At 46.5% G+C, this 123508-nt stretch overlaps 2 protein-coding genes and 2 pseudogenes across 7 annotated transcripts; 1 reads left to right on the top strand and 3 right to left on the bottom strand.

Moving 5' to 3' along the window:
* Window positions 1–2484: 2484 nt before the first annotated feature.
* LOC128584362 (protein phosphatase 1F-like) lies at window positions 2485–3790 on the bottom strand (annotated as a pseudogene).
* Window positions 3791–3930: 140 nt separating this feature from the next.
* FER1L5 (fer-1 like family member 5) lies at window positions 3931–61578 on the top strand. Its single transcript, XM_053589358.1, has 53 exons — window positions 3931–4015; window positions 6821–6873; window positions 7483–7574; window positions 8148–8256; window positions 10245–10299; window positions 10747–10859; window positions 12069–12197; window positions 13805–13867; window positions 14648–14698; window positions 17227–17257; window positions 18205–18320; window positions 18549–18666; window positions 19076–19128; window positions 20924–20992; window positions 24146–24189; window positions 24328–24410; window positions 24488–24582; window positions 25434–25562; window positions 27824–28001; window positions 41997–42121; window positions 42970–43070; window positions 43758–43935; window positions 44015–44170; window positions 45312–45443; window positions 46554–46717; window positions 47005–47119; window positions 48312–48414; window positions 48997–49160; window positions 49244–49414; window positions 49612–49738; window positions 49860–49937; window positions 50803–50984; window positions 51205–51366; window positions 51621–51725; window positions 52709–52852; window positions 52935–53097; window positions 53247–53290; window positions 53912–53962; window positions 54073–54177; window positions 54402–54521; window positions 54992–55153; window positions 55364–55455; window positions 56429–56599; window positions 56806–56954; window positions 57220–57359; window positions 59125–59213; window positions 59470–59565; window positions 59762–59903; window positions 60106–60205; window positions 60281–60474; window positions 60640–60749; window positions 61017–61164; window positions 61277–61578. The coding sequence occupies exons 1-53, from the start codon at window positions 3931–3933 to the stop codon at window positions 61451–61453; spliced, it is 6126 nt and encodes a 2041-aa protein (XP_053445333.1). The 3' UTR covers window positions 61454–61578.
* A 2045-nt stretch (window positions 61579–63623) lies between these two features.
* LMAN2L (lectin, mannose binding 2 like) lies at window positions 63624–96641 on the bottom strand. 6 transcript variants are annotated; one of them, XM_053587385.1, is made up of 9 exons: window positions 96403–96641; window positions 94557–94675; window positions 90005–90122; window positions 89137–89219; window positions 70966–70998; window positions 69719–69880; window positions 69513–69627; window positions 64481–64600; window positions 63624–64173 (listed from the first exon to the last, which is right to left on the bottom strand). In XM_053587385.1, exons 1-9 carry the CDS (start codon window positions 96587–96589, stop codon window positions 64031–64033), a joined length of 1080 nt encoding a protein of 359 aa, XP_053443360.1. In that variant the 5' UTR covers window positions 96590–96641; the 3' UTR covers window positions 63624–64030. The 6 variants fall into 6 exon arrangements, with proteins under 6 accessions (XP_053443360.1, XP_053443361.1, XP_053443363.1 ...); XM_053587386.1 differs by lacking the exon at window positions 70966–70998; XM_053587388.1 differs by lacking the exon at window positions 94557–94675 and having other exon boundaries at window positions 96403–96421.
* Window positions 96642–105702: 9061 nt separating this feature from the next.
* On the bottom strand, window positions 105703–106976 carry LOC128583265 (interleukin enhancer-binding factor 2-like; annotated as a pseudogene).
* Window positions 106977–123508: the final 16532 nt, after the last annotated feature.

Raw genomic sequence — 123508 nt, forward strand, 5'->3', positions numbered from 1 at the left:
ATATATGGGGCTGGCGCCCAACTCACTGAGCCACAGGTGCAGTGTTGCGTGATGGGAGACACAAAAGAACAGCAGCTTTGCCGTGGGTATAAGCTTGCTCCGGCAATTATTAAGGGTAAACAAGAAACAGACTACACAATATGAGATGGCATGTAGCGAAGTTCTTTATTCAGGGATTTGATTTTATACACTTCTAGTCACAAACACACTTAATCTATCATCTGTTAGTTTCACCATTACCTCATTTTACCTATCTGAAATTAACTTGTAAGGAAATATCCTATTACCATATCAGAACAATCACTTCTGTAGTAAACATCCTCTTCTAGACACTGACTAATCTCTTGGGCAGGTATCTAAATAAGGATCACAAAGAAGAAAGCAGCCACAGGGGAACAGAGTTAATGGAAGTGTACTTTGAAGCGTTCACTCAGTTTACTCAGCATGAAGTAACGACTGTGTCTCTCCTCAGGGCAGAGCACCTATAGACCTCTGACAATATGTTTTTAACATACGTCAACCCTCTGTCCCGTATCTCTGAGGAAGGGTGGCATGCCCTTTGGCCTCTAGGCTTAATGGGGTGCACAACTTCAGAGAATTGGCTTGTGGAATTTTAACTCCAGGCAAGCTAACTCTGCGCGTGTCCCAGGGGGGCCCAGGTCCCTTAAGCCTCTGCAAGAATAGCAAGCCGTTTTAAACTCACACTGAGTTCACTTGGTGTGCTTGATGTAGGATATGTTTATTTCTAAATGTTTGGGAAATTTTCTTTTATAATATTCTCTAGTATGGCTTCCATTCCTCTGGGGCATTCTTCTTCCCTTTCTGGAATTCCTATAACTCGTATGTTGGAACGCTTCATAAAGTCCCATAATTCTGACAGTGAACGTTCTGCTTTCTCTCTCTTCTTTTCTGCCTCTTTTACTATCTGAGTTATCTCAAAAACTTTGTCTTCTACCTCTGAAATTCGTTCTTCTGCATGGTCTAACCTGTTGCTGATACTTTCCATTGCATCTTTAAGTTCCCTGATTGACTGTTTCATTTCCTTCAGCTCTGCTATATCCTTTTTATATTCTTCATATCATTCATCTCTGATTTGATTCTGTTTTTGGATTTCCTTTTGGTTATTTTCCACTTTATTAGCAGTTTCCTTCATCGTTTCCATCATTTCTTTCATTGTTTTCAACATGTGTATTCTAAATTCCCTTTCTGTCATTCCTAACATTTCTGTATAGGTGGAATCCTCTGCAGTAGCTACCTCATGGTCCCTTGGCGGGGTCGTTCTGGACTGGTTCTTCATGTTGCCTGGAGTTTTCTGCTGATTCTTCCTCATGAGTGATTTCTTTTATCTGTTTCCTTGCCCTAATTTTCCTTTCACTTCCTTTTGCTCTTTAAGTTCTTGTGCCTGTGGACGGTTTTCCACTGTTTTAGTCCTCCTCTTGGGGTCCAGAAGTCTCTCGCTGACTCCCTGTATCCTCATAGGAGTGATGATAGGCAGTTCCCACCAGCCAGAGATGCCTGGAGTCCTATCTCCCCAGACTCACGGTGCCCAGATGCAAGGAAGCTGTTACTCGGCTGCCATCTTGCTCCGCCTCGTCCCTATCTCTAAATGTTATCCTACATTTCCCCTTTCTGTTTTCTGACGTATATTATTCATATCCGTCATCATTAAAGCAAACACTTGCACATAACATTCATTTTCTCTTTGGGCATGCTTCATTTTCTTATAAATTAAATACAAAATGAATCCAATAATCAAAAATAATGCTAATGATCCTACTGAACTTCCTATAAGTCCCTGTATTTTTAGAATAGGAGCCACAGGTGCCGCCCAGCAAGTGTTTGCTTTAATGATGACAGATATGAATAATATACATCAGAAAACAGAAGGGGAAATGTAGGATAACATTTAGAAATAAACATATCCTACATCAAGCACACAAAGTGAACTCAGTGTGAGTTTAAAATGGCTTGCTATTCTTGCAGAGGCTTAAGGGACCTTCGCCCCCCGGGACATGAGCAGAGTTAGCTTGCTTGGAGTTAAAATTCCATAAGCCAATTCTCTGAAGTTGTGCACTCCATTAAGCCTGAGGCCAAAGGGCATGCCGCCCTTCCTCAGAGATACGGGACAGAGGGTTGACGTATGTTAAAAACATATTGTCAGAGGTCTATAGGTGCTCTGCCCTGAGGAGAGACACAGTCGTTACTTCATGCTGAGTAAACTGAGTGAACGCTTGAAGGTACTCTTCCATTAACTCTGTTCCCCTGTGGCTGCTTTCTTCTTTGGTGAGGTCTCCCTTAGCTTCCTTCTGTCAGTGCAGTTCCACAGCCACTGGGTGGGCAGCGGCTAGCACCCGGGCAGCTCCTGGGTGCTGGGGAAAGCGCTGTGTGAGGGGCCACCCCTGCCCACTGCTGGCCACCGCCCAGAGGACTCTGAGGAGGAGAGTCACCAGGGCAGGAGGAGGGGCCAGGCAGGACCTGGACCACCTAGCCTCTCTGTGGAGCATGGGCCTCAGGCTCCGAGAGGCCAGAGGGCAAGTCGTGGCTCTTCCTGTCTGCCTGGGAGTCCCCTGCCCTTCGGCCCCCTCCCTCTAGCAGCTCTCAGGGTCTGAGGAAGACCACCATGACTGTGATGTTGCCGTGGGAGCCCCGCTCCCAGGCCTCAGTCACCAGCTCCTTGGCAATGTGGAGGCCACTCACCAGGTGGCTCTGGACGAAGCCCACAACTTCCTAGAGAGGGACAATGTCAAAGCAGCCATCACAGGCAAGCAGCAGGTAGTCCTCAGAGCCTGCCAGCTCCCGGGATGCCACGTCCATCTCCCTGGACACGTAGGGCTTCTGGAAGATGTCCCCAATGGCTCTGGAGACGGCTAGGGTCCCATTGACTCTCCAGCAGTCCATGTGAGACACAAAGCCACACCCAGGGCTTCAATATGCTCCTTCTCGTCCTGCCACTCTGGCCTGTGTGGCTCCATCAGCTTCACCACCTGTCCCTGCTGCACCAGAACAACCTGGGAGTCCCCCAGCCAGGCATCATGTAGGGTTGTTCCCACGATAAGCACACACACCCCTGTGGTGCCACTTTGTAGCTGCTTGCGCTTGGCTTTCCTGAGGAACATCTGGTCAGTGTGTCGGAAGTCTTCTCTGAGGGCTCCTGCGGGGTCTGTGGGCAGCTCCGGCTGGTGGGCAGCATTGGCATGCATGTGGACAGCAGCATACGGTGCCGCGTCCACCTCTCCATGACCATCAAACACAGCGAAGAAGGCATGGTCCACAGGGTTGGACAAGCCAAAGATCCTACATGCCGCCCACCTATGCCTAATCTTGAAATCATAGGAAAACAAGATAGCCTGGCTGCTTTGCACTTCCTCTTTCTTCTCTCTTTTCTTTCATTCATTTTTTTTTTTTTTTTGAGACAGAGCCTCAAGCTGTTCCCCTGGGTTAGAGTGCTGTGGCATCACATCTCATAGCAACCTCCAACGCCTGGGCTCAAGTGAGTCTTCTGCCTCAACTTCCCAAGTAGCTGGGACCACAGGCGCCCGCCACAACACCTGGCTATTTTTTGGTTGCAGCCATCATTGTTGTTTGGCAGGCCTGGGCTGGATTCGAATCTGCCAGCTCAGGTGTATGTGGCTGGCACCTAAGCCCCTTGAGCCACAGGAGCCGAGACTTCTTTCATTCTTGTTACCTATAACAAGATAACAAGTAAAGGTAACCTATATTGTTACTTCCTCCTCTCATTCCCCTGGGTTTCTCTCCAGAACCAAGAACCATCCACGTACCTTTGTGACATTGCTTCTGTTGCTAAGCAACAGGCACTGGAAGCGGGGTTCCACTTACCCCCAGGAGCCCTTGAGGGAAGCCTTGGACCAAGGACCTCCAAGAAGGAAGCTGCAACATTGCAGAGGGAAGGAGAGGAAGGATATCTCCGATATGCTGCGGCTTTTCGTGGAGTCAGCCAAGATTAACCCGCCCCTAGTCCCCACACCCAGATCCTGCTTGTTCGTCAACTTCAGAGGTGAGCTCCAGCCTCTAAATGGGAGAGAGAAGCCCCAAGAGACAACACGCCATTCAATGCACAAACAGCTTTAAGGTGCCAGTGTGGTGGCTCTTGCCTGGGATCCTAGCACTCTGAGAGGCTGAGGCAGGAGAACCACTTGAGGTCAGGAGTTCAAGTGAGACCCTGTCTCTACCAAAAATAGGAAAAAATTAGGCAAGTGTTGTGGCAGGAGCCTATAGTCGCAGCCACTCAGGAGGCTGAGGCAAGAGGATCTCTTGAACCCAGGAGTTTGTGGTTGCCATGAGCTAGGCTGATGCCATTGCACCCTAGCATGGGGCAACAGAGTGAGACTGTCTCAAAAAAAAAAAAAAAAGAAAAGAAAAGAAATCTTACATACATATAATGATGCCTGATCCTTAAAGCAATTTTAGAGATAGACAAGGCAAGTTTAATCATCTCCTTTTTTTTTTTTTTTGAGACAGAGTCTCCCTTTGTCACCCTGTCACCCTTGATAGAGTACTGTGGTATCATAGCTCACAGCAACCTCAAACTTCTGGGCTTAAGCAATTCTCTTCTCTCAGCCTCCCAAGTAGCTGAGACTACAGATGGCCCACCACAATGCCCAGCTATTTTTAGAGACAAGGTCTTGCTCTGGCTCAGGCTGGTCTCCAACCTGTGAGCTCAGGAAATCCACCCACCTCAGCCTCCCAAGTGCTGGAATTACAAGTGTGAGCCACCGCTCCTGGCCCTCATCTCCCTTTTTTTTTTTTTTTTGAGACAGAGTCTCACTTTGTCACCGCTGGTAGAGTGCCATGGTGTCATAGCTCACAGAAACTTCAAACTCTTGGGCTCAAGTGATTCTCTTGCCTCAGCCTCCCAAGAACCTGGGACTACAGGTGCCCATCACAACGCCTGGCTATTTTTAGAGATGAGCTCTCACTCTGGCTCAGGCTGGTCTCCAACCTGTGAGCTCAGGCAATCCACCCGCCTTGACCTCCCAGAGTGCTAGGATTATAGGTGTAAGCCACTGCACGTGGCCTCCATTTTTTTTTTTTTTTATAGATAAGTAAAAAGAAATCCAAGAAGGAAGGGGACGATTGAGGTGAATGAATTTATGAAAGAAAATAAAAGATATAAAGAATATCTAGATATTGAAGAGCTGTGAACCAAAAGAAAAAAGTGGTGGAAAAAACGTAGAGGTAGAAAACATGCGAGGTGGATATAGGACAGTCGGGTTTTGCAGGAACTGCTAGGAGTAAGAAAATCAGGTCCAAGAGAAAAGATGACACGAGACATGAGTAAAGAATGAAATTCCTTGAGTTTTTTTCTGCTTGTTGAACATGGCAGTACTCAGAGATTGGACATTTGGGACTCCAGGCTCACAAGGTGGTGTATACTCATGACCACTGTTGACAAATTTAAAGAGTTTAATGGGAGTTCAGTACGTGACTGCCCTGATTAAGAGATTTTACCATTAGCCAGGCTGGAGATTGGCAGCTGCTCACTTGATTCTGACCCATCTTCCCTATCGCCTCAAGGACATCATCTTTCTCCTTCTAGAAATATCTCTTACACAGATGCCTAAAAGCTAGAACTCTGGGTTGACTCACAGATTTACCCACAAATTCTTATGATTCCATGTTTATGTTTGATGTTTTTATTCCTTTTGTCTCTGTCCTTTCCAGCTTCTTCTTCCATATGCCATCTACTACCCTTTACCCCTTCTCACCACCCACAGCACAACTCTCTCTCTCTCTCTCTCTCTCTCTCTCTCTTTCACACACATTCTTTCTCTGGGAAGAAGTTCAAAGCAGTTTAGCAATTTAGAGACTTTTTTGAAGAACTCTAGGCTATCATCTGTTAAAAGTATTTCTGGGGTTCTTATACTCTGGGAAACCAAAGCAGGTGGGTTGCTTGAGCTCAGGAGTTCAAGACCAGCCTGAGCCAGAGCAAGACCCTGTCTCTAAAAATAGCTGGATGTTGTGGCGGGCACCTGTAGTCCCAGCTGCTCGGGAAGCTGAAGCAAGAGAATCACTTCAGCTTCTGGAGAGCTTTCAGCTATTATAGACATTTTGTGTTGTCTTACTTAGTGTGCACTAGACTTTGCTCTGATTATAAATAAACACTAAATTTCAGTGGCTTAACGATAAAAGTTTATGTCATGCTCACATCAAGTCCTGGGTGGATGATGCTGGTCAGACAGCTCACCTGTTGGCTCCTCCAAATGGTAGTGTAGGGGCAAGCTGCTTGCTATGGAGTCACCCAGGCACCACCCTGCCAGTAGGTCATGAGGATGGTATCTATGGGGAGAGGAGGGAAAGGAACTGGAGTGTCTCACAGAGGTTTTAGGAGCCAAACCTGGTAGTGGCAAATATCACTCCCATACCAAATTGGCCAGAATGCATCAGACAGCCCCATTTGGCTGCAAGATGCTAAGAATATGTAGCTAGGAAGAAAATGAAATGAACACATACATTACCTGTCGCACGGGGTGATAAAAAGTGAGAAATTTTGAAACTCCTTGAGAAAGAAAGAAACAACTGAAGCCAGGTATGGTGGCTTGCACCTGTAATCCTGGGTACTGGGGAGGCTGAGATGAGAGGATTGTTTGAGGCCAGGAGTTTATGACTGGACTAGGCAATGAAGTGAGAATTTATCTCTCAAAAAAAAAAAAAAAACAAAAAACAAAAAACTGATGCCACATCACAGCTGTTAATGTAGACTTGTAGTTTTCTTAGAGTATCCTACCTCTCTTTATTCTCCTCAAAATCAGACATTAAAATATTTCCTACCACTAATGCCAGCTCTTTGGTTTCTTTGCAGACATCAAAAAGAGAACTCTTGTGGTGGAAGGGAATGACCCCATATGGAATGAGGTAGACACCAGGGCAACCCCAGAAGAGGAAATGACAACCCCAATAGCAAGGGACAGAGGTGGAGTTCAGACAGCTGCTCAGAGGTCTAGGAAGAAGACAGAGAGCCTCACAAAATTTTCTTAAGGCTTCGAAATGGTCTCTTGGCCTGAGAATAGTAGTCTGCAGTCCAATAAGGCTGCAAAAGCCACATCTGCCATATCTACTCTTGGCCTTTCTCCCCCCTCCAGGGATGGGCCAGTGTATGGTCCACCAACTAGTTCAACCAGACCATCCTGACGTCCCTAGAAGTTCAAAGCAGAGAGAAAGCCCCATGTGCAGGATCCCCTCATATCTCTTATCCATCTATGCTGCCCACTCCCACCCCAGTCTCCAAGCCCCTTAAATTCTAACATGCTCATGATACTGCTGGACACAGAAGTTCAGGTAGGATGCCCCACACCTTGGTGAGAAAGGTAGCAAATGACATTTCCTTAGGAAATTAGCCATAGGAGGGTCCTTGGTTTTAGATAAACACAGCGGCAGTCCATTGCCCACATCTTTCCTCATTTCCTAGAAGGATGAGATGGAAAGGGCAGAGGAAGGATACTGACCTCTCTATGCCCCCCACAGACCCTAATCTGGCACCTCTGGAACCAGCCCCTGGAAAATGACTCCTTTCTACAAGTCATCCTTCAGGACATGGGCTCCACAAAGAGAGGAAGGTGAGGCAGAGAGAGGCAGAAGAACCCTAATTCCCTGTGACCAAAGCAGCTACAGGTGATGTAATTCTTGTCTCTAATTCATGACTCATTCATATGCAAGTACCATAATTCACAAGGTCAGCTAAAGGGGAAAAAAAGAGGGGCAAGTGTTGGAAGGGTGACCAGGCTGAGAGTACAAAATAGCTAGGGTTAGGAACCAGGGGACACAGCAGCTACTGTATCTGTCTGCAGTCACGGATCTCAAATCTCTGCTTTGCTGCCTGATTCTTACCACGGCCCCAGTCTAGTGCCCAACTGAGACTCACATCCTACTGAGATGGAAGCTGTGGCGTCCTGGGTCAAAATTCCTAGGACAGATAAACCGACTGCCCCAGCTTCTGCCAGATATACCGACACCCCCCCCCACCACCTTGTCCTGGGAGCCCTCTGCCCTCTGGTAGATGCTCTATTTCGCTGTGTTCTTCTAGCACAGCCCTCTGAGTAAACAATCTCTTAACTATAGTCATGCCTGGGACGCAGGAAGACACCCTTTCCTCTGGCTCAGGATCTCACACCTACTCCCGCTCTCCTTAGGTTCATTGGCCTGGCCACAGTACAGCTCAAGCCGTTGGTGAGAGAACCAAGAAAGATCCTTTTTGTGAAGGACTTGACCCTGCTCAACCATTCCATGGATTCCACAGATGTGAGTTAGGGCCAGGAAGGCCCAGGCAGGGCAGCTGGAGGAATGGGGGCAGCCAATGACATGCCCCACCTTGGAGAGCCCCATCACACTGCCATCATTTTCTGACTTTCCCTCCTGCCAGCTATTTGCCCATCCCCCTGTTCTATCCATCTATTTAGACGGATTAATTGGCCTTCCCTGGGAGTCAGCCATTGTGCTAGGCCCATGGGAGGCGGAACTGATCAAAGCCCACAGTCTGTTGGAGTAGGCACCACTCCGAGGGACAAGTACCCCAGTGCACGTTGGACGTGGTTCAGTAAAGCTAGGCTGCCAAGGTCAGGAGGAAGTCAAGGGTTCTGCTTAAGAGGTAACGGACAGCTTTACAGAGGAGGTAATGTTTAAGTTATGGAAATATACAAAGACCAACCAAATGAAAACAAGCAAAGGCTATTATGTATTCAGAGCTTGCCTCAGCCAGGGGCTTGGCCACCATTAATTGCACTTTAGCAGACACACAGAAGCAGGCAGGAGAGTGGAAGCGTCACAGTGGAAAGAAGGGAAGTTGGCCTGGGGCAGCCCAGGGTGGGCCACTAGAGATTGTGTGATTGGTTAGGGGCTCATGTTTGGCTTTCTCTGGTTGGTCCTAAGTTGGAAGTGGAGATAAAAACTATGGTGGCTCACCAGGTACAGTGGCTTACGCCTGTAATTCTAGCTCTCTGGAAGGCTGAGGCTGGAGGATCTTTTGAGCTCAGGAGTTCGAGACCAGCCTGAGCAAGAATGAAACCCTGGCTCCACTAAAAATAGAAAAATTAGCCAGGTATGTGGCAGATGCCTGTAGTCTCAGCTACTTGGGAGGCAGGAGGATTGCTTGAACCCAGGAGACAGAAGTTGCTGTGAGCTAGGCTGATACCACAATACTGTAGCCTGGCAGCAGAGGGAGACTCTTGTCTCAAAAAGAAAATAAAAACAAAAACAAACTGTGGTGGCTGTCAGTCAGTTATTAGTCAAGTCCTGGCCATCTGGGGCTGATGGTTATTGTTTGGCTTCCTAGCTTGTTGCTAGAGATAGCAGCCTGACTTCCTATTAGTCTGACTTTTAGCAGGTTGGCTTCCTGAGCTGATTACTGGAGATAACAGGTTGGTTTCCTAGGCTGGTCGCTACAGATTGTAAGCCAAAGTTCTATTTTATATGTGGGCTAGGCATTGTCCATTTGAATGCAAATCATCCTGACTTAACACTGGTTCAACTTAATGATATTTTTGGCTTATGACAGGTTTATCTGGATGTGATTGCATTGTAAGTTGAGGAGCTTCTGTATTCAGTCTCTCAGGTGAATTGTACGTGTAAGAAGGGGCACAAGTTTGCCCAATGGACAGGAAAGGAAGATTAACCCAGGCAGGTGCATTTAGTGGGTAGAGAAGGAAGCAGGGTGGGCTGCCTGCACTGCTGGGCTATGAAGGTGGTGAGAGAGCTGAGTCTGGGCAGCCGACCAGGGGCCAGACGTGAAGGGTCTTGTGGTCAATGCTAGTAGATGTGTAATTTAGTATACTCACTGGTTGTTTAGGGGGCAAGCTGGGTGGATAGCAGGAGGCAGGAGGTCAATTAGGAGGTGTGTGCAAGAAAGCCCACATGAGCTACAAGATTTTGGGCTAGGAAAAAACAATTGGGGGCTTAGAGGAAGAGCTGTTAGCATCTGTGGTTCTGGACTGGTCCTAAGTCACCTCTCCCTCTCCTTCCCACCCCTCTGCATCCTCCTCTGCCACCATCCCCCATGTGGCTCTTTATCTTCTAAATCCCCTTCACTGTCACCATTGCTCTGGACTAACCAGTGTATAACCTCTCTCTACCCAGACTGCATAGATGCCCATGGTGTGGCCCCCTATCATGGCCAGTGTCGCTCCCCCAGGAGGACTGGGCATGAACCCAACCAGGCTGCACAGAGTTTGGGTGTTGTAATGTGGCCAAGAATCACAAGGTCTGGCTCATAGCTCCCTGCCTTTGCCTTGCAGTGTACTGTCAGCCTACAGGTGGCCCATATGACCAACCAGGATATTAAGAAAACAGGTATATCCTTCCCTGGGGTTTAGCCCTGCCCTCCTCCAAACAGAGCTAGATGGGCTCTTTTTGAGACCTTTGAGACCCAGCCCTTGAGGCCTACAGAAGGAATGAACCAGGTTAAGGTTGCCGGAAGCTACAGGGTGTGAGGGACCAGATCTCCAGCCATCTGGCTGATCTCTAGACATAAGACCTGTAAGACAGAAGACATAAGCCCCCAGGGTGCTGCAGAGGGAGATGAGGATGGTCATTTCCAAGAGCTCTAGTGTGTGAAGAATGGGGTCCAGGGATCCATAGTTACTGAGGCTGGGGGAAAGGACATGTGCCCCTATCAGGGCCTCCTGATGTGCTTTTAACCAGGAACCAGGAATTGGGGAAAGAATGATGACATAGGGGAAATGCCTCAAAACCTCTGAGCCCTGGGGCTCTGAGCCTACCCAGACTGTGTTTCCTCAGTGGATGAAGACCGCCTGGGCATAACAACAAGAGAGGCCGCCAGGCAGAAACTGATGCTTCCCAGCTCCACCACCAGGCACACGGCTCAGTCCTCAAAGCCTCAACACTTCCAGGTGAGGACCCTTCAGGTGGGAAGTCCATGGAACCTACCTGACTCCCTCGCTGCATTCCCAGGTCATCTGCTCCTCTCCACAGGTCAGGGTAGAAAGGCAGGACTTCAGACCCTCATGGCATCCCCTGCTCCTCCAGGGACTGTCCTGGGAAGTTCTGCCTGTGGCTGAAGCTAGAGATAGCTCCAGTGAGGCAGTGGAGGGCCCAGCTGTGCACCCACAGGCCCTCATAGATGCCAACCTTCCAAAGTCCTCAGATTGTTGGCAAAACAAGTCGAGGCACATGCGATGTTAAATTAACCATAGAGGGGAGCCTGAGGAGTGCATGGGTGGACCTGTGGGAAGGTCCATAGTTCCCTGTGAATTTGGGAACCTCCATCCATGGCTTACCAACTTCCCTCTGCTCTCTAGTTTGGGCCCTAATGTTACTGCTTTGTTGCTTCTCAGCCTGCCGCTTGCTCAAGAGGCTGGGAGTCTCTTCGATTGCCTTCTTCCTGCATCCTACGGACATGCCAAGTCCTAGCTCTTAATGCCACCCCACATCTACCTCGCCACTTCCATTCCCTGGCCCAAGCCACCCCCGTTGTTTCTCTGGACCACATCAATAGCCTTCTTGTGAACTCTTAGCCTCCAGCTCTCTCCTGTCCATTCTTCAGCCAAAGTGATCTTTCAAAGATGTCATTCTTATCATGCTACACACTTGCTCAAAAGTCCCAATATCCTTAGGACAAAACCTAGCTCCTTTTTTTTTTTGAGACAGTCTCACTTTGTCGCCCGCAGTAGAATGTTGTGGCATCACAGCTCACAGCAACTTCAAACTCTTGGGCTCAAGCGATTCTCTTGCCTCAGCCTCCCAAGTAGCTGGGACTACAGGTGCCTGCCACAATGCCCAACTATTTTTAGAGATGAGGTCTTGCTTTGGCTCAGGCTGGTCTCAAACTCATGAGCTCAGGCAATCTCCCCTTCCTGGCCTACCAGAGTGCTAGGATTACAGGCATGAGCCACTGTGCCTAGCCAAAGCCTAGTCTCTGGTTGTCAAGAGAGCTACCCAGGCCTTGACAACTTGAGCCTGCCTCTCCAAGTCCACCTCCTCCTTGCCTTCTCCTGCGGGTTCTCTCTCTAGCCACAGGAGTTAGAATGTTTCTTATCAGGCAGACATCTTGAGAGAAGATTCCCTGCGGGGAAGGGGGGCCAAAGTGTTTTCCTCTGCAGGTTCGAGTGAGGGTGTTTGAAGCCCGTCACCTCCTGGGCAACAACATCAAGCCGGTGGTGAAGGTGTCTATTGGAGGCAAACGGCACCAGACTCGAATCAAGACGGGGAACAACCCATTCTTTGATGAGGTGGGCTGAATGGACACAGCAGACAAGTGGGCCAGCGAGGGGCTGCATGTATCCTTCCAGCAGCCAGCAAGTTTGCTGCTTCACTCAGGCGTCTTTACATGTTTGGTCCACCAGCACTTAATAAGCACCTCCTGAGGGCCAAGCACTTTGCCTGGCACTGAGAATACAGATGGGATAATTCAGAGCCCTGCATCTGAGGAGCTAGGTGGTCTGTTAGGGGCACAGCACGTGAACACAGAAACAATTATGATGGGGTCATCTGGGGTTGATGGAGATCTGGGAGCACTGTTAATGGAGCCATGAGAGCAGGCCTGGACCACCTACATCTTGTCACTGCTGCAGCCCCAAATTGTAGCATTGTGTCTGGAACACAGTAGGTGCTCTGTAAGTACTTGTTGAATTAATTGGTAAATAGATAGCAAATAAAAGATAAAAGCACAATGGCAGCTGGAAGGAGTGAGTAATGAGGCTGGGGACAGTGGAGAGGACACAGAAAAGGCTCCAGAAACTTCAAAGAAGAGTTTACTGGGAAAAGGTGGTAGGATGGAAAAAAATAATTCAGGAAAAAGGAACTGCATTTCTTTTCTTTTCTTTTCTTTTTTTTTTTTTGAGACAGAGTTTCAAGCTGTCACCCCAGTAGAGTGCCATGGTGTCCCACCTCACAGCAACCTCAAACTCTTGGGATTAAGCAATTCTCTTGCCTCAGCCTCCCAAGTAGCTGGAACTACAGATGCCTGCCACACGCCTGGCTATTTTTTTGTTGTTGCATTTGTCATTATTGTTTTAGCTGACCAGTCTGGGTTCGAACCCGCCAACCTCAGTGTATGTGGCCGGTACCCTACCCACTGAGCTATGGGTGTCACCTGGGAACTGTGTTTTCCAAGGCCTGGAAATGATTAGCAGCATGACTTGATGGCATAACTATAAATATAGGTGTGGCTGGAGGGGACTGGCTGGAGGTAAACCTAAAGCTTGGGCTGGGGTCTCAGTATGGATGGCACCAAGGAGCCATGGAGGACTTCAGCAGGAGAGTGACAGACCTAGGTTTGCATTTGGGAAAGGAAGTTCTAGCTGCCACAGGGAGTAGGTATGTATTGGCAGGGAAATCTACAAGGCTCAAATCTCCATCCTGGGCAGATAGATGGGCCTTGAATTACTGTTAGGTTCTCTAGGGAGCCCCTACCCCTCCCCTTCCTAGACAGAAAACTCCTTAGAGGCCTCTGCTTGGAGAGGAGCATGACAGCGGTAGTACAGGTCAAGTGTACCTTATCCAAAATGCTTGGGACTATAAGTGTTTCAGATTATGGATTTTTCAGATTTTGGAGTATTTGGATTATATCATTTCAGCATCCCTTATCTAAAAATCTGAAATCCAAAATGCTCCAGGGAGTATTGCCTTTGAGCATAATATCAACACTCAAAGAGTTTCAGATTTTGGAGCATTATGGATTTCAGATATTTAGATTAGGGATTCTCTACCTGTACTCATGAAGTCATCAAAATGGGCAAAGAAGCACTTTATTCTGAGCTGTCAGGTTTACTTGTGCCTTTGGGTGAAGTGGTGGAAGAAACATCATCTGCCTCTACTCCAATTCTCTCTGCCTCAGCTCTTCTTCCAGAATTTTTATGAGATTCCTGCACAGTTCTTTGAAGAGATCATCTTAATCAAGGTGAGGAGCCAAACTGGCCCCCAGCAAGATGGTACACTTCCTTGTCCTTCCCTGATACTGGGAAGCACCTCCCCCAGCCCCCAGTCTTAGAACGAGGGTCATTTCAGATTGTGTTTTTGACCCCGAAGCATTATCTCCACCTCTTTCTTCACCCCTGGTATCCCAGATTGTTCATATATGCATTCATTTGTTTGTTTATTTGTTTGTTCATTCATTCATTCATTCATTCAACAAACATTACAGATTGAAAACTGCCATGACCTAAACAATGCACTGAAGTGAGCAAGGCAGCCTGTCCCATGCCACCAAGGGCCCCTCATGCTCCATTCCCTAGCCAGAGGGAACCTCATGACAGTGATGAACATGTGTTTATCAGGTGCCTGCTATATGCCCAGTGTAGGGTTAAGGAGAACAAGGAGGCTGCTCCCTTTGAAGAATTTACATGCTCTTGGGAACATAGGCACAGAGCAAACCACCAGGACATCATGTAGTGAATAGAGATGAATGTGACATCTTACTTAGTATGGACCTCCAGAGGGGACAAGTGAATTGGCCTCTCTGGTCAGTTTTCTTACCAATAAAATGGAAGGAACTAAAAATCTAAACCTCACAGGGTTCCTCTCAGAATTAAATGTGAAAACCCATGTGCAAGTGTCAGCCATTAGGAAGCATTCAATAAATTCTGGAAGATCCTGGATGTATCCTTACTATACATTTTATGGAAGATGAGGGAAATTGAGATTGTGAATAATTAAGATGTTTCTGGAAACTCCCTTGCAGGTGGTGAACTCCGCAGTGATGAGATACAAAGCAGAGATCGGGAGATTCCAAGTGAGCACTGTGTAAGGGAGGAGGTTTGGTGAAACAGTTATAAAGACCCATGCTGAAGGGCGGCGCCTGTGGCTCAGAGGGTGGGGCGCGGGCCCCATATGCCGAGGGTGGCGGGTTCAAAACCAGCCCCGGCCAAACTGCAACAACAACAAAAAATAGCCGGGCGTTGTGGCGGGCGCCTGTAGTCCCAGCTACTTGGGAGGCTGAGTCAAGAGAATCGCCTGAGCCCAGGGATTTGGAGGTTGCTCTGAGCTGTGTGACGCCACGGCACTCTACCGAGGGCGATAAGGTGAGACTCTGTCTCTACAAAAAAAAAAAAAAGACCCATGCTGGGCTCCATGCCCAAGTCTAGGGGAAAGACTTGGACTTCCACACAGAAAGATCTAGATGTGGATCCACTTACCAACTAGGTGACATAAGCAAATTACCCTGAGCCTCTTTCTCCTCATCTATAAAATGGGGATAATAATATACCAAACTAACAGGGTCATTGTGAGAATTAAAGTATGTAATATTTGTGAAATCACTGGGAGCCATATGGAATTCTTCACACCCATAATTCTGTGGACACGGTTCAAATCTTTGCCTCCAGGAAATGGAAGCAGAGCATCCAAGAAGATCAACCTAAGTATTATAGAAATCTAGAGAAAGATTGCCACCTGTGGGGACAAAGTGAAAAAGATATGATTTGGAGGGCGGTGCCTGTGGCTCAAAGGAGTAGGGCGCTGGACCCATATGCCAGAGGTGGCAGGTTCAAACCCAGCCCCAGCCAAAAACTGCAAAAAAATAAAAATAAATAAAAAAAAAAGATATGATTTGGAAAGACACAGGCTGAGAGAGTTTATAGTCATGACAGGGTACACTAAGATTCTTCAAATCCAGGAAGGTCAGGAAAAAGTAGGTTGCTCGATATAGGATTCCCAGTTACATTTTAAACTTAGATAAAAAATACTTTAAAAATGTAAGTATAGAGTCTCACTCTATTGCTCTGGGTAGAGTACTGTCATAGCTCACAGCAACCTCAAACTCCTGCACTCAAGTTATTCTCCTGCCTCAGCCTCCCCAGTAACTGGGACTAGAGGCATGTGCCACCACATCTGGCTAGGCTTTTTTCTATTTTTAGTAGAGACAGGGTCTTCCTTTTGCTCAGGCAAGTCTTGAATTACTGAGCTCAAGCAATCCATCCCAGAGTGCTGGGATTACAGGCATGAGCCACTGTGCCTAGCCCATGTTTAACTTTTTAAAGAAAATTCCTAGCAATGTTCCTCAAAAATCTCAAACAGATTTTACATGTTTACATGCCCATGAGCAGTGTATTAGAGTTCCAGTTGCTCCACAGTCTCAACAACACTTGTTGTAGTCCACCTTTATTATTTTAGCCATTCTAAAGGTGTGTGGTGGTATTTCGTGTGATTTTAACTTACACTTCCTGGATGACCAATGATGTTGAGCATCTTTTCATGTGCTTGTCATCTATATTTCTTCTTCTTCTTCTTTTTTTTGAGTCAGTCTCACTATGTCACCCTGGGTAGACTGCCATGGCATCACAGCTCACAGCAACCTTCAACTCTTGGGCTTAAGAAATTCTCTTACCTCAGCCTCCCAAGTAGCTGGGACTACAGGCTCCCACCACAACACCCAGATATTTTTTGGTGGCAGTTGTCATTGTTGTTTTAGCTGGCCTGAGCTGGGTTTGAAACTGCCAGCCTCAGTGGCTGGTGCAGTAACCACTGTGCTATGGGTTCCAAGCCTATATGTCTTCTTTTATGAAGCATCTGTTCAAATCTTTTGCTCATTTTCACTGGGTTGTTTGTTTCTAAATGTTGGTATATGATTTGCAATTTTTTTCTCCCAGTATATGACTGCCCTTTCATTTTCTTAAGTGTCATTTTGATACAGTGCAATTTATCAAGTTTTCTGTTATGGCCTGTGCTTTTGCTATTGTATCTAAGAAGTCTTTGCTCCACTTAACCCAAAAGGGTAACTGAGTTTTAAAGCAAAATTATATACAGAATTCTGAAATAGAGCTAGGGAGCTTTCAGATATAGATTAAAAGAACAGCCAGAATGTTCTGCTGCACCTTGCCCCACACATATCCCCTCCAATCCTGCACCACATCCCTCAGGCCTTTGTCAGAAACCATCTTCCAGGAGAAAGGGAAAACCCATATTCTCTTTGCCAACTCTTACCTTGCCCCTGCTTGTCCCCCAGGATCGGGAACACTCTTCCTCCACCCAAGGATAGGGAAGAGCCAAGCTGTGTTTGGCAAGCTGGTGGTACAGCATAGTGTTAAGGATCTTTTCCACATCCTAGTTGTAAGATTTCAGGTACTTCTCTCAAACTCAGTATCCCCTTCTGCAGAGATGAGGTGATAATGGACTTAGCTTCTAGGTTGCTAGAAAGATGGAAGGAATTAGAGCAGAGAACATGTTCAAGCACTGGTAACTAGTATTGTCAAAAAGTTAGCTAGGATTACAAATCTTGGCTGAAGACCCTAACTAACCCTCACCAAACTCTTGTCTTTTCAGACAGATATTGGGTTTGTCTACCATTCCCCAGGTAGGTAACATTGTTGTAAATAAATGTATCTTCTGAGAAAAATCAAGTCTGGGGTCAAAACACCTCCAAATCTCTATATGTTCGTCATATTGGTTGGGGGGGAGTATTAGGGAGTGCAAATTAATCTTCAGTAGTTGATAATACTTTAATGTATCTTACTTTTTTTTTTTTTTTTTTGAGGCACAGTCTCACTTTGTCACCTCCAGTAGAGTGCTATGGCGTCATAGCTCACAGCAACCTCAAACTCTTGGGCTCAAGCGATTCTGTTGCCTCAGCCTTCAGAGTAGCTGGGACTACAGGTGCTGGCCACAACACCCAGCTATTTTTTAGAGACATGGTCTCACTCTAGCTCAGGCTGGTCTCGAACTTGTGAGCCCAGGCGATCTGCCTGCCTGCCTCTCCTGGAGTGCTGGGATTACAGGCGTGAGCCCCCGTGCCTGGCCTATTTTATCCTGCATTTTAATAATAACATCTTTCTCTGAAAAACTCAGGGCATCCTTCTGGGTCAAATGCTAACCTTTTATTATAAGCCTAGGTGGGATTTCTATTTTTTGAGGCCAATATTGGGAGACTGAAGTTTCAGGGGAGGTTTCTACCATGATCTGGCTATGACATACAAATGAAGTTGAGATTTGGATTCAGGTTAGGGAAAATGCTTGCCACTATAGTATCTTGTTCCAGACCAGGCCAATGACAATAGTAGGTTCCCAAAGTGGAAGAGGGAGAGAAGTGGTCCCTCTTTCCTATAGACAAGAGTTGGCAGCCTTGGCAGCACACTGTCATTGCTCTGTGCTAAGAGTGACTCTCATTTTCCTCTGCCACTTGATGGGAATTGGAATACATGAGAAATGTTTCTAGCTCCCTCTCCTCCTGAAACAAAGACTCATTTCAGGAGGAGAGAGATGGAGACTGGAAGCTGGTCTCCCATGGCTCCTCTGCCTCTCTAGGTCACATACTCCTAAGGAAATGGTTAGGCCTCTGCCAGCCAGATAAACCCGACAGTGGCATGACAGGCTACCTGAAAGTCACCATCTGTGCTCTTGGTGTGGGAGACCAGGCCCCGGTGAGGCTGCCCCCCTACACCCCAGTAACATTTCCTGGCTGCTACCTGGGGCCACCCCTGGGCCCTCAAACTGACCATTGACCTTCACATCCTTCCTTTGTCTGCTCCATCACTGAAAGGTTGTCCTACCCCCTTTGCCACCAAGTGGGAACATGGGGAAACAAGATCTTGTGGCTTTAGCTGTGACCCACCATGACCCTAACCCTATAAGCTCTCTGGTCTCTCCAGGTAGATCAAAAGCTGCCCTACAGGGATGACACCAATATTCAGATCTTCAAGTCAACGGTTCCGATCTCCGTGGCTTACTTACAGTTCTTCATCTACTGCGCAGAGGACCTTCATCTCAGTTAGAGTCAGGGTGGCAGAGGAGGGAGGGGCCTTGAGGTTCCCTGTACAGTGGCACCGTGCATCTTCATGGAGCTTCCTCATTCCTTTTGACAGTAACTTAAGATTCAAGGTGGAGTAACAGGGTGACACTGAAATCCACCAAGAATTGTTTTATGAAGGTCCCATGGACACCCTTTCCCTACCTGTCTTTGCTGCCTTTTGTTGCCCAGATGCATACTCAAGGTTCCCTACGTCTCCCTCTCATCACCCTATGAGAAGGAACAAAGTGGTAACTGGAGACAGGTCAACCCAGGGAGCTAAACTAAACTATGGGGAAAGTTTTAGGTAGTTCTGTCATCTCCCCATTTCTCCTTCTGAAAAGAAAAAAATGCTGCTGTCTCAGAGGTCTTTTAACTTCTTGTTCATAGCAAAACACCAGTTATTGAATCCTGTGTTGGAGGTGGAACTAATTGGTGAAAAGGTGAGTATAGAAAGTGTTTGTGACCTAGAGAGATTGCCATCTAGAAAAAGTAGTATAGAGGCAAAGAGTAGTCTAGCAAGCAGGACCCCAGGAATTGTATCCCAGCTCATCCACTAAGGGGTAGGGTAACCTGAACCTGGAACTCTATGGAGGTAGTGGTCACATCTCACCTCTTTCTGTCAGAGCTGCAGAGGGCCTTGTATAGAGAAGATACCCACTAAAAAACAAATACACAGGGAAAAGTAAATGAGGACTGGAACAATATGCCAACAAACAAGCAAACAGCAAAACTGTCACAATTTCCTCTGGGCCTCATTTTCTTCATCTGCAAATTGAAGGTTCAAGAGAGCTGCTGACATTCCATGAATCTCTAGTGAATACAGAGTAGCATTTTCTGAAGTGTGCTGATTGATGGGTGTTGTCCATGAAAAATGGTCCTAATTTGGTGAATGCTAGGCTAAAGTTAAATATATTTTCTCAGAATTCACAAACCGTTATTTCTATCATCTTCTGTTAAAAGCAAGTCATTAAATGCAGCCTATACATAAGGGGAGGGTAATGAATATCTACTTTTGGAAGGGAGGAGTTCCAAAATTTGTGGACATATTTAAAACCACCACATTGAGTATTTATTTCCCAGGGAGTGGTTTTGGTACCTCTGGAGCCAGGTGAGATATTCTTGGGTGGTACGTGATACAGATTTTTCAAAAACTTTGATATTTTTATGTTTGTCTTAGTGTACCTTAAAAAGTTTAACAAGGCCAATTAATTGCTTAGAATCAGGTTAAGTTTAAACAGTAAGTCAGGGACGGCACCTGTGGCTCAGTGAGTAGGGTGCCAGCCCCATGTACCGAGGGTGGCAGGTTCAAACCCAGCCCCAGCCAAACTGCAATTAAAAAAAAAAAACAGCTGGGCATTGTGTCAGGCGCCTGTAGTTCCAGCTACTCGGGAGGCTGAGGCAAGAGAATTGCCTAAGCCCAAGAGCTGGAGGTTGCTATGAGCTGTGATGAGATGGCACTCTACTGAGGGAGACAAAGTGAGACTCTATCTCTAAAAAAATAATAATAAGTAAAATAAACAGTAAGTCAGCCAATGATTTTTTTTTTTTGAGACAGAGTCTTACTTTGTTGCCCTCGTTAGAGTGCTGTGGCGTCACAGCTCACAGCAACCTCAAACTCTTGGGCTTAGGCAATTCTCTTGCCTCAGCCTCCCGAGTAGCTGGGACTATAGGCGCCTGCCACAACGTCCAGCTATTTTTTATTGCAGTTTGGCCAGGGCTGGATTTGAACCTGCCACCCTTGGTATAGGGGCCAGCGCACTACTCACTGAGCCACAGGTGCCGCCCTAATATGAGGACAATTGATACCAAAACATGGTGGGGGAAAGGGGGAGAGGAGAGAGGGAAAAAGGGAGGGGATGGGGGGCTCACGGTGTATGACACACCTCTTAGGGGCAGGACACAGTTATAAGAGAGACTTTACCTAATAAATGTAAGCAATGTAACCTGGTTCTTTGTACACTCGATAATTCCCCAACAATGAAAAAAAAAAAAAAGTTGATTTAAGGAAAAACATTGAGGACTCTGAAACTGGCAAACTCTTTGATACAAGTTCACAAAGGACTGAGGTTGTAGCTACTAAGAAGTTGTCCAGGTGTCCTTAGATAGGATTAGCTCAGTCGCCTCTGTGCTGCAGACAGTGTCAATCTGTGGGCTTGATAGGAAGGGCTGGAAGGCAAGGCCAGTGGAGGCAGAAGGGGACAGGCTGTCACTGACAATGCTTTGGGACCTTCCCAGCTCAGGACCTTCGTACAGGCCCCAAGCGACAACCCAATATGGAACCAGATCCTGACCTTCCGGATCCAGGTATGACTGCCCCCTCATGCCACCTGTCCTCACTGCTCCCCCACCCAGAAGGGAAGGTCAGGTGTTTGATTGAGGGTGTAGAGGGAAGGTGAGGCCAAAAAGCATGCCCAGGGGGCTCTGCCCTATAGGGAGCATTTGGAAGCCCAGGCTGTGTTAATGGAAAACTTTACTTCTATAGCATTATTTTGAGGTACTATTGACATACAATGGGTTATACATATTTTAAAATGTATCAAATTTTACATTTAAGTATGTATACACCTGTGAAACCATAACATTCAAGATAGCAAATATACACCTATCTATCATATTGATGAGCCCAAGAGTCACTTGTGCCCCTTGGTCATCCCTCCTCCTGTCCCCAGGCACCAGCTAATCTGCTTTATCTTAGTCTAGATTAGCCTGTATTTCCTAGAATTCCATATAAATGCAGTCATGCAGTATGCGCCCTTTTTGTCTGGCTTCTTTAACTCAGCCTAGTTATTCTGAGACATCCATGTGGTCATATATATCAGTAGGTCATTCTTCTTTATTGCTGGGAGCTTTTCCATTGCATGGATTACCATTGTCTTCTCCATTCCCTTGCTGATGGTCATTTAGATAGTTTCCAATTGGGGGCTATGACAAAGAAGCTGTGTAAACATTTGTGTCTAATCTTAGTGTGAACATAGACTTTCATTTCTCTTGGGAAAATATGTAGAAGCAGAATGACTAGAAGATGTGACAGGTGTGTGTTTAACTTTATCTGCTATTAAGCAATACTGAAGTTTATGGAGAACTTAAATGTGTTCTGTCACACACATTAAAAACAAAACAAATCACTCTGAAGACTCTTTCTAAATTATATCATACATTTTCTTATCTTCTATGCGGAGTACACTGAATGTAATTATAGCTCTTTGTTGCTGCCTAGGGACATTATGGCACCACAGTTATTATACTGGGCTGTATATACTGCAGGGCTGTTTGTCTTACACAAAATAACTTCAAGATGCTCTTCATTGTGGAGTGTATAGTCTGATTTTTATAGCATTTCAATCCTTCTTAGTCATCTATGAGCTTTTGTCGGTGAAAGTTCTCTTGAAGCTCTAGTGGATCTTATTGGCCTTTTTTTTTTTTTAATTTCAGGTTAATGTGAGGGAACAAACAACTAGGTTACAATATTTGCCTTTATTAGGTAGAGTCCCTCTTGTAGTTGTGTCCTGCACCCAAAAGATGTGCCCTACACCCCTACGTTGTACCCATTAAGTGGGTGCACACCAACTTATTAGCCTTTTGACTCTGTTAGGCTTTTAAGAAGTACGTAAAATAAGGACAAATAAGCATTCTGAGAGAACTTGAGCACTCTCATAAGTGCAAGTGCATGGAACCTTTATGTGACATCGATTTGGCTACCCAAAGAGTGTTCAGCTTTCCTATACCTTACAAGAAAAGCAACATTAGCTAATGAGTTTCCTTCCTCCCTCCTTTAAACCTACTCCTTGCTGCTTCTTGAAGCTTCCCTAGCCTTTCTGGGAAACCATAATTTTCAACCATTCCTGATAATCTCCCCTTCCTTGGGTGATTTTATAGACTTTCATTATTATTATTATTTGTTATAGATAGCGTCTTGCTTTGTTGCCCAGGCTGGAGTGCAGTGGCATGATCATAGCTCACTGCAGCCTTGAACTCCTAGGCTCAAGCCATCCCCTCACCTCAGCTTCCCAAGTAACTGGGACTATAGGTACACTGATTTTATAGACTCTTAAATTAGAAAGATATTCTAGAGGGGGGCACACAGATGGTAGATTCTGAGGCCAGTTGGCCAGGAGAGCTGGGGGCACTCTTGAAAATGGGTCTGTACCAGTGGCCAATCTGAGGATCCCAGAGCAGGAGGGGAGACAGATAGGAATGGGGACAGGGGAGGAGAATTCTTAGCAGGGTGGATGAAGAGATGGTTTAGCCATAAATCTGAATTTGGAGGATTCATAACTTTGGAAGACCTGGATGCCTCATGGTGCCCATCTCTTCCCTTCCATTTTCTTTCTTTAACCTGGGCAATTTCCTTTTTTCTTATTAAACAGCTGCCTATGTGAAAAGCCCTTTCCTCACTTCCCGGTGGCCCCCCAGCCATCAGGTCAGGGAGAGAATAGACAAGGAAAGTGGAGAACTGAAAGGTTCCCAGCCATGCCCACAAGAACTGCTGTAAGGAGAAAAGGCCCCTGCTGAGAGGATTTGGGGTCCTACTCTGAACTCAACCATAACAGCTCTGTTTAACATATGAGTTTTTTTTTCCTTTTCCTTTTTTTTCTTTTCTTCTTCTTCTTCTTCTTCTTTTTTTTTTTTTGTAATAATTGAGGAAAGCATATTGCATAGTAGAAATAAGACTCCAAAGCTTGAGTTCAAATCCCGACCTCACTACTTACTATGTGACCTTGGGCAAGTCCCTCTGAATCTCTGGGCTTCATTCCACACCTATATATGGGGATAGTCACAGCCTTTATAGGGTTATGGCAGAGGTCAGGAGCACTGAGACTTCAGCATCTTCCTATAACACAAGAATATCAGGAACTAAACCTCTCTGTGCCTCAGTTTTCCCATATGAAAATGGGAATAATAATAGCAACTGGTTCATGAGGTTGTTGGAGAATTCATTTAGGTGGTCTATGGAATTTGTTCAGCATAAGTGAGGGAGAATAGAAATTCTCCTGGAGTGGCAGCTATTATTTACTCTTGAGGAGACAGATGTCCTGCCATTTAAAAAAGTTAGCTGCTAGACATGAGGAAGACATTCTAGGCCCCAACCTCTGCAAGAGATGGTTTGGTGAACATGCATTCAGATTGTGCAGGGCTGTCTGAGTCCACAGCCAGGATAGACCCATGTCTCAAGCTTATGTAATTAGGGGGTGATTTAAGAGGGAGCATACAAAAATGAGCATATGACAAGTCCCCAGTCCCTCTCAAGGCCCTGGAAGGGCCTATGCAAGTGGGGGACCCTAAAGCTAAAGCTCCATAAGCTCTGTGCTAAATCCAGCTTGTGTGATTAAATGGCCCATTAGTAAGTGGACCAGGCCTTGGACTCAGACCCAGGACTTCCTAGCTGCTCTCAAAATCTCCACAAGGACCAAACCATCCAAGTGTGCATCCACTTTTCCTCTCTCTTTCCCCTTGCAGCTGCCCTGCCTCTCCAGCTACATCAAGTTCAGAGTCTTGGACTGGTGAGCATCTGGGAGAAAGCTGAAGCATGCAGGGAAGGAAGAAATGAGAGCCAGGCAAAGATCGCTTCCCGGACTTTTGGCTAAGATCAAGTGTGAGAGCCAGGCAACGGCTCTCTTTGAGAGTGTGTTTCTCCCCAGTACCAGGAAGGATTGCCAGGAGGAGATTGGTACTGCCAACCTGTTCCTCAACCAGATCTCATCCTCTGGAGAAGAGATAGAAGGCAAGCAAAGCCCTGGAACTTACCTCCTGCGGCTCTCCTACCTGTGCCCCACTCCCTCTCATCCTTTCTTCTTCCAGGAGTGTTCGCTGGCTTCCTACCCTGCTTTGGCCCCAGCTTCCTGGTTCTCCACGGAGGTAAAAAGGCCCCTCTCAGGATCCAGGAAGAAGGCATTGTAAGCTTCTCATGTCAACTAGGGAACATTGGAGGTAAAACCGACCATGTTTAAAGCACTGGGGCCTGGGAAATGCTTGGAGGCTCTGGCCCTGGTTTCTGTCCTCCACACTCTGGCAGAGGATGTGAAGCCTGAGGAAAAAGGAAAGAGCAGATGGAGTGCTCTAGGTGAAGGGCCTTTGTGATGAGAACTTGGGTAAGATTTTCAGCATGTGGAAAGGACATGTAAGACAAAAGGCATGGCACAGGTAAACGTGGGAAAGCACAGAGAAATTCAAGAATAATGGTAAATTCTGGAAACCTGATTTTAATGAGTTAAACAAAAAAAAAATCCTGGACGCCAGCTGGAGCATCTCTCACTCTCCGGCTCTTGACACCTTGGCCTTTTCCCCCTCTTACCAGATCCGGGCTGAGAACCTGGCCACCAGCCCCTAATGGGGGAAGGCCTGAGAAGCATTCTAATTGGTCTGCTCAGGTCATGTGTGCTCCCCTTAGACCAATCACTGTTGCCCAGGAGGCAGGCCTGCCCTGATTGGCCAGGCTAGGGGCGTAACCACAGGGGTTATGGCAGGCCAGCCCAGCCTGAAGCATTGAGCGAGGTCCTTCCAGTTCTTGGGCAGATAGGATGCAAGAACTGAGTAGTGGGCCTACCAGGCGCCAAGAAGGCTTAGGGCTGGGAGGTTTTTTGACATGGGGGTGTCTGGGATATCTGGAGTTCCTCCCTGGGATTGTGGTTGGAGCTAGCCCCAGGCAAGTGGTTACCCTGTCTTTGGCACAGGAGTTTTCAGGGGAGATGTGACAGCTATTTTTCTCTCATCTCTTTTCTGTACGTTTTCTTCACTGTTGCCCTAGGTTATTCCCGACTCTGTTAAGAATGGTTTAGCTTATCGAGGCCGAGTCTTCCTGGAGTTAATCACCAAAATCAAATTCCATAAAGATTCTTGGATAAGGGATCTCTCCCATGAAGTGACCAGGATAGAGGTAATCACGGGAAACAGGTAACCCGAGGTAAAGCCGAATCCCTTTGCCTGCCCCAGATCTGCTACTAGAGGCCCTGGCCACAAGCTGTTGAGTGTGTAAGAATGCTTTATCAGTCTGCCTGAGTATTTACTAAACCTCCACTGGGGGACTTCGTGCAGTGCCAAATCCCAGATGGTGAGACAATCCAGTAAAGACAAGATACGTTTTCAGGGTGGTGCCTGTGGCTCAGTGAGTAGGGCGCCAGCTCCATATACCGAAGGTGGTGGATTCAAACCCAGCTCCGGCTGAACTGCAACAAAAAAAATAGCCGGGCGTTGTGGTGGGCGCCTGTAGTCCCAGCTGCTCGGGAGGCTGCAGCAGGAGAATCGCAGAAGCCCAAGAGCTGGAGGTTGCTGTGAGTCCTGTAACGTCATGGCACTCTACCCAAGGGCGGTTCAGTGAGACTCTGTCTCTACAAAAAAAAAAAAAAGATAAGTTTTCCGTTTAAGAAATGCCTAGTCCGGGCGTGGTGGCTCACGCCTGTAGTCCCAGTGCTGTGGAGGCCGAGGCGGGTGGATTGCCTGAGCTCAGAGGTTGGAGATCAGTATGAGCAGCAGTGAGCCAGAGTAAGACCCTGTCTCTACTAACATGAAAGACAGCCAGACACTGTGTTGGGAGTCTGTAATCCCAGCTACTGGGGAGGCAAGGGGACAGAACATCGCCGGAGGAAGAACATTTAAAAAAAGAAGAAAGAAAATGAACAACAAAAAAAAGAGTACTTCAAACGAAGAATGAACAAGCAAGCTGAAATTAAAAATAAAATAAAATAAAAATAAAAAAGAAATGCCTAATCTGGGTGGCGCCTGTAGCTCAAAGGAGTAGAGCGCTGGCCCCATATGCCGAAGGTGGTGGGTTCAAACCCAGCCCTGGCCAAAAACTGCAAAAAAAAAAAAAAAAAAAGAAAAGAAAAAGAAAGAAATGCCTAATCTAGTTAAGGACAAGTGATATCCATTTGTAACCTAGTTTCTTGGGGCTTTGTAAAACAATCTAAGAGATTTGAATTTCTTCCTGAATCTTCCTGAATCCAGTGGAGGACCACTGAGGCAGGAATGGGCAGGAGAAACAGAGGAATAAGTTAGGGTCATTCAATTGAGAGAACTGGGGATACAGTCTTTTTTTTTGCAGTTTTTGGCCAGGGCTGGGTTTGAACCCACCACCTCCAGTATATGGGGCTGGCGCTGTACTCCTTTGAGCCACACGCACCGCTTTTTTTTTTTTTTTTTTTAGTCAGGCCCAGGCGAGGCTTAAATTTGCCGTCCCTGGTTTGCAAGGCTAGCATTCTACCCACTGAGCTAGAGCACTCAGCTGGGGATATAGTTTTATTGGAGGAGAGTAGGAGAGAAGGGGCAGGTTTCAGAGACCCTTTGGAAACAGAATGGTCAGGGACAGGGGCCAACAGGTCATGTGTGCTCCCCTTGGACCAATCACTGTTGATAAGAAATAAGGCTGACTCCCCTAGCTGAAGAGTGGAAAGAAACAAGACCCAGGAGTTTGAGACCAACCTGGGCAACATGGCAAGACCCCTTCTCTAAAAAGTAAAAACAAATTAATTTTTTAAAAAGCAGAAGGAAACGAGATCAGGTGGTAGCTAAATGAGGGCTCATATAGGAGAAAGAAAGTTATTTTTTTACATAGGGGAGACTGGAGCTAGTCAACAAACTGGGGGAATGCAAGAATAGGCCAGAGGTTGGTAACAGAAATGAAAGAGAGGCTGACAGGATGGATAGAGGGCTCGAGCACATGGGAGGCATGCTGGGAACAGATGAAGTTGAGAGGATAGTGAGAGTTGGTGCAGGAAGAGGAAAGATTCAGCCTTTGTAGAAGGAGGAGGGGAGCTTGAGAAGAGCAATGTGAGTGTGCATGCGTGTGCACGTGTGTGTTGTACATCCCTGTATCTTCTGAAAGAGGGGGCTTAGGCAAAAAGGGGGAGGGACCTCTACTTGAAGTGAGGATGGGGTGGCCCACCTCAGAGCCTAACCTGATTCTAGGGAGACTCCTCCACCTGCCTGATTTCAGAAAGGGAAGGAAGCAGGACTGGCCAAGGGGAGTGGGCCAGGTGATGATGGGGGTTTCAGTTATGTCCTAGCTCACCCTGAAGAAAAGCAAAGATGGCTTTCGAAAGAGAGTGCCTCATCCTTGCTTCCTTGCCTGTTTGTATAGCCTTGTTCATCCCTTGGCTCAAGTTCTGAGAATTGGGGTGGGGGGTGCTGGTATCATTTTAGAAGCACCAGAATCGTCAAAAGTATGGGCTGTGTGTCATCTTCCTCTCCTGTACCATGATGCCTGACTTTAAGGACCTGATCCAGTTTGAGGTCAGCATCGGCCACTATGGAAACAAGTTGGACCTGAATTACAAGCCTCTAGTCTCAACTACACAGTACTGCCCAGTGATATATGATGGTAATAGTTGGATTTAAGTAAAGAGTAGAGAGTAGCCCACTGCATGCCAAGCTCTGTGCTAGGCTCTTTCAAGGGTAGTAGCTTATGAAAAATGCATAGACATAATTTACCCACATTTCACACATGAGAAAAATGAGGTTTAGGGAGGTAAAGTCCCTTGCCAAATATTACATAGCTAGTAGGTTATGAACTCAGTAGAAATTAGGTCTTCAAGTCCTTCTACACTACTTTACACCTTTCTCAGCTCTGTCTTCTCCCCTGCTATTTTGAACCACCTCCTATCCATCTGTCCTCTACCCACCAGTTCATCCATTTACCCATCCATTCAACCATTCAACTCCCACCCATCCACTCACCCAAACATCCAACCAACCACCCATCCATCCATACATCTAATGTGTATTTATTGGACACTTTTATTGGGCACCATATACTAGCATTTCTCAAAGTGTAGTCCCTGAAACAGCAGCATCAGCATTACCTGAGAAATGGTTAGAAATGCTGATTCTTTTTTTTTTTTTTTCTTGAGACAGAGCCTCAAGCTTTCGCCCTCGGTAGAGTCCCATGGCGTCACAGCTCATAGCACCCTCCAACTCCTGGGCTTAAGCAATTCTCTTGCCTCAGCCTCCAAAGTAGCTGGGACTACAGGCACCCACCACAACACCCAGCTATTTTTTGGTTGTAGTTGTCATTGTTGTTTGGCAGGCCTGGGCTGGATTCGAACCCGCCAGCTCTGGTGTATGTGGCTGGCGCCTTTGCAGCTTGAGCTGCAAGTGCCAAGCCAGAAATGCAGATTCTTGATAGTCATGGAGACTCAGAAAGGTGGGAGGCAAGGGATGACAAATTATTTAATGGGTACAATGTACACTATTGAGGTGGAGCCCAGGCTTCAATATATACATGCAACAAAACTGCATTTGTACCCCTTAAATTTATACAAATAAAAAGAAAAAAATGCAGATTCTTGACCCCACCCTAGACCTATAGAAACAGATAATCTGGGGATGAGGCCCCACAATCTGTGTCTTAACAAGTCCTCTAGGTAGTTTGGGTGCATGCTAAAGTTTGAAAACTACTGCTACAGAACATTGCTGTCTCTCTGTCATCTCATTCAGCTTCACCGTATCATCACCCATTCAGAGCCTTTCTGTGCCTCCCACTTCTCTTCCTGTTTCTTTGTGACAAGAGTCTCACTCTGCCACCCCTGGTAGAGTGCACTGGCATCGTAGCTCACAGCAACCTCTAACTCTTGGGCTCAAGCGATTGTCTTGCCTCAGCCTCCCGAGTATCTGAGACTACAGGTGTCTGCCATCTCCCTGTTTCTTTTAATAAAAGCTTTATTGAGATATAATTCACATACAAGTTGCTCTTATGAAGTATATAATTCAATAATTTTTTAGTATATTCAGAGAGTTGTACAACTACCCCTCCAATCAATTTTAGAGCATTCTTCTCACCTCAAGAGGAAGCCCATGCCCATTAGCGGTCACTGCCCATTTCCCTCCCCTGTCCCTAGCCCTGGGCAACCATCAGTCTACTCTCTGTGAATATAGATTTTCCTATTCTGGACATTTTATATGCATGGAATCATAAAATATGTGGTCCTTTTTGAATGGTTTATGTCATTTAGAATAAAGTTCTACTTGTTTTTATAGTATAAAATATATAAAAAGAATGTAAAATGTGTATGTACAGTTTAAAGAAGAAGAACAGAATAAGTACCCATGAATTCACCACCCAGCCTAAAATATAGCAAATTGTCAGCATCTTAGAAGGTTCTTCTGGATCCATTTACCCAAAAGTAACCACGATCCTGACTCTTGTGTTCATTATCTCTTAGCTTTTCTTCTTAATTCTTCATCCATGTAGAAAACCCTGAACAGAGTACTGTTTGTTTTATATAAATTGATTCTATATTTATCTATCTTATGTCTTTTGCTCAACGTTAAATTTTTTCGTATGGGTATGTGTAGCTTCAGTTAATTTTCATTTCTGTATATTTATACCACTGTATGATTATACCACAAATTTAAGTTATATCTTTTTTTGGCTAGTACAATTTTGTTGTTAACATTCTTGTACATGTCTCCTGGTTACAAGTGCAAGACTTCCTCTAAATTATATACCTAAGAGTGGAAGAGAAACATTTTGTATAATCACTTTGCTCTGAGTTTCTCTTCACAAAATTACACTCCCATCAGCATGGTAAGAGAATTCCTTCTACTCTACAGTCTCACTAGAACTTGACGTTGCCCAGTCTTTTAATTTTTAACAATCTGGTGGATGTGAAATAGTATGTCATATGGCTTTAATTTGCATTTTCCTGACTATAAATGAGAGTTGAGCATCTTTTTATATATATGCAGACATTCGCTTTTCTTTATCTGTAAAAAAAATCTATTCATATTTTTATCTATTATTCCATTTCGCTATATTTTTCTTATTGATTTGTACATTTTTCCCCCTGAGGAACAAACTTTTGCCAGATGTGTGTGTTGTAAATATCTTCTCCAAGTGGCTTAACTTTCATTCTTGGGCTTAAGCGATTCTCTTGCCTCAGCTTCCCACGTAGCTGGGACTACAGGCGCCCACCACAACGCCCAGCTGGTTTTGTTGCAGTTGTCATTGCTGTTTAGCTGGCCGGAGCCAGGTTCAAACCCACCAGCCTGGATGTATGTGGCCAGCACCCTAGCCACTGAGCTACAGGCACTGCAGTAGCTTTCATTGTTATTTGTTTGTTGGTTGGTTGGTTTTGTAGAGACAGAGTCTCACTTTATTGCCTTCGGTAGAGTGCCGTGGCATCACATAGCTCGCAGCAATCTCCAACTCCTGGGCTTAGGGGATTCTATTGCCTCATCCTCCGAGTAGCTGGGACTGCAGGCACCTGCCACAACACCCGACTATTTTTTTGTTGCAGTTCAGCCAGAGCCAAGTTTGAACCCGCCACCCTCAGTATATGGGGCCAGCGCCCTACTTACTGAGCCACAGGCGCCGCCCACTTTCATTGTTTTAATGGTGACTTTCTTTTAAGGTATTGTATACAAATAATAAAATGCACAGATTCAAAGTGTGCAGGTTGATCCTTTGACAAATGTAATTGTATAACTGCCATGGGTAGAGATTTCTGTTACCCCACAAAGCTGCAATGTTCTTCTTTTCAGTAAATCTCCCCAACTCCTGGGGAACAATTATTGTGATATGTATCACCGTAGATTAAATTTGCTTGTTCTACACTTTCACATAAATGATGTCATACTATAGTACTGTTATTTTTTCTTTTTCTCTCTTTCCTTCTTTCTTTTTTTTTTATAAGAGGAAGGGCTTTATTCACCAGCCAGGAGCTTACAGCATAGAAGAATTCCAAATGGCTGCGCTCCCTGACTGTTACTGTTTTCTGTGGCTTATTTTGCTCAGCATGCTTTAGAGATCCATTCATGTTATTACATAGAGCAGTATTTTATTTCTGTGAGTATTCTATTGTATAAGTATGACAATTTACCCAGTTACCTGTTTGTGGACATTTGGATTGATTCAAGTTTTGGAGTACTATGAATAAAGCTGCTATGAACATTCTTGTAATAATCTTTTTGGTTAAAATGCTTGCAATTCCCTTAGATCAGTGGTTCTCAACCTTCTTTAAGCCGCGACCCTTTAATACAGTTCCTCATGTTGTGGTGACCCCCCCCCAATCATAAAATTATTTTCGTTGCTACTTCATAACTGTAATTTTGCTACTGTTATGAATCGTAATGTAAATATGTGCTATTAGGCGACCCCTGTGAAAGGGTCATTCGACCCCCAAAGAGGTTGTGACCCACAGGTTGAGAACTGCTGCCTTAGATAAATAGCTAGGGGATGGAATTTGGGTTTTATAAGAAAATACCTGACAGTTTTCCAAAGTGGTGGTACTATTTTACATCCCCAACACAATGCTAAGAGTTCCATTTGCTCCCCACCCTTCCCAACTTTTGGTATTGCTTAATTTCATTTGAGTCCTTCTAGTGGGTGTGAAATTGTACCTAATTGTAGTTTTAACTTAGGTTTTTCTAATCCTTAATGATGCTGAGTATTAGATTTGCTTGTTCTACAATTTCACATAAATGATATCGTACTGTAGTACTAGGGTTTTTTTTGTTGTTGTTGTTTGTTTTGTTTTGTTTTTGAGACAGACCCTCAAGCTGTTGCCCTGGGTAGAGTGCCATGGCATCACAGCTCACAGCAACCTTCAACTTCTGGGCTCAAGCGATTCTTCTGCCTCCACCTCCCAAGTAGCTGGGACTACAGGCACATGCCACAATGCCCGGCTATTTTTTGGTTGCAGCCATCATTGTTGTTTGACGGGCCCGGGCTGGATTCTAACCCTCCAGCTCAGGGTATATGTGGCTGGCGCCTTAGCCTCTTGAGCCACAGGCACCAAGCCAGTACTATTATTTTTTTTGTAGCTTATTTTGCTCAGCATAGTGTTTAGAAATTCATTCACGCATTGGTAAACGGTCTGTGAAGCTAGTGAATGATGCCCCATGATCATATCAATGTACACAGCTATGATTTAATAAAAAAAAAAAAAAAGAAAGAAATTCATTCACGCAGGTGGTGCCTGTGGCTCAGTCGATAAGGCACCGGCTCCATATACCGAGGGTGGCGGGTTCAAACCCGGCCCCTGCTGAACTGCAACCAAAAAATAGCTGGGCATTGTGGCGGGCGCCTGTAGTCCCAGCTACTCGGGAGGCTGAGGCAAGAGAATTGCTTAAGCCCAGGAGTTGGAGGTTGCTGTGAGCTGTGTGATGCCATGGCACTCTACCGAGGGCCATAAAGTGAGAGTCTGTCTCTACAAAAAAAAAAAAAAAAGAAAAGAAAAAGAAATTCATTCACGCTGTTGCATAGAGCAGTATTTTATTTCTGTGAGTATTCCATTATATAAATATGACAATTTATCCATTCTCTTGTTTGAGTATCTTTCATGTGCTTATTGGCCATTCACATAACTTCTTTTTGAGACAAGGTCTTGCTCTGTTGCCTGGGCTAGAGGGTAGTAGCATCATCATAGCTCACTTTGACCTCAAACTCCTGGACTCAGACTCAAGTGATTGTCTTGCCTCAGCTTCCTGAGTAGCTAGGACTATAGGTGTGCACTACCATGCCCAGCTAATTTTTCTGCTTTTTGTAGAGATAAGGTCTTGCTATGTTGCCCAGGCTAGTCTAGAACTCCTGGTCTCAACTGATCCTCCCACCTTTGCCTCCCAAAGTGCTGGTTTTACAGATATAAGCCAGCATGCCCAGCCCTTGGCTTGATTTTTGCATATGGTGCAAGTGAGAGGTTGAAATCCTTTTTTTCTTTGAGACAGAGTCTCACTTTATCACCCTCAGTAAATGCTGTGGCATCACAGCTCACAACAACTTCCAACTCCTGGGCTCAGGTGTTTCTCTTGATTCAGCCTCCCGAGTAGCTGGGACCACAGACGTCCACCATAATGTCCTGCTTTTTGTTGTTGTTGTTGTTGCAGTTTGGCTGGCACCGGGTTCAAACCCGCCACCCTCGGTATATGCGGCCGACGCCCTACCCACTGAGCCACAGGAGCCACCCTAAATCCTTTTCTTTTTCTTTCTATATAGATGTCCAATTCAGCACTATTTTCTGAAAGAATTATTCGTATTTCCACATTGAATTACTTGGGCACCTTTCTAAAATAGCAATTAACCATATTGTCTCTTTCTACAACATTTATTCTATTCCAGTGATCTGTTTGTCTTTAAGCCACTATCACACTGTCATAATTACCGTAGCTCTAATACTACCTACAAGTTTTGAAGTCAGGTAGTCCTTCTCCTCTGTTGTAAGTAGTCCTCCAATTTTGTTGTTCTTTTACAAAATAATTTTGGCTATTCTGCTTCCTTTCCATTTCATGTAAGTTTTAGCATAAGCTTGACAATTTCTGGGTTTTTTTGTTGTTTTTTTTTAGAGACAGAGTCTCACTTTATGGCCCTCGGTAGAGTGCCGTGGCATCACACAGCTCACAGCAACCTCCAACTCCTGGGCTTAAGCGATTCTCTTGCCTCAGCCTCCCGAGTAGCTGGGACTACAGGCGCCCGCCACAACACCCGGCTATTTTTGGTTGCAGTTTGGCTGGGGCCGGGTTTGAACCCGCCACCCTTGGTATATGGGGCTGGCGCCTTACCAACTGAGCCACAGGTGCCACCCGACAATTTCTGTTTTTAAAAGACCACTGGAGGCTCGGTGCCTGTAGTTCAGCGGCTAGGACACCAGCCACATACCCCAGGGCTGGAGGGTTCGAACCAGGCCTGGGCCTTCTAAACAACAATGGCAACTACAACACCACCACCAAAAGAAAAAAGTAGCTGGGCTTTGTGGCAGGCACCTGTAGTCCCAGCTACTTAGGAGGCTGAAGCAAGAGAATTGCTTAAGCCCAAGAGTTTGAGGTTGCTGTGAGCTGTGACTTCATAGCACTCTACGGTGGGTGACAGTGTGAGACTCTGTCTCAAAAAATAAAAAAAAGAAAAGCCCACTGGAATTTTTCTGTGTTCTCTTGTTTTAATCAAGTGTTTTTTATTTGTTTTGTTTTCATTATTGTATTCTATCTCCTCTGTTAACTTACTGGCTATATATCTTTCAATTATTCTTAGTGGCTGCTCAAGAGATTATAATATTGATCTTTAATCTTTTATAATCTATCTTGAGTTACTATTTTCTTTTTCCAAGACAGAATCTCACTTTGTCACCCTTGGTAGAGTACTGTGGCATCACAGCTCACAGCAACCTCAAACTCTTGGGCTTAAGTGATTCCCATGCCTCAGCCTCCCAGGTAGCTGGGACTACAGGCGCCCACCACAATGCCCAGCTATTTTTGTTGGTGGTGTTGTAGTTGTCATTGTTGTTTGTCAGGCCTGGGCCGGGTTTGAACCTGCCAACCCCGGTGTATGTGGCCAGTGCCCTAGCCGCTGAGCTACAGGCACTAAGCTTTGAGTTACTATTATACCACTTTACATAAACAATACAATTATCTTTTATTATACACTATACAATGTAATTATAACAGTATAATTGCATATATACCTTATCTTTTTTGTACATTCTGGAATTAGTTGCTAATATTTTGTTTAGAATTTTTACACTCGCACTTAGTCGGTAAGGCGCCGGCCCCATATACCGAGGGTGGCAGGTTCAAACCCGGCCCCGGCCAAACTGCAACCAAAAAATAGCCAGACGTTGTGACGGGCGCCTGTAGTCCCAGCTACTCGGGAGGCTGAGGCAAGAGAATCGCTTAAGCCCAGGAGTTGGAGGTTGCTGTGAGCTGTGTGATGCCACAGCACTCTACCGAGGGCCATAAAGTGAGACTCTGTCTCTACAAAAAAAAAAAAAAAAAGAATTTTTACACTCGCTAGGCATGATGGCTCATGCCTATCATCCAAGCACTCTGGGAGGCTGAGTCATTTAGATTGCCTGAGCTCACAGGTTCAAGACCAGCCTGACCAAGTGCCAGACCTCCGTCGCTAAAAAATAGGTGTTGTGGGTGGAGCCTGTGGCTCAAAGGAGTAGGGCGCTGGCCATATGCCAGAGGTGGCACATTCAAACCTGGCCCCAGCCAAAAACTGAAAAAACCAAACAAACAAAAAAAAAAATAGGTGTTGTGCCAAATACCTGTAGTCCCAGGTACTTGGGAGGCTGACACAGGAAAATCACTTCAGTCCACGAGTTTGAGGTTGTTGTGAGCTAAGACTCTACGGCACTCTCCTGAGGACAACAAAGTGAGACTCTGTCTCAAAAAAAAAGAAAAAAAGAAAAGAAAAGAATTTTTACATCTATGTTTATGAGTAAAATCTTTTATTTTGTTAGTAATTTATTTAGTGGTGTAATTTATATACCATACACGTCACTTCTTTTGTACAATTCAATGATTTTTAGTAAATTGACAGCATTGAGCAACCATCATCATGCTCAATTTTAGAACACTTCCATCCCCCCAGGAGATTCCTCATGCCTATTTGTGGTCATTCCCTGGTCATTCCCACTCCCAGGTTCACACAACTGCTAATCTACTCCTATCTCCCTATATTTAGTTTTTCTGGATATTTCACATACATGAAATTATACAATACATGGTCTTTTGCATCTGGCTTATTTTACTTGGCATAATGTTTTTAAGGATTATCCATGGTGTGGCATGCATCAGGACTTCATTCCTTTTTGTTGTCAAATAGTATTCCATCATATGGATATACCATTCATCATTTGTTAATTCATTCATCAGTTGAAGAACATTGTTCTTACTTCCTGTTGCTATGAACAACTACCTGCTAGTCTTTGTATGGACATATACTTTCATTTCTCTTGGGTAGAGAAAGTGAAATGGCTTTTTAAGAAACCACCAAACTTTTCTATAGGGATTATACATTCTCCCAGAAACTTAAGATGATTCCAATTTCTCTATATCCTTACCAATGTTTGTTACTACCTGTCCTTTTTATTACACCTGTCCATAAAGTTCATGTGTAATTTAAAATCGTTGTCTATTTATTATAGTAGGCACATAGTGGTATCTCATTGTTGTTTTAGTTTGCATTTCCTTAATATTTAATAGTACTGAGCATCTTTTCATGTGCTCATTAACCATTCATATATCTTCTTTGGTGATACATGTATTCAAATTTATTGCCCGTTTTTATTTATTTTTTTATTATTATCAAGGTATAAAAATTCATTATATGTGTATTTTGGATATAAGTCCTCTATCAGATACGTGATTTGCAAATAGTCTGTTTCTTGTCTTTTCATTTTCTTAATGGTGTCTTTTGGAGTGCAAACATTTTAAATTTGGTTAAAAATCCTATTCATTTTTTCTTTTATAGGTTCATATCTAAGAACTCTTTGCCTAATCAAGGCAAGAAAATATTCAAGTTTTATAGTTTTAGTTTTTACATTTAGGTCTATAATTCCTTTCAAATTAATTTACATGTAGATATCCAGTTATTCAAGCACCATTTGTTTAAAAGACTATCCTTTCCTCAAGTGAAAATTTTGTTGTTAAAATACTTAATCTGTTTCATTGCTTAATTTTCTACTTCAGGGGCTCCATTTATAGGTTTAATAGTTCTCTCTGGTTTTTCTTTTCTTTTTTTTTTTTTGTAGAGACAGAGTCTCACTTTATGGCCCTCGGTAGACTGCCATGGCATCACACAGCTCACAGCAACCTCCAACTTCTGGGCTTAAGCGATTTTCTTGCCTCAGCCTCCCAAGTAGCTGGGACTACAGGCGGCCGCCACAACGCCCAGCTATTTTTTGGTTGCAGTTCAGCTGGGGCCGGGTTTGAACCCGCCACCCTCTGTATATGGGGCCGGCGACCTGCCGACTGAGCCACAGGCGCCGCCCTACTCTCTGGTTTTTCGTATGTCGGTCATTTTCTCTCTGATCCTTTTTTGACTTTCTTTCCTATTTTTTTTTTTTTTTTTTTTTGCAGGTTTTGGCCAGGGCCAGGTTTGAACCCGCCACCTCCGGTGTATGGGGCCGGTGCCCTACTCCTTGAGCCACAGGCGCCACCCACTTTTCTTATTTCTCTCCTTATTTCTATGCCCTTCATTCATTTGCTGGGACTAATCTCCTGTGGGCTTCCTTTCTCTGGTGTTGTTTTTTCTTCTACTTGTTTTCTGAGTCCTGCCGGTTCACATTTCCTGAGCTCCTTCAGGGAGTATATTTTTGCTGGCATTTTCTGCTGTCTGCTACCATCAAGCTGTGCTTTCTGCGATCTGTTCTGCTATTCCCTTTCCCCCTAGGTGGCTTCTGCTGCACTTTACCCTTCAGGGCTTCTGTGATGATCATAGTTGCTTTTGGCAGTCCTTATGTGTATTTTGAGTCTGCAGATTATATCTGTCTCCTTGTTTTGCTGAAAATGGAGTTATTTTGCTTCTCCTTGTTGCTTTTGTAAGCCATACAAGAGCAGAAGAGGGAAATTGCCATCTTTGTATCATATGCTCACACTGAGAACTCTGGTCATGGATCTCTGCTGATACACAATTCTAACGATTCACTCAGTGCCAGGTGTCTTCCAAGAATTCTAGAAAATTATATTTTCTCCCTGAAAAGGACTTCTTCTTTTCTCCTTTATCTCCTTTTGGAACTCACTCTATCTTCTGGGGATCTTCTCATTCTGTCCTTCATATTTGAAAATCTCTTTTCCATATTTTTCATATTGCCATCCCTCTGGGCTGCATCCTGGATAATTTCTTCTAGATGATCTTTATGGAAAGGCCTTAGGAGACCATTCTACTTAAAACTGCTTAACAGAAATGCTTCTCCATAGCATTTTCCACCATTCGACACACCATATTTTACACATTTATTTTGTCCTTTTGTTCCCCCCACTATTTTTTAATTATTTAAGTAAACTTCTGATTTAAGTATAACATACCTATGGAAAAGTACATGGACTGAGCTCAAAGAATCATTATGAGGCTAACATGTACCTATGTAATTACACTGAGTTCATGAAGTACAGTGGCAACAGCCCAGAGGCTTCAAGGCCAACCATTCTCCTTACCTCCATTCTGATTTCTCTGTGTTTTTACATTGTATATAATGAAATCATATAGTATGTATTCTTGTGTATCTGGCTTCTTCTGTATTCTTTTTTTTTTTTTGAGACAGAGTCTCACTAACGTAGCCTTCATTAGAGTGCCATGGCATCACAGCTACAGCAACCTCAAACTCTTGGGCTTAAGCGATTCTTTTACCTCAGCCTCCCAAGTAGCTGGGACCACAGAAGCCGGCCACAACGCTTGGCCATTTTTTGTTGCAGTTGTCATTGTTGTTTAGCTGGCCCAGGTGGGGTTCAAACCCACCACCCCTTGGTGTATGTGGCTGGCACCATAACCACCGAACCGATCTGGCTTCTTTTGCTCAACATTTTGTACGTGAAATGTATTCATAAATCTAGATGATGTGGGGTATAGCTATAGTTTATTTATTCTTGTTGCTGTGAGGATATTCTGTTGTGTGAATGTACCAAAATTCATCTATCCCTTCTACTATTAAGAGATATTTTGGGCTCGGCGCCTGTGGCTTAAGTGGCTAAGGCACCAGCCACATACACCTGAGCTGGTGGATTTGAATCCAGCCCGGGCCCACCAAACAACAATGAGGGCTGCAACCAAAAAATAACTGGGCGTTGGGGCGGGTGTCTGTTGTCCCAGCTGCTTGGGAGGCAGAGGCAGGAGAATCACTTGAGCCCAGGAGTTGGAGTTTGCTGTGAGCTGTGATGTCACAGCACTCTACTGAGGGCGACAGCTTGAAGCTGTCTCAAAAAAAAAAAAAAAGAAAGAAAGAGATATTTTTGGCTCTTACCAATTTTAGTTATTTTGATTAGAGCTGCTTTGAACATTTTTCTGTGTCTCTTGATAATGCTGTGTATGACTTTCTCTCGAGTTCTCAGCTGCTTGTTTTCTTGGAACTTTCTTTGTGGTCTCGTTAAAGTTTCATTCTCCAAAAAGGCTTTGCTTTTGCCTCCTCTAGTTAACTGGGGCACTGCCAGGCGGGGACCATGTTTTTTTGTTTTCTTTTGTTTGTTTTGGAGACAGAGCATCATGCGGCTGCCTTAGGTAGAGTGCTATGGCATCATCACAGCTCACAGCAACCTCGAACTCTTGGGCTCAAGAGATCCTTCTGCCTCAGCCTACCGAGTAGCTGGGACTACAGGCATCCACCATCACACCTGGCTACTTTTTACTATTTTTAGTAGAGACAAGGTCTTGCTCTTACTCAGTTCAAGACAGGTCTTGAACTCCTGAGCTCAGGCGATCCACCCACTTCAGCCTCCCAGAGTGCTAGGATTATAGGCGTGAACCATTGCACCACACCTGGCTCTGTTTTTGTTTTTTGTTTTGCTTTTTTGTGTTTGTTTTTCAGAGACAACGTCTTATTCTGTTGCCCAGGCTGGAGTGCAGTGGTGTCATCATGGCTCATTATAACCTCAAACTCCTGGGTTCAAATGATCTTCCCACCTCAGCCTCCTGAGTAGCTCTGGGACTATCAGTACATAACACCATGCCTGGATAATCAGTTTTTTTAAATTTACTTTTTGTAGCAATGAGGTTTCTCACTGTCACCCAGGCTGGTCTTCACCTCCTGGCCTCAAATGATCCTCCTGCTTTGGCGTCCCAAAATGCTGGGATTATAGGTGTGAACCCCCATGTCCAGCCTAAGAACAACTTTAAATTAAATTTTTTGTTTGATATTCTTCAGATAGCATGAACTCAGAATGCCAAACTGTGTAAGGCCCGGCTTGTTACAATTTTGGGGAAAATTTTTTTTCTTCTTAACCCAAAGCCACACTGAAGATGCAAGCTTCCTCACCACTCCCTTCCATATGGTGGGTTATTTCTCAACCACCCTGGCCCTGAGGGTTTAGGTTTCTTTTTTTTGTTTGTTTTGTTTTTTAGAGACAGAGTCTCATTTTGTCACCCTCGCCCTCGGTAGAGTGCCATGGCATCACAGCTCACTGCAACCTCCAGCTCTTGGGCTTAGGCGATTCTCTTGCCTCAGCCACCTGAGTAGCTGGGACTACTACAACGCCCAGCTATTTTTTTGTTGCAGTTTGGCCGCAGCTGGGTTCAAACCCGCCACCCTCACTCGGTATATGGGGCCGGTGCCCTACTCACTGAGCCATAGGCGCCACCCGCGGGGATATAGGTTTCACTGTGCCAGCTATAGCAGTGTCCCGAAAGTCACTATACACAGGGAAAATGAAATTATAGCTAAATGTATTCTTATTTACAAAATATTCATTACAAAATTTTATGAAATATTCTCTACATGTTAACCACCTCTTTCTACACATACACGCAAAATCTTCTCACCCACTCATGATAACACCTTCCACGCTACCTGGTTTCCTGTGTACGGAGGCTTTTGGGTGGCTTACAACAGAACTGATAGCCTCACAGGTCTGGAGGATGGAAGTTAGAAATCAGAGTCAGCATTGATTCCTTCTGAGGAGAATCTGCTCTGCTGCTCTCTCCTGGCTTCTGGTGGCTGCTGACAATCAATCCTTGATGCTCCTGATCTTGTATATGCGTCACTCCGGTCTCTGCCTCTGTCTTCACACAGTGTTCTCCTTGTGTCTCTGTGTCTTCGTGTGGCTGTCATCTCTCTGTCTTCCTTCTTATAAAGACACTAGTCATATTTGGATTAAAGACCCTTAGTTAAGACTCATCTTAACTAAATAACATGTGCAAAGACTCTGTCTCCCAATAAGGTCACATTCTGAGCTGCCGGGGTTTCCGACTTCCACACATCTTTATGGGGAAATGGCATGATTCTTCTGTTACACTGCCCACCGTAGGCAGCCCTGGGCTTTCTCTCCTGCCCCTGTAGTTACCAAGAGGCACACAAGTTCTCCAATTCATAAGACAAAAAAACAGCTTTGGCTTCGCTTATCTCACATACTTTCTGCCTTTTTTATTTTTTATTTCTGTGGCTTTCTTCCTTCAAGGCCAACTCAGCAGTAGAATTCAGAAAAAGAATCCATTGTATCTCATCTCCTTCCCACCTGTTTCGATGAGGAACATAGCCTGGTAATCCAGTCTGCCATGCTCAAGACTGGGTTTTTCCAAGCTTGCTCCCCGCACCCTAGTCCTACCATGAGATATGCCCCTGGCCTTGACGTCTCACCCAGAGGGGCATGCCACCTCAGGCATACTGCTTCCCCTGGCTAGCCTGCACTTTCTCACTGTAAACGGAGGGCTCTGACAGACTGTGTGACATGACACACTGCACTCAATGAGTGCTCCATAGAAGCTGGTCATGCCTGTAAAAGAGCACATGTTCTCAATCAGCACCCAGCCTGTGCCTGGAGGGCTCCAGTTAGCACCGTTAGCAGATGGCCTCTTTGAAAGTCAAGTGGCCCAGGGGAGGTCCTCTGAAGAGATACAGTAAGGGCAGACCTCCCAGAGTCCCTCAGATGATGTCCGAGTATCTCTGTGTTTCAGGGAACATCTATCATTATGTGCCCTGGTACAACACCAAGCCTGTTGTGGCTGTGACCTCCAGCTGGGAGGACGTCAGCTTCCGCATAAACTGCCTCAACCTCCTCTACTTCACTCGGGACCGCCTAGTGAGTCGCATGGAATCAGGTGCAGGGAAGGATTCAGATCGTGGGTGGGAGACTTAGGAAACTGCATCACACTTATAGGAGGCTTGTGTGTCACACAGCTGTCACACAGCTCACATGTTCCATGCTATCAAGATGAATGTATCAGCTGCAGGGCTAGGCACTGAAGACATAAAGATGGATAAACACAGCCCCATCCTTACCATTGAGGGAAGTGTGATACACAATCACTATGCAACACAAGTAGGGAATACAGGTACCCAGAGCTATAGAGTCATAGAGCTCTGTGAGAGGAAGAGAGAATAGTTGATGGTGTTTGCAAAGGAGGTGACATTTCAGTAGGGTTTTGAAGAATGTATAGGAGTGGCAGGGGGTAGAAAGGAATAATATGCAAAGTCATAGCGATGTGCCAGTCTTTGAAGTTTGAGAGTAAGAGGGTAAACATGAAGGTGACATAAAGATTAGGATAGAGAAGATGGAAGAGATAAGATCATAAAGGGTCCCGATGGAGGTCCTATATTCCTGCCAAGGAATATAGGTCTCCGGGGAGCTCCCTGGTGCCCCTAATTCAGACATGACTTTCTCATACCCACTCAGGAACTAGCACCCTGCCCTGCTTCCCAGTCCTACCCCATCCTGGCTCCTCTCTGCCACCCATTTCTTCAGTTAGGTAGAGGGAAGCAGAGGGGGTCCTAGCCTTGCAAGAGCATGTGACAACCATGGACTGACATTGCCAGGTTACCCTCAAATGTCCCAAGGTCCTTGAAAACACCTTGAGCCAGTCATCTCTGTGGCTTGTCCCAGATGAGTTCTATGCTGAGCCAGCTCTCTTGCTGTTTTCTACCGGGCAGAAAGCCAATCTGGACACCCTGAAATCCATGCGGAATCCAAAGGATCCAGCACTGCTCCACCAGTGGGAGAAACTTCTGAAGGAGCTGGTAGAGGACTGCAAGTAGGAGTGGGCACCCTGGGGTGGGGCCAGCCCAGGGCTGACAAAGAGGGCTGGTGGCTCAGAGCGGTACTCTATAGAACACTTCCCCAAACCACCTCCTCAAAAAGTAGGGGTGCTGTGCATATCTCTCCCCAGCTTAAAAAAACAACAGAGTTGTTTCTTCCCTTCCATTCAGGTTCCTCCAGAAAATGTGCTGACCTCCCCATTAGCATGGTCTCTGCTGTCCCATACCCTGGGACAGCCTGAGGCTCCTACCAAACCCCCCTCCCCTTTCTCTAGACTAGCCTGACCCCACATTCCACATCTGCACCTCTGACCCTGCTTCTTCTATCCAAAATGCCCTCCTCAGGGCTCTGCCTATTCTAGAAGACTCACACTAGAGCTTCTCTAAGCCCCAAACCCACCTCACAGCACATACCCCTTCCCTACCCAGGCACCAGGTCCCTAGGCACAGGCCTGGTACATTGCAGGGACTGGGAGGATGGGAGAGCTGAAGGAAGACCTTGGCCAGAGCCACCCTGGCAAGCTTCCTGAGGAGGGGTGGGAAGGGCTCCTGGGCCAGGCCAGAAGTGAGTGGGGCAGGATCTTGAGGCCAGGGAGGGCATGTTGGCTTAGGGCACGGCCAAAGATGATGACACTGGGAGGCAGTAGGGAGATCCAGCCCCTGCTACCCTGTCCTGGCCATAGGCGCCCTCTGCCCTGCATGATCAGTCGGCCCGCAGCCACCAACCTGGACAGGAAGAGGTGGCAGCTCCGTAGCCACCTCCTGAAGGAACTCGCCCAAAAGGCCAAGAAGGCTGAGCCCAGGGACATGGTGGCCACCGTGGAGGGCTGGCTGTACCACCTCAATGCTGTGCTCCCTGAGGTGGGCACTGACACACAGGACACAGGGACCAGGGCTGTGAGCTGGCCACACAGGGTCTGACATCCGTCCACTCTGACAGCCCCAGATCAGCCTTCCAGATGTGATGATCTGGCTGATGGCCAAAGAGCAGCGTGTGGCCTATGCACAGGTGCCCGCCCATTCCATCCTGTTCTCCCCAGCAGGGGCCTTGTATTCTGGCAAGTTCTGTGGGAGAATACAGACACTCCTCTTACAGGTGAGGAGCAGGGGGTCCTCACAGGGTCAGGGTGGACAGGGCCCAGAAACACTCATGGGGAAGCCCCTGAACTCACAGGTAGGCCCCCATGGGACCTCTCCCAGGGCATGGTCTACTTCCTTTCTTTTTGGCCCTTTACCAGGTTAAATAGGGTTTAAACAGTCCCTAGAGGAAGGCAGGGGCCTGTGCCTGTCAGCACGGTGGGCTGACACCGAGTCCATGTCCCTCATAAGTGTTCCTCAACTCAGTCTCTTCTGTCACCTCATGGCCGTCACTTGGTCTAGCCCCTTTGTCATATATTCCCTGGCCCATGATTGGGTGATCTCCAAATATTTAACACCTCTGAGGTTTGGGCACCAGCCCATCCTATCAGATGTAAGGTATAAACAGGACTGAACAACTAGAACACCACTCCAGCCTTGACCACAGCCTCTCTCCTTCCAGTCCTCCCTCCCCAGAAACTCTCTGGCTCCCCATTGCCTCCTGGAGAAAATGTAGCCCCCAGGCTGGCCCCAGGCACCTCATACTGCATCATCTCCCTTTGGCCCAAACTCCAAATAGCCAGCACCAGTTGTACCTGGTCTATGCCCTTTCCACCAACATGCAAGGCTCCTCCCATGCCCATCTGAGTCCTCTCATCCTGCAAAAACTACTGAGACTTGCATCCTGGCTCTACCACTGGCTGGCTTGTGTGGCTGTGGACCAACTCCTGAACATGTCCAGGTGTCAGTGTTCTCTTATGTAGAATAGGCCTGGTGATTACTAGGCCTGCCTCATGGGGTGTGAGGATCAAGGCATGATGCACATTTGTCACTTGACACAGTGCTGGCACGTGGCTAGCACACAATAAATGACTGCCTGTATCATTTTTGATGTCCCAATTATCACAGCTCCTCCTCTGTGGAGCCTTCTCAGACTCCCTAGGCAGTTTCGCCCATCTCCCCATCCCTCCCCACCTCTCTGCTTCATATGGGCTCACAGGGTGTCACCATCTCCACTCCAGAAGACAGAATTCTGAATCATTCACTTTCAGATCTCCTGCTCCTAGGGCTCAGAGGGAAGGGGTAGGGGTGATCCATTCTGGCTGCATGTGCCCCCTTCCTCCCCTGCATCCTGTGGGATTGACCCATCTCTGGCTCAGTACCCAGAGGGTGAAGGACAGAAGAACATCCTACCAGCCCACCTCCGGGTCTGCATGTGGTTCGGCAATATCACAGATAGCAAGGATCTGCAACTGCTCCGCCAGGGCAACATGATGGTGTATGCAGAGACAGTGAGTGGTGGCTCGGGGCCCAGACAGGAGTGCTGGGGTGGGGGATGGCCTTCCAGGGCAGAGATGGCCTCCCAGAAGGGCTTTTAGTGCAAGAAGGGAGGGTGAAGCAGTAACCCAGCACTGCGGATGGCGAAACATGTTGTTGACCAAATCTGAGAATCTTGAGAGTAGTCTGGTAAAGGTAGCAGAGACTAAGGTAATCTCAGACACGGTCAGCTGAAGGTTCTATGTTGATAAGCTACAGGCATGCAGTGACAAGGGGATACTGAGTGGCCCTCCAAGGCCTGGTCACTCTCTCCCCAGTGGAGGCTTTTTGAGAGCTCTTCCCAGTTAGTCTATAGCATGTGGGGTGAACCAGGCTCTGAACTGTAGGAGGCCTCATCTGTCACATGGCAGCCTGGGACAAGGCAGGTGAGGCTGGCAGTCCTGGGAGGAGGAGGCTGGGAATATTCAGAGGAGCAAGATATGGGGCATCTGCTCACAGAGCCATAAACCCATGGAGTAGGTGGGCAGCCAGCCAGAGGCTGCTCTAGAATCAGGGAAGGGGTGATGACATTTGCTCCCAGGGAAAGACATGGCTCAGGAACCAGCTTTGTTGGCAGAGATGAAATAAAGTTGAGTGTGTCAGACTTTTTAATTTCCTGAATTCAAACAAACTTTTACAGTTCTAAGTTACATGAGTGGATGGATATATAATATGTCTAGCCAGCCCTAGAGGGCCTGGAGAAGGGTGTGGGATGAGGTGCAGGGAGCACAGGCTGTGTGTCCAGCAGGGGAATATGGAAGAGAAGACCCAGAGGCAGAAAAGGTGTAGCAGGACAGGGTTTCCCCCGTCTACAGTGACCAGCAAGCAAGCAGGTTGCATACAAGGCACTGGGCCCTGACTCAGGCAAACATCCCACTCTGCTAGCTGAGTGATGTGGCACGGGGTTGGCCTCTCAGCCTCAATCTGCTCATCTGTGTAGTGGGGATGTGGCCCTTTCTTGGTTGGCTATCACATTTTCAGGATGCACTGGCAAGCCAGAGTAGGGGGAGTCACAGTGGGGCCCAATGTCCCTAGCACTATGTCATGGAGGATGTGGCAGGCACTGAAGACTTTTCCTCCCCCAGTACGAGAATCAGGCCAAGTACAAAGATGAGTGGGGGCTGCAGGGGCTACACCGCTGCCCCAACTTCTCAGATGTCATGGGGAATAAGGCCCTTCCCAAGACGGATTTCCAGCCACCCCCAGGATGGCATTGGAAGGGCAACTGGATAGTGGAACCTCAGAGGAGGTAAGGCTGGGGGGTACAGGCCTGAGCTTGTGTGCCCTCTGGCGCGCCCCACTGAAGCTGGCACTTCCTGTCACTCAGGAGGGCCAACTAGCAGCAGCATGGGCACAAAGCCACTGAGCCTGGTCCCAGTGCATGGGGCCTGTACACCACGCTGCCCTGGATGCCAGAGCCCCTGGCCCATGGGAGGGGGGAATGCCATGTAAGGGAGCATGTGGCCTGCAGAGGATACTCCCAGGGACTACAAATTCAAGGAGATGTGCTGGGAACTTGGGGTCCCCCTCCCCCAGACTCCTCCTGGACACAGACATCAACAAGAGCCAGGTGCTGGAGGAGGTGTACGAGAACCAGGTTCGTGACGGCAAAGGTGCCTGGGTATCTGCTGCCATCCCAAACACAGACGTGGTGAGCAGGGCCAAAACTGCCTCAGGGAACTGGGGGCCAGCTAGGCAACCAGGTTTGGAGCCTCAGAAGCTGATGTGTCCTTGTAGAAAGAGCTGGGGGCCAGTGATAGCTTAAATAAGACTGTGAGAGCCAGAGATTCCTTTCTAGGCCTCTTGCAAAGGTAGTACTTCGGCGGCACCTATAACTCAGTCGGTAGGGCGCTGGCCACATATACCAAGGCTGGAGGATTCGAACCCAGACTGGGCCAGCTAAACAACAATGACAACTGCAACAGAAAAATAACTGGGCGTTGTGGTAGGCACCTATAGTCCCAGCTACTTGGGAGGCTGAGGCAAGAGAACCACTTAAGCCCAAGAGTTAGAGGTTGCTGTGAGCTGTGACACCACAGGACTCTACCAAGGGCAATATAGTGAGACTCTGTCTCAAAAACAAAAACAAAGGTGGTGCTTACCCTGAAGGAGAGTCTGTTTGAGGCTAGTCTAACTCAGCCCTGTCCAACAGAAATTTCTGTGGTGATGGAAATGTCTCTATCTGCTCTGTCAACGTGCAGCTATTGAGTGTATGAAATGAGGGACGAGTGAGACTAAGGAATTGAACTTTGAATTGTCTTTTTTGTTGTTGTTGCACTTTGTTGCCATTGGTAGAGTGCTGTGCTGTCATAGCTCACAGCAACCTCAAACTCTTGGGCTTAAGTGATTCCCTTGCCTCGGCCTTCCAGTAGCTGGGACTATAGGTGACCACCACAACGCCCCACTATTTTGTTGTTGTTGAAGTTGTCATTATTGTTTTAGGGGGGGGTTTGAACCCGCCAGCTTAAGTGTATGTGGCCAGCACCCTAACCGCTGAGCTATGGGCACCAAGCTGAATTTTGTCTTATTTTAATTAATTTAAATTTTTAAGAAGCCCCAGGCAACTGTGGCTACTGTGTTGCACAGCACAGGTCTAACTTACCTCTAACACATGGTAGTCTCCACTGTCCACAAGCAGACAGCACTTTACATTGCAGAAAGCCAAGTCCTCAAAGCATATAAAGTGCTTACTTGGGTGGCATCAGACATAGCAAGCTCTGTCTGGTCCAGGGGGTGGGAGGCCACTGTAGCCACCACAGGCAAACACAGCTATGTGGGGAGAGGGAGGGGATCCTCCTCCCAGCTCATGTGCCCCTCAGCTCGCCCTCAATGTTCACCTGCAGAATGGACAGCCCGTGGAGGCCCGGGAGAAGGTGAAGTGTCCCCAAGGCTGGCACTTTAAGAAGAACTGGGTTGTGGAGCTGAACCTTGCGGTGGACAATGAGGGTCAGTTCTCTAGCTAGGGGTGGCAGTGCTCAGGGCCTCAAAATCCCCACAGCTGCCATGTGTTCCAGCAGGCAGGGGTGACAGATGTTTCTGACAGCCTTTGAGCAACTAAGCTCTTGGGATAGATCTGAGTTCCCAGGGGTCCAATGGCTTTCAGAGAACTGGATCTCCACCTTTTCCATACACACGGGCCCTAGTTTTGAGATTGCGCAGCTCCTAAGCACCCAAGACCTGGCCCAGAGCAGGGCTGGGCAAATGCCTTTAGTCATGGCTGAATTCACCCCCAAGTAGCTCCAGGGTAGAAGCAGTAGGCAGGAAATCTAAAGGCCTGGGCTCAAGACACAAGATTCACTGCTTATAGGCTGCATGGCCTTGTGCATGTCACAGCCTCACCCTCCTCCTATGTATGATGGGCACCTCAATCCAGGCCACCTGGTTTCACAGTGTGGCCACACCCTCCTCCCCATGACTCAAGGCTGGAGAGATCCTTTAGCTTGCCTCTCTCTCAGGCCTGTCCCAGCCTCCTAGCCTCCCAACCTTCCAGCACCTGGGGACCCAGAGGCCGCGGTCCTGCCCTCACAGGCTGGGAGTATGGAGTGGGAATCCCGCCCTCGGGCCTGCCCCAGGTCTGGAACCCAGTGGAGAAGACTTATCACTCCTGCCGCCGCCGGCACTGGGTGCGCATGCGCTTCAGGAACCACAGGGAGCTGGGCGGCGAGCAGGAGACCCTCTCCTTCCTGCAGGAGGTGAGGGGCCGACAGGCTGGAATGGCAGGGCAGGGGCCACCTTGGACCATGGCAGGGGCACAACTCGGCCTTCCTCCAAACAGCACAATCTGGCCAAGGGGGAAGAGGACGGCTGGGAGTATGGCATCTTCCGCTCCAAGTTCCTCCTGAACCCTCAGCCCCAGAGCCGGTTCCGCCGCCGCTGCTGGCATCGCAGTCTGGCCCCTGACACAGACAAGGGTGTTGCACCCATATTCCTCCTGGAGGGGTCTTTGGTAAAGCCCCAGCGGGCTGGGTGATGCCCACTGCCTCCTGGAGGAGCCAGGGCCTGCCCTGGGTGCGGGTTGCGGGGACTGGGCCCCCACTCCTCAGGCTTGGGAGGTTGAAGCCTGTGAGGAAAGCAGGTTGATGGGCCTGGCCTAGGGAAAAGAAAAGCTCCCAAGAGCCTCAAGGGACACTGTCCTGGGCACAGGCTATGGATTTGAAAGAGCGTCCTAGGAAGGAAGAGGAAGGCAGCAAAACGTGGTTCAGCTCCTGGAGGCGTGTCCCAGAGAACACCCGGCCCCCCGACCTGCCCTTCATCTACTGCATCTTCAACAGTGAGCACCCTATCAGGAGTCTGCTTGGGCAGGGAGTGAGGAGAGGTGGAGATGGAGGAGCCAGAGGGCAACCTGGGGGCGTGCTGGAAGGAGGTGACCTATGTGGTTCCTCTTTATCCAGAACCCTACTATTACCAGCTTTTCTGCTACATCTACCAGGCCCGGAACCTGACATCCAACCAGATTCCAACATTCCAAGGTAGGTGCAAGCAGCCCTTGCCCCTGCTCCCCAGGGCCGAGTGACACAGCCACCCTGAGGTATAAAGAATGTGGCTAGATGGGAGTTACAAAGATGCAGACCTCTACCAAGCAGCTCATGACCCTGGTTTGGGGAAATGGTACCAAACAAAGACTACAAGGTAGGGCTGCTCTTGAGGTGTGACCACTGCTGAGGGATTAGAAGGGGAGCTGAGGAGGCTCCCAGTGGTGATCATTTAGCCAGGCACTGAAGAGAGAAGAGTTGGCAGTACCAATGAGACATGCAAGCAAGAAAGAAGGTGGCATGCTTGGGAATCATGTGCCACTCTTGGCCGGACTGAAGAAGAGGAGGCGCGAGGAGGCGGCCCTGGGCAGGAGGAATTGTCCTTGGTCCTATGAGGGAAACCCACTGAGGTTTTCAGGAGATGAGCTACATGCTTCAGCCCTGTCCCATAAGTGGCACTATTTGTAGGGAGCCAGGACAGTGGGTGGTAGGGCTCTGAGGATGTCTTTTGGGAGCTGTGTCCACTGGGTATCACCACCAACATTGAGAGGGCCACTCACTGCTGCTGCTCAGGAAGAGAAGCCTCCTATAGCCTCATCCCCAGAACCCCTCCAGAGGAGCCTCTGCTCTCCATCTTGGTGGACCCCAGTCTTCAAACATGGTAGGCATGAAGTTCACATGGATGGAACCAAATGATCCCCTAGCCTCTGGTTACATGCCCAGTTGTCTGTAGCTTTCACCGAGGCAACCTTCTGGGCATCTGGCAGTGGCAGTGACTGCCTGGGCCAGGGCCTACCTGGGCACCCAGTCCAGTGACTGAAGCAGCAGAGAGGAGAGCCTCACTTGGCTCTCCCCCTTCCAGAGCCCTTCATTCGAGTGGTCTTCTTAAACCATAGCCAGTGCACCCAAACTCTGAAGAGCTCAGCAGGCCCTACATGGGCCCAGACGCTCATCTTCCAGCATCTTCTTCTGTATGAGAACCCCCAGGACACCAAAGAGAGCCCACCACTTGTGGTACTGGAACTGTGGCAGCACAACTCCTGGGTAAGGCAGGGTGGGGACTGAGCAGGAATAAGAGAACTGCAGAATTGTTGAGGGGTTGTTTTGGGGAAAATATATGCAAAGTGTTCCTATGAGGCTTGATGTGCCAAGAGCACCATGTAAACACATGATACCTGCTGTCCTCTCCTTGTCAGAAACTCAGGCGAGGACTGGAACTCTGCCAGCTTGGCCTCCATGTTTTGTGAACTTCCCTCCCCTGTAGGGCAAGGAGAGTTTGTGGGGACGGAGTATGTGGTCCCCAGTGGTCTGGCTGGATCTCCACGACCGGAACCTGCCCCCCATGAATTGGCACCCCATTGTAAACGAGCTAGGGTCAGCAGAGGGAGAGATCTTGGCATCCTGTGAGCTGATCCTTGAAACTGAGGTACTGGGACAGGGCCTGGCTGGGATGCTGCACAGTGCTCAATGTCCCTGCATCCCTGCCCCAAGTCTCCACAGCCAGTGGGGCCCAGCTCTGCCCCCTTGGGAAGTGCCTGGGCCCAGGAACGAAAACATCGGGCTTGGTTACCTGGGGGCTCTGTGGCCCAAGAGGAGCCCTCTTAGGAACTGGCTGGAGTTGAGGGGGCAGTAGGACAGCCCAAAGAGGCCTCATGCTCCCTGCTCTCCTACCTCCTGCAGAGCCTCAGAGAGAAGCAGCTGCCAATCTTGAGTGTTCCCTGGAGGAATGGGGTCTACATACTCCCCAAGAGCATCCAGCCCATGCTAAAGAAGATGGCCATTGAGGTGCTGAGGGTGGGTGGGGTGGGCAGGGGCAAGCATCACTCTGAGCAGTCTGGAGTGTGGTGGAGCTCTCTGTTGCTTCTCCCTGATGACCCAGTCCAAAGTTTAGACCCAAAAAATGCTATTTAGAGATGGAAGGAGACAGGAGAGAAATGAAGAACAGAGGCTTTACTGCAAATCTGCAGTGAATAGTAAAGAAAGGGCGATAGCATTATGGCATTTGAGACCACACGGCCCCTGCACAGTAGGAGCTACTTTTCAGAGAAGGAAATCGAGGCTCTAAGAGACAACATATTCTATACACAGTGATGTAAGAACTAAGAAACAGAGTCAGAATTTATGCCCAGCCCTGCCTAACTCCCATGCCAGGATGTTTCTCACCTCTCTTCTTAGATAGCATGAGGTCCTGTCAGAACCCATGTTCCCTGCCACAAATTTGGCAAAGAGCAAAAGATGATCAGGTCCTCTAGGAACTGGATTCTTCCCCAAGATAGGCAACAGAGCTGGTTCCCATTCTGGGACCCCGAGGAGGTGTTCGTGAATAAGGTGCAGATATTTCCCAGCACGGTGCTGGCCACTGCATTGCCAGAGAGTTCTGTGGGAGCAAGGGTCAGCAACAAGCTAGATGGCATAAGAGACCCCTGAGACACTGGGCACCCACTGTTTCTATGAGGCTTAGAGGCAGCAGCCTCAGGAATTCATACCTGAGAATGGATGGTGGGAAGTGAGGAAAAACAATACCTGAGGGCTTTGGAGGTCAGTCAGTGGCCTTAGGGCACCTTCCTCATGGGGAAGGAGGACAAGCACTAATCACTCACGACAGGGAGACTGGCGGGCCTTCAGATTCTGGCCTCTTTGTATAGCCTCACTCCCTAGTCCTGTGTGCTCCCTAAGGCCTCACCTGTGCAGCCTCACTCTCTGGTGAGGGACCCTGTCACACAGGCGCTGCCTGCCCCTTACCCTGCCCTCCGTCTCCTTTCTGGCAGATCTTGGCCTGGGGCCTTCGGAACATGAAGGCGAGCTCCCCTCAGCTCCTTGTGGAATTTGGGGATGAGTCCCTGAGGACAGAAGCCATCAGTAACTTCCAGACCAACCCCAACTTCCCTGAGTCCATCTTCCTCCTTATAGTGGTAAGAGCCCCCAGGGCAAGGGCTGGGGCAGCCCTCTTCTCTTGGGATGCCTCACACTCCCCACCTCTCCTGGGGGCTGCAGTATATGCCTACACAGGAGGCCTACGCACTGCCCCTCGTGGTGAAGGTGGTGGACATTTGGCTCTTCGGCCAGCAGACTGTGGTGGGTCAAGCCAACATCGACTTCCTCCAGCCCTATTTCTGTGATCCCTGGACTCAGGATTACGTGCCCCCACAGCTTCCAAGTATAGTCCTTTCTCCTTGCCTTTCCCCAAGCCTCACAAATGAGTCCCCCTGGGAGTGGGGCAAGGCGCTGGCTCCCCTCTGAGGTTGGCACCCCTCCTCCTCAGCCTTCTCCCCTCCTGAGATTCATGGCTGTACTCTCTCCGCACAGAGCTGTCTGTGAAGGAACAGAAAGGCATGAATAAGCAGGAAGGCGTGAGTAAGGGCCTGGGGTCCCACCCTCTCCCACAATGTTGACAGGGAGGTACCCTTATCCCTGAGGAGGGATGTCAATTAAAGAGTGCTGACATCTGCCCCTAGTGTGAAGCCGGACTGGACATGAGAACACTAAAGCAGGGATTCTCAGCCCAGACTGTACCTCAGAATCACCCAAGAGTCTTAAAAACTCCTGAGATCCAGGCCGCCAACCAAGTCCACCAGAATGGCTGGCAGTAGGACCAGGCCTAAGAAATGTTTCCAACTGGCCTCTCCCCACCCCTGAGTGATTCCAAAGTGTTTTCAAGGTTCAGAATGACTGCTCTAGGGCAGCACTTATCAGACTTTAATGCACAGGAATCCTCCACACATCTTCATCAAAAGCAGACTGTGATTCAGTAGGTTGGGGTGGGGCTGGAGGCTCTGCCTCTCTGAGCCCCTACCAAAGTCCAGCCTGTAGCAATGGGCAGTAAAAACAAAGAACTCTGCTTTCCTCTCCTCCTTGCTCCCCAATCCTACAAGAAAGGCAAGGGAGCCAGGGAAGTCTCCTCCTAGAAGGTCAGAGCCAGTGAACACTATGGACGACCTGGCCTCACCTTGCCTATTCCTCTCATTTTTCAGTTCTTAGAGCAACTCTACAAAAAGTTCTTCTTCAAGTCCAGCACAACCAAGGTATGAAGGCTCAGCCATAGGGAACAAGGAACAACCCCAGACAGTTCAAGGAAGTAGGGAGGCTTTCCCTGCCCAAGAGCCAAAATGCCCACCACCCCACACCCCGGCAGGATGCATATGAGCACGAGGTGGATTGGTGGAGCAAGCTTTTCTGGGCCACAGGAGATGAGCACAAGTCCCCCAAGTACAAGTACAAAGACTATCACACTCTAAAGGTTTGGAGGCCCCTAGGAGGGGAGAATGCTGAAAAAAAGATGGAATAAACTCTCCCACTGGGGGCAGACCTAGCCTTGATTCCCTGGGAACCACCAAGTGGGGTAGTTTCCACATTGTCTCCCAAGACTCCTGAAAACAGCTCTGCTGCCGTCTGACAAGACACTTTGGAACAAGACCCAGGAGTGGTCTCCCTACCAGCCCGGGTCCCACACATCTCCTGCAGGTTTATGACTGTGAGCTAGAGGCTGTGCCAGCCTTCCAAGGCCTGCAGGACTTCTGCGAGACCTTTAAACTCTATCAGGAGCAGCCCAAGTTGGACAGCCCTGTGGTAGGGGAGTTCAAGGTGTGTGTCTACCCAGCTTGGCTGCCCCTGTCGCCTTGTGCCCCTTCTGTTCCCTGGTGCTACATGCTCATTGTGAGAATAGGGGAGGAAGGGCTTGAGAAAGTTTTGGGAGGAGAGGAGCATAGATTACTCCGGAGTTGTCCCCTCACACAGGAAGGGTGAGGGCCTTCTCACTCCCCACTCTGGTCTATGCTGGTCTCTCAAGGCTGCAGAGCCAAAGGGCAAGCCCAAAACTGAAGGGATACATGGGATGGAATTCTTACCTAATGGCTGCAATTCCTTTGTGCAGTACCCTCCTACACACAGTGGTCCCTGCCCTATCCCTCTGCTGCATCTGCCTCTACTGTTTTCACGGCCTTCCTTAACCCAACCCTCTCACTCCCGAACAGGGGCTGGAGGTACCTCCTGAAGGGCTTCACAGAGCTGGCCAGCACTGCCAGGCTGTGTTCCCAATACTTCCCCCCCTCCAGGGCCTTTTCCGCATCTACCCCTTTCCTGAGAATCCAGAAGCTCCCAAGCCCCCACACCAGTTCGTGGTTTGGCCTGAGAAAGAAAACTTCCCTCAGCTGTGCTTGGTGCGGGTATACATGGTTCGAGCCATCAACCTGCAGCCCCAGGACTACAACGGCCTGGTAAAGAGCTGCCCCAACCAGCACAGCTGCCCCTAACACCTTGCCCTAAAGCCCAGTCTTCTGAAGCTCCCTCAGACCCACATGCAGACTGCCAACTCCCCATGGGCTCCATATGTTGCGAGAGGCCTCATTTCTGCCCCACTCCCATACTGCCTAACTGAAGACTGACTCCCTATTTTCTATCCTTCCATCACCTATATCTGACTCCAGTGTGATTCCTATGTGATCCTGAAACTGGGGAAGACAGAGCTTGGCAACCGGGACAAGTACCAGCCCAACACTCTGGATCCCATCTTTGGCCAGTGAGCTGCCCCAACTCAATCCCACCCCGACCCATGCTAGGTTCCAGTCCCAGAAGGCAAAGAACTTTTGCTCTCCTTTCCAGACTCCATGATCCTAGTTTGGTGTCTTACTTGCTTTAGGCATTCAATAGATGCATAGATGGGGCCAGGTGTGGTGGCTCACTCCCATAATCTCGGCACCCTCAGAGGCCAAAGTAGGTGGATTGCTTGAGCTCACCAGACCAGCTTGAGCAAGAGTGAGACCTCACCTCTAAAAAAATAACCAGGTGTTGTGGCAGGCACCTATAGTCCCAGCTACCTAGGAGGCTGAGCCAAGAGGACTACTTGAGCCCAAGAGTTTGAGGTTGCTGTGAGCTATGATGTAATAGCACTCCACCATGTGCAAGAAAGTGAGACTGTCTCAAACAAACAAACAAACAAACAGAAAAATGCGGCTCTGTGCCTGTAGCTCAGCAGCTAGGGCGCTAGCCACATATACCAGAGCTGGCAGGTTCGAATCCAGACTGGGCCTGCCAAACAACAATGACAACTACAACAAAAAATAGCCAGGTATTGTGGCAGGCGCCTGTAGTCCCAGCTACTTGGGAGGCTGAGATAAGAGAATCGCTTAAGCCCAAGAGTTGGAGGTTGCTGTGAGCTGTGACACCATGGCACTCTACCCAGGGCAACATAGTGAGACTATCTCAAAAAAAAAAAAAAAAAAGAAAGAAAGATGCATAGGTGGTGCAGTTCCACCCTGTTTCTCAAACTGCCAGGGAAAGGAGTTCAGAGACTTACACCCCAGGCCTATCCAAAGTTATTCGCAGCTGTAACTTGGGATGGCTATAGGCAGACAGCAGCCTATACCACGCTCTGCTCTCCACAGTCCTCATCAATGAACGAGAGGGTAGAGCAGAGGCCAAGACACTGGCCAGGGGGCCATGGGGACAGCATAGTTCACAGCCTTTGCAGGTTCCAACATCCTCACCCCTAGGATGTTTGAACTCACCTGCAACATCCCCCTGGAGAAGGACCTAGAGATCCAGCTGTTTGACTTTGACCTATTCTCACCTGATGATAAGATCGGGACCACAGTCATTGACCTCGAAAACCGTCTGCTGTCTGGCTTTGGAGCTCGTTGTGGGCTCTCCAAATCCTACTGCCAGTAAGTGGTTCTATCCAGGGAAAGGGAATGCAGGCGGGCAGGAGTGAGCCCACAGCTCCCTGGGAAGAGGCCTGGATCCTGGGCTGTGAACCAGGACCCAGACTTGCCTTGTCTCACCCATGTATCCATCACTGGTCATCCTATAGCTCAAATCAGGGTCCTCCAGGACAAGCTCTTCTCACTTCTTCCTCTCTCATCTCCCACAGGTCAGGGCCCTTTAAGTGGCGCGATCAGATGCCCCCAAGCTATCTCCTGGAGCTCCATGCCAAGCGGAAAGGTCTGCCTGCTCCTCTGTTCAACTCTGAGGAAGACTCTGTTATTTACAACAAGAAAAAATTCAAGCTGACAAGTTTTGGTGAGAAGCACAGAACACCACTCGAAAGCACACACACAGACCTCTGAAATGTGTGAGGTTCCAGAAGGGCAGCAGATTGGAGTGGGGAGAAGGGAGAGGACAAGGAAAGCTCTCCTCTGAGTCAGAGGGCAGCCCAGCACTTACTTTCCCCTATACTCCTATAGAGGGTTACCAAGTTTACTCCACAGGCTCGGGTGGGAAGGGGGCGGGGGGCAGGAAGGCTAATGACCTGGAAATCCCTGCCTTCCATCCCCATCCAACCCAGAGCCCAAACCGCCTACTGTTCCTGGTTTGGGACCCAAGAAGGAACGCCTTGCACTATACCTCCTGCATACCCAGGGACTGGTCCCTGAGCATGTGGAGACACGCACATTGTACAGCGACAGCCAGCCAGGCATCGACCAGGTATGAGACTAGAGGAGCTTGATCAGGAGATAAGGGTGCCCACCCACCCAGGCCAGGCTAAGCATTTGGGTATGCATGTGCACATAAGACAACCATGTTTTACACATTAGTAAGCAGGAAGTTCCAGGGATAATAATGCCACTTGGAATGGAAAAGTTCAGAGCTGGAAGGGTCATCTACAAGAAACAAGGCATGGCTCGGCGCCCGTAGCTCAGTGGTTACGGTGCCAGCTACATACACTGAGGCTGACGGGTTCAAACCCCACCCGGTTCTGCTAAACAATGACAACTGCAACAAAAAAATAGCCAGCTGTTGTGGAGGGCGCCTGTAGTCCCAGCTACTTGGGAGGCTGAGGCAAGAGAATCGCTTAAGCCAAAGAGTTTGAGGTTGCTGTGAGCTATGACGCCACCGCACTCTACCGAGGGTGACAAAGTGAGACTCTGTCTCAAAAAAAATTAAAAAATAAAAAAAAGAAACAAGGCATGCAACCTGCAGCGGGAGGCACTAAGGAGCTCTCCCAGCCACTGCTGTCACTGTCTTCAATCTCTTCCAAGGGGCAGGAAGCTACTGTCTTCAATCTCTCCTGCAGGTCAGACAGCAGCACAGACATTACAAACCTGGTTCTGGCTGTTAATTGCAGGCTGTCTCTCCACAACAAGGAACCCCAAAGAGAGGAATAAAAATCCCCAAAGGCACCCAAATTGTTATTCACCTTGCAGTCACCATAATGGCTTATTTCATTCTCCAGATTTCTCAGGTTGATACCACATTCTAGATACAAAGTCCTCTGATGGGCATTTTTATTTTAAAAAATTCTCATTAGGGCGGCGCCTATGGCTCAAGGAGTAGGGTGCCAGCCCCATATACCGGATGTGGTGGGTTCAAGCCCGGCCTGGCCAAAAACTGCAAAAAAAAAAAGAAAAAATTCCCATTAAACTTGTTTTCATGTGCGGTGCGTGGCAGCTCACACTTATAATCCTAGCACTCTGGGAGGCCAAGGCATGTGGATCATCTGAGCTTGCCTGTAGTCCCAGGTACTTGGGTGGTTGAGGCAAGAGAATGGGTTGAATCCAGGAGTTCCAGGGTGACGGAGTGAGACTCTTATCTCAAAAATAAACAAATAAAATAAACCTTTTTTCTCAAAGTCAACTTCAAAAGAATAAAATTAGGTGATGCCACGGCACTCTACAGAGGGTCATAGAGTGAGACTGTCTCTACAAAAAAAAAGAAAAAAAAAAGAAAATACCTGTTTTCCAATGTTGGCAGTTTTCCCCTTTCATGTTTTTCCTCTTCTCTCTGCATTTTGGCCTTATCTTTTTAACATCCTTAGGTGTGGATATACAATGTAAAATGACCTGGACATGTGGACTGACCATTTGATTTCCTCATACTCAGGGTTACTGGGGTGCTTAATAAATGAAGCTCCAATCTCAATCTGGAGCCCTGTCCAGACAAGTCATTCAGCATAGCCTGCTGAGTGGAATTAACACTTTAAATCTCAGTTTTAAGTGAAATCTCAGCACCACACCATCAGCCCTGAAGCCATCATGCCCTAACCTCACTGCACTATTCTTCCAGCCAAAAAAAGATAAAAATGGGAAAGGTGTGGATAGTCCACCAGGGCTCACTGGTACCTCTATACCTTACCCTTCAGCGTTGGGAACACAGCCTCAAAAAATGTCAGAACCTGAGACAGGACACCCAGGCCAGCCTGCTAACAACAGAAGCTAGCAACCCTGAACCAGCTAATCTGTCTTGGCTCTAGGGAAAGGTACAAATGTGGGTGGACATCTTCCCTAAGAAGGTAGGGCCTCCTGGCCCCCAAGTTGACATCAGCCCCAGAAAGCCTAAACGGTGAGTGACAGCCCATTTCCCAAGTACAGTTCTGCCTCCCCTGGGTGCAGAGCACCACTGTCCTCAAATGCCTACGTGCAGTAATTCTTTTCTCTACTGGGAAGAGAAGTAGCTCCACTGGGAGCTTTCTTTCCCTGAATTCCCCAAATTCAGCAAGAGCCTGGAGGGCAGTCCCCCACCTCCCGGGGCCTCTCTTCCCTAAGGCTGCAGCTGGGGAGCTACTCCTCAGCAAAGCCTCAGAGCACAGTGGCTGCAGGTATGAGCTACGCTGCATCATCTGGCAGACTGCCCATGTGGACCTGGTGGATAGCAATTTAAGTGGACAGAAGTCGAGTGACATCTATGTCAAAGGGTAAGGGATAGGAGTCAGGTTCCAGCAGAGGCCCTAGATCTAGTTCTGTCATCCTGCTGGGACTTCCAAATCCCAAGAGGACACCACTCTAATTCTACCTGTGCCTGGTGCCAGCTGGGGAGCCCTTCCTACAGGGCTTCGGCGTGGGGATGGGAACAATACACGTGAACCTGGGGTGAAAGGACTCTGGCCCCAGGTGGTTATACGGCCTAGAGGAAGACATGCAGAAGACAGATATCCACTACCACTCCTTGGCTGGGGAGGGCAACTTCAACTGGCGGTTCATCTTTACCATGGACTACCTGGCAGCAGAGCGTGTGTGCATCCACAGCCAGAAGGTAATAGGTCTGGGGACATGGAGTGCGCACCCTCAGCCTCAGGCTACGGGAGCTCTTCCTTCCCCTCCCTCTAGAGGCCCACGAGCTGTTTTAGAACATTAGGAACACGTCCTCTGACCAAAACCCTCTGTCTTGATAATCCATCACTGCTGGGTAGTGGGCTACTGAGGTGTCTAAAGGACATTTTTCTGCCATCCTCCAGGAATACATTTGGAGCCTGGACCCCACGTCAACGAAATTCCCAGCCAGGCTCATCATCCAGGTCTGGGACAATGACATCTTCTCCCCTGATGACTTCCTAGGTGAGGTCCTGGCACAGGGCTTGTGACCACAGAACAGGGAGCTCCTGCTTGCTGACAGCATTTCTCTGGGCTCAGGGGTCCTGGAGCTGGATTTGTCTGACATGCCCTTCCCTGCTCGGCACGCCCACCAGTGTTCCATCAGTATGATGGATCCTGACTCCAAGTGGCCCCATTTCCTCCAACACAAGTACTTCTCCCTCTTTAAGAAGAAGATTGTAACTGGCTGGTGGCCTTGCCAGGTCCTCGATGAAGGCAAATGGCGCTTATCGGTAGGAGCTGGGGAATAGGACTGCTTTACTACATAACCTGGCTTTAACAGACTTCCAGGGATCTTTACTAAATCCCTTTACCTTTCTGAAACCTGGGAAGAAGTCCTAAAACTATCTTGCTCCCTCTATCTGAACTCAGCCTCCCATCACCTGTGGTGTTCCTAGGGTAAAGTAAAGATGACTCTTGAGATTCTGTCACAGAAGGAAGCTTTAATCAAGCCAGCTGGGAGAGGCCAGTCAGAACCCAACCAGTACCCTACACTTCATCCTCCAATGTAAGGGTCCTATGGGGCAGAGGCACCAAATCTTTCTTTCTCCTCAAGTCTGTATGGGGTGGTGACCAATAGGCCTTCAGGTGGAGAGGAATAAATTACTTCCTATCACTGCAGCTCTGTGCTCAGTTACTATCTGGAGAGGACAGAGTTGAGGATGGGGTTGGGGGTAAACAGAAGTTGCTTTTTGTTTAAAAAAAGAGTTCTTTGCTCAGGATTACTTGATCCCTCTACCCTACACTCCCTGACATCTCCCCTGTTCATGGACAGACGCGCTGAGAACACTCTCATGTGGCTGCGGTCACCTATTCTAAACTTCTGCCGTGCTTTCTGCAAACGCTACCGCTTCAAAATCATAGCCTTGCTGGTCATAGTGCTTACAGCACTTCTGCTGTTCAACTTTATGTATTCAACTCCGGTGAGTGGCAACCATGGTGACAGGGACAAAGACACTAGTTGGTCCTGAGATGACTCTGAGGAAAGCACCTGCACGTTGCTACTTCATGCTAACTGTTGTCTATTCTCTCTAGCACTATTTGGCCATGAGGTGGATCAAACCTGAACTTCGGCTATATCCTCCCATTAAAATAGTAAACATCATAACCCCACTAAACTCCAGCAATGCCAACTCTTCCATCTTCCAAACATCAGATCTGAACTTAACAACAGACCATGGGTTGAAACTCAGAGACCCAAGAATCACCTGAGTGATATATTCCCAGAACTTCCAGCTCTAATTCTCCCATGTTTGCCTAGCTTTTTGCCCCTGTCATTGGGTTTCCTATCAGTTCCTTGTTTCTGTCTTTGGGACATAAGCAAGGAGCTAGAGATATCCTGGCTACTGTGTTCACAAACCACTTCCAACAAGAAGAGCAGAGCTGTAATTTTCCACTGAAATAAACAAGTTTTATAACAGAGAGCCACCTTGTAATTTGGGGGGTTGAAGAAAACATGAAAGACTTCACATATATCAGAATTTCTATAAAAAAAAATGAGAGGAACTTCATGTCAAAATGATACCTGTATATTTTAGTTTTCAATAAAATTTAAAAAAAAAAAAAACATGAAAGACTGAAAACACTAGCCCTTCAGACAAGACTCACAGGAACGGGAAGTCGTATGATCTTCACACATCACCTCCAGTCCACTTGGTCTCTTTACACTAAGAGGCTCTAAAGTCAGCTGGGCGTGGTGACTCATGCCTGTAATCTCTGGGAGGCCAAGGTGAGTGGATTGCCTGAGCTCAGGAGTTGGAGACCAGCCTGAGCAAGAGCGAGCCCCTTGTCTCTACTAAAAACAGAGAAACCAACTGGGCATGGTGGTGTGTGCCTGTAGTCCCAGCTACTTGGGAAGCTGAAGTCAAGAGGATCATTTGAGCCCAAGAGTTTTTGGGTGCTGTGATTGGTGATGACACCACTGCACTGTAGTCCAGGTGACTGAGAGTGTCTCCAAAAAAACCCCAAAGCATCCATGTACTCATGAGCTAGTATCACACAAACCCCACAGGTTGGATTTCTCATTCCACCACCACCCGTCTCCTCAGCTGAGACCCCCTCCTCCTGCACTGCTGCCTATGCCATCTCAAGATGGCATCCTAGATCCTCCTAGCACACATGTCCATGCAATCTTCCCTTGAACTCAAAAAGAAAACCATCATTCTCTTTTTTAGTTCTTCCTGGTCCCAAGGCCAACCTCTAGTTCAATCTGTTCTCTGGCATGCTGGAACTATTCTGCTATTGTGGAGAAGGTGTTTAAAGAGGCCTTCGGTGTCTGCCCACCTTCATCATACTTGCAGAAGAGCCCAACAGCCTATGGTGGTTAACCAAGGATACAGAGCCTTGTGTCCAGCCAAAGTGACCCCCCCTTTCCTTATGGGCTAACCTGGGGACTTTCCTGTCCCAGGAGAAAGCAGAGCAGGGGTTGATGGGCTTGAGGCACAGAAAAAAGGCTTGGACCTTCCTCCAAACCCACTCCTGGAAGGAAGGACACTGAGTCAAAAGCTCATGTTTGATTCCATCAGCCATTTTAAGAATTTCCTTTAGGGTACAGAGTTCAGAGTTCCAGGCCCTTCAGGAGACTCTGGCCTGTAACCAATTTAATCATGGGGCAGACAGGTGAGCAGCATGTTAACCCTTGTCAGATAAGGCAGTGGAATAAGGGTTGACACAGAGAAGACAGCACTAAGACTGTGCTGCTCAGGGACAACAAACTCTTAGGCAAAGGGTCTATTGCTCCCAGACTTGGAACATGAGAATAGCAACTATTTCTTATTCAGTAAGAAAGAGAAGCCAAATTCCCTCTTTGGGCAGTATTCAAGCTCAGGAAATAAGAAGAAAGCTTCCACATACTTTCAACAAAGTGGGATTCCCAAAATCATAACTATAAGACATGCAGCTAAGCAGGCTCTGGTGAGTCCAGAAGCATCCACACAAGGTCAGACCACATGATAAGGATTTGGGGCTGGTCAGTTTCACAGTTAATCCCATGTCTTTAATGTTAATCCCATCCATCATGTCTCCCAAGCCTCTCTTGACTGGCATATAAACTTTCAGCCAAACTTGACTGAGGGCCTGAAACAATTTGATTAGTAAGGCCACTGACACACCAACAGACCTAACAGAAAAGCTGGAGCAGTGAGCCAAAGCAGAAAGCCCTCTCCCTAGGGCCACCTAATGAAGGCCAGTAAAACTAAATGAGTTGTGCAGTCCCAGGCCCCAGTAGAGAGGCATCCAATGTCTTTTCCAGCTCAGGTTGCACACAGGACAATGAATGGAGAGGAAAGTGAGGCAGCAAAAAAGTTTCCATCCAAAGAAAGCTCCTCAGGTAGACAGAGTCTTGGGTAAAAGCAAAAACCAATGAATGGACAGATGCAAAGTATGAGGCATTATCACTTTTCTATTCTTTGTGGATTTATAAATGAAGCAGAAGGGTCCACTGAGTCCAACAACAAGGCAGCCTGGGCCATCAAATTCTGGTCTGTGATTTTGGCATCATAAATGCATAAATCTTCTCCATGCTTCTTTGCTCCTCATGGAAGGACTGCGGGGAAAGGCACATCACAGCAGCATTGCCCTGGGGTGGGTGGCTTCCCAGACCAGAGTTATATGTCCCCATGGATGACCATGTGAATGCAAGGTTCCTGCATTCAAAGCTCCAGTGATAGAACAGTCTCCGACCAGCTGCTGGAAACCAGAGAAGACCTGCCAGGCTGTGTGCTCAGGCCAGCACCTGCTCCTCCCACATTTCATGGATGACAGTCACAGAAGTGGTGGCAGCATGAGGGCTCAATAGAAGCGCTTACGGCTCTGTTCCTGCCATTTATTGTAAAGTATGATACCAATGACAATGGCAAATACAGAAAACACCAGAGACAAAAAGACGATGAGAAAAAGGGCCAGGCCACTCAGGGGTGGCAGTGGAGCTGTCACTGAGGAAATAAGAGAGAAGCAAGTTAGAAACAGGGAACTTACAAATCCCCAGTTTCTGACACCTGTTTCTGGGAAGCCAGAGCTTAGACTTTCCCTTTTCAATTTAAAAATAAAGCAGCCTTCCTACTATTCATCTGTAACATGAAGACAAATGGAAGGTGGGTGCAAGTGTTCCATATTCTTCAGATAAAGAACATAGAACGTGACTGCTCTGCATGCTCTGGGTGAAAGCCACCTCAGACCCCATGCAGCACTGCAACCTCCTCCCCAACCACGCAACCACTTCCCATGATCCCCTATGCTCACTCTCAGGCAACTTCATATTGTCCACTGAGGGTAAGAACACGTCTCGATGCAGCTTCTCCTCTTCTGGAGTTCTTTCCACTGTCAGCTCAAACAACTTCAGGGAAATGACATCATGATTATCTAGGAAAAAAAAAGAACAAGGATTACTCCAGTCACTCCAAAAAAAAAGGTATTTTGAAGTATTTATATGTAAGTATAAAGGTATATGTATTTTGGATACATATTTTGGAGTATCTTAGTGCAAGACCCTGATCCACAGCTAACTAGAGCTCGCCTTAAAAAAATAACTGAAACCTCTCCTTTTTCTCAACTACAAGTAAGAAGACTGCCTGAGCCTGGAAATTCATGACCAGCCAGGACAACACAGCAAGACCTCCATCTCTATTTTTTTTTTTTTTAATAGAGACATTTATTTATTTTTTTGGCCGAGGCTGGGTTTGAACCCACCACCTCCGGCATATGGGACCAGCGCCCTACTCCTTGAGCCACAGGCGCCGCCCAAGACCTCCATCTCTAAATACTGCAAAAGGGCACAATGAAATTTTTGGCAGGTGAAGGAAACATTCTATATCTTGATTATGATGATGGCTACTTATGTGTAAATATCTGTCAAAACTCTTCAAACTGAAGTGGGCATGATGGCTCACACCTATAATCCCAGCACTTTGGGAGGTTGACATGGGAGGAACACCTAAACCCAGGTGTAACACAGTGAGACCCTATCTCTACAAAAAAAAATTCTTTTTTTTTTTTTTTTTTTTGTAGACAGTCTCACTATGTTGCCCTCAGTAGAGAACCATGGTGTCATAGCTCATGGCAACCTCAAACTCTTGGGCTTAAGCGATTCTCTTGCCTTAGCCTCCCAAGTAACTGGGACTACAGATACCAACCTCAACACCCGGCTACTTTTTTTATAGCTGTCATTGTTGTTTGGCAGGCCCAGGCTGGTTTCAAACCCGCCAGTCTTGGTGTATGTGGCCGATGCCCTAGCTGCTGAGAGACAGGTGCTGAGCCTATAAAAAATAATTTTTTCAAAAAATAAGCTGGGTGTGATGGCATGTGCCTATAGTTGTAGTTACTTGGGAGGCTAAAGCAACAGGATTGCTTGAGCCCAGGAGTTTGAGATTGCAGTTAGCTATGATTGCACCACTGCCCTGCACTCAAGCCTGGACAGCAGAGCAAGACCCTGTCTCCTACAAAAAACAAAACAAAAAGAACTTTTCTTTTTTATTTTGAGACAGAGCCTCAAGCTGTTGCCCTAGGTAGAGTGCCGTGGCATCACAACTCACAGCAACCTCCAACTCCTGGGCTCAAGCGAGTCTCCTGCCTTCGCCTTCCAAGTAGCTGGGACTACAGGTGCCCGCCACAACACCTGGCTATTTTTTTGTTGCAGCCATCATTGTTGTTTGGCGAGCCCAGGCTGGATTCGAACCCACCAGCTCAGGTGTACGTGGCTGGAGCCTTAGCTGCTTAAGCCACAGATGCCGAGCCACACAAATAACTTTTCAAGCTGTATTCTGCTGTATGGAAAGCATAAATCATTAAAGTTGATTTATAAAAAAAAAAATAGCTGTAGGGTTTTAAAAATCAGAAGATTTTATTTTAAAAATATTTGAATTTCCTAGATGGGTACAGTGGCTCACGCCTGTAATCCTAGAACTCTGGGAGGCTAAGGCAGGTGGATTGCTTGACCTCAAAAGTTTGAGATCAGCCTGAGCAAGAATAAGACTCCATCTCTAAAACTAGCCGGGCATTGTGGAGGGCACCTACAGTCCCAGTTACTCAGGAAGCTGAGGCAAGAGAATAACCTAAGCCCAAGGGTTTGAGGTTGTTGTGAGCTATGACACCATGGCACTTGACCAAGGGCAAAAAAAAAAAAGAAATTTCATATTTCCAGCTTCTCTTAAAAAATTGGAGGTTCTGGCTCGGTACCCATGGCTTAAGTGGTTAAGGCACCAGCCACATACACCTGAGCTGGTGGATTCAAATCCAGCCCGGCCCACCAAACAATGACGGCTGCAATCAAAAAAATAGCCAGGCACTGTGGCGAGCACCTGTAGTCCCAGCTACTTAGGAGGTGGAGACAGGAGAATCGCTTGAGCCCAGGAGTTAGAGGTTGCTCTGGGCTATGATGCCACGGAAAAACTAGAAGATTTGGCCTCATTGAGCCCACATTTCCTTTTGGCAATATGGTTGCAGCTGAGTAGCTGATACACATTTTAGATAGATAGCTGCCGTTCCATTTGCCACAAGGAAATTCTACTTCAAATTAATTTTATCCATAATAAATTTTATATATATATATATATATATATATATTTTTTTTTATAGTTTTTGGCCAGGACTGGGTTTGAATCTAACATCTCTGGTATATGGGGCCAGCGCCCTACTCCTTTGAGACACAGGCACCGCCCCATAATAAATTATATTAATCAAAGAATCGATCGCTTAAGCCCAAGAGTTGGAGATTGCTGTGAGCCATGACGCCACAGCACTCTACCTACAGCAACAGTTTGAGACGCTATCTCAAAAAAAGAAAAAGAAGAACCAGAAGTTTAGTTCCTTATCTTCCCCAAAGACATTATGATTGGGACTAAAGTCCTTGGAGGTTATAATACAAAAAGCTATGAATCAGGCTCGGTGCCTGTAACTCAGCGGCTAGGGCGCCAGCCACATACACCAGAGCTAGAGGGTTCGAATCCAACCCAGGCCTGCCAAACAACGACAACTACAACAAAATAGCCAGGTGTTATGGCGGACGCCTGTAATCCCAGCTATTTGGGAGGCTGATGCAAGAGAATTGCTTAAGGCCAAGAGTTTGAGGTTGCTGTGAGCTATGACACCACAGCGCCCTACCAAGGGCGACAGCTTGAGACTCTGTCTCAAAACAAACCAAAACAAACAAGCAAACAAAAAAAGCTATGAATCAGGCATGAATAGAAAGAGAAATCGGAAGAGACAGAAAAGTAACAGAACTCGGCTCGGTGCCTGTGGCTCAAGTGGCTAAGGCGCCAGCCACATACACCTGAGCTGGCTGGTTCAAATCTAGCCCAGGCCCGCCAAACAACAATGATGGCTGCAACTAAAAAATAGCCGGGCATTGTGGCAGGTGCCTGTAATCCCAGCTACTTGAGAGGCAGAGGCAGGAGACTCACTTGAGCCCAGGAGTTGGAGGTTGCTATGAGCTGTGATGCCACAGTACTCTACCCAGGGCAACAGCTTGAGGCTCTGTCTCAAAAAATAAAATAAAAATAAAATAAAATAAAATAAAATAACAGAACTAAGCACTGCTAATGCCGGATAAGGCAAAGAAGCAAGAGTTTCAGAGTAATTGGTTAAATGAGCTGAAGAGAGGACAAAGAGTGAGGACAAGAAAGAGCACTGTATATGGCATGGAAATGGAAGTAACTTTCATGAGAATATTGTCAACAGAAAGGTAGAGATACAGGTCTAAGTACAGCATGCTTAGGAGGTGGATGGCTAGGAAACAAAGCATCTATACATACAACATGTTCAAAACTGTGAGCAAAAAGAAAGTCAGGGAGTGCTGAGCACAGTGGCTCACACCTGTAATCTTAACAGTCTGAGAGACTGAGGTGGGTGGATTGCTTGAGCTCATGTGTTAGACCAGCTTGGGCAAGAGCTAGACCCCATCTCTACTAAGAATAGAAAAACTGAGGCAAGAGGATCGCTTGAGCCCAAGAGTTGGAGGTTGCATGTGAGATATGATGACACCATGGCATCCCAGGGTGACAGCTTGAGACTCTGTCTCAAAAAATGGAAAAAAAGGCTTGGTGCCTGCAGCTCAAGTGGCTAAGGCACCAGCCACATACACCAGAGCTGGCAGGTTCGAATCCAGCCCAGGCCTGCCAAACAACAACTATAACCAAAACATAGATGGGCATTGTGGCAGGCACCTGTAGTCCCAGCTACTTGGGAGGCTGAGGCAAGAGAATCGCTTAAGCCCAGGAGTTGGAGGTTTCTGTGAGCTGTGATGTCACAGCACTTTACTCAGGGCGATAGCTTTAGACGCTGTCTCAAAAAAAAAAAAAAAAAAGTCTGGGAGTCAGAAGAGAGCCAGCAGAGTCAAGGAAAAGCTTTGCTGGGTGGAGCCTTGTGGCTCAGTCAGTAAGGCACCAGCCCCATGTACCAAGGGTGGCGGGTTCAAACCCGGCCCGGGACAAACTGCAACAACAACAAAAAAATAGCCAGGTGTTGTGGTGGGCGCCTGTAGTCCCAGCTACTCAGGAGGCTGAGGCAAGAGAATCACCTAAGCCCAGGAGTTAGAGGTTGCTGTGAGCTGTATGATGCCACAGCACTCTATCAAAGAGTGATAAAGTAAGACTCTGTCTCTACAAAAAAAAAAAAGAAAAGCTTTGCTAAGAGATGGGGAACTGGACACATTAGCAGATAGAAGAGGAGACCTAACAACAGAAAGGGCTCCAGAAATAGGAAAGCAAGGAACTCACAACAAAGGCTAGAAGAGCTGACTTGACGAGGGGGCAAACACTGCTTTCTGTTAGCTCCTAGAGCAGTGATTTTCAACTGGTGTGCCATGGCACACTGGTGTTCCATAAGAGGATCTTAGGTGTGCTGCAAAAATTTTTTAAGATCATTAATTAAAGCACAGTAAGCATATTCTTTTTTTGCAGTTTTTGGCCAGGGCTGGGTTTGAACCTGCCACCTCCAGCATATGGGGCCGGCACCCTACTTCTTTGAGCCACAGGTGCCGCCCTGTATATTCTTTCTTTTTGATCAACATAATTTAAGTGTGCCACAAAAGTTTAACTATAGATAGATTCAAGTGTGCCATGGGATTAAAAAATGTTGAAAAATACTGTCCTGGAGACAATTATACTAGGAAAACCTGGGCCTGGATTTCAGATATAAAATGTAGGAAAAGAAGCACTCTCAGGGCACCTGCTTCCCAGAGCTGTGCTCCCCTGGCTCTCTCCTCTGAGAGACCTTGCTAAAACCTAGATATTGAGAGGAGGCATGGGTCAAGGCAAACAAAGTGTGCATACGGCAGTACCTGACAGATCTCCAGTGATGGAGGAGGTGCCGAAGTAGTAGCCACGGGGCAGACGGACCCCAGGCACCTCAATGCAGTCCCTCCACTCATGTTTGCCATCGATGTCCATCATTATCTAGAATAAAAAGAACAGGCATATCAGGGTCAGGCCATGGGAGGAAGAGCAGGACAGCCCATAATATCATTTGGTCCAAGACAGGACTCACCGTCAAATGCCTCTTGACATAGCGAATCACAAGGAAGGTGTCATAATGGAGATTACGGACAATGGCTGTACAGCCCCCCAGCTCTGTAGGCCGCCCATCCCTCTCATGATCATAGCTGAGGGAGCCGTTGTTCACCATGGCTGAGATGTAAGGGAACACTCGCTGAGAAGCAGGGAGGGAAAAGCAGAAACAATAAGGAACAGCTCTTAGGAACGCCTATGCAAACAGGAATTTTGCATACATAAGCTGAGCCCTTTATAACAGATCAGATACCACTCTGCCTCATCACTGGCAGCCCCTGAGAATGTGGATGGCCAGCCACATTCAGATGGCCACCCAAGGGATGTGGGTCCAGGAAGTGACTGAACTCCATACTTGCCTCCAGTAATTCTCCTTGCTCCCAATCTGGGATAGGCCTGCAGAGGGCCCCTCTAAGACTCAAGAGTCTTACTTGAATCCTCCCAGAGATCACCTTTTGGCACTTAGTGCCCAATACTAGAGGTTTCCTTTTTATGTATATATACCTATTTCCTCAACTGCCACTTAAGCTTGAAGAAAAAAATCATTTATATGCATCTTTGTACATCTCCACTCCAGCCCCATCTCTTCCCCTCCAGGGTGAGTGTTTTGAACACAGCAGGTATTCTGAAAACACCGGTTTGACTGAGCAGGGGAACCTTTCCATTCAGGATGGTTCCTTTCAAATTCTAAAATTCTGCAAGTATATGATGCTACATGGATTAGGACTCAAAAAAACTGTTAGAACAGAGCTGCTGGATGAGCTTATCTAACCAAAATGAGTATTCTTAATCAAAAGACTTTCCAGCCCACTTACACCTCCTCCATACATAGCTTCTCCCAATAACATTAATATGAGGGCAAGGTTCTACCCCAACAGAAAACTCAAAGTTTCTCCAAAACCCACTTATTTTCCCATCTACTTCAGAGGCTCCCTTCCTTCAATAGAGTTATAGGAGCAAATTCTTCCTTACAAATGATGAACTATCCATTCCAGAATGAGCCCAGTGCCAACACAGTGCAAAGAGGCAGGGTGATGAAAGGAAGGTAACATGAGGCATGCCACTCCTTTAGTGACTTCTCCCCGTCCTAGGTGGTCAACATGCAAGGTGGAGATGCAGTCAAGACCAGAGACTCAGGACTCCTGAGACAAAAGCCTCACATGGACTAGAAACAGCAACAAATGTTGGGTGGACACATGGAAATAAGGGGTGGCCCATACTGAATACCTGAACTCCTGGAGAATAGCGCCTCTTCTGGGCCTGAGAGGGTCCAGCAGGGTATTACAAAAACAAGAGAGGGCACAGAAGACAGGAGACAAGTCAGAAAGAAGTAGCTGTGGGGCTCGGCGCCTGTTAGCTCAGTGGCTAAGCGCCAGCCACATACACCAAGGCTGGCAGGTTCAAACCCAGCCCAGGCCTGCCAAACAACAATGACACTTAAACAACAAAAAAAATAGCCAGGCGTTGTGGCAGGCACCTGTAGTCCCAGCTACTTGGGAGGCTGAGGCAAGAGAATCGCTTAAGCCCAAGAGTTTGAGGTTGCTGTGAGCTATGACGTCACAGACTTTACCAAAGGCGACATAGTGACACTCTGTCTCAAAAAATAAATAAATAGGGCGGCGCCTGTGGCTCAGTCGGTAAGGCGCCGGCCCCATATACCGAGGGTGGCGGGCTCAAACCCAGCCCCGGCCAAACTGCGGCCAAAAAATAGCCGGGCATTGTGGGGGGCGCCTGTAGTCCCAGCTACTCGGGAGGCTGAGGCAAGAGAATCGCTTAAGCCCAGGAGTTGGAGGTTGCTGTGAGCTGTGTGAGGCCACGGCACTCTACCGAGGGCCATAAAGTGAGACTTTGTCTCTACAAAAAATAAATAAATAAATAAATAAATAAAAGTAAGTAGTAGCCGTGGAAGGGCTATGACCCAGCTGTGATGGATGAACAAACCAACCTAAATCCCCAAACAGAATTTTAGGGTCCGTGATATACAAAACCATATATATGTACAGGTACTTAACAAAGTTTTCTGAGGAAAGGGTCTATTACTGTCATTAGATTCTCAAAAGGGTCCCCTAGGAAGACAATTCTAACTGACAGAGGGTCCTGGAGCTTTCAGAGGACCTTTACAAAATACAGTGTTACACCATCAAGCAGGCCCCACTTACGTTTCTGAAAATCAGAAACACTCCCAGACTTCTATATTTCTATAGCAAAGGGAGAGACAGGGCTAAATTCTTCCAAATTCAAGATGTCCTTTACTGTGCCTAGGATATAGAGATATAGCTCTTGCCCAGAAGGCAAAAATCCACCACTTGAGAAAGTATAAAATCAACTGTAATCCAAAGGTATCATTTACCGTCCAATTAAGCCTGATGGACATATATTTGCAAGTAATTCTTGCCATTCTATCCTATAGCATGTGGCCAAGAAAGAAGCCTGGTGGGAACATTATGGCATGACATACTCAGAAAAATCTTAAGGCTTAAATGCATGTAGATTTGCTACAGAAAAGAGATTCTACACAAGCCCAGCCCAGCCATGCCCTATGGGAAGGGTAGGTGATGGTGTAGAGCTCAAAGTGTTCATTTTTCTAATACTCAGTGAGCACCTGTCATGATCCAGGCACTGTTCCAGACGCTGAGGGTCCAAAGGGAAACAATCTGCTCTCATGGAGCTGCAATTAGAGTGGAAGACACAAACAATAAACAAGCCAACAAAACTGATAGTGAAAAATGCTATGATAAAAATAAAATAGGTAATAGGACAGAAATTGATGAGGGAACCCCCCTCTAAGGAAGTACATCTGAGCTTAGACCCAAGTAATTAGAGGGATTCTACAAAAAGATCTGAGAGCATAAGCAGTATAAAGTTGGCATACTGAAGGAACCAGAAGACAGATGTACCTGAAACACAGCTACTAAGGAAGAGGCTGATGTGAGCTGAGGCAGCAGCCATAGCACAAGGGACCTCAGGAGCCACAGTAAGGAGTCTGGGGTGGGGCTCCCCAGCCATTCTCTTCTTCTGTCACTGGCAGAATTTGCACAGCACACAGAAAGATAGGAAGTCAGTGAATGATCAAAGGACTACAAAATTACTCTTCTACAACTATTTTTAGAACAAGGAGTTGTGAGCATGTTCTCAGACACTGAGAAAATCTCATAATTTCATAGATAATTAAAGAAAATAAGGGGCTCGGTGCCCATAGCTCAGTGAGTATGATACTGGCCACATACACCAAGGCTGGTGGGTTCAAGCCTGTCCCTGGCCTGCTAAACACCAATGACAATTGGGGGGGGGGGGTGTTTTTGTTTTTTTTTTTGACTGGGCTGGGTTTGAACCCACCACCTCTGGCATATGGGGCCAGTGCCCTACTCCTTTCAGCCACAGGTGCCTCCCACCAATAACAATTGCACCAAAAAAAAAAAGCCGGGTGTTGTGTGTTGTGGCGGGTGCTTGTAGTCCCAGCTGCTCCAGAGGCTGAGGCAAGAGAATGGCTTAAGCCCAAGAGTTGGAGGTTGCTGTGAGCTTTGATGTCACAGCAGCACTCTACCAAGGGTGACATTATGAGACTCTGTCTCAAAAAAAAAAAGAAGGGAGTAAAAATGCCTAGGAGAGTTCTGACAACCCCAAGGCTTACTTCATTGTTCACCTCCAGGAACATGACAGACATTTAGGTGCAACTTTAAAGCGTGTGTTTAGGGACGGTTGGCTCATGCGTGTGATCCCAGTACTCTGGGAGGACAAGGCAAGAGGACTGCTTGAGTTCAGAAGTTTGAGAACAGTCTGAGCAAGAGTGAGACCATGTCACTACTAAAAACAGAAAAATTAACCAGGTGATACTGTAGTGTACACCTATAGTCCCACCTACTTGGGAGGCTGAGGCAGGAGGATTGCTTAAGCACAGGAGTCAGAAGTTGCAGTGAACTATGAGGACACCACTGCACTCCAGCTGAGGTGATAGAGCAAGACTCTGCCTCAAAAAAAAAAGAGGGTGTCTAGGACAGCAATCCTTAGGCTAAAGGTGCCTCACTCTTCCCAAGTTTTTCAACTGCACATATCAGTGGGCCCTCAGTCAAAGGGTCTCATTCAGTAGGTCTAGAGGGGAGTACAGGATTACATAGTTTTCTCTTTTTTCTTTTTTGAGTCTCAAGCTGTCACCCTGGGTAGTAGAGTGCTGTGGCATCACAGCTAACAGCAACCTCAAACCCTTGGGCTTAAGTGATTCTCATGCCTCAGACTCCCAAGTAGCTCGGACTACAGGTACCTACCACAACACCTGGCTATTTTTTTTGCAGTTTTGGGCTGGGGCCGAGCTTGAACCCACCACCTCTGGCATATAGGGCTGGCGCCCTACTCCTTTAAGCCACAGGCGCCTCCCAACCTGGCTATTTTTTGTTGCAGTTGTCATTGTTGTTTTAGCTGGTCCAGACTGGGTTTGAAACCGCCAGCCTTGGTGTATGTGGCCAGTGTCCTACTCACTGAGCTATGGGCACTGCCTAGGATTATCCATTTTTTCTTTTTTTTTTTTAGAGACACAGTCTCACTTTGTCACCCTCAGTAGAGTGCTATGGCATCACAGCTCACAGCAACCTCTAGCTCCTGTACTTAGGCAATTCTCTTGCCTCAGTCTCCAAAGAAGCTGGGACTACGGGTGCCTGCCACAACACCCGGCTATTTTTTTCTGTTGTTGCAGTTTGGCAGGGGCCAGGTTTGAACCCTCCACCCTCAGTATACAGGGCAGGCGCCCTACTCACTGAGCCACAGGCACCGCCCAGGATTACGTATTTTTTAAAAGCACTACAGGACACTGAGACAGGCAGCCAAATGTAAGAAGCACTGGGGTGGCGCCTGTGGTTCAAAGGGGTGGGGTGCCGGCCCCATATGCTGGACGTGGCGGGTTCAAACCCAGCCTCAGCCAAAAAAAAAAAAATAATAATAATAATGTAAGAAGCACTGTACTAGACACAGAGCCCCAAAGTTTTGCAGCTAGAATCTGTCTACTTCATGACTTGGCCTTTGATTTTTAACCTCACATTACTAGGAAAGTCTCTAATATGTCATCTTATTTTCTATTCCTAGTCAACAGTTCTTGAAGTGTTTTCTTGGGTAGCCACTGATTTCACACAGCAGTAAATGTTTTTCCCCCTGGAAAGCAGCAGCCTAGAACTAGAATCAAAGGTTGAAGAATCACATTGATTTTGGCAAGGCCAGAGTTTCATTCCTAAAGAGTCACCAGAAAGGAGGAGCTCCCACCTATTGTCCTAAAGATCATTGTTTGTAAGATAGAGAAATATTTTCAACTTTTTTACTACAAGCCTACTTTTAAAAAAAATTATTTTTAAGAGACTCTCTATATGATAATTGTATTTTCAGCATATCCTGACTAAAAAGACACCCATGAGCTTGTGGATTTATGGATTCTATGCCAAAATTCCATATGGCCTCTATTATCAGAGAGCCCTAAGTTAGGTATGCAGTATGTTACTCACCAGGGCGTATAACCTTAGGTAGATTACATCATCTCCTTTTTTTTTTTTTTTTTTTTTACATCACCTCTTTAAGATTGTAGTTCCTCACTATAAACTGGAAAAATAATGCACAGCTCAAAGAGTTAATTATAAAGATGAAATCAAGGGCCAGGCGCAATGGATTAAACCTATAATCCCAGCACTCTCTGGAAGGCCGAGGTAAGTAGATTGCTTGAATTCAGGAATTCAAGACCAGCCTGAGCAAGAGCAAGACCTCATTTCTAAAAATAGCTGGGCATTATGATGGTTACCTGTAGTCCCAGCCAGTCAGGAGGCTGAAGTAAGAGGATCACTTCAACCCAAGAGTTTGAGGTTGCTGTGAGCTGTGACGCCATAGCACTCTACTAGGGGCAAGAAAGTAAGACTCTGTCTCAAAAAAAAAAAAAAAGAATGATGAAATGAAATATGTAAAGCATTGCAGGCAGCGCCTATGGCTCAAAGGAGTAGGGCGCCGTGCCCCCTATGCCGGAGGTGGTGGGTTCAAACACAGCCCCGGCCAAAAACTGCAAAAAAAAAAAAAAAAAAAAAAAGAAAGAAAGAAAAGAAATATGTAAGGCATTTAGTGCAGGGTCTGGCTTTCAGGAGGGAAGTCAATAAATGTTCAATCACTGACTAAATTAATGAATTTCTAGTTACATACGTGTTCTCAGATACTCACATAAACACAAAGTCAAACATACATCTTTTAGAGCAGTAATTCCCAGACCATTGGCTGCCATGGACCAGAAAAATTTCCGAAAGTATTTTGGGGATCAATAAGTTTGTTTTTTATTGCCTACTAAATATATTCAAATATAATAATGGGGTGCTCAGTGAGTAGGGCTCCAGCCCCATATACGGAGGGTGGTGGGTTTGGACCCGCTCTAGATAAACTGCAACAACAAAAAATAAGTAAGTGTAGAATATAAATGTCTAAACACAATAACTAAGAAAATGCCATGAAGGTTATGTTAACCAGTTTGATGAAAATATTTCAAATTGTATATAAAATCAGTACCCCATGATTGCATTAATGTACACAGCTATGATTTAATAAAAATAAATAAATAAATAGCCAGGTGTTGTGGTGGGCGCCTATAGTCCCAGCTACTCGGGAGGTTGAGACAAGAGAATCACGTAAGCCCAAGAGCTGGAGGTTGCTGCGAACTGATGCCTCAGCACTCTACCGAGGGCGATAAAATGAGACTCTGTCTCTAAAAAAATAGTAATAATACAATAACGGGGCAGGTACAGTGGCTCACGCCTCTTAGCACTCTGGGAGGCCAAGGTGGGTCAATTGCTTTAGCTCACGAGTTCAAGACCAGCATAAGCAAAAAGCAAGACCCAGTCTGTACTAAAAATAGAAAAACTGAGGCAGAGGATCGCTTGAGCCTGAGTTGGAGGTTGCTATGATGTATGATGCCACAGCACTCTATCCCAGGAGACAGCTTGAGTCTCTGCCTCAAAAGAGACAGATACGTAAAATATGATGCAATATTTTGTTTTTAAAAAAGATACCTGTAAAGAAAAAAAGATTTCGGTGGCGCCTGTGGCTCAGTGAGTAGGGCACTGGCCCCATAAACTGAGGGTGGCGGGTTTGAACCCGGCCCTGGCCAAACTGCAACAAAAAAAATAGCCAAGCGTTGTGGTGGGCACCTGTAGTCCCAGCTACTCAGGAGGCTGAAGCAAGAGAATCACCTAAGCCCAGAAATTGGAGGTTGCTTGTAAGCTGTGATGCCATAGCACTCTACCCAGGGCAATAAAGTAAGACTGTCTCTAAAAAAAAAAAAAAGGGGGGGGGGGGCAGAAAATATTTTCAAATAAAAAAATTTGATGCCACAGCACTCTATCCAGGGTGATAAAGTAAGATTCTGTCTAGAAAAAAAAAAAGAGAGAGGGAGAAAATAGTTTCAAATTAAAAAAACCAGGATAGGGCGGCGCCTGTGGCTCAGTGAGTAGGGCGCCGGCCCCATATGCTGAGGGTGGCGGGTTCAAACCCAGCCCCGGCCGAACTGCAACAACAACAAAAAATAGCCGGGCATTGTGGCAGGCGCCTGTAGTCCCAGCTGCTCGGGAGGCTGAGGCAGGAGAATCGTGTAAGCCCAAGAGTTAGAGGTTGCTGTGAGCCGTGTGACGCCACGGCACTCTACCCGAGGGCGGTATAGTGAGACTCTGTCTCTATAAAAAAAAAAAAGCCAGGATAGGGCGGCGCCTGTGGCTCAAGGAGTAGGGCGCTGGTCCCATATGCTGGAGGTGGCAGGTTCAAACCCAGCCCGGCCAAAAAATAAATAAATAAATAAAAATTAAAAAACCAGGATAGCACATTATTGTTAACTTTCTTCCAGTTCAAAATAAGAAAAACAATTACCACATCATAAAAAAACATAGGGGCTCGGTGGCTAGGGTGCCAGCCACATACACTGGAGGTGGCAGGTTCAAACCCAGCCTGGGCCTGCCAAACAATGACAACTCTAGCCAAAAAAGAGCCAGGCGCTGTGGTGGGCACCTATAGTCCCAGCTACTTGGGAGGCTGAGGCAAGAGAATCACTTAAGTTCAAGAGCTTGAGGTTGCTGTGAACTGTGACGCCAGGACGACTGTCTCAAAAAAAAAAAAGGGGGGAACCAGGAGACAGTGGTGTGCACCTGTAGTCCCAGCTACTTGGGAGGCTGAGGTGGGAGGGCTGCTTGAGCTGAAGAGTTTGACTTTAGCCTTGGCAATATAGTAAGACCCTGATTCTAAAAAATTAAAATTAAATTAAAACATAGGAGTGTGGCTCAGCACCCATAGCACAGTGGTTACAGTGCCGGCCACATACACGGAGGGAGGAAGGTTAGAACCTGGCCTGGGTCTGCTAAACAACAATGACAACTGCAACACAAAAATAAAAAATAGCCGGGCATGTGGTGGATGCCTGCAGTCCCAGCTACTTGGGAGGCTGAGGCAAGAGAATCGCTTAAGCCCAAGAGTTTGAGGTTACTGTGAGCTGTGACATCACAGGCACTCTACCGAGGGCAACATACTAAAACTCTGTCTCAAAAACAAAAAACAAAAAAACACGAGGAGTGCCTCAAACAAAATTTGCATGTTGAGCTGATCTAGGACAGCGGCTCTCAACCTTCCTAATGCTGTGATGTATTTTCATTGTTACAAGGGGGTAGCGACCCACAGGTTGAGAACCACTGAGCTAGGAAGCCCAGCCAGACAGCTTATCTTCCCACTCTCTGACCAGCTGTTTCTGTTTCTCTGGGGTGAAGTCTATATGTCTCACAAAGAAAAATGAAGGCCAAGCCTGCCAAGGAACTGCATTCCAGGAAGGCCTCTTTGTCATGATAATCTGATGTCAAGCGAAAGACCTTACCACTCCAAGACTGCTACTAAGTTCCCAACAACTTTTCACCAACATCTGGGTTGAGTGCAAAACTGATGATCATAAGCTGATGATTTCATCATGCCAAAAAAAGATAATCAACTCATCTTTTAATGGTCATCTGAAAAATAACAGCAATATGAGATATAATTCAAATACCGCACAATTCACTTAAAGTGTATAATCCAACAGCTTTTAGTATACTCAGAATTATGATTATGATTACCACAATCAATTTTAGAACATTTTCATCACCCCGAAAAGATACCGCATGCCTCTCCCCATCTCCACACCACATTGCCTCAACCCTAGACAACCACTAATCTACTGTCTACAGATTTGCCTATTGTGGACATTTCATATGCATGGGATCATACAATGTATTGGCCTTTTGGGACTGGCTTCTTTCACCTACCATGTTTTCAAGGATCATCCCTGTTGGGACACATATCAGTATTTCCTTTTTATTGCTGATATTTCATTGTATGAATACACCACATTTTGCTTATCCACTAATCAGCTGATTGACATCTGAGTCGTATCCATATTCTTCGTTACCATGAATAACGCTGCTATGAACGTTCATGTAACAGTTTTTGTGCAGGTATGTTTTCATTCCTCTTAGATATACGAATACCTACTAATGGAATTGCTAGGGCATATATATAACTATTTAATCATTTGAAGAAACATAAAACTGTTTTCCACAGCAAATGTAAATTTTACATTTCCAACAACAGAACATGACAGTTCCAATTACTCCACATCCTTGTCAAAACTTATCTTTTTTATTTTAGCCATCCTAGTGGGTAAGCAGTGGTAACTCACTGTGGTTTCGACTTACATCTCCCTGATGGCTAACAATGTTGAGCATCTTTTCATGTGTTTTTTTGCCATCTGTATATTTTCTTTGGGAAAATATCTATTCAGAGGCGGCACCTGTGGCTCAAAGGAGTAGGGCGCCAGCCCCATATATTGGAGGTGGCAGGTTCAAACCCCGCCCCAGCCAAAAACTGCAAAAAAAAAAAATTCAAATCCTTTGCTGATTTTTTTTCTTTTTTCTTGAGATAGAGTCTCACTTTGTCAACCCCAGGAGAGTGCCATGGCATCATAGCTCACAGCAACTTCAGACTCTTGGGTTCAAGTAATTCTCTTGCCTCAGCCTCCCGAGTAGCAGAAACTGCAAGTGCCCACCACAATGCCTGGCTTTTCTTTCTTCCTTTTTTTTTTTTTTTTGAAACAGAGTCCCATTATGTCGCCCTCGGTAGAGTGCCATGCCATCACAGCTCACAACAACCTCAAACTCTTGGGCTTAGTGATTCTCTTGCCTCAGCCTCCCAAGTAGCTGGGACTACAGGCGCCCGCCACAACGCCCGGCTATTTTTTGTTGCAGTTCTCATTGTTGTTTTTAAAAGGCCCAGGCAGGGTTCAAACCTGCCAGCGTTGGTGTATGTGGCTGTCGCTATAACCACTGTGCTATGGGCATGAGCCTTTTTTTTTTTTTTTGAGACAGAGTCTCACTATGTTGCCCTCAGTACAATGCTGTGGCGTCACAGCTCACAGCAACCTCAAACTCTTAGGCTTAAGCGATTCTTTTGCCTCAGGCTCCCAAGTAGCTGGGACTACAGGCCCACCATAATACCTGGCTAGATTTTTTTGTTGTTGTTGTAGCTGTCACTGTTTCTGGCAGGCCCAGGCCAGGTTCGAACCTGCCAGCCCCAGCATATGTGGCCAGTGCCCTCACCACTGAGCTATAGGCGCTGAGCCAATGCTCGGCTATTTTTAGAGACAGGGTCTCACTCCAGCTCAGGCTGGTCTTGACTCAACTTAGGCGATCTGCCCCTTGGCCTCCCAGAGTGCTGGGATTTCAGAGGTAAGCCACCACATCCAGCCTCCTTTGCCTATTTTTTAATTGGGTTATCGTATTATTGTGTTGTAATGGTTCTCTATATATTCTAAAAACAAGTCCCTAATTAGATATATGATTTGTACTTCTCCCGTTCTGTGGTCTGTTTTTCACATTCCTAATGTTGTTTTACAAAGCATACAAGTTTTCAATTTTGATAAAGTCCAATTTACCTACTTTTTCTTGTGTTACTTTTTTTTTTTTTTTGGGAACAGAGACTCAAGCTGTCACCCTAGGTAGAGTGCTGTAGCATCACAGCTCACAGCAACCTCCAACTCCTGGGCTCAAGCGATTCTCTTGCCTCAGCCTCCCAAGTAGCTGGGACTACAAGCACCTGCCACAACGTCTGGCTATTTTTTTTTTTTTTGGTTGCAGCCGTCATTGTTGTTTGGTGGGCCTGGGCTGGATTCAAACCCGCCAGCTCAGGTGTATGTAGCTGGTGCCTTAGCCGCTTGAGCCACAGGCGCAGAGCCTTCTTGTGTTACTTTTGCTTTTGGTATCATATTTAAAAAGGCACCACTTGGGCTCGGTGTCTGTGGCTTAAGCGGCTAAGGTGCCACCCACATACATCTGAGCTGGCGGGTTTGAATCCAGCCTGGACCCGCCAAACAACAATGACAGCTGCAACCAAAAAATAGCCGGGCGTTGTGGCAGGCACCTGTAATCCCAGCTACTTGGGAGGCAGAGGCAGGAGAATGGCTTGAGCCCAGGAGTTGGAGGTTGCTGTGAGCTGTGAGCTGTGAGCTGTGATGTTACGGCAGTCTACCCAGGGTGACAACTTGAGGCTCTGTCTCAAAAAAAAAAAAAACAACCATTTGGGTGGTGCCTGCAACAGCTCAGTGAATAGAGCGCCAACCCCATATACCAAGGGTGGCAGGTTCGAACCCAGCCCTGGCCAAACTGCAACAAAAAAATAGCCAGGCACCTGTAGTCCCAGCTACTTGGGAGGCTGAGGCAAGAGAATTGCCTACACCCAAGAGCTGGCTGTGAGCTGTGACACCACAGCACTCTACCAAGGGCGACAAAGTGAGACTCTTGTCTCTAAAAAAAAAAAAACCACTGGGCAGCACCTGTTGCTCAGTGGGTAGGGCGCCAGCCCCATATACTGAGGGTGGTGGGTCCAAACCTGGCCCCAGCCAAACTGCAACAAAAAAATAGCTGGGCCAGTTGTGGTGGGCGGCTATAGTCCCAGCTACTCTGGAACCTGAGTCAAGAGAATCACCTAAGCCCAAAAGTTGGAGGTTGCTGTGAGCTGTAACACTATTGCACTCTACTGAGGGTGACAAAATGAGACTGTCTCTAAAAAAAAAAAACCACCTAATGCAGGTCATAAAGTTTTTTTTCTTTTTTTTTTTTTTTTAAGACAGTCTCACTCTGTCACCCTAAGTAGAATGCCATGGCATCATAGCTCACAGCAATTTCAATCTCTTTGGGCTTGAGCAGTCCTCTTACCTCAGCCTCCCAACTGGCTGGGACTACAGGTACCCACCACAATGCCTGGCAAGTTTTTTCTATTTTTAATAGAGATGGCGTCTTGCTCTTGTTCAGGCTGATCTTGAACTCCTAAGCTCAAGGGATCCTCCTGCCTCAGCTTCCCAGAGTGCTAGGATTACAGGCATGAGCTACCAGGCCCAGCCAAAATTATAAAACTCTTAGAAGAAAACATAGGGTTAATTCTTCATGACCTGGCCAGACTTGGTGGCTCAGTGCCTATAATCCCATGAGGCTGAAGCGGCCAGATCGCCTGGGCTCATGAGTTCAAGATCAGCCTGAGCTACAGTGATGCCCCATCTCTAAAAATAGCCCAGCATTGTGGCACATACCTATAATCCCAGCTACTCTGGAAGCTGAGGCAAGAGAATCGTTTGAGTCCAAGGGTTTGAGATTGCCATGAGTTATGACACCATGGCACTCTACTGAGGGTGACAAAGTAAGACTCTGGCTCAAAAAAGAAAATACAGTTTTGACTTGGCGCCCATAGCACAGTGGTTACGGTGCCAGCCACATACACCAAGGCTGGCGGGTTCAAACCCCAGCCCCGGCCAGATAGACAACAATGACAACTGCAACAAAGAGTGGCCGGGCATTGTGGTGGGCACCTGTGGTCCCAGCTACTTGGGAGGATAAGGCAGCAGAATCGCTTAAGCCCAGGAGTTTGAGGTAGCTGTGAGCTATGACACCACAGCACTCTAAATGGCAACATAGTGAGACTCTGTCTCAAAAAAAAAAAAAAAAAGTTTTATAGTTTTAATTTTGTGAAACAGGAAAGAATTTTTTTATTTTGGAAGTGGATAACCAGTTGTCCCTAAACTGCTGAAAAGAAGATTCTTTCCCCATTGAATTCTCTTGGCACCCTTGTAAAAAAAATCGATTAAATATGAGTGTTTATTGCTACAGTCACAGTTCTATTCCATTGCCTTATATGTCCATCCTTATGCCAGTAGCACACTTTTTTTTTTTTTTGAGAAAGAGTCTCACTTTGTCGCCCTGGGTAGAGTACTGAGGTTTCATAGCTCATAGTGACCTCAAACGTCTGGGCCCAAGCCTCTTGCCTCAGTCTCCTAAGTAGCTGAAACTATAGGCTCCTGCCACAATGACCAGGCTATTTTTAGAGATTGGGGGGCACGGGGGTGTCCTTGCTCTTGTTCAGGCAAGCAATCCACCCACCTGGCCATTTTATTCTCTTTGATGATACTATAAATGGAAATTTCAGATTGTTCATTGCAAGTATATAGAAATAAAATTGAAATTTATATATTAATTTGTATGCTGCTGAATTCATTTATTAGTTCTAATAGTTTTTTGTGTGTATAGATTCAGGATTTTCTATCTGCAAGTAGAAATAGTTGTACTGGCTTGGCGCCTACAGCTCAAGCGGCTAAGGCGCCAGCCACAGACAGGTTCAAATCCAGCCTGGGCCTGCCAAACGACGACAGCTACAACCAAAAATGGCCGGGTGTTGTGGTGGGCGCCTGTAGTCCCAGCTACTTGGGAGGTTGAGGCAAGAGAACCACTTGAGCCCAGGAGTTGCAGGTTGCTGTGAGCTGTGAGGCCACGGCACTCTACCCAGGGCAACAGCTTGAGGCTCTGTCTCAAAAAAAAAAATAGTTGTACTTCCTTCTTTCCAATCTGAATGTCTCTTACATAATTTTCATATCTAATTGCCCTGGCTAGAACCTCCAGTACAATGTGAAATAGAAGTGGCAAGAGTGGAAATCCTTGTCTTATTCCTGATCTTAAGAGGCAAGAATCAAGTTTTTTACTACTAAATATGATGTTAGCTGTGGGTTTTTCAAACATACCCTTTATAGATTACAAATATTCCCTTATATTTCTATTTTTCTAGACAGAGTCTCTTTTTGCCCAGGCTTGAATGCCATGGCATCAGCCAAAAGCACAGCAACCTCAAACTCCTGGGTTCAAGTGATCTTCCTAACTCAGCCTCCCAAGTAGCTGGGACTACAAGAATCTACCACACTCGGCTAATTTCTCTGTTTTTGTTTAGTGGCAAATGGGGTCTTGTTCTTGCTCAGGCTGGTCTGGAACTCCTAAATTCAAGTGATCCTCCCACCTTGCTAGGATTACAAGCGTGAGACACTATGCCCAGCCTAATTTATTGAATGTTATCATAAAGAGCTATTAAATTTTATCAAATACTTTTTCTGTATCTATTGAGACAATCATAAGGTTTTTGTCCTTTAAGTCTTTCAATAATATATTAATGTTCAATGTTAAACTAACTTGAATTCTTGGGATAAATGATATGCTGTCATGGTGTATAATCCTTTATGCTTCTCGATCTGGTTCACCAGTATTCTGCTGAGGATTTTTATGCCTATATTCCTAAGAAATACTGGTCTATAGTTTTCTTGTAATGTCTTTCTCTGGCTTTAGTGTTAGGACAATATTGGCCTCATAGAATGAGTCAGCATCCCCTCCTACTTTTTGGAAAAGTTTGAGAAAAACTGTTATTATTTTTATGTTTGGTAAGGTCACTACCTATCTGAGGCTGGGCTTTTAAGAGTCATTTCTTAATGCTAATTTAATGTCTATTTGTTACATTAATAGGTCTTTCTAGATCTTTTATTTCTTAATTATCACTTTAACAACTATTTCCTATTTGGTCCTTTCACTGTGGCATGATAATACCTTGTATTTCCAAATACTGAAGCTCTTAACTTATCTGTCTAAACTACAATTGCTATACTGTTAATGGGAAAGCTGAGGATCTGTACCTTTGAATCGTCTCTATTTTAGAGTACCACACCTAAACTCCACAAACATCCTGAATTCTCTGATCCTCTTTTCATATGAATTACTGATTGCTATTATTTTCCCAATATTTCCTCACGAGCAAATGTGGTAGGAAGTTAAGTTGAACAACAGGGTCATGTGCACTGCGGTGACAAAGAAATGTTTTTACCACTACCTTGAGGAATCTGATGAATTATTCCAATATCCTCCAGCTATTCCTTGTTCTCCTTTTCTAACACATCTTTTACACATATACCACAGTCATCTATAAGTTTTGGGTTTTGTTTTTTTTTTTTGAAACAAAGTCTCACTCTCTTGCCCTAGGCTAGAGTACTATGGGGTCAGGGTCAAGTGATCCTCCTGCCTCAGCCTTCCAAGTAGCTGGGACCACAGATGCCTGCCATAACATCCAGTTAATTTTTTTACTTTCAGTAGAGACAGGGTCTTGCTTTTCCTCAGGCTGGTCTGGAACTCCTAAACTCAAGTAATCTTCCCACCATGGCCTCCCAAGTGCCGGGATTTTAGGTGTAAGCCCCTCAACACCCAGCTCATTTGCAAGTTTTCAAAACGTAAAGTAACTGTTGCCCTTTTCTTTTCTTTTTTTTTTTTTTGGAGACAGAGTCTCAAGCTCTGGCCCTGGGTAGAGTGCCTTGGTGTCATATCTCACAGCAACCTCCAATTCTTGGGCTCAAGCGGTCCTCTTGCCTCAATTTTTCTATTTTTAGTAGAGATAGGGTCTCGATTTTGCTCAGACTGGTCTCAAACTCGTGAGCTCAAGCAATCCACTTGCCTCAGCCTCCCAGAGTGCTAGGATTACAGGTGTTGAGCCACCATGCCTGGCCTGTTACCCTCTTCTTATATCCTTAAATTAACAAAGTAAAATAACAAGACTGGAGTCTCTGGAGTCAGACCCCACTACCCATGTGACACTATGAAGTTTTGTAATTTTCTGTACGCACTTCGGTTTCTTACCTATAGAGACATAATACCTATCCCAAAAGGTTGTTAAGACAAGTGAATAATATATGTAAAAGTGCTTATAACAATGCCTGGCACCTTTATGTATGATATCAAATTAAACCATATCACTGACAAAACATATTTGACATTACCCTCTGAGATAGTTTCTAAATTGTTGAGATGCAGAAAGGAACACACTTTCTACATTCTCTGGATTGAAAATAAGCTCTAAGAACTGTAATTTCATAGGAGAGCCCATGAAAATAATAAATGTCTCCTTTTTCTTTTTTTGAGACAGAGTCTTGCTATGTTGCCCCAGCTGGAGTACAGTAGCACCATTATAGCTCACTGCAATCTCAAACTCCTGGGTTCAAGTGATTCTCCTGCCTCAGCCTCCCAAGTAGCTGGTACTACAGGCATGTACCACAATATCTGGCTACTTTTCTATTTCTTTTTTTGAGACAGAATTTCACTATGTCACCCTCGGTAGAGTGCTGTAGCATCACAGCTCACAGCAACCTCCAACTCTTGGGCTTAAGAGATTCTCTTGCCTTTAGCCTCCCAAGTAGCTGGGACTACAGGATCCCACCACAACGCCGGGCTATTTTTTTTTTTTTTTTTTATTGCAGTTGTCATTCTTATTTAGCTGGCCCAGGCCAGATTCGAACCCACCAGCCCCATAACCACAGTGCTATGGGTGCCGAGCCTCCTTTTTTATTTTCAGTAGAGACTCTTGCTCAGGCTAGTCTTGAACTTTTGGGTTCAAGCAATCCTTCTGCCTCAGCCTCTCAGAGTGCTAGGATTATAGGCATAAGCTACTGCACCTGGCCTAAATGTCTTTCTTTTCAAGAAAATAGTCATCCTGGCAAAAGAAAAAATGGATGGCAGGTGGTAGAGCATCAGAGTAAGAAGCACAGCCTCTGGAATCCGGCGGACCTATGCTTCACCTTATATATTGGCTGTTAACCTTGAACAAGACACTGAACTTCTCTAAGCCTCTGTTTATTCATTGCTAAAATGGGAAAAATAATACTAACAATATTTGCAAGGAATCTGGTATGTAATAGTTACCCACTAAACGGGAACTGCTTTTATTAGTTTTTTAAATTTAGTTTTTAAGGAAATAAGGACCTGATGTAATCCATGGGTTTGCAGCCTTGGCTATACATATGAATCACCTGGAGAGCTCTGAAAATGTAAGGCTCCCTAGACTGTACCTCAGACAAACCAAATCAGAATCTCCAAGGTTGAGAACTTGACGTCAACATTTTTAAAAGCTTTCTAGGTAATTGCAATGTGCAGTTGGAGGTAAGAACCACAATAACTAGGCAGAAAAGGGCTGGGCGTGGTGGCTCATGCCTGTAATCCTAGCACTTTGAGAGTCCAAGGCGGGTGGATTGCTTGAGCTCAGGAGTTTGAGACCAGCCTGAGCAAAAGCGAGACCCCATCTCTACTAAAAATAGAAAAACTGAGGCAAGAGGATCTCTTGAGCCCAAGTTGGGGGTTGCTGTGAGCTATGAGTACCACAGCATTCTACCTAGGGAGACAGCTGGAGACTCTGCCTCAAAAAAAAAAAAAGAAAGAAAGAAAAACTAGGTAGAAAAGAAGTCTCAATTTTTACCATCTGAAACTAACTTTTTTTATTAACATCTACTTCCTTACAAAATAAGCTCACCAGGTCTACCCTCTCAAATCAGAACTACTGCTATCTCATGGTGAAATGGAATAGAGTTTGAATGTTTATTTCTGGGAAAAACAGAGAACCAGGTTTAAAACTCGATCATCAAGGCCTAAAGCCAGTATCTCTTATTCAGATGCATTTCTACCTACCACTATTTCCTCAGCATGACTGTAACATCATCATGACCTTCTCATCAAACTCCTTTAATGTACTTACTCCCCTTAGAATCAAGTATGGGTTTCTCAGTAAAAACACAACCCTTCAAAACCTGGCCCCACATTGTACATGGTGAGGGCAAGTCAAATATGTTATTCAAACTGCATTGGTGGTAAACAGCCAAGCCACCAACAACCCAGGCAGACACTGCTCATTCTCAATTGTCAGCCAATGTGCTTAAGAGGGAACAACATTAATACTCAGAATGCAACGTGGCAAGACTCTTGGCCCTGCTTTTCCTTCTAGCCTTATCTCTCTCTGGTCCTCCTTTATTTCCTTGGACTCATCAGTCTCTCTCTCACCTTAGCACCTTAAGACATGCTTTTCCCTCTGCATGGAGCACTGGTTCCTTACCCTGCAGATCTCAATGTAAACGCCACTTCCTGAAGGAAGTCCTCCCTAGCCACCACATCACTACTGCCCTGCTCCAGGTTAGATGTTCCTGCTTTGTCTTCCCTAGTGCCTCAGAGTTCTCCCATCAGCATTCTCAGTGCTACTGGTGCAGGACAATGCTGGAATGGCTCACTATTCCTAAGGCCCAGCACCCAGAATGTGGAATGAAAAGAAGCCCAGAAGGATCATGGAGAAACTACTCTTAACTGATCTATTTTTCCAATGTTTAAATTAGAAACTTCCTAATAAATCTTTGGAGAAAAAATTAAGTGACTTCTGCCTCCATTCCCAATCTTGTCTTCCTGGCTAAATATTATTTAGCTATAGTATACCCAGCAACATCCTGCCCTGATTTTCCCACCATCTGATGGCAGTATCATAGGATAGAGAAAGGACAAACCTGATGCAAATATAAGTATACTAAAGAACCCTTAAGAGTCAGCTAACAAAAAGCAAAAGGATCTGCCAACTACCAGATACTAGGTTCCAAAAAAATGTGGGGATTTCATCAATTTCCTCCTTTTTCTTTTTTAAGAGACAGGATCTCACTATGTTACCTAGACTAGACTCAAACAATCCTCCTAACTCAGCCTCCCAAGCAGATTGGACTTACAGGCACATGCTGCAGCACCCACCTATAATTTCCTTCTAAGTATAGCCTTTCCTGTAAGTGAAGAGAACTGCTATTCAGGCCTAAGAAGAGAAAGAAGAAGAAGATGCTGTAAAGGGTGAGCAGGCTACAGAGGAAAGCACAGTGGTGATGGATTAAAGGTCAGGAGAGCCAAGTTACATAAATTCAGCCTGCACTGGTGCTGGTCCAGCAGCCAAACACCAAACAGCCAAGCATGCTCAATTCCAGTGGCTACCTAATGTGCATGAGAAAAAGCATTATTAACACTAAAGAAAAAGCCCCTGTTCACAACAGCCATTCCTAAAGGACTGTGTAATTATGAACAGTGCTCTCTAAAAAAAACACTGTGACAAAGACATTAACTTTTGAAGTTCAACAGATGAAGAACCCTCACTTTCTATCCCCTCTGTTCCCTCCTGTACAACATTCCTGAGGCAAAGAACTATAATGTCAGTGCAGCTGACCTAAGCTCTGACACTTGCCATTACCTCTTGCTGCTTCTCCTCATTGGGGTAGGTGTCTATAAATACTCCCAGCCCCACAAATTTGTCCATGTTTCCAAACACAGGCCCTAGAGAGAGAGAACAGATGATGAACAATGAAATAAAGCCAAGAGTTGATAAAGGAAATATATATCACTATGATAGAGAAAAAAGTGAAATTAAAATGATTCCCAGGCTACTCTTGAGATGAGGAAACATATGTAAAAGTATCCAGCAAAGTGCATAGCCTGTAACAAGTGCCAGTAAATATATACAGTTGTTTGTTGCTGAAGGCAGGGGAAAGAAAAAGGCCGCTATAACTTTATTTAGCACTATGGTAGCTCCTCGATCCAAACTGGTTGCTAAGGTGCCCCTATAGAATTCTGCTTCACAAACACTTGGTAAAGACTACGCCCCCAAGAGAGAATTGAATTCCCAAGTTTTACTTCTTATTGCAAAAGAGATCAGGTGAAATAAGGTTGCGCCTGCCACCTACATGGAGCAATGGCTCCAGCACAATGAGGAAAAATAGATAACTCTTCTCTGACTCAGCAGTGCTGAGATAACTCATTGTATATCACCAAAAGAAATTATCAGTGTTCAGGAGAGCCAGTGCTTTCAACCAGCCAACAGGCCAGGTAGTTTCACAGGGAAACTCAGAAGGAACTAACAAAGAAGGAATCACTCTGGGATGAGTCAAGTTCAGCTGCTTATTAAGATTCAGACCCCATTCTAGACAGACCAAGGTTGATCCACAGACATCAAGGGAGAGGGAAAACTACTGGTGTTGTGGGGAAGAAACCTTTTCAAAAAGAAAGCACAAGAAAATGCAGGTCTGTCACATCCACACGAGAACAACCCAGAGTCCCAATACCTGGCTGCATGCGATCCTTTGTGTACCAGATTGCCAAGCCATCCCCATGCAGATTCTTCTTCCCTTGTCCATGGATTTTGAAGTGTACCTGCAACTCCCAGTCTCTCAGGAAACATGGCTAAAAGAAGAAAAAGACTGGAATCAATGAGTAGTATGAAATACAAAAGCCCTCATCAATAGTCTACAGACTTAGAAAACATAAATGCAGGTAACATGAGGTAATGACTAAAACTAAAACCTAAGACTTGCTAAGTGTTCACATCATACAATTAAATGGGTTGAGCCATTCAACTGTTTAAAAGACTAATATTGGAAGGCTGAGGCAAGAGAATCGCTTAAGCCTAAGAGTTTGAGGTTGCTCTGAGCTGTGATGCCATTGCACTCTACTGAGAGTGACAAAGTCAGACTCTGTCTCAAAATAAATAAATAAAATAAAAGACTAATATGAAAAGTGAATAAACTGCCCAATTATTTTCCAACGTATTTCAGCAAGTTAGTACTCCAAAGCTAGAAAAGACAAGAGTAGGCCAAGCCAGACTCCTATGATCCTGCATCTGTTCAGCAAAGTATCTCAGCCTAGAAAATACAGATGGCTCAATTAATATTCATGTGCAACTTAAGATCACCCCTTAGACAGAAAGAGCCTAAAAAGCTTAAAGGCCAAAGTCTCATTCATTATAAAAGAATAAGAAAAGCCAAGTCATTATGCAAAGGTTTCCGATAATAATTAGCAGATATTATAAACAACTCTAATTAGCTAGACTTGGTCCTCTGCCAAGCTGAGGGGCAAGCTAGAATTCCCATGAGGGTAAGTTATAGTCCCCCAAATCTTCATGCCCCTGGCTGAGAAGCATCTATGCACAAGAAGAGAACACCATCTCCACCACAGAAGAGCCTCTGGTAGGAAAACATTAAGGACATGGATACTAACAAGACTCCTATTTTTCTTTTTTGAACTGTGAATCAAAATCTTGTAACAATAGAGGAGACAGGGTGGTGCCTGTGGCTCAAAGGAGTAGGGCGCCAGCCCCATATGCCAGAGGTAGCAGGTTCAAACCCAGCCCTGGCCAGAAACTGCAAAAAAAAAAATAGAGGAGGCAAAAGGTTGTTTAAGTGCTCTAATAGCTGAGCAGTTTCAAGGAGAAACTAGAGTAGGTATTCGGTTTAGGAAGACTTTTGATTAAAAGTCCACTGTGAAGGGGGCCGGGTGTGGTGGCTCACAACTATAATTCTACCACTCTGGGAGTCCAAGGCGGGAGACTGCTTGAGCTCACAAGTTCAAGACCAGTCCTAGCATGAGAGGGATCCCAGTTCTAAAAAAAAGTAAATAAATAAAAGTCCACTGTGAAGAAAGAAGGGAAGGAGGGGCAAATAGGCCAGCTGGGTTCAGCCAAAAGCTCTCCAAATAGGTTGTTCTGGCTCTTGAGTAACATATTGCTAGATCATTTTCAGTTTTTATTTTTAATTTCTGGGACATTTTCCAAGTGTTAGTATTAGGAGTACACAGTCAAGGGCGGCGCATATGTCAGAGGTGGTGGGTTCAAACCCAGCCCCGGCCAAAAACTGCAAAAAAAAAAAAGTACACAGTCAAAATGAAAGAGGCTTGGGGACTTCTGCATTTACCAAGCAGTTTTGAAATCTCCTACACCTTGCCCTATTCTGATAAACCCAGTTCCTGCCTTGTTATTTTGTGTTATTTTGGATTCTTATCTCTCTGCTGCTTCTTTTTTTTAAGAGACCGAGTCTTACTTTGTCAATCTTCAGTAGAGTGCCATGGCATCACACCTCACAACCTCCAGCTCTTGGGCTTAGGTGATTCTCTTGCCTAAGCCTCCCAAGTAGCTGGGACTACAGGCGCTCGCCACAATGCCCAGCTATTTTTTTACTGCAGTTTGGCAGGGCTGGGTTTGAACCCACCACCCTCGCTATATGTGGCCGGCGCCCTACTCACTGAGCCACAGGCACTGCCCACTCTCTGCTGTTTCATTTAGGTATCAGGGCAAGAGTGAAATTTAGTGGCAGGAAGCTCCCCTGTTGCCAGCAGGCAGTATTATGCCTCTGGGAAGAGGGCAGGGCCAGAGAATTCACAGTCAGCCAAGTTATGTCTGCCACTGATTCTTGGCCTCTTGTAGCACAATGCTACACAATTTTACTCAGAGCTATGTCTTAACAGTGGTTCTGGATTCACCTAGGGAGCTTTTTAAAATCCCAATGGCCAGGCTATACCCTATGAAGGTGCACGGTTTTTAGCACCCCAGAAAGGTGGCTTTGTCTCATATGTGCTCCTTGAGGTACAAGAACCTAAGATGGGAAAATTCCATTCTTGGCCATAAGTGAGACTGGGGGTGGTGGTGGTGAATTCCTCCCTGCTTGCTAAAACAGCAGAGATGCAGGGGTTAATTCCTCCCTGCTTGCTGAAAAGGCCTTGAGAAATGTTTCCCTGAGGTCCCTGCCAAGTCCTAGCTGGAGATTTAGCACCTGTCTGCAGCTAAACTGTTACTCTTCATTCCCTAACTTCAAATTACACAAAAGTTTCACTTAACCTGTGAGGGAGGTGGGCAAACAGAAACAGACAGCCTGGTGTCCTTGTAGTTTATCTTTAAAGTTATATGCTCCAGACTTAGAAGACGTGTATGTGCTTTGCAACATTTATGCTGAGGAGAACTTTTTTATAGCAGTCTCAATTAATGCTTTATTCTTACTTATTCTTAACTAATGAGTTTGGATATATAATACAGTGAATAAAGATGTACAATCGCTGTAGGCCTGAGCGAGCCTCAGTCTTCCCTTAATAAATCATTCCGTCTGCAGTCTTCCCTTAAAAAATCATTCCGTCTGCAGTGATATCTCTGTTTGGGCTGGTGGACCGCAACAACCCCATTTCAATCAAATCAGAATCTTTGAGGTAGGAATCGGCATTAACTCCAATGGATAGCCAAATCTGAGAATCACTGATCAGACAAATGCATCCTATTCAAGTAACTCAGAAACATGTCCACAGTTCATTTTGATAATAAGATAACAGAGAATACAGAGAATCTGTCAAAGGGCAGAACTAGATGCTAGACTAGAATTTCTGCTACAAGAGTTGTGTAGAAACAGAAAGCTAGCAAGACAGCAGGAAAGTATCAAGCCTTGAACACAATCATTTAGTAACCTAGAAGAGCCCCATCAATGAAACTTGTAGCAAATATAGTAACATAACACTTATTTCTGTAATCATTTCACCTTCGCACAGCCTTTTCATGTGCATTGTCACAACACCAGTGGGCAAAACAGGTATGATGAAGCTCGTCTAACATCTAAGAGGTTAAATAACCTGCCTACAACTCACAGTGGACAGTGATAGAGCTGTCTCTAGAACCCAAGTCTTTCAACTGCCCTTTAACTTTTTTATCTGAACAAAATGCTCTGTACTCTGTCCAAAAATGAGCACTACAATCTGGGTTAAGGGGCCAGTTTGTGCAGATAGCTCACATAGAAATTTCTCCTACCCGGGGCGGCACCTGTGGCTCAGTCGGTAAGGCGCCAGCCCCATATACCGAGGGTGGCGGGTTCAAACCCGGCCCCCGGCCAAACTGCAACCAAAAAAAAAAATAGCCGGGTGTTGTGGCGCGTGCCTGTAGTCCCAGCTACTCGGGAGGCTGAGGCAAGAGAATCACTTAACCCCAGGAGTTGGAGGTTGCTGTGAGCTGTTTGAGGCCACGGCACTCTACCGAGGGCCAGAAAGTGAGACTCTGTCTCTACAAAAAAAAAAAAGAAAAGAAATTTCTCCTACCCTTCTGCTCCTTTAGAATTCTGACATAGAAAAATGAATTGGGAAAAGTAGTTCTCTTTTCTGAGGTTCACTTATCTACAACTAATAAGAAAAATCACGTAAAAATAAGTTCTTAGCTTATGAGAGCCCAAAAGACAGTATCGAAAGATGCCAAAGTCATCCCCAAAAGTGGTCATAAAGATTTAGAAAGAGTCCTGGAAACCAAAAAGAGAGCATCATCTTACACTTGTACAAAATCACAGTGCAGGCACACCAGGAACATTGCATTCACTTCTTGCCACCATACCTCAAGGAAGACAATGCAGCTAGAAAAGGTCCAGAGGGGAACAAATAAAATGACCAATGGCTCAGAGTAGCTTTCACATGAAAATAAAATTTTAAATTAGACTCTTCAAATTGAAATAAGGGAAAGGTATTGCAGTAAAGTTTAGGATAAATATAAAAGAGTAGTCTCCTACTTTGCAAAGTAATTAAACAGAGTTAGGTTATTAAACCCAAGAAGTAGTACCGTTAGGTCAATCAGGAATTAAAGACATTTCAGAAAACAGATTCAAAATGAATTATTTGCTATATCAGGGCAATGATGAGCACTTCCCAAAATAAAGAAATAAATTTTCTTTATTATGAAGGTCACCATAATCTTGGAAATAAAGATTCTTGATATCCACAGAAGACAGAATACTGGGGATAGACAGCAAAATTAAGTCAGTATGCCACTGCTGAACTTTTTAGGACTTTTTGGGTCACCAACACAGAAGGGAGAAAGATTCTTACCACCCGATTCCACAAGGCACCCTGTTTACTTTGCATATCTGGGGTAAGGCGGATATATTGGGTCATCACCATGGCATTGCCCATCAGATTCCACAGTGAGGAACCACCTGTGCCCACACCTATGGGGAAGAAGTAGATCAGTTCATACTCTTCAACACCAACCAGTTGAGAAAGCTACCTCTGAGCCTCTGATAGTTGGAGCCATCATCTTTTCTTTCCTTTTGTGTCACTCAATCTTCTGCCTTCTGTCATGCATAAATCTTAAATCCTTACCATCTTTTTCTTTTTTTTTGAGACAGAGTCTCACTTTGTCGCCCTTCAGTAGAGTGCCATGGCGTCACAGCTCACAGCAACCTCCAGCTCTTGGGTTTAGGCGATTCTCTTGCCTCAGCCTCCCGAGTAGCTGGGACTACAGGCGCCTGCCACAACACCCGGCTATCTTTTTGTTGTTGTTGCAGTTTGGCTGGGTTTGAACATGCCACCCTCGGTATATGGGGCCAGAGCCCTACTCACTAAGCCACAGGCACTGCCCAATCCTTAACATCTTAATAGTTTTCCTCACTAGGCCCTTCTCAGCTGAAGACCCCCACTCAAAGCACAGAACTATCACTCTAAGCCTACCACAGTAGCCAAAGCTCAGATCTATCCTTCCCATTTTATATGTCAGTAAACTTTAACATTATGAAAGAAAAAAAAATGCCCCTAATTAAAACAAAGAGTTTGACCCTCAGGTCTCTGGGTCTTTTTTTTTTTTTTTTTTTTTAATAGAGACAGAGTCTCACTTTGTTGCCCTCAGTAGAGTGCTGTAGCCTCACACAGCTCACAGCAACCTCCAACTCCTGGGCTTAGGCGATTCCCTTGCCTCAGCCTCCCAAGAGGCTGGGACTACAGGCGCCTGCCAACACACCCGGCTATTTTCTTGTTGCAGTTTGGCCGGGACGGGGTTTGAACCGCCACCCTTGGTATATGGGGCCCGTGCCCTGCCCACTGAGCCAAAGACGCTGCCCAGGCCTCTGGGTCTTAATCATATTCTTTCTTTAAATTGACCTTGAAATGTGAAGCTACTTTTTCCTGTCCCCTTAGACTATAAATTCCTTGAAAAGTGAAAACTTTTTTGTCTGTATAACCCACAGTGTTAGCAAAGAGACCAGCACAGAGGAAGCACTCCATGCATCTGCAAAGTGCATAAATTATTACTCTTAGTAGTAGTGTATACAGCTTTTGCACTAGACTTGTTTACTACTCCCCTATCTATGCCTCTGTGGGGAAACAGGCTCGTGTTAGTTAAACCATTTGCACCAATCTATACTCTTCAAATCTATCAATTTTCTGTGTCAGAAGTCTATGAACCTTATAAGCTCATAGACCCACCAACAGGACCCCTAAACTGGAAAAGAGCAGGTATTCTAACTAGCAACAGAATTGTATCTTCTTTTTCACTCTCAGTAAGTTCTACCCAGTTCTTCCTCCTGCTTTATTTCTATCCCATCTGGAGACCGGATCATTGCTAGTGGCCTTCAATCATTCCTCACCATTTTCAGTTTTCTTCTCTTCCCATACTTCTATCCAATTCCGCGCTCCCCTTCGTCTGAGCCTAGAGGTAGTGGCAACTGGGAGCCCATCCTCTAACTGACGGAAACTTTCAGATCTGGGGGAAGGGGGACGAGGGAGAGCTCACCCGTGCCTTTCGGACCTGTGGCTCCCAAACACCGAGAAAGTCTTGTGGCTCTCACCCGCCACCATTAATTTCCTGGGGGCCGTGAAGCCTTTCGCCGTCCCCGCCTCTACAGAAAACCTCAGGTCCCAAATCCTCCCCCTGCACGACCACCTCACCCCAGGTCCTCACCCTGGTAGGGCTTCGACAGCGAGTGCTCCCGTTTCAAATACTCGAACGTTTGACCAGCCCCAACCTGTCGTGGCCCCAGCCCAGACCCCAACAAAAGGAGAAGGAGCAACATCCTGGACCAATCTCGAGCCGACAAACGTCGCCACCACCGCCGCAACCACCCAGAGGGTCCCACAGTCGCAGCCATCTTTCCAACTAATGTCCCTGCATCAAAAACCCGCCCCGCCACTCAAGCCATTGGCTGGTAGAACCACTTCTCCCGCGATCCATTGGCTCTCATTAAGTCCCCGCCCCTCAAGTGAGCCTAGAACCTATTGGCTGGCTTGGGTATCAGTTGCCTTGCCAACCCAGAAAAGAGGTGTGGCTGAATGCCCAGACTCTCTTCATTTGCATTTGTCCTGTGCTCCACTACGCCTGCTGGGTAATGTAGTAATTTCTATTTTGTTTCTGTGTTCTAGAGTAAATTTAAAGAGATAAAACTATTCTGGTCCCAAGCAAACATTGTCTCTTCTCTGCGGTAGTCCCCACCTGACTGCAGAACTCTGTCGGAAGGATATAGAAATGAAAAGAGAAATACACGAATCCCCAAAGTAGTTGGAAAATTATCAGATTTATAAAAGACTTGAACAGTACTGAAACCAACTTTGACCTCACGGTATTTATAGAAACTCCACCTATAGCCAGGCGTAGTCCCAGCTAGTCGGGAGGCTGAGGCAGGAGAATCGCTTAAGCCCAGTTTGAGTTTGAGGTTGCTGTAAGCTGTGATGCCATAGCACTCTACCAAGCGCGACATAGTGAGACTGTCTCAAAAAAAAAAAAAAAAAAAACAAGGAAAGAAACTCCACCTAACAGTGGAAGACAAATTCTCTTCAAGTGCGAATGACAGGTTTGCCAAGATATTCTGGGCCATAAACCAAACCACAAATGTAAAAGAATTGAAACCATCACAAATTAATTCTCAAAGCTATAACTTACTTTCCATTTTTCTCTTCATCTTTCCTCTGAACCACACATATAACAACTGGTCTATCCACCACCCTCTACAGGGCACCAAATAGATTTAACATCTAACCATGGTCAGTATCAGGGTTAAATGAGTCCATAGTGGTAAACCTTTTAGAATAGTGCCTGGCATGTAGTAAGCACTGTTAAATCAAAATCATTGTTAAGGATGGGGCCTTTGATGGCTCCTATTCACCTGTGGGGAGAAGATTCAAGCACTTTAGTTTGTCACTCAAAGTCCTCTACCATCTGGCCCTAGCCTTATTGCCCACAACTCCCTTCCTCCATCTGTATGTTCCAGCTTCCTCTCCTCCCTCTTCTTTTTTTTTTTTTTTCTTTTATTGAGATGGAGTCTCACTTTGTCACCCTAGGTAGAATGCCATGGTGTCCTAGCTCACAGCTAGTTTGCAACCTCAAACTCTTGGGCTCAAGAGATTCTCTTGCCTCAGCCTCCCTAGCAGCTGGGATTGGAGGCGCCTACCACAACACCCAGCTATTTTTAGAGACAGGTCTCACTCTGGCTCAGGCTGGTCATGAACCTGTGAGCTCAGGCAATACATCTGCCTTGGCCTCCCACAGGGCTGGGATTAGAGGCTTGAGCCACTGTGCCCCGCCTTCCCTCTTCTATTTGGCAGCAAACTTCTTTCTGGAGGCCTTCCCCAGCTTCCTCAGACCAGGGTAAATATCTCTCCCTGAGCTCTCAAAGTGTTCCATTCACATCTCTTTGCCAGGATCTGGTTTTGTGTCCTCCCAAAAGACTTAACCAAAGTTAATCTTTTCTCACAGCAACCTCAAACTCTTGGGCTTAAGTGATTCTCTTGCCTCAGCCTCCTGAGTAGCTGGGACTACAGCCTTCCGCCACAACACATGGCTATTCATGTTGCTGTTGAAGTTGTCACTGTTGTTTGGCAGGCCCTGGCCGGGTTCAAACCTGCCAGCCCTGGTGTATGTGGCCGGCGCTGTAACCACCCAGGAGGTCACCTTTTTTTTTGACAGAGTCTCACTTTGTCACCCTTGGTAGAGTACTGTGGTGTCACAGCTCACAGAAACCTCCAGCTCTTGGGCTTAGGCGATTCTCTTGCCTCAGCCTCCCGAGTAGCTGTGACTGCAGGCACCCGCCACAACGCCCGGCTATTTTTTTGTTGCAGTTTTGCCGGGGTTGGGTTTGAACTCGCCACCCTCCGTATATGGGGTGCCGCCCTACTCGCTGAGCCACACGCACGGCCCAGGAAGTCAACTTTTAAAAATTAAATTTGGGAGTGGCACCTGTGGCTCAGTGAGTAGGGCGCCGGCCCCATATACTGAGGGTAGCGGGTTCAAACCCAGCCCCGGCCAAATTGCAACAAAAAAAATAGCCGGGCATTGTGGCAGGTGCCTGTAGTCCCAGCTAGTTGGGAGGCTGAGGCAAGAGAGTCACCTAAACCCAGGAGTTGGAGGTTGCTGTGAGCTGTGTGATGCCATGGCACTCTACCCAGGGTGATAGAGTGAGACTCTGTCTCTCCAAAAAAAAAAAAAAAAAAAGGGCAGCTCCTGTGGCTCAAGGAGTAGGGCGCTGGTCCCATATGCTGGAGGTGGCGGGTTCAAACCTAGCCCCGGCCAAAAAAAACAAAAAAAAACAAAATTAAATTTGGGCGGCATCCCTAGCTCATTGGGTAGGGTGCTGGCCACATATACCAAGGCTAGCAGGTTCGATCCCGGCCTGAGCCAGCTAAAAAAACAACATTGATGGGCAGCACCTTTGGCTCAGTGAGTAGAACACTGGCCCCATATACCGAGGGTGGCAGGTTCGAACCCAGAACCAGCCAAACTGCAACAAAAAAATAGCCAGGCGTTGTGGTGGGCACCTATCGTCCCAGCTGCTTGGGAGGCTGTGGCAAGATAATCGCATTAGCCCAAGAGTTTGAAGTTGCTGTGAGCTCTGATGCCATAGCACTTTACCCAGGGCGACAGCTTGGTACTCTGTCTCAAAAAAAAAATTAAATCTGTTACAGCAATTGATCTTTTATACCCTCCACACAAAGCAGATGTATGGTGATAAAGCATTAGAAACTGCAGTGAAGGCTCGGCTCCTGTAGCACAGTGGTTATGGTGCCAGCCACATACACTGAAGGTGGTGGGTTCAAACCCAATCCAGGACAGCTAAACAACTGCCGGGCATTGTGGCAGGTGCCTGTAGTCCCAGCTACTTGGGAGGCTGAGGCAAGAGAATTACTTAAGCCCAGGAGTTTGAGATTGCTGTGAGCTGTGACAAGATGTCTACCAAGGGCGACAGCTTGAGGCTCTGTCACAGCACTCTATTGAGAGCGACATAGTGAGATTGTCTCAAAAAAAAAAAAAAAAAGAGGAAGAAAGAAATTGCAGTGAAGGCAAGCACCATGGCTCATGCCTGTAGTCCTAACACTCTGGGAGGCTGAGCCAGGAGGATAGCTTGAGCTCAGGAGTTTGAGACCAGCCTGAGCAAGAACAAGACTCCATCTTTACTAAAATAGAAAAATTGCCTAGGGATGGTGATGTGCCTGTAAGTCCCAACTATTTGGGAGCAGCGCAGTATGAATAGCAGTTTGATGTTATGTGAGCTATGATGATGTCACCACAATCTAACCAGGGCAAAAAGAGTGAGACTCTTTCTCAAAACAAACAAACAAACCCTGCAGTTAATGTACTCAAATCATACCCTGGCTTTATTTATTTATTTTTTCTTTTTTGTAGAGACAGAGTTTCACTTTATGGCCCTTGGTAGAGTGCCATGGCATCAGACAGCTCACAGCAACCTCCAGCTCCTGGGCTTAAGCTATTCTCTTGCCTCAGCCTCCCGAGTAGCTGGGACTACAGGCACCCGCCACAACGCCCGGCTACATACTCTGGCTTTAAAACTACCAGGAGCTCCCAATTATCATAGGATGAAATCCAACCTCCTTAGTGTAGCATTCAAGGCTCTTTGCAACCTGCCTCCTTGACTCAAATCAGGCTGTACACATGTCTGTTACAATGTCTGTCACTTGGAATTATGTAGGTCAATTAACAGATTATGGGTTTGTGTCCCCAGCAAGGCTGGGAGCTCTGGGGCCACAGGAAGTAGATCTTACTCATTTCCTATCCCAGGCCCCACCTACTTCCATACCTACAACCCATCACCTAGCACTTAATAAGGTTCTAATGGTTTTGAATAATAGTATATCCATTGTACTCTCTGTTAGCTGGATTGTTTTACTGTGGTAAAATACACATAAAATAAAATTTACTTGAGCAGGCACAATGGCTCACACCTATAATCCTAGCACTCTGAGAGGCTGAGGCATGAGAATTGCTTGAGCTCAAGAGTTCCAGACCAGCCTGAGCAAGAGTAGGACCCTGGCTCTATTCAAAATAGAAAAATTTGCCAGGCGAGGGCGGTGCCTGTGGCTCAGTGAGTAGGGCGCCGGCCCCATATGCCGAGGGTGGCAGGTTCAAACCCGGCCCCGGCCAAACTGCTACAACAACAACAAAAAAAATAGCCGGGCGTTGTGGCGGGCGCCTGTAGTCCCAGCTACTCGGGAGGCTGAGGCAAGAGAATCGCGTAAGCCCAAGAGTTAGAGGTTGCTGTGAGCCGTGTGACGCCACGGCACTCTACCAAGGGCGGTACAGTGAGACTCTGTCTCTTAAAAAAAAAAAAAAAAGAAAAATTTGCCAGGCGAAATGGTGTACCTGTGTAGTTGCAACTACTTGGAGGATGAAACAGGAGGATCACTTAAGCCCAGAAGTTTGAGCTTTCAGTAATCTATGGTGACACCACTGCTCTTTGCCTGAGGCAACAGAGCAAGACTCTGTCTCAAAAAATAAATAGAGAAGTCTCGGCACCTGTAGCTAAGTGGTTAGGGTGCCGGCTGCATATACCAGGTCTTGCAGGTTCGAACCCAGCCCAGGCCTGCTAAACAACAATGACAATAAAAAAATAGCTGGACGGGCTTGGCGCCTGTAGCTCAAGCAGCTAAGGCACCAGCCACATACACCTGAGCTGGTGGGTTCGAATCCAGCCTGGGCCCGCCAAACAATGATGGCTGCAACCAAAAAATAGCCAGGCGATGTGGCAGGTGCCTGTAATCCCAGCTACTTGGGAGGCGGAGGCAGGAGAATCCCTTGAGCCCAGGAGTTGGAGGTTGCTGTGAGCTGTGATGCCATAGCACTCTACCCAGGGTGACAGCTTGAGGCTCTGTCTCAAAAAAAAAAAAAAATAGCCAGATGATGCAGCAGGCGCCAGTAGTCCCAGCTACTTGGGAGGCTGAGGCAAGAGAATTGCTTAAGCCCAAGAATTTGAGATTGATGCCACAGTACTCTACTGAGGGTCACAAAGTGAGATTCTGTCTCAAAAAAAAAAGAAAAGAAAATGAAATGAAATTTACCATGTTAACCATTATTAAGTACAGATGCTCCTCAACTTACTGCTGGCTTACCTCCAATAAACCAACTCCACTGTCAAGTTGAAAAATCATAAGTCAAACTATGATAAATTGGGAACCTTCTGTGTACTGTTCAGAGGCATTAAGTACATTAACAGTGTTGGGTAATCTGTCAGTTGGATATCTGATCATAGCATCAGCAAATCTTTCCTTGTAAAATTCTTTTTTTTTTTTTTTTGAGACAGAGCCTCAAGCTGTCACCCTGGGTAGAGTGCCATGGTGTCATAGCTCACAGCAACCTCCAACTCTTGGGCTCAAGTGATCTTCTTGCCTCTGTTTTTCTATTTTTAGTAGAGACAGGGTCTTGATTTTGCTCAGGCTGGTCTCAAACTCCTGAGCTCAAGCAATCCACCTACCTTGCCCTCCCAGAGTGCTAGGATTACTGGCGTGAGCCACCGCCCCCCTCTCCCCTCTTTTATATTTAGACAGAGTCTCACTGTATTGTCCCAGCCCAAAGTGCCTAGCTCACAACCTCAAACTCCTGCCTTCAAGCAGTCTCCTGCCTCAACTTCCTGAGGAGCTGGGACTACGGGCACCCACCAGATTACCCAGCTAATTTTTCTATTTTTAGTAGAGACGGGGACTTGCTCTTGCTCAGGCTGGTCTCAAACTCTTGAGTTCAAGGGATCCTCCCAAGTTGGCCTCCCAGAGTGCTAGGATTACAGGTGTGAGCCATGGCACCTGTCCCTATAAAATTCATTATGATGAGGAGAAGGGGAATAAAGAGGAAGGGTGTGAGGCTCAGCGCCCGTAGCTCAGTGGCTAGGGTGCCAGCCACATACACCGAGCTAGTGGGTTCACCTCGGCCCGAGCCTACTAAACAACAGTGACAACTACAAAAAAAGTAAAAATAAAAAAAATAGCTAGGCATTGTGATGGGTGCCTGTAGTCCTAGTTACTTGGGAGGCTGAGGCAAGAAAATTGCTTAAGCCCAAGAGTTTGAGGTTGCTGTGAGCTGTGATGCCATAGCACTCTGCCAAGGACAACATAGTGAGACTCTGTCTCAAAAAAAAAGTGGGGGGGAAGGGTGTGAAAGGTAAGGTGCACTGAACAAATAAATCAGATCATTTTGTTCAGACTATTGCAATAGGAAGGATGCTCATTAATGAAAGATGTATCGAAGAAAAGGAAGGTGACCTGGGGTTTTAGAGAGGCAGTAAAGCAAGGGGATCATCATGAGGAAGGATGGAGGAAGAGTGAAAGTAAGTCTGAGAATATTCTAGAGCAGAGTATTCCTTTAGGACTAGTCATTTCTCAAAACACAAAAGAGTTTTTCTTTTTTGTTTTGGGGAGATATTTTTGGAGATAGAGTCTTGCTCTGTCTCTCCAGCTTGAGTGCAGTGACATCATCATAGCTCAGGCAATCCTCCTAGAGTGCTAGGATTACAGGCATGAGCCACCACGCCCTGCCAGGAAGTTCTTCACTGTAGGTTCAGCTGAGTTCAACACTGTGAGTTGCTGAGGAATGGCGGAAGGAAAGAGAACAAGAAGTCATAACCTCTACAACACTGCCCTATTTATACACAGAGGCATTTTCTGAAAGCTTTCCGATCTTGACCTACTGTCCTTTCACCTGCCTACTAGTCCCCTTTTTCTTCATGGAATCATCTCCCATGATAGAAGGCTACACAAATACAATATGAGTTGTGCATTCCGGAAGTTCCAGGTGATTCCTCCACTTTGCTGTCTTCAAAGCCAAACATGTACTTCCACTCAGGAGCACCTTCAAGCCAGATCCCCCTTAAGTATGACAGAGGCTCCAAGGCAGCCTCTGGCCCATCTTTTCCTCTCCCTTCTGTCCTTCACTTCTATACCTTGCTGTTCCATTCAGATCTACCTCCTTCTCAGAACCCAAAGCAGGACCTAAATCAGCATCTCCCAGGCCAGGCATGATCATCCATCCCTCAGGGATCCACTGGGGACTTAGGGTCAGATCCATCTTCAGCTGACAGTCATAGCTGACCAATCCTACTGCTGTGTGCCTCCAGTTCTCCAAAAAGACCACATTAACTAGCCAATTTCTTCCCTGTGGTGACTTCTTTCTACTGGCTTCCCAATAAGCCATAATCAAATATCCTGGGAAAGCCGGATGCTATGGATGACACCTGTAATTCTAGCACTCTGGGAGTCTCAGGCAGGTAGATTGCTTGAGCTCAAGAGTTCAAGACCAGCCTGAGTAAGAGTGAGACCCCATCTCTACTAAAAACAGAAAAACTAGCCAGGCATTGTGGCAGGTGCCTGTAGTCCAGCTACTTGGGAGGATAAGGCAAGGGATTGCCTGAGCCCAGGAGCTTGAGGTTGCTGTGAGTTATGACCCCATGACGATAGAGCGAAACTCTGTCTCAAAAAAAAAAAGAAAAATGGGCAGCGCCTGTGGCTCAAAGGAATAGGGCGCCAGCCCCATATCCCGAGGGTGGCAGGGTCAAACCCAGCCCTGGCCAAAAACTGCAAAAAAAAAAAGAAAGAAAGAAAGAAAGAAATGGCTTGGTGCCTGTAGTCCCAGCTACTTGGGAGGCTGAAGCAAGAGAATCACTTAAGCCCAAGAGTTTGAGGTTGCTCTGAGCCACAGCACTCTACCCAGGGCGACAGCTTAAGACTCTGTCTCCAAAACAAAAAAAAAAGAAGAAGAAGAAAGAAAGAAAAAGAAAAAAAATATTCTGGGATACCTTTGAAACACATAGGTACTTAGGCCCCTTAGTTAGACTCAGTTAGACTTCAGTCAATAGTTTCGGGGACCTGGTTTTGAAAAATCCCTCCTGAGGGTGGTGCCTCTGGCTCAAGGAGTAGGGTGCCGGCCCCATATACCAGAGGTGGTGGGTTCAAACTCAGCCCTGGCCAAAAACTGAAAAATTCCTCCTGGAGAATTTAATAGGCAGCCCAATTTTCAGACTATAGTCTTTTCCCAGCCAGTGTCTATTTTCAACCTCTCATTGACTTGGTGTAGTGGGCTGTAAGATTAGGACATTTGTACACAGTTCATAGAGTACATTCCAAACAAGCTCCAACACTTACCTGAATTTAGAGATAAGATTTAGAGATTTGCCTTAAAACACCTTGGGGGGAAATTATGTGTGTGTGTTGAGGAAAGGTAGAATAGATTGGAAAAATTTTAAAAAGCCCAGCTAACTGTCCAAGCTGAGTTAAGAGGACATAGCGTTCCCTCCAGCTTTTGTATATGTGAGAGTTTCCATAATAAAAGGCTTTTAAAACACTCCCCCGATGATTAGGAAATATGCTGGGTATGCATTTGTGGTGTCTTTTTAAATTTCCCCCACAGGAATGAAAACTATAATTAACTATAATCTAGTAAAGTTCATTGTGACCGATCCAATATAATGTTGTCATAACTAAAGAGAGGAGTCTGCATTCGAGAAAAAGAACAGTAAAGCGGTGAAAATATGTCAGAATTGGATCAGTTCTGTCCAGGGAAGAGAGTATTTCTTTCTTTCTTTCTTTTTAATGGTTAAAATACTCCATTATCACTTCTGTTGAACAGTATACAAAGCAAGAGGTGCCACATGCCAAGGAGAAACAAGACTAAGAGCCTCACTAGGAAGTACTTTGTTTTTCTTAGAAAAATATTTCTGGACAGTAACAGTTCACAACACTTCAAAAAAATTAATGGCTGAGGTTTTCAGGAGTTGGGGACTCAAAAAAAATGGTGGTATCCTGCTTCATTAAAGTGGATGACAGGGGCCATAAATGTGAGACTTATGGCTATTAAGCTAATATCAATGGCATGAAACTTCCTTCTAGTTTTCCTTCTGTGGTCTTCCCTATCCACAGAAATGCCACCATATAAAGCCCAGTAGCAGCTGGCTTAGGCTCCAGTCTTCCCCTCGTGTAGGGAAGGGAGTGGAGGTCACTCCTGGGTTTCCATGCTTTCCTCCTCTTCTCCTTGAGGGGGTTCTTCTGTATTCTCCTCCTCTTCCTCTCCTTCCTTCTCTGGTGGCTTCTCATAAGCCTTTTCTGAGTGTGTCACAATCACTCCATCCCAAGTAGATACTTCAGAAGCCAGACAGCTGGCATCATCCTCCTGGCCAAGGATCTTCCTAAAGCCACCATGTGAGAGGATTCGGACCAGAGTCTGAGCTGTGTAGCAGACCATGTCATGCTGTTCCATGACATGTGTACTCTGAAGTTGCCACTCTCACAGGGGTCCGCGATACCCACAGAACCTGGCAGGAACAGTCCTAAAGCTGCAAAATCTGTAAGCAACGCCTGTCTGCCACATTTAGGGCCAAGGGTTGTCTAATGGGGTTGTTCATCACAGCATAGCGACCAGTAGGTCAAGGATCCAGGGTGTGAGGGGCTCAAAGCCAGGAAAGCGAATCCTCAAGTCCTTCAGCAGTCGGATAAGAACTTTAACTGTAGGGCGGTGCCTGTGGCTCAAGGGGTAGGGTGCTGGTCCCATATGCCAGAGGTGGTGGGTTCAAACCCAGCCCCGGCCAAAAACCAAAAAAAAAAAAAAAAAAAAAGAACTTTAACTGTGGACTGAGAAGTATTTTCCTCAAACCAGCAGGCATGTCGGATGGCTGTTAAGGCACTCTGTAAGACTTTTATATCCAAATGAAGTTGTGGGTCCAGTTTTCAGAGACTGGGTGGCACTGTTGTAATGAGAATCTTTACCATAGCATCAGAAGAACTGATTTCAAAGCCAGTTTCATTGTTCAGCATGGTCAAAACTTCAGAAGGATCCTGTGCTCTTAGGCTTTCCATGACCTTGTTCCCCAGGGCAGCACAGCTTCCAATGTTGGCAGAATCTTTAGTATTACTACCAGGTCAGCCACATTGTGTCCTGTTGTCATTGTTCCCTTTTTATATGATCCTACCCGTCCTACTTCTTCAATTTGCACTTCAAATGGTCCTGGAGCCACAATCAAATTGTCAATCACATTGTTTATTTTTGTAACCAGAGAAAAAAATAGAGGCCTGTTCAGCAGAATTGGGAGCAAGGTCCTGATTCCTCTTTAGCAAGGGTTCACTGAAGGAAGTTTCATCAGGTGCTGGCTTCACCCCGGGGAAAGCCATTTCACACAAATAGAAATCAAATGGGATATGTGGTACAAATGGCCTGAACACTCTTCCTGGGCCTCCTCTGGAACCAACGCGCCCACAACAACCACGGCCTCTGTCACCCCTGTGCCGTCCTCATTCCGGATGAGCTCATCACGAGCCCAACAAGAAATATCCACAATCCTGGGCCACACCAATCCCACTTTGGAAGCCTAAGTGGTGGCTCCTTTGCTCATTAACATTGTGCACTTAGCAGGTCTGTCCAGGGATAAGTGGCAGGAGCCTACTCAGTCCAATTGAGGCGTGGGTGCCGGTCCTGGGAAGAGAGTATTTGTAACTAACCTGTGATGAGTCTCCTTGCACTTTATTCAAATCAAGCCTATTTCCCTAGTATATTCAAAAGGATTTCCAGCCTCACATTCTAGTCTTTGAAATGTGTCTGTATAGGCTGGCACCTGTGGCTCAAGCGGCTAAGGCGCCAGCCACATACACCTGAGCTGGTGGGTTCAAATCCAGCCTGGGCCCACCAAACAATGATGGCTGCAACCAAAAAATAGCCGGGCATTGTGACAGGCACCTGTAGTCCCAGCTACTTGGGAGGCGGCGACAGGAGACTGGCTTGAGCCCAAGAGTTGGAGGTTGCTGTAGCTGTGATGCCATGGCACTCTACCCAGGGCAATAGCTTGAGGCTCTGTCTCAAAAAAAAAAAAAAAAAAAAAAATAGGAGGGCGGCGCCTGTGGCTCAGTGAATAGGGCGCCGGCCCCATATGCTGAGGGTGGCGGGTTCGGACCCAGCCCTGGCCAAACTGCAACAGAAAAATAGCCGGGCATTGTGGCAGGCGCCTGTAGTCCCAGCTGCTCGGAAGGCTGAGGCAGGAGAATCGCGTAAGCCCAAGAGTTAGAGGTTGCTGTGAGCCGTGTGACGCCACGGCACTCTACCCGAGGGCTGTACAGTGAGACTCTGTCTCTACAAAAAAAAAAAAGGAAAGAAAGAAAAAGAAATGTATCTGTATAAATGAAGAAATTTGTGTATTTCTTCATTTCTTCATTTCTTCAAAGCAGTATATACAATAGCAATGTATATAAGGTTACTTACAGAACTTTTTAGGGTCTACAATGGGCATGTGCTCGCTGATATAGTCTTTCATTTAATGATCTCAGCAATCCGGTGTGGTCAGTTTCATCACACTCACTTCACAGGCTCATGGAGATTAAGTGATTTGCTTGAGGTTATATAGTACAACTGGGTCTCGGAAAGGCAGACAGTTCATTCCAACTCAAATATGACCCTCCATGGCCCTGCCCCATTTTTCAGGAATCTTCTGTCCTAACTGTGGCAAGCAGGGGTCTGGATCCCTAGAAGCAGCCCTTAATTCACATAAATTCTGCTGCTTTCCCCAGCCACCACAGATCTGAGATCTGGTCCTTTATTTAGACTTTGATTTTTTTTTTTTTTTTTTTGAGACAGTCTCAAGCTGTCGCCCTGGGTAGAGTGCCGTGGTGTCACAGCTCACAGCAACTTCCAACTCTTGGGCTTAAGCAATTCTCTTGCCTCAGCCTCCCAAGTAGCTGGGACTACAGGCACCTGCCACAACGCCTGGCTATTTTTTTGGTTGTAGTGGTCGTTGTTTGGCAGGCTCAGGCTGGATTCGAACCCGCCAGCTCCAGTGTATGTGACTGGTGCCCTAGCTGCTGAGCTACAGGCGCTGGGCCAAGATGTTGATTTTTATCAGTTCACTGATGGATAAACATATTGGGGAGGATAAGTCACCCTGACTAAACTAAAGAGTAACTACACAAAAATCTGTGTTCTGGAAATGTGGGTTTGATCCCTTTAGAAGAAAGCACACATTTCAGAAGTAGATTTATAAATGAAAAAAGAGAAGCCACTGGCTGATTTGGGGATATTGTTCGGGGATCTAGAGGACAGGGTAGAAGTGAGTAATGTCCAAATCCTATCACTGGGGTTTATAATTTGAAATATCAAAAGCTTAGCTTCAAAGTTTAAACAGCTGAGAAAAGGTTTTGATGGGTAAAATTTTCCTCATTTGTCTCCTGCCCATGGAAGACTAACAGATGGGGGAGCGTGGGGAAGTGTGTGGGTAAAACGGAGCAGCAGTGAGGACAGAAGGCAAAGGAGGGTGTGGATGAAGCTGGGAGGTGCTCCTTCTGTGATGTGAGGGCATAGAGCGCAGGGCTGTTAGGAAACGCAGGCTCTTTGGAAGTTGAAACTGTGAGGTCTAGGGAAACTAGCCTGGGACCTTCTAAATTAACCTGGCTCAAAGCCAGCCTAATGATGGCAACTTCCAAAAGTCAGATTGAGGGTTGTTGGCTTTGGGAGGAAGCCAGTAAGTCAAGGTTAGACTGAAAATTGATGGATAAAAGCTAAAGATGAGTAAGGAAGGAGTGCAATTATAAAAATATGCTTGTATTTCTTTAAACAATAAGACTCACTGCATGGTTGGGTTTTTTAAAATAAAGATTTCTATCTTCTGGCTCAGTGCCTGTGGCTCAAGTGGCTAAGGCTCTAGCCACATACACCTGAGCTGGCGGGTTCAAATCCAGCCCCAGCCCACCAAACAACAACAACGGCTGCAACCAAAAAATAGCCAAGCATTGTGGCAGGTGCCTGTAATCCCAGCTATTTGGAAGGCAGAGGCAGGAGAATCGCTTGAACCCAGGAATTGGAGGTTGCTGTGAGTTGTGATGCCACAGCATTCTACCCAGGGTGACAGCTTGAGGCTCTGTCTCAAAAAAAAAGAAAAAAGATTTCTAGGGGCAGCGCCTGTGGCTCAAAGGGGTAGGGCGCCGGCCCCATATTCTGGAGGTGGCGGGTTCGAACCTGGCCCTGGCCAAAAAAATAAAAAATTAAAAAATTAAATAAAAAAAATAAAGATTTCTATCTTCTATCAAGAAAATTTTAACAGGGCAGTGCCCGTAGCTCAGTGGATAGGGAGCTGGCCACATACACTAAGGCTGGCAGATTCAAACCCGGACCAGGCCAGCTAAACAACAATGACAAATGCAAAAAAAATAGCTGGTATAGTGGCGGGCGCCTGTAGTCCCAGCTGCTTGGGAGGCTGAATAGCTTAAGCCCAAGAGTTGAGGTTGCTGTGAGCTGTGGATGCCACAGCACTCTACTGAGGGTGACATGGTGAGACCCTGTCTCAAAAAAAACGAAAAAAAGAAAAAAGAAAACTTTTACAATGTCTCTTTGTTTCAGCATTTCTTTTTTTTTTTTTTTTAAGAGACAGAGTTTCACTTTGCTGCCCTCGGTAGAGTTCTGTGGCATCACAGCTCACAGCAACCTCCAGCTCTTGGGCTTAGGCGATTCTCTTGCCTCAGCCTCCCAAGTAGCTGGGACTACAGGCGCCCGCCACAATGCCTGGCTATTTTTTGTTGCAGTTTGGCCGGGGCCAGGTTTGAACCCTCCACCCTGGGTATATGAGGCCGGAGCCCTACTCACTGAGCCACAGGTGCTGCCCCATTTCAACATTTCTTAATGAAAATGACACCTTGGGGCTGGGTACAGTGACTCACACCTGTAATCCCGGCACTCTGGGAAGCCAAAGGGGGTGGATTGCCTAAGCTCACAATTTATAGACCAGCCTGAGCCAGAGTGAGACCCTGCCTCTAAAAATAGCCAGGTGTTGCGGCAGGCACCTATAGTCCCAGCTAATGGGGAGATTGAGGCATGAGAATCACTTGAACCCAAGAGTTTGAGGTTGCTGTGAGCTATGACACCCCAGCACTTTCCAAAGGCAACAAAGTGAGACTCTGTCTCCAAAAAAGGAAGAAAGGGAGGGAGGGAGGGAGGGAGAGGGGAAGGAAGGAAAGGGCAGTGCCTGTGGCTCAAAGGAGTAGGGCACCAGCCCCATATGCCGGAGGTGGTGGGTTCAAACCCAGCCCTAGCCAAAAACTGCAAAAAAAAAAAAAAAAAGAAAGAAAGAAAAGAAAGGGCGGCGCCTGTTGCTCAGTGAGTAGGGCACCGGCCCCATATACCGAGGGTGGCAGGTTGGAACCCGGCCCCTGCCAAACCACAACAAAAAAATAGCCAGGCATTGTGGTGGGCACCTGTAGTCCCAGCTACTCTGGAGGCTGAGGCAAGAGAATCACCTAAGCCCAAGAGCTGGAGTTTGCTGGGAGCTGTGACGCCAAGGCACTTTACCAAGGGTGACAAAGTGAGACTCTGTCTCTAAAAAAAAAAAAAGAAAGAAAGAAAGAGAAAATGGCACTTTAGAATGCCTGGGAGATGGACAGGTTTGGATTTCAATACTTGGCTCTGTTGGCCTTGCCTAGCCACCTAACCTTGGGCAAGTTATTAAACTTCTTGGCGACCCAGTTTTTCTATCTGTAAAAGGATAATTTTTTTTTTTTTTAGAGACAGAATCTCACTTTGTTGCCCTCAGTAGAGTGCTGTAGTGTCACAGCTCACAGCAACCTCCAACTCTTGGGCTTAGGTGATTCTCTTGCCTCAGCCTCCTGAGTAGCTGGGACTACAGGTGCCTGCCAGAATGCCCGGCTATTTTTTGTTGCAGTTTGGCCGGGGCCGGGTTGGAACCCACCATTCTCGGTGTATGGGGCAGGCGCCCTACTCATTGAGCAACAGGCACCACTCTGTAAAAGGATAATATTAATAATAAAAATAATACCTAACTCACAGAATTTCTATAAAGTGTGAAAGAAGGTGAGGAACAAAAAGCTCAGTGCCTGGACATAGCACTCAATGAATGTGAGCGATTTTTTTTTTTTTTTTTTGAGACAGAGTCTCACTTTGTCACCCTCAGTAGAGTGCTGTAGCATCACAGCTCACAGCAACCTCCCCTAGGCTTAAGCGATTCTCTTGCCTCAGCCTCCCGAGTAGCTGGGACTACAGGCGCCCACCACAACGCCTGGCTATTTTTTGGTGCAGTTTGGTCAGGGCTGCGTTTGAACCTGCCACCCTCGGTATATGGGGCCAGCGCCCTATCCACTGAGCCACAGGCGCAGCCCAATGTGAGCTATATTTTTTATTGTTATTTGTCCCCTCACATCTAGATTACAATGGCAGCTTCTTAGCTGAACTTTCCCCATACCCAACTTGCCCAATAGATTACCAACAATTAATCTAAATTTTCAGTTGCCATCACTTCACTTCTCCACTAAGAACCTCTGTCTCTCCCTAATTGAATTAAGACCAAACTCTTCCATTTGTAGGCCAATGTCAAAATATGGGCTGTACTTTATTTATTTATTTTTTGAGACAGAGTCTCACTATGTCACCCTCAGTAGAGTGCTGTGGCATTACAGCTCATAGCAACCTCAAACTCTTGGGCTTACGCGATTCTCTTGCCTCGGCCTCCCAGGTAGCTGGGACTACAGGTGCCCACCACAATGCTATTTTGTTGTTGTTATTGTTGTTGTTTGGCAGGCCCAGGTTCAAACCTGCCAACCCTAGTGTATGTGGCCAGGCCCTAGCTGCTGAGCTACAGGCGCCAAAACTAGGCTGTTACTTTAAAAGAAATGCAGAGCCCCTGGAAGGTTTTGAACAGAGGAGTTTGCAAGCTATCTTATGGTTTTTGTTTTGTTTTGTTTAGAGATAGGGTCTCACTCTGTTGGCCAGGCTGAAGCGCAGTGGCCCATCATAAAATAGCTCACTGTATCTCCAACTCCTGGAGTCAAACAATCCTCCTCCCTCAGCCTCCAGAGTATCTGGGACTAAAGGCTTGCACCATGATACTTGTCTAATTTTCCTATTTTTTTTTTTATTTTTTTTTAGTAGAGATGGGGGTCTTGCTCTTACTTAGGCTGGTCTCCAACTCCTAGGCTCAAGCAATCCTCCTGCCTTGGTCTCCTGGAGTACTAGAATTACAGGCACGAGCCACCAAACCTGGGTAATGTTTTTACAGTTTTTGTGAAAAGATAGGATCTTGGCTGGGCATGGTGGCTCATGCCTATGATCTTAGCACTTTGGGAAATCAAGGTGGGAGAACTGATTGAGGCCAGAAGTTCAAAAATAGCAGCAAGAGCAAAACCCACCATCTACAATTAGCTGTGCAGTGGCACCAGCCTGTAGTCCCAGCTACTCAGAAGGCTGAGTTAGAATGATCCCTTGAACCCAACAGTTTGAGGTTGTAGTGAGCTATGATAGTGCCACTGCACTCTAGCCTGGGCAACAAAACAACCCTCTTTCAGAAAAAGGAAGGAAAGGGCCGGGCTCAGTGGCTCACACCTGTAATCCCAGCACTTGGGAGGCCAAGGTGGGTGGATTGCCTGGGCTCACAAGTTAGAGACCAGCTTGAGCCAGAGTGAGACTCTGTCTCTAAAAAAACAATAGCCAGGCATTGTGGTAGGCATTTGTAGTCCCAACCACTTGCGAGGCTGAGGCAAGAGAATCGCTTAAGTCCACGAGTTAGAGGTTGCTGTGAGCTGTGACACTATGGCACTTCTACCGAGGATGACAAAGTAAGACTCTGTCTAAAAAAAAAAAAAAAAAAGAAAGGTCATAAAAGACATTTTGGGTTCTGTCTGTCTTGGTCTTCCTCTCTTCTGGATCACTTACTATAGGGAAAGCCAGCTACCATGTTGTCAGCAGCTGTGTGCTCCAGGTCCTTATGGTGAAAAACTGAGGCCTCTTGCAAATAGCCTTGTGAGTGAACTTGGAAGTGGATCTTCCAGCCCCAATTAAACCTTCAGATGATTGCAGCCTCAGCCAACATTGACTGCAACGCATGACAGACTCTGAGCCAGAACCACCCAGCTAAATTGCTTCCTAATTTCTGACCCATAGAAATTATGACATAATATATGTTTATTGTTTTAGGCCACTGAGTTTTGGGGTAACTTTTAATGCAGCAATAGCTACTAACATACCTCTCAAAGTGAAGTGAAGAGAGTACTATGAGAAAACGTGGGGACTCCTACAGGAAGGGAGACTTGCACCTCCCAGCATGATCAGCCCTGTCCTCAGGCAGTGGATTTGCTGCTCTTCTTCCATGCCTCCGAGTGAGCAGTTGACACTGGAATGGTCTATACTACAACCCTTGGCTGGACTCACCCAAGAGGTGCTGTCTGTCAGGCAAAGGGAACCCCAACAGCAAAAAGCTAGGGCAAGGAGTCCTGACAGGGGCTGAGCTGAACCTTCCACTACAGGAGAACAATATCTATACAAATCCAATCAAGCAGCAAAACCACAAAGCGGGAGGAGGAGTTAAACTGTGGGAAATGGAGGAAAGAAAAATTACCCTTCTTCCCTTCTTGCTCCTACTAGACCCCAATACTGGAGAAGGTAGAGCCTACAAAGGAAGGGGAAGTATGGAGAACCAACCCATGACCTACTCTGCTCAATACCAGACACGCACACACACACACACACACTCCCCCTCTAGCCAACTACATCAATTAGAGAAACAAAAGACTGACAAAAGCCCTTCCCCACTGCAATGGACTGGGGCAAAAACTCACCCTCAGACCTAAAGGCAAATGATAGGGAGGGGACACAGGTGATAAAATCAGAAATGAGATGGCAGTTTTTAATGGACCTGATTGAGTTGTTTTTTTTTTTTTTTTTTTTTTTGCAGTTTTTGTCCGGGGCTGGGTTTGAACCCTCCACCTCCGGCATATGGGGCCGGCGCCCTACTCCTTGAGCCACAGGCGCCACCCATTGAGGTTTTAATACTAAAAGTCATGCTAAAAGCTATGGAATCTATTCAAGACTTCAAGAAGAGGGGGAAAGAAAATTTTGGCAGAAAGTTGTTAAAAACCTTGAATGGAAAAGAAAACCATGTTGGGCGACGCCTGTGGCTCAGTCAGTAAGGCGCTGGCCCCATATACTGAGGGTGGCGGGTTCAAACCCAGCCCCGGCCAAACTGCAACCAAAAAATAGCCGGGCATTGTGGCGGGCGCCTGTAGTCCCAGCTGCTTGGGAGGCTGAGGCAAGAGAATCGCTTAAGCCCCAGGAGTTGGAGGTTGCTGTGAGCCGTGTGAGGCCACGGCACTCTACTGAGGGCCATAAAGTGAGACTCTGTCTCTACAAAAAAAAAAAAAGAAAGCAAAGAAAACCATGTCATGTTAAGGCCCCACTGAGTTGAGATTCTTCAATAAACAGGTTGCAATCCTGTTCCTTTAACCTGAGTCCTTAGAGGGGCAGCACAGTGCAAGGCTTACAAAGGTTTACGGTCAAGACAGGTTTGAATAGTATCCAAAACCATTTTTTGTGTAATCCTGAGAAGGCTTATTTTCTTTTCTCTTTTCTTTTCTTTTCTTTTCTTTTTTCTTTCCTTCCTTCCTTCCTTTTTCTTTTCTTTCTTTTTCTTTCTTTCTTCAAGCTGTCACCCTGGGTAGAGTGCCCTGGCATCACAGCTCATAGCAACCTCCAACTCCCGGGCTCAAGCAATTCTCCTGCCTCCGCCTCCCAAGTAGCTAGGATTACAGGCGCCCTGCCACAACGCCCAGTTATGTTTTGGTTGCAGCCATCATTGTTGTTTGGTGGCCCAGGCTGGATTTGAACCTGCCAGCTCAGCTCAGGTGTATGTGGCTAGTGCCTTAGCCACAGGCACCGAGCCTGCCTGCTTTTCTTTTCTTTTTTCTCTCTTTCTTTCTGTCTCTCTCTGTCTCTTTTCTTTCTTTCTTATAGTAGAGTCAGGGTCTCGCTCTTGCTCAGGCTGGCTGGAACCCTGAGCTCAAGTTATCTTCCTGCCTCAGCCTCCCAGAGTACTAGGATTACAGGCATGAACCATGGTACCCGGATTCACTGCAGTTTCTAATGCCTTATCACCATACATCTGCTTTGTGTGGAGGGTGTAAAAGATCAATTGCTGTAACAGATTTAATTTTTTTTTTTTGTAGATCAGAGTCTCACTTTATTGCCCTCGGTAGAGTGCCATGGCACCACACAGCTCACAGCAACCTTCAACTCCTGGTGGAGGTGATTAGGTGATTCTCTTGCCTCAGCCTCCCAAGCAGCTGGGACTACAGGGGCCCGCCACAACGCCCAGCAATTTTTTTGTTGCAGTTTGGCTGGGGCTGGGTTTGAACCCACCACCTTTGGTATATGGGACTGGCGCCCTCACTGAGCCACAGGTGCAGTCCTAATTTTTTTTTTTTTAATAGAGTCTCACTTTGTTGCCCTGGGTAGAGTACCATGGTGTCATAGCTCACAGTAACCTCAAACTCTTGGGCGCAAAGATCCTCTTGCCTTAGCCTCCCAAGTAGCTGGGACTATAGGCGCTCAACATAACACCTGGCTTTTTTTAGAGATGGGGTCTCACTCTTGCTCAGTCTGGTCTCCAACTCCTGAGCTCAGGTGATCCACCCACCTTCGTCTCCCAGAGTGCTGGGATTATAGGCATGAGCCACCACACCTGGCAACAGATTTAATTTTTAAAAGTTGATCTTTTGTAACACAGGCTTATATTCACGTTTCTCTCATTGTATATATTTATGCTCAGGAAAGAAAAGGTTAACTTTGGTTAAGTCTATTTGGAGAACACAAAAACAGATCTGACAATTAAGAGGTGTGCATGTAGCACTTTGAGAGCTCAGAGAGGGACATCTACCACACCCAGCCTCTGAGAAGGTTTCTTAACCTTTCCAAATATCCATTTGGAAAATAAGACTACTAAGGCTTGGGCCATGTAGCTCAGTGGCTAGGGCGCCAGCCACAGACACTATAGCTGGTGGGTTGGAATCCAGCCTAGGCCTGCAAAACAACAATGACAAGTACAACCAAAAATAGCCAGGCGTTGTGACGGGTGCCTGTAGTCCCAGCTACTTGGGAGGCTGAGGCAAGAGAATTGCATAAGCCCAAGAGTTTGAGGTTGCTGTGAGCTATGATGCCACAGCACTATATCCAGGGTGATAGCTTGGGACTCTGTCTCAAAAAAAAATAAAGAAAAAAAGAAAGAAAATAAGACTACTAATGAGAACACCCTTTTCCTGCCCCTTCCAAGGCTGTTGTAAAGATGAACAAAAGTACTGCATTCAGCAGAGAGAGGGGACACAGCAACAGACAACTGGAGGTTTCTGTTATCTCCTTCAGGGACCCTCCTCCTTATATAAAAACCTAGGTTATACTGGTCAGACTCCTGATTGACTCTTCTCGATTTCCTACCCATCTCAGATCAATTGTAGTGGCTAGGGATACTTTGACTGACAATGCCTGATCACATGCCTATCCCCACTAGAACCCCTGGAAATGGACAGGTCCCCAGAAAAAAGGGGAGGTACCATTTCCCCCAGGAAAGAGGACAGATCCAAATAACACACACCCACTACCTCCGATTTTGCTGATCTTGCCTTTACCTTACAGAAGTCATTTGCAATTCTTTCCTTTCTTTGCCCAGGAAGAATTATACATCCAAGAATTTATGCATGTATGTATTTATTTATTATGAGACAGAGTCTCATTATGTCCCCCTCAGTAGAGTGCTGTGGCATCATCGCTCGCAGCAACCTCCAGCTCTTGGGCTTAAGCGATTCTCTTGCCTCAGCCTCCCAAGTAGCTGGGACTACATGTGCCGGCCACAACGCCCAGCTCTTTCTTTTTTGTTGTTGTTGTTGTCTTTGTTGTTTTAGCTGGCTGGGGCCAGGTTCAAACCCACCAGCCTCAGCGTACGTGGCTGGCACCGTAACCACTGTACTACGGGCGCTGAGCCACATCTGAGAATTTAAATCAGGATAAAACCTGTTTATCTGATCCAATCCTCTTATGTTAAAGATACAGGCCCTAGGGCCCAGCAAGATGAGTTGGTCTCCAAGTAGTTGGTGCCTTGGCAGTTGTTTGGAACAAGCCTGAGGAAATCTGGACACTTGAGAATGGAGACCTCAAAGGCTATCTAGATTTTGGGGTGGGCTGGGACACCCTAGCTTCAGGAATCAGGAACTCACCTCATGGAAGGCCTAAGGTGATTTATTGCCACATGCGGATTGTGCCAGGTACTGTGGGTGTGGGTGCCTCCTACACAGAGAGCATTCTAACTCCTACCTTGTAGGCTGCCTTCCAGGGGAATTCCACTGAATGCCCACGAGCAACACATGAGACAGTGTTTTTCTTTTCTTTTCTTTTCTTTTTTTTTTTTTTTGAGACAGAGTCTCATTTTGTCGCCCTTGGTAAAGTGCCATGGCGTCATAGCTCACAACAACCTCAAACTCTTGGTCTCAAGCAATTCTTTTGCCTCAGCCTCCTGAGCAGCTGGGACTACAGGTGCCCCCCACAATGCCCAGCTATTTTTACAGATGGGGGTCTCGAACCCATGAGTTCAGGCAATACACCTGCCTTGTCCTCCCAGATGGCTAGGATTACAGGCATGGGCCACTGCACCTGGCCTGACATTTTCTACTTTGTACACATTCTGTGCTATTTCAATTTGTTGCATTGAACATGTATAACTTTTGCAATTTTGGAAGCCCAGAACAATATACAAATACACAAATGAATAGGGTGGCGCCTGTGGCTCAGTCGGTAAGGCGCAGGCCCCATATACCGAGGGTGACGTGTTCAAACCCGGCCCCGGCCAAACTGCAACCAAAAAATAGCCAGGTGTTGTGGTGGGCGCCTATAGTCCCAGCTACTCGGGAGGCTGAGGCAAGAGAATCGCTTAAGCCTAGGAGTTGCAGGTTGCTGTGAGCTGTATGATGCCACAGCACTCTACCGAGGGCCATAAAGTGAGACCCTATCTCTACAAAAAAAAAAAAAAAATACACAAATGAATAAATGAATGAGATGTAATGTAAAAGTACTGAGCTGGGGAAGGGAAAAGAAACTAACATTAATAAAACAGTGCTCTGTAAATCTTCCTCAATACGGTGAGGAAGATTTCTTTCTTTCTTTTTTTTTTTTTTAGACAGAATCTTACTATGTTGCCGTTGGTAGAGTGCTGTGGCGTCACAGCTCACAGCAACCTCAAACTCTCGGGCTTAAGTGATTCTCTTGCCTCAGCCTCCCAAGGAGTTGGGACTACAGGCACTGGCTACAATGCCCAGCTATTTTTCTGTTGCACTTGTTTAGCTGGCCCCGGGCCAAGTTCGAACCCGCCACCTTGAGTGTATGTGGCTGGCACGGTAACCACTGTTACAGGCGCCGAGCCAGTCCTTTCAATATGGTGAGGAGGATTTCGATCCTCATCTGAAAAATGGAGAAACCAAAGCCCTAAGAAATGAAGCACCTTGCCCCCAATTCCCCATCTAGCAAGGGACAGAGCCCTTGACATTTCTGCTATAGCCTTTTCACTATTTATCAATTTAGAAAAGGGTCAGACACCAGGGACAACAACTTCAAGCCCTTTGTTCTTAAGCCTTTGCAAATACTTAGTGTTTTTTATCTTGCTCCTTCTTGTTTTTCTCTGGTGATTAATAATTAATCTCCTAAAATACAAAGGGTTTTTAGAGCATCTTTCTGTTTTTGGAAGCAGGAGGAAAAACTTGCTGGGGTAGCTAGTTTTGGGGACAGAGGTCACTCTAGCGCACATGGGGATGGGGCAGCATAAAAGAGTGACTCCTTGCTGGATACCTGGTATTGGCAGGGACTTCCCTGGCAGGCTTTGCCTGGAGGAGCTGCAATGTCTCTGATACTGAGAGGCTCCCTCTCTCTCCCTGACTTGCCCAGCCTTTTCAGCTTCAGCCCATTTGTGGCATGAAAGCCTCTACCAGGGTCACTTCCCCCAGTCTTCACCTCCACCCCAGGGAGGCCCCAGGGACCAAATGTGGTCCTGCTTAGTCATAGGTGTCTCCCTTCTTCCCCTCTGGAAGAAAGCAAAGGGACAGAACAAGAAGACTGTGGCCACAGCTGGACAGAGAGGCACACTGCAGCTAAGCTAAGGCAATTTGCAAGTGTCCTCTAAAAATCCTGGCAGCATCATTTCCATTATCATCATGGTTACAGAACATGTTTATTGAGCTCTTTCATGGGCCAGGCACTTACGAAGTACTTACTGTGCATCTCTTCTCTCAGCACTCAAGAATGTCCCAGAGTCCCAGGTCACAGGGGCAATCAACATGCTGAGCCCGGATGGTGGGGCATCCTGCCTACCACAGTCTTGCTGCCTAAGGAGAACAATTTGTTCTGTGGTCAGGGGAGGCTTGAAGCCCATGTACCCAGTTAATACAAACTCTCTTGCCTTTGCTGCCCTGGCATTCTACCTCCTGCAAGGGGAACATCCTTTCAGTGGCCTGGATCCATTCACCTGATGTTCTTACCCACTCCTCTGGATTCATGAAGTGTCTCCCTCAGGTAAAAATCATGATATCTGGGTGGCACCTGTGGCTCATTGGGTAGGGCGCCAGCCCCATATACCAAGGGTGGCGGGTTCGAATCCGGCCCCGGCCAAACTGCAACAACAACAACAAAAAATAGCCAGGTGTTGTGGCAGGCACCTATAATCCCAGCTACTCAGGAGGCTGAGGCAAGAAAATCACCTAAGCCCAGGAGTTGGAGGTTGCTGTGAGCTATAATGCCACGGCACTCTACTGAGGGCAATAAAGTGAGACTGTCTCCAAAAAAAAAAAAAAAAAAATCATGATATCCTCTCATTCAGGTCCTCACACCCCACTTGCTGGGATGATCTGAGCTGGGATTTGAGCCAAGATACCACCCCCGCTAGCTCTATGCTCATTCTGTCCCTCTGCAGAGGGACGACTGCCCTTTCCTTCCTGAAACAATTTAACAACCTTGCTCAGGCTGGTTTCAAAACCCTGAGCTCAAGAGATCCTCCTGCCTTGGCCTTCCAGGGTGCTAGGATTACAGGTTTGAGCCACTGCACTGGCCGTGACTCGGTATGTTAATGGACCCTTATCTTGATATTTTTGTTTGTGCAATTCTGCAAGAGGGGTATTTCAACTGGGCAGATGTAGGAAGGGTAGTTGTCCCAACCAGGGATAAAGCTGGCAGTGACTGAACCTGCATTGCAGTCTGGGCCCCATGTGTCTCATCTGACATCTTTTTTTTTCTTTTTTTTTTTTTAGAGACAGAGTCTCACTTTATGGCCCGTGGCCTCACACAGCTCACAGCAACCTCCAACTCCTGGGCTTAAGCGATTCTCCTGCCTCAGCCTCCTGAGTAGCTGGGACTACAGGCGCCCACCACAACGCCCGGCTATTTTTTGGTTGCAGTTTGGCCGGGGCCGGGTTTGAACCCACCACCCTTGGCATATGGGGTCGGCGCCCTACCGACTGAGCCACAGGCCCCGCCTCATCTGACATCTTGAATTATATTAAAAAAAATTTTTTTTTTAAATTTTGGATTACTATCAGGGTACATCTCCAGTTGTATTTTATTTATCTTCTGCAGAATGAATTCTGTCTCCTTGGGTAGGTCACAGGTCTTAAGAGGGCAAATAAGAATTTATTTCTTTACTTTCTTGAATCTGCTGTATTTACTGAATCATGCATGTCAATGCAATCACAAATAGGTTTGATTAGCTGAACTTTAGATTTATTTACTACGAGACCCTCAGCATCTTTCCCATGTTTAACTCAAGTATTTACGAAACCTATTTTTCCTTCCCTTTGTTAGCTTCTATCATTAGATTCATGTATATGTACAGAGTTTCTGAGTGCAGACAGCGTGAAAAGGGCAAAATAAAAATAGCCAATTAGTCAATAATAGAATGGGAAAGTTTCTAAGTGGTGGAGGAGGGCACTGGTGCTAAAGCTAGCTGGCAGAGATGAGAGGGCTAGGCAGAAGCCTTCCTGAGTGGGGCTTGCTTTGAGGCAGTGCAAGTGGCTCTTTTTGGTTAGTGGAGACAGGGAGAAAACAGCCAGTCAAAGGTTCTACTTTCCTGCTGTCTTGTCTAGTGCCTACCCTGGGACTCCTGTTCCTTAAAAAAGTGGATTGCTGGACACTCACTACAAAGTGAGAACTTACTTGCAAGTGATTTTTCAGGCAGGTCTAGTTTGCAGAACCCTCAACTCCAGCTAATAGGGCTTTCTGGAATCAGGCCTCTCAGCTACCTTGTCTCCTCCCACAACACTGTATGATTGCCTTTCTATTTAGGTTCTTTCCGGTTAGTACTGATTGTTGCTTTTATTAGCAGATAGCATACCAAAATAAAAATAAACACAAGCGTTGTTATAGGAAGAGGGTAAAGTGGATTCTGTGTCTCCAGGGCTGGGAAGAGACTTGTTCCGACACCCAGTGGTTAACCCAGTACCTAATCATCTGAGCACACCTCTGCAATTATTATAAAGATGTTTGTCTGTCTGTCTGTCTTCTTCCCTCTCATGGGGCAGGCAGCTATGGTCTTCCCCACACACCCTGAGTTGCTGATTGACCCTAAGATAGTCCAGGAAGCAGTCATTTCAGGGCTAGGCCTGCTGCCACACCTGTCAGCTCCTTTCCACAAGCTGCTGCCTCAGCTGGCCAGTCACCACAATTTGAGGTTAAGGGTTTGGTCCTGGAAGGGCAGGTAGCAACAACTACTACAGAGCAAAGAATATTCACAAAGAGTTGTCTTGTCATGTTCAGTGTCTAGGCGAACCATTCCCACAGCTTAGTGTAGGGGTCCTGTATTACCATTCTTATCCCCTTCTACAGATGAAGAAATGGACTGATAGATGACAATCTCAAGGGACCAAGATTTGTGCCTCAGCTCAATTTCTGTATCTACAAAATGGAAATTATATAATATCTACCTCTTAGGGTAGCTGGGAGGATCAAATAAATATTACTTATGCATTTACTTGTTTATTGCCTTTTTTCTGCTCTAGCCTGTAAACTCCAATAGGCAGCAGCTTTGGCTTATTCATGGCTATATTGTCAGAGCCTAGGGTGTCCAACCTGTGGCCCATGGGCTGCATGTGGATTATGTGAGAACCTTTTTGCTTAATCTGTGGTGCTGGATATCACAAAAATTATGCACAGACAACCCCCACCCCCTTTTTTTCTTTTTCTTTTTTGAGACAGAGTCTCAGCATGTCACCCTGGGTAGAGTGCCTTACCGTCACAGCTCACAGCAACCTCAAACCCTTGGGCTTAAGCGATTCTCTTGTCTCAGCCTCCCAAGTAGCTGGGACTACAGGCGCCCACCAAACGCCCGGTTATTTTTTGGTTATAGCTGTGTTGTGGTTTGGCAGGCCCAGGCTGGTTTTGAACTGACCAGCTCTGGTGTATGTGGCTGGCGTCCTAGCTGCAGAACTACAGGCGCCGAGCCGACCCCCTCTTTTTTCACTCATCAGCTTTTTTTAGCGTTTGTGTATTTAGCGTTTGAAGATGACAATTCTTCCATGTGGCCCAGAGAAGCCAAAAGTTAGGACACACCTGCCTGGCACATAGTAAGCGCTCAAAAATATTTGTGCACTTACTATGCGCCATTTCTATTTATTTATAAATATTTATATTTATTTATTTATAAATAGAAATGACAGGAGATAAGCCTGGCCCTTCTCTAACCTTAGTTCCCCAGATCCGCCTTCCACACCAGAAAGCCACTGGCTGATGGAAGCAAGTGGGGCAAGGTCAGCAAAAACTCCAGGAGTGAGGAGGCTGCAATACCAGCCTAAGCCCTCAGCTTCCCTTTTTCTTTTTCAAAATGAGGAAAAACATTTTTCTCGCCGTGCCTGCGGGGAGCTGAGTTGCAGACTGCTGGGGAACAGGAAAGAAACCGAGCGTGTGAGACTCAGCAAGCCCTGGAATAGGAACCGCGCGGTGAGGAGACCAAGCGCTGGAGTAGAGAGCGGCC

Source organism: Nycticebus coucang, chromosome 4 (assembly GCF_027406575.1).
Source record: "Nycticebus coucang isolate mNycCou1 chromosome 4, mNycCou1.pri, whole genome shotgun sequence".
NCBI lineage: Eukaryota > Metazoa > Chordata > Mammalia > Primates > Lorisidae > Nycticebus > Nycticebus coucang.

Coding starts and splice junctions, on each gene's coding strand:
- FER1L5 (XM_053589358.1), top strand. CDS start 3,931: ATGCTGCGGCTTTTCGTGGAGTCAGCCAAGATTAACCCGCCCCTAGTC. Junction 24,190..24,327: donor AAGTTCAGAGTCTTGGACTG/GTGAGCATCTGG, acceptor GTTTCTCCCCAG/TACCAGGAAGGATTGCCAGG. Junction 55,456..56,428: donor CTGGATCCCATCTTTGGCCA/GTGAGCTGCCCC, acceptor CCTCACCCCTAG/GATGTTTGAACTCACCTGCA.
- LMAN2L (XM_053587385.1), bottom strand. CDS start 96,589: ATGGCTGCGACTGTGGGACCCTCTGGGTGGTTGCGGCGGTGGTGGCGA. Junction 90,123..94,556: donor GTGCCTTGTGGAATCGGGTG/GTAAGAATCTTT, acceptor TTCTTCTTTTAG/CCATGTTTCCTGAGAGACTG. Junction 70,999..89,136: donor ATGAGGAGAAGCAGCAAGAG/GTAATGGCAAGT, acceptor GGACCCTCTCAG/GCCCAGAAGAGGCGCTATTC.